We start from the raw sequence: 108581 nt of genomic DNA on the forward strand, positions 1-108581 counted from the left end.
GTGGTTACAAGAATGGGTATTAGAAGTACCATGCAAAAGCCACTTGAGAGATGAATAGTTAAAATAACCAAATATGACAATGCTACTGTGCTGATTCAAGATCAGAAACGGGAGAGGAATAAGATAAACGCAAATTAAGAGAATAGATAACAATTTAGAATCACAGTGCAGAACAAGAGCTTCTGAAGTTCCAGCGGAACAAGCAGCAGAAGTTATTTGAAAGGAAGAAAATATATTATTATTTAGGTAAATACAAACTCCATTACCTATTCTGTCAGAACGATCTGCTCTGTACAAATTATAACCAGGAATGTGACATAATACATTAGGAAAAGAGGAGTTAAACCAGGTGTCGGTGATGCACATACAGGCCGGCTTGGAGGAATCCATTAGAACGCAAAGCTCGTCAATTTGGATAGTAGAGAATAAATGTTTGTAAAGTATTTCAAGATCTATGAGGTTATATGACCATCATAAAAGTAGTTGACCGCAAATAAATACCCCCTCTGTGTGGCAATAAATCGGCTTCTAAACATTTCTTGCTTAGATTTAGATATTTTTTTGCCGGTTGCGCTGCAATAGACACGTTATTTACGACCCTAAAACCTTTTCTATTGTAAACAACTTAACTTCGACGCCATGGGATAATTTTATGATGGCCATATAACCTTATAGCATTTGGACTACTTTATATAAGGTTTTAAAATCGTGATAGTTGTGAGAATTTAGTTTTTTGATTGGGTATTAACAATGGCAGGTGCACCATTCAGATATTTAATTGTAATGTCACCCTTTTCATTCTTAAGTCTGTTGTTAAGTTCCGCGCGCAATTTGATCAAAAAATTAAGTTGAAAGCGTGTTTTATCGTCCGATAATACCTTTATCATAGAGAATTCGAAAATATGGAAATATGTATATATAGTAACCAAGGAATTAAAGTGTAAATTTACGAAAAAGGGTATCGAACATCCATGATAAAGATCGTGAAGCACAGGTTTGATATATCAAAAGACATGAAGTTACATGCATTTTTAAGAACTAGGCATAATGGATATTGCGCAAAAAAGTCAAGAGTGATATCTCAAGAACACTTGGAAACATTCCTCGACAGATGACCAGAGGAGATCGTAAGCTAATAGGACATTATTTATTTATTTAAATTGTTAATATTAATTTATTTTTACTAAAGATAGTTTTTATATTTGGAGTTGTGTTTTATATGTGGAGTTGCCCAGAAGAACTGACTCACGTGACAATAGATTATATAGGAAATTTAAGATCTAGGTCATTAATAGAAATACCTTACGATAAAACTAAGAAACCATGATTATTTGTGGTTACAGGAAATTATAGAGAATATTACAACAAATATGCTCTTCTCTGTTTAATGGATGTAAAAAATAGATTTTTTTGTCTTAATGAAACGGCAGATAAATTAATCGGGTTGTGGGCCTTCATAAAATTATATCTGTATCTGTAAAAGAATTTACAGGACATAGTTTCCGAAGAACTTCGGTCGTCATAAAGGCTGGCGATCATCGATTGTGGCAAATGGTAAGTATGTAGATGACTGTATAAGTAACAAGACAGACATAGCAATAAAATTTTTAATTCTGCACCTACCTCACGAGCTTCAGCAGCAGAAGTTGTAATTGGAAATCCGGATGGAAACAAAAATAAAAATAATATACTACTAAATTATGCATGTGAAACATTTTTTATTAGCTCTTCTTTATAGGAAAGAATTTTTGGTATTAATCCAAAAAATATTTTCAAACTAGTAGTGTCAGTTCAAACTGAAAACCATCGTTTTTTGACACGATCGAATAAAAATTTGTTTTGTACAGTGTCAGTGATTTTAGTGCCTTAAAGCGTTTCAAAGAGGAGCAAAGACAACAACGTTTTATTATGTTGCTTTATCCACCTGGCGTTTATTTCCTTCATTCAATGTTCTTTTTTTTTAAAGAATAGCAATCTATGCTAAAATAATATTAATTCTGTTACATAATTGTCATATCATCATCATTGCAGAAAAGGGCACTAAATATTTAATAAAACACAAAAGCCTGTACGTAATTGATTTCTTCCACTAAAACAAAAAAATATCAGAAAACACCCTCATTTGGCTTACAATAATTGCAGTAATTTCAATTCCACAACTTCAATACTATTAAATTACGTTCAAATCTTATAATTGTGTAAATGTAGCCCTTTTTTCTGCAAACTGAGCAGAAAGCTGCCCTACATATTCTACCTCTATGCAGATGCTTTTCATACGTATGTATTTTGATATTTGTTGCTTATTTCCAAGCGAATAAAAAAGCTCTATTTGGTCAATAGACGAGCTTTTGTTATCCTGTTAGTGGGCGGAGCTTTCCTGCACCACCCCTAGCGCCGGCGTATCCGCAAAGCTCATTTCGAGCTTCTGATATTCCGTGTGTCCTTCGACACTGCCAAAAATCCGGGTATTCAGTCGTCTGAGACACGTGTCTCTCATACAAACGACACGTGGCGGCACGCGTGTCTTGTTACAGACACAAAACGACGCTTTACAACCGATTAATTAATTAACCACAACAGTGACGTGAAGTGATGAATTTTTCAACAAGCAAGACTATTAACGTTGTGATTGTACAAAGTGAAAGAGAATTATAGCAAAACAAATTAACCAAATCTAGTCGGAGTGCAATTTTTTTAAGAAAAACTGGCGACAAAATGTTTAATATGGAAAATATTGATATAGATCTAGTCAACAGGCAGTTTTTTTTCGACTCTAGTCCTTACATAAATAGTGCCGTTAGTAGCACAAGTAGCACAACAGGATCCTCCAATAGTAGTGATTTATTTCTTTATGATGAGAATAGCAGTGATTCCGTTGGTTCCTCGTATTCCTACAATAGCGATCAAGAAAACAGTTCGGGCTCAAAAGAGTGAGTAGATTTTTTGCAAACTTTAGAAAAATATTATCTAATAAACTATAAATATCTCCGATTTCCTCGGTAGAATTTACAATTGCACATAATGTATTGATTAAAGTTACGTTTAATCTTAACCTTCAAACACAAAAACAAACAGATGAAGAAAAGTAAAACAAATTTATATAGCAACAACGTTATATTTTCTTTAACAATTTTTTTGTAAAAAAATAATCACGGATTTATCATACTTGGTAAATTTACTCGCATGTGGCATAAAGTGTACAAGATGTTACGAATTTGTTAAAACATCTTAGTTCTTCGTAAAACTTACTAATGCCAAAAATTCATACTTTAAAAACACAAGCAGTTTTTAGTTTTTTGTTACTTTGATTATTAAGTACATCTTTTAATGTTATTTACGAGTATTACTTTAAATTTTATCAAAAGCCAATTTAAAAGCTTTGCATACTATTTTAAATAAATCGATATTAAAAAAAAACAAATTGTTTATTATATGATGTGAAACATGGTTTAGTGTCTCTGGATTTTTTCAACAAATTTCATTTCTCTTTTTCGTGATTGTTTTGTACTTTTTTTTAGATATTTTATGTATCCGTTTTTATAGTGTTAAAAATATACAAAATACATCGTTGAAAATATGATGTTGACAACGACACCCGCCGCAAGGCCGATTTTCCTTTTTTGTTATATTCAGATTAAACACATATATTTTTTGTAACATTAAAAATCTTTTCACCTGATATTTACTTCTAAAAAAACGGGAAGTACTGTGTGACAAAGTTGTCAGACTGATCAAAAAAACATATAATAATATGTCGGAACAAATTTGTGGCAAGAAATTTTATAATGACGTCATCAATATCTTAGCAATGACACGTATATCAATCAGTTTGGAAGAATCTAACAATAATATATTTTGCACATTTTAAATAGGATTCATTCGACAATATTTTGAGATGCCGTCATAACAAAGAAGATAAACGGATGAATTTTCATTAACGATTTCATTAATGTTTACGATAACCCTAAACGTAAAACATTGTTACACATAATTCTGATTTATTTCTAAAATTCTGGATTTTTAGGAAAATCAGGAGAGATTCATTAGCTACACGTGTAGGAGTACGTCATTTTATAAAATTTAAATTAAACATTTATGTACTATGAGGTGACGTCATCACATTGTTGGTGGGGATGAACAGATAAATTTTGATTAGAGTTTTATCATCTACATGATATACCTAATATACTTATAAAATTTGGCAACAGTCGGTCTAGAGGTCATAAACCGTCGCGCAAACATGAAACTGACCTGTCGCCTATTAAAAAATACAATACTTCCTTAGCTTATGCTGAAAAAGAGTAATAAATATCTTATTTACAGTCTATTTATACTTACTAAAGTTAAACGTAAACAAATCTAAATTGATACACTGAAATATTCACTTTTTCAAAAATAACTGAAAAGGGAAGTTACTTTTCCACATAGGAGTATTATTTTTTTTAGACATGAGTATTACGAGTATCAAAAATATAAGTAGAGTATTGAATCACAAATTTCGAATAAAGTTGACATAATAATTTTTAAAAATAACGTCATCACCTTTGTAGAAGGGAGTATTAATTTTGTTCTGTATGGTATAACACTAAACATAACGTGGTTCTATTTTCAAATTTTAAAGAATTTAATTAGACAATCTGCTCCAGAGATATTTAATATTAAAAAGTAAACAGTTACCTATATAAGTATAGTGTATCTTTTTAGTAAAGATTTGTTAATACTATTTCAGAACAACGCAACTTACTGATATTGTGTATATGAGTTTCTAAAAATTAAAAGCATATTGCAGCACAAATAAAACATTGGTCTAAGGTTAATAGATAGAACTTCCCTCGCCCGTTAAATACAATCGAACAAATCCTATTTTTTCAAAAATAATATAAATTTTGATTTAGCAAAATTTTATTTATTTTATGATAACCCCTATACCTAAGTAAAAATATATAGATAATACAAATCACAGTGAAACATCAGTCCTATTGAATTACGAAGCATTTATACTAGACGCAAACATTTAGTGAGTTTGTGGCTTTGACGTTTAAAGTACTTTATAGCCGACCCTTCATAAAACTTAGCAAATGCAAACTATGCCACGTATTAGGGACGGCCGGGACAGTACTGTCCTGTACTTTTTACAGAAAAGACCTTTTCAGGTAGGTTATCAGTAAGCTGTGACGGCCTACTGAATTATAATGGGAGTTAAATTGTTTACGTCTAATATAACTGTGACACAAATCAAGGCAGATTCATAAACCACGTGTACAGCAGTATATTATTTCATAACATTCAGATAACCTTAACTACCCAAAATGATGAGAAGACAATATCAAATTGTTGGTGGAGATGACTACTTGGTTAGTGTTTTACGATCTACACGATACTCCTAAAATGCATATATAAAATTCGACAATTTTTGAAAAAACGACATAAATATCAGACGACAGACAAAATGAAATGGGGACCAATTTGTTCGTACTCTAGGTGTCATGAAACGTCGAGAACACATGAAAGTCACCTGATGGAAACTATTACAATATGTAGTTTCTTCACTCACGCTCCGGAATTAAAAAAGTTTGAAATACACCGTTAAAATGATGTTATTAATTATAAAATAAATAAATATACTGAGTTTAATATATGCAATGCGTAATTTTAAACATATCGTTGTTTCCTCTTAATTTCAGAAAAATTAAACACGACATTTCTGCGATAATACTAATAATACTTATTAATAATCGATAATATAAGATACGTAAAAGGACGGACTACTACGGAAGTACAAGCAAAATCATAGGTTATACTAAATTTTTACTTCTCGAGCGTAAGCTAAATAAATTGTAAAATGTGTTGTAAATAAATCCATCTGGAAGCTATCCACTTTCATGTTTTCTCGATGTTTCATTACCCCTAGAATACGAAAAAATGCGTCTTCCGTTTCCGTCTGTCCGTCCATCCATCTGTCTGTCGGTCGTCTGTGTCAATTTTTATTAAATAGATAATCTTCGAAACTGCCAGATCGATTGTTCTCAAATTTGATATGTATAACCATATAAATTAACCAAAATTTGTGTAATTATCCTTACCAACAATGTCAAGACGTTATCCTACACTTATGGTTTATGAATCCGTGTGGAAGACATCCAAAGTTTTGTACAAAAAAAAAATCAAAATGGTATAGCAAATTTTCACAGTTTATCTTTGAAGTTGCAAAACTGAACATTTTAAGATTATTTACAGCATGGTAAATTGTTAATCAAAAGTTAATTAATAAATAATAATAAATGTTCTTCAAATTTAAGTGTTTATGCTAGACATTCAGATTCTTCGGGAAAAAACCACTGCGCTTAATTAATTAGTCCTCTCATCTGCATTGAGGAGACAAAATCCATCAAATTTCATTTTCTTTTAATATAAATGCCACCTCTGATACTTGTGATCTGAATGTGCTATAAATATAAACATTCGAGGCTAGGCATGTACTGAAAAATTGAGAATACATTTTTTCGTATTGATTATCTGCTTTAAATATATTTCATTTGTCCATATGCAAAATTAGATTTTATAATTTTTCAAAAAAGCGGAATTTCAGAAGTGAGGGAAGTTTTGTCCAAAAAACTTTGGACCAATTTTTAAATAATCATTTTTCATTTTTATACCAGTTTTTTGAGATAACATCATCAACTCTCTAGAAGATATCAATAAATTTTAATTAACGGATTGCTATTTATAACCCAATTAATAAGTATTTAATTAAAATTTTGGCTCAGTAGTTTCGGAGATTATTTGTCTAATAAAAATCGACACAGACCACAGACGTATAGATAGACAGACGACAGGTAGACGGAAACGGGGACCTATTTTTTTTGTACTCTAGGGACCATAAAAGGTTGAGAAAACGTGAAAGTAACAAAAACAAGAGCGTTATTCTTAAGACTGACGTGAATTTTGACTTAAGTGTTTTTCAGTGACTGCCCAAATTTAACAAACTTAAAATGTATTGCAATGTATTCCTATCAACCAAATTCATACTTTACGCGCTATGTATTAGCACATGAGACCTCCCCCTTGCATAATCTGAAGCCTATGAAGTGTGAACTATACGCAGAATTGTCGAGTTCTAGAGTACGAAATGCTCGTGAAGCTGCTATAATCTGTAGAATAATCTAAACGTGCACTAGCACGTTGGTGATCGCCAATTTATATGACGTAGTCATCATAAACTCCGGTCCAAGTTCATATCTCATTACCCTAGAACTTGGAGTGCCTTAATCCCTCGCCTTAACTCCGGTCGAGGTTCTCCGATATAAATGGGATGTAAATGTGGGAACTTTGGAATATAAAATGGAGGTTTAGCGTAGATCAGTACACAGGAAATTACACTCCTGGGTTCCTAAATGAGAGTTTATAACCTAAACATATAATATTACAGTTCTTACTGGTATATATGGTAGAGCAAAAGTTGTACAGTTTATATTTACAGCATTGTATTGATATCACATTTGAAAAGTGGTAAGGTTATTTAAACAGAATTTCCTCCAACCCTGAAGTACAATCAAACAAATACACTTTCTTAAACAGATAGGATTTATCCAGCAAAGTTTTGAGAGATGTAAATTTTGATTAGCGTTTTACCATGCCTACGATAATCTTCAATGTTTGCCACATTTCAGAGTATTCGGTTTTGCAGTTTCAAAGTTAAATTGAAAAATTAAAAAATATAGGCCTCTAAGGTAAAAAATCAAGGCGAATTCATAAGGAACAACTATAAAATATTATTTCATAAAATTTAAATAGAATTTACTATGCAAAATTTTGAGATGCAAATTTGGGTTAGCATTTTACCATCTACACGATATTCCTAAAATATATATAAAATTTCTATCACCCCAATAGCTTCAAAAATATCCGTCTAATACAACCGCCAATAGTCCACAGACGACAGACAGACAAAAACGAGATCTATTTTTTCATACTATAAGAGTCATATAACGTCTAGAAAACATTAAAGTAATCGTTTGCCGAATGAACGCTATTAATTATATTATTATTTCTTTAGTTTAGGTTCGGGAAATAAAAATCACTTTTTACCTTCATTTTAATCTATGATATTTGCAGAAATAATTTCTAAAGAATTAAGAGTTCAATGCGAAATTTGGTAAAAGAAAAACAGTTAAACACCTAACTAATGTCAAACAAAATAATTCATTTCAAAAACGCACTGCCTGACACTGAGATCAGTGGAAATAGACAGCAGAATCAACTTGACCATTTTTTAACAGTATGAACAGTCAACAAGGCAAATAATTTTCCCCAATCGTATCATTACTGTACATTATACAAACTTTTGGATAGCATGTAGAGATTCTTTCCTTGCTATAATAATTAATGAATATCGATTTGCTGCAGTTAATTTATAATTCACGAAAGTCTAGAAATATTCAAAAATAAAGACTGTGTAATGAGTTCAGATCGTGGGCCCATCCGGAAGTCGTCTCTTTACGTTCTTGTAGAGGCAGGGAAGGGGAAAGTGGGAGGAGTAATGTAGATAGAGTATAAACTAGCGTAGTTATAATTCCGCTTTAGGTTAATATTCCCTAGATAATGTCAATGCCCTAGATAGTTGGCGAAACACGTCAACAGTTTTTTGTAATTTTGCATTATCGGTGTAATAAGGCAAATAAACCTGTAACAATAAAATTTATAATTATCTCTATCTCTATCCAAAAGATAGCACACTTTATATTACTTTTTCTAAATGTGGAAGTTTTATGATTAACATAATAATCTTGACACAAAACCTGCAGAAAATCGGTTTTAAGATAATAAATAATAATGAATAAGTATTTTAACTGATTTTGGAATTTTTCAGATTATTACTTTCTGTTTTAGAGTGTATTTTTGAACACTCACTACAAAAAAACATACTCTTCAACCTCTGAACGGAGTAACTATTGCACGAGTATGTATAAAGATAAAATTTCAAATACAAAACAGAATAAACCTAAAGTCCATTGGGACACACTTTTAATAATTCTAATAACGCTTCAACAAAATCCATAAACTATGAAGCGACATTTTTTTTATTTATCGTAACTTACGCAATTAATGAATATTTCCCACCCCTCTTTTTGAATTTTTGTTAGAACTTGAATAAAAATAAATCTTAATGAAGCTCACTTTTTATAAGTTTTGTTGTCTGTTTACTTTAACTTTTGCATATTTTATAAGTTAACAGTGATCAATTTTAATCCGATAAAAAATTAATTCCTTATCAACACTAATCGATAAAATGAATTCAGCTGGCAATTTATAGACTCTGCGTAAATTTTGCTGTGCATAATGTTCCGATGTGGTCATACTTTCAGACTTTTTCTTTTTTCTTTTTTGACTTCTACAGGTCCTGTATGATAGCTCGCAGAATGCGCAAATTTGGGTTTACAGTTTCCGCTTGTTTACATAGTTTAAAAATAATTCTCCTTTGTTTTTTTATTTGTGTTGGGGCCGCGTTTCTGTTTTTACAATTAGGTACACACAAAAATCTCTTAAAAAATTAAAACATTAACAGAATTGTACAGTATGTCGCTTTTTCATTTCTGACTGTCGCTTCAATTTACAGAGGCCGTCTCCATCGACACAGGCGAAGAAATAAGTGCCCTCAGCAGCAAATACAGCAGCGACAGGCAGCAAATCTACGTGAAAGAAAACGAATGCAGTCGATCAACGACGCCTTCGAGGGTCTCAGGGCTCACATTCCCACCCTCCCCTACGAAAAGCGCCTTTCCAAAGTAGACACTTTAAAACTAGCGATAGGATACATAAACTTTTTAAGTGAACTAGTCAGGACTGACAGGAACTCCAACACGGACTGCTACAACGGTCACAACCGGAACACTCAGAAGGACGAGCCGAAAAAGGTCATCGTTAGAGGTCAGTTCTAAAAAAAACTAAAATAATGAGCAAATGATTGCGGTACTTGAGGAAATAAAAAAAACAAGTGTGTAATTAAGTGTGAATGGATCTTATCGATATACAATGACACTGCGAAACCCGTGGTTAGATTGATCGAGCGTAGGTCAGAGGGTGTTCCGCCCCTTCAATAATACCATCAAGGTATGATAGCACCCTGACAATCGTAATTCGTTACGCAAAGCAGCTGTATCCTGTACGATGCGCACAAATGCTTTAATTTTGGGGTGTAAAACGAATTACAAGTTCTAGTGCTCTTTTCCAGGAGCTGGTGGACTGTACACAGCACATTCCTTATCCTGGTCCAGGACGAAAGAGCCCAACTCCAACGGGATTATGCATGCGAAGGTGTGGATACCTGAAGATCCAAGAACGAATAAAGACGGCAGTAGTTCTTCATTCAATTTGTCCGACTAAACTTCCTTTTATATGAATTTTTGTTACTTTTCGTTTCTTGTTACTGTTATTCCTATTTTTTATATAACTATACCTAGTCCAAACTAGTCATAGATTAATAATACTCAACTAAGCAGAGATTTTGTAAATTATTGTAAATAAAGAGAAATAAAATATTTACCTAAGTCGAGAGCTTTGTTCACAACGTTATCTATCTTTAAAAATGGGTTGCTTTGGCCAATACTCGTGTGTTAACGTCTAATCTCTTTTGTTGCCGAAAATACACATAAAAGAAGAGCATTATTCTTATCGTAAATCCAAAATAGGGACGCCATCTTGATTTATCGTGAGAGACAACAAGTGTGACCAATAGCTGCGGTTGGAGAATATCGACGTCTGGCGCCGCGTGACGTCACTGCTAGGAGCCGATGCGTGGGAATCCTGCAGGTGACTTCAATTTGTTTTGCTCCCTGAAAATTCTGGTACAAATACGTAAATTATTTACCACAGTTTGGGAACATTAGAGGCATTCCAGAAACGGCGATTGTTGGACTATTACCTACTACATCAGATAAGTATGATTGAATTTATGTTGCCCCGTATTCATGAAGTCAAATTGTTGATGTGCGTAGTTGTCGACTAAGTGCTAGTCATTTCAAATGTGCCTATCAAAAATTTAAACAGGAATATGAAGACCTCAACCTAAGTTTCGAACTAAAGTTTTACCAACGGATAATTTATCACCGTTAGAACTGGTGAAGGTAATATACAATGTTTGAAAAATGCACGCATGTGTCTTTAATAAACTATTTATCGTATAAACTTTTGGGTGATTGATATTAAAACTACTTAATAGTATTTTGGAAAATCGGTTGTACTAACTGTAACGTCAAAATCGACTGCTGTGTTCATAGCATCCAATTAAAGATCTCCTCCAAATAGATGTCATGTCATAAGTCTCTCTAGGGATATAATTTTTCGAATTCGTTCATGAAATTTTCCATTCGCTGTATTTTTTTTATGCAGCTGATTCGTCTAGTTAACCTTTTATGTTCGCTGAGGACTACAAAGAATAGTTGCGAATGATCTTTGAAAAGCGTATCCCATATATCTTTCAGGATTTTTGAACTTGGAAAAGGTGGCTGTTGTTCCATGGTTAAATTTTAATTTTTCAGAACCTGTCGGGAAATCATTAAAAATTAGAGTTGTTGTCCTCGAACAGTTAAAGCATATCAAAGAAATACACGAATAATTGTTGAACATTTTGTATATTTTATGCTAATTTAAGCTGTTTTAGACACTACTTTGAGGTAATAATTTCGGAGACTTCCACAGGCGGAATCAATACATGATCGTTTTCCGGGTTGGAACCGTGTAAATTGAGCTTTTGGGCTCAACGTTTCGCACACTTTCGTAAGTGGCATCTTCAGGAGCAGGATTAAGAATAAAGCAAAAGAGCACGGTAACTCAGTATGTCAACCATACCAGAGGCGAAAAGAAGTGTGCGAAACGTTGAGCCCAAAAACTCAATTTACACGGTTCCAAAAAAACGATCATGTACTACTTTGAGGTATTAACCATCCTGTAGCACCATAAACTATTGCTTTGATTATTTTGTTAATTTTCTCCGTTCATCTTAATTGGATTTTTAGTTGTTTCAAATTTATCCAATGAAAATACAAGACTTTTAAATTATGATTATATGAAAAAATAAACAATTAAAATCAACAGTAAAATATCTGTATTCATAAAATAATACCAATTGAGTACCAAAAATACACATTGCATTTCCGTCTGTCTGTCGTCTGTCTATGTGTCGATTGTTATTGGAGAAATAATCTGCGAAACTACTGGATCGATTGTTCTCAACTTTTATATAAATGTTAAAAATAATATCGTGTAGATGGTAAAACGCTAACCAAAATTTGGATAAACATCCCCACCAACAATGGGATGACGACATCTCCAAAATTTACAAATCTAAATCTTTTTTAAACTATATAAAATAAAATGTTCATGCACTTGTTGTTTATGAATCCGTCTTAAGATTTCCTTAATTTTTGAAAAAAATATCAAAATTGTATAACAACATTTTGCAATTATTAATAAATAAAACAGGTAGTATTTCTGTAATCCCGGGATGTACACGATTTCAGGTTAATTAACAGGATGTATTAGCATCGTAGTCAAGATCTCAGTTTTATTCACTGAAATTAAAATAATGTGAATATTTATCACATATCTATATTGGGATTGGTCAAGACAATTCTGTAGTCCTGCTTCTATCAGTTTCTTATAAAACTGAATAATTTGATCAGTTTTGTCTTTCGTTCTTACATGTAGTACAAATACACACTTGAATAAAACAAATACGTATATTACAGAACAGTACAGCTGATAGTAGGATCAAATATATCAATTTGGATGGGTACAATATGGTACTGGTAACGACAGCATTTTATTTAAAATTTCAGGAAAATTAGGTAAACAATTCTAAAAATTGGTCTAAGACACAACATTTTCAGGGAAAATTTTGAGATCAATGTTGGGATCGGGGGGTGGCAGCCATAGATAAACGGATACACTGATAAATTTTTGTTAAAGATTTATCATGCTTATGATAACCTTAACACGTATGGAAGATTTCAGATTATTCGATTTTCAGTTTCAACGTTAAATTGCCAAATTTTACAAAATTTTGATTTTTTTTTTCAAAAATCTGGATCTATAGGTTAAAAAATCAATTCGGACTAACAAACCACAAGTGTAGTAGTATGTCATTTTATAGATTTAAATAACATTATTTATTAACATTTGTACGGATGTGACGGTTACTTGTTTAAACTCCATTAAATCAAATTAATGAAAAAAAAACACTTTATGAGTTTAAAATATTGTTACGTTGTACGGGTGATTGAAATTGGCGCAGGCAAAAACTCAACAATTTATTTCTACTCGAATTTACACGAATAACTATTACAGCGATTATGTACAAAATAACGCCGGCGTAACTTGTCTGGACCCAACTAGCTGAATAATCCGTTCCCCAAAGGTTGACTTTATTTAAACAGTACGCGATCCTTCTCGAAACCCTACGTCACCGCTTCTAGACTCCTCCGGAACCCCCATTCGCGACTTCCGTGTCCAGGTGTTTCTTTAGCGCTCCGTCGCTCAGTCGCATTGAGGATGAATCATCACCGGCGTAAGACCAGAGAGTTCTCGACGGCGTAAGGGTGTATTTCGTAACAATATTTTAATTGTGTGATGAATAATGATACAACACGTGTTTCAGTACACTGTACTGTACCTTCGTCAGGTATGTAAAATATAAATATAAAAAAATATATTTTAAACTCATAAAGTGTTTTTCTTTCATCTTTAAATTGAATATTTATTATGTAACATTTTGTACTGATGTCACTACTTTGTGATGATTAGAAAAATGTTGCTTAGAATTTTACTCTCTATACAATATTGCTAACATAGATATAAAAGTTGTCAATTGTGTATCTGTCTAATTAAAATGAACAGAGCAGACGGACGGAAATGGAGGATCTGTTTTGTCATACTTTAGGGTTTACCTACTACCTATGCTACCTATTACAATACTTCCTTAGCTTACACTCAAAGTAAAAAATGCAAATGCATTGGAAACCGCAACATTTGTAGACAGAATTGCAGCAAAATTTTGAGATGACCCATTAAGGTTTTGGGAGGGATAAAGAAATAAATTTTGATCAGCAATTTAGTTTAGACAAATTTTTGTTAGCGTGTACAATCTACACAATATTCCTAAAATACACTTAAAAATTCGCAAAAATTAGTCCATGATATGTTTTTCTCATCTCTGCATCCCAAATTTTTCGCTTACAGTTTCTTTCTTTTTTCTGTTTTTATTAATGTACTTCTATACTTCTTTCTTTGATTTAATTTCCTTTATCTATTGTGCTTCTTCCTTCATTACTTGCATTTACTTCTACATATAGGTAGGTTTCTCTAACTTTCAGGAACTCTTCTCTTGCTATCTTTTGGGTTTTCCTTAGTCTTAATGTCTTCCTTGTTCCTCTTTTTAAGACCTAACATTCCTCAGTCATTGTTGTTTCCTTCACTTCTTCTTACACTAATTTCTACCTTCCTACGAAGTTCTTCCCAAGTATTTACATCCACAACTGAATAATCTATAACTGATTCTCCTTTCGGTCCTACATAAGTTAATTCGTCTTCATCATTGCGATTTTTATTTCAATTCAAGATCTCTCATCCTTTCTCTTCAACTAAATGCAACAGTTGCTATCCTTCTTTATTTTCACTTTTATCTTTTGTATTGCCTATTCTTCCTCATTTTTCTCCTATTCTGGCATTGAAATCTCCTGCTAAAATTACACAGTCATTGTCATTTATTTCTATTTTCGCTTTTACTTTTTCTTTCACTGTTGTCATGTTCTCACCATGGTACAAGACGACATGGTGTGCTACTCCGGTGGATGAATTTTTGTCTACTTTGCACACCACGTGACGTACATTGCCTTGAAACGTTCTTCTGACAATTTCGAAAGCTGTTAAATGGCAAATTATCAGTGATATGTAATATGTAAGGTTATAACGGAGGTTGAGATTGGGTTCAGTCGTTCAGTTGAGTGTTTAATCATGGGTGAAATTATTTTCGAAGATGCTAAGTTAAAATCAGACACTAAAATGTGTTCAAAATATGGCATTGTTCTTATACTATCCTCAAACATATTTGGCGTTTATGACTTCACACCAATTTGACTCCCATTATAATTCAATAGGCCGTCACAACCGGATGTCGTAAACCCGCTCACCGATACCTACCTGAAAAGACCTTTTCGACGTGCCCGGGACGGTCGAGACGCGAAGGACCGGACTCAGAGTAATTTTGTTTGTTAAAATTTTCAAATTTCAAAATTTCCTTACAGAACATGATTTATACTTTGAAGAAAATTACACAAAGACACAATTATTAGAAGTGTTACATACTCGAAAATTTGAGAAACAATATAAAATAGATGCTATGGCGCGAGATCGTGGATTTAGGGTGATTAGACTTCCGCCGTACCATTGTATATTTAACCCCATCGAACTAATCTGGTCGCAAATGAAAAATAATATAAGAAGGAATAATACGGCACCAAAATTTAGTAGTGCAACAATTGACATAATTAGGGAAGAAGCTTCCAAAATAACTGCCGAAATGTGGGCCAATTGTGTACGACATTCTACAAAAGAAGAAGACCAGTACAGGGCACGGTTGATAACACCGTTAATTATTAATTTAGAAGAGTCGAGTGATGATGACAGTGACTATTTCGATCAATAAATAAGCAGTAGTAGTTAATAAGTAAATAGTTGTGCTGTAATAAAAAATGATTGAGTACAAAGTTACTTTGTTTTTACTTAAAATAAAAAACTCGAAAGGCGCGCAGTTGTCGGTAAATGCAAAACTCAGTCCTGCCCTGTGCTTTTACCAGAAAAGGTCTTTTCAGGTAGGTATCGGTGAGCGGGTTTAAGACATCCGGTTGTGACGGCCTATTGAATTATAATGGGAGTCAAATTGGTGTGAAGTCATAAACGCCAAATATGTTTGAGGATAGTATACTAGATACCGTTCCAAAGTGACGTTTGTTTCCTTTCATCCTGATGGTCCATATTGTTAATCCTTCTTCGCTGCAGTCCATCTTTAATTCTTTCCTTTCTTGTTTTGCCCCCATTATTATTCTCTCTTTAGCTCTTTGTTTCTTTTTCACTTTCTGTTCCCTGACATATCCAATTAAATTCTCTTGACATTTCCTCGTTCATTTTTTCCCACTCTTTTACTTCTATCCATGTTTCTACTAAATCTACAAAATTCGCTACATTCTCCCAAAAGTCATCTTCTTTATTTTTTAATCCGGCAACCTCCCAAAAAAGGATTTTCGTTTTCTACCCGTTTTGCTGTTCATTCTCTTTCTTATTAATATCCCTTCCGGCCTTATTCGAATTTATTTTAACGTTTTCATTGTTTTCTTTTTTTTTTCCTTTATTTTTATTCCTCTTTTATTAGTATTCCTGTTCATATTTTACTTATCCCGTAAGCTAAGAAAGTATAGTAATCGAGTCCATCGGACGAAGTGCCACTTTTGTGTTTTCTGGATGTTTCATGACCCATACAGTACGAAAAAAGTAGTTTCCCGTTTCTGTCTGTCTGTCTGTCTCTCTGTCTGGTGTCTGTGTCCATTTTTATTAGACAAGTAATCTCTGAAACTGCTGAACCGGTTGTTGTCAAATTTTGTATGTATATTAGAAATATCATGTATAGTCTTTGCCATTTCTATTGAAACACCACTTATTGTTCGTAAATTTGGCAACGTTCATATTCAGAGAATTTTCTAACTAAAAGCTGTTGTCAATTAACTGAAAGCTGTTACCAATTGCCAAATTTTAAGCAAAATCAACAGGCGGTGTTTCAATAGAAATGGCAAAGACAATATATAGTTAAATACTACCCAAAATTTGGATAATCATCGCCACCAACAATTTGATGACGTCATTTCATTGAATCGTATCTTAAAATAATTTTAATGTTGTATAAAAATGTGCTCCTATACTTGTAGTGTACGAATCCGTTTTCAGTTTTTTCGATAAACATTCAAATTTTCACAAAAACAGTTACAAGGTTAAATACGCTTATATTACCAACACCGGACAGGAGCCCCATTAACGCAGCGGCGAGTCGAAAACGCGGTGATGTTTAACGAAGCCGTGCGACATGCGGTAGTGGTTCGATGCTGAATTTGGCAGTTTACTTTTTTTTCTTGCATTGTAATACGCTGCGACTACTTTTTTTGTGCTGTGATTAGTGTTATCCATGTTGATGACTTCATTACCAATTTTTTATTGGTCAAATTAAGAACGAGTCCCCCATTTCCTCGAAAATATGAAAAACTCGTCTTTATAATAATAATAATGATAAAATAAGAATTATAATATTCAGATCATTTGGCTCGATTGTGGTTTAATTCAAATCAAACTAATTTCTACGTGACATTCTTTCGATGTTTAAACATAAATAAACACTCGAGAATGCTACATATGTTTCATTGTACTTTAGGAGCGAGGAAAGTTCTGTCGAAACAACTTTCGACCAATTTTTATTACTATATTCTTCTTATCTCTCTTTCCCTTTCGAGCATTTCTATTTTCTCCTCTTGTAGGTTTCCTTTGTCTTGGAGCTTTGCGTTTTCTTTCATTATCTTCCTGTCTTCTCGTATAATTTTCTCTATTTCCCCGTTTACATGATCTCAATTTGCTTTAGCCCTCAAGTACAGATTTATTCTAACAATAATTCGAAAAAGACAGGATAAACAAATTTGCTACAAAAAAAAAAAACTTATTCAGCTCTAACATGTTTATTTGAAAAATATAAGAAAAAGTAAGGTAACTGAAGTGTTGTGATTACAAAACATTCTGTACAAATCAAATAAAATAAAATACTTAACATAAAAATGCATGCATGCAGGTATTTGAAGGAGCTAAAAAAATTTTAATAATAACCCTCAATTGTACAAAGTAATTTTGATCAAACAATTACCAAGTGTACTCTGAAGTATTTCTGTGATAAATAGATAACATATTCAGGTGTGCATACAAGCACCTGTACTCTACAAACAATCCTACTTATAAAAGAATGCGTTAGTCAGTATATTACTACAAACCTACAAGTTTTTAGCTCTTTTTTATTGTCAAAAACAATAAAGGGCAAATAATGTGGCCTCGCACGCTCATTATTTTTCCACACATTTTATATCTAGATATGTATATTTGTTTTAATCGTCACAATAAAATTTTCAGACTTGAACATCAAAATTGAACATCAAAAAAGCGCAATGATTTTCAACAAAACGAATTAAAACCCACTCACAACAGCGATAATAATGCAGTAAAATGCGTTAAGTAAATAGATAATAACTAAATTAAATGATTTGACTATTTAGTTTAGGGTGGTAACTGATAAAGCTGTATATTTCAATATTTCCAGTGCTTTTGCAGTGGTGATCTTTCTATCAAAATTTCCAGCTCTATTCGTTCGACGCTTAATACAACGGCCACCACAGGTGCTGCCCTCTGTTTCTGTTTTAATAATATTTTTCTAAGGGGGCAAATAATAGGTATGATATCCAGCTGCGTATACTTGTTTATTTAATTTTAAATAAATGTAGGGAAGACTTGAGTGGCATTAGGGACGTTCTGTATCGTGTTCACGCCTCGGTAAGGGGATTTTAAACCTCCCATTGTGGGTCAGAAGACCGGAATTAAGTCCATCATGTCGCATTTCCCCAACCTGAATCACCAAAGTATCGAACGTTTTGTCAACGATAGACGCGGCATTGCATTTCGTTGAATCTTTTTTTTAACGAAGATTTTATCTACCTACCTATCGAAAAGTTTGCAAAATAGAGTTTAATATGAGAATTAATTCGTTCGAATTTAAACTGGAATTAGAATACAATAATGGGGAGTTTATTTAGATCCCCCTTCAGATGGTATCGGTTAATCTGTCTATTGTTCAAAGATTATGATTTTTTTAATGCTGAGGTTAGATCATGCCAAATTAAATACTCAGATCTTGATATGCTGGATAATACGCAAAATTTAGATTCGTCCATACATTAAAAATAAATACGGATAGGTACACAAAAGAAATCGCACACAACCTAGAATAATTGTTGTGTGATATCTTAGTTTCTTCTAAAATTAAAATTTCAGTGACTGACTCTTAGTAATATAGTTGAACATTTCTTTAAATTCACTCTAACCGATAATATAATATAAGAACCGTATGAACTTGAAACTTGGATAATGATTTTAACATTCTCGGGACATCAGCTAAATATATATCTGCTAGTGTAATTTATTCTCTAAAAGATCGTTACACAGCGAAGTGTAAGAGTGCTCTTTTGATATTGCAATGTTTAGTGGATTAATTACTATTGATTTCTATCTGAATGTAACATGTATTGTTTCGTGAAACTCATCATTACGTAATTTTTATTACATAGTGTCTTGAATTTGAAATCTAAATGTCGTGCTGAGAAAAAAAATGCTGCGAAACCACATTTGAAGAATTAAAAACCAAAAAAAAAAAAAATCACTCATCAAACATTAACCGAAATAAAGCCACGGGTTCATGTGACAGGACCATATTCTCAGTTTTTTCTCCCTGCCGTTTTCACATAAATGTTTATAAAGAATATCGGATTTTCAACTCTAGGGAATCAGGTCATCTAGATGGCTGCGTCCTTTTCGGGGATGGTACTAAGCCTCGAGAATCTAAGTGTTTAAAACGCGTAGCGCGTGTTGTGGTTGTGACTGTGGCTAGGAGAAGACGCCCTTCGTACCGCTACCACTATGCACCCCCACGCTGTGTAGTATGTTTTCACTCAGCTTAATTTTTTCTTGCTCGACTGTCATAATTTAAATTTGCCGCCACACCATCGTGTGTTTAAATTTGTGATGTTCAAATATTTGTACAGATCTGTAACATTTGATTCCATTTTTGAAAGCTGGAAAGGATTTTTGCAGCTTTTTTTTTCCTGCAAAAATCCTTTCCAGCTTTCAAAAATGATGGAATAAAAAATTTGTGCTCCATATTTTTCATTTTGATTTAAGGACACTTTTTCAACTTTGAGGGTCACCCATATATCTAATAGTACTATTAGATATATGGGGTCACCACTTTGCATTTGAACGCTTTCCATCAAATAGAAAAAAAAAAATGCACACTGTGGTGTCCCAATTTTGTATAAAATTTTGCGCTGAAAAAAAACATTTGAATAATTTGAATTTGAAAAAAAATTTTAAGAAAATCGTTAAAGATAACCAACCATGTGCAAGTTTTGTTCTTTTTTTTTCTGGTAGTTGGTAGCTCTTCTAGGGAATTTGTGGGTAGTAATCTGGTGAGAGGGTTGGTAGTGAAGTTGGCTTGCTTGGTAGAGAGTTGAGATGCATCAGTGTGGCTTTTGTTTGGTACGAGTGAAAGCACGCGGTAAGGTAAGTTTAGTAGGTTTGGTAGTTCGGAAAACGAGAGACTTTGTTTAAAATAAATCGTACCGATGGCGACGCCACAGTTTCCCCAACAAGCGTAACCAATTATTGCTGGTTTTTTATCAGAAATATGCGAATTTCCGATCGATGCTAACACGTGTAAATTTGATTTATTGTCTGTAAATTCACAGTTCATGTTAAGATTTTAGTCATTACTGGTTCATACAATAACACAATTTACTAGTCATGAGATTGTTGTGTACTGTGGCGGCGCAATAACACGTTGGTAAGCGGAAAAAGATAAGTCGCCTCGTGGTCTAGTGGTCTGGATTCTTGCCCGGAAAGTGAGAGGCGTGAGTTCGATTCCTACCGAGGTAACAACATTTTTCTCTGCTTACACACACATTGTTGACAGAGTGTGACATAATTTAGTGTTGTAGTCGCTAGATTTTTAAATTTAAATTTCGCGCCATGAACTGTAACAACATCACGAAGTGTTATCGTCAGAGATATGTAAAAGACTCAGTGATATGTTATATTATATACCTAGATGAAGAAAAGATGGTAGTGGGGGTACGAAATGTGTGCCCGACCTCTGGGTAATCCATAGTACTGGTGCTGATATAGAAAAAAATAGACGACACAAAGTATTCCTTTTCTTAGATTATACATGTTGGCCCCAGACCGGAAGAGCTATAACCATATCTGTCTTTTACTTATCTCTAGTTATATCCCGTAGTTATATTGCTATTGTGTTTATGTTACACAACAAAATTATAACAAAGTTTGCTTAAAGTTACAAAAAATGTTACATTACAGTTACATAACATCAGTACAATAATGTTATGTAACAATGTTATGATGACGTCATGTTACAGGTTCATAAGACGAATATAACAAAATTTGTTACTGTTATATAACAGTGTTATGGAGCATTAACATTACATAAGCGGAACGGTATTATATAACACTGCGATCGTGACGTTATGTTGCAGTTATATAAGAAAAATATAACACAATTTGGACCAAGTAACGACTTTTAATATTTATGATTATTTTTGTTAGGTTGACAACATATTCAAAATTTCATGAAGGCACACCTGATATCTAATTCAAATTTTGGACACCAGTTCGGTAACTGCCATCTTCTCATTGGCTTTTATGTTCGCTCATGTCAAAATTGACCCCGTGAACTGACATGCTAACACTGCTACCAATAATTCAGAATTGCCAACCCAAAAATTTGTTTCAGTTATAAATAGTCACTCGGTATTTATTTTTACAGCTCTGCCACTGGCCGAAAGTTACTTGACGTATTTCGATGACTCAGTGTGTTCTTCTAGACTGTAAGGATTCTACCGATTTAGATATTTGCAGAACGGTAACTGGGAAACCGTGAGACGATGGTAAACCGTATTGCAACAAAACCGTACGGTCGCCAACCACTTGTTTTTGAAACACGCTTCAAAACTAAAAAAAAAGCCACTGCCATTTTCTTCAAATCCAAATAAAATTCATGACTAAATTTTGTGTAGATCAAAGTGGTCGAGTTTTCTCTGATCGCGACTATGCATTAATTGGAGTACGTTTCAATACATTTTGGAGTATTTGAGATTCTTTATAAGACATTAGTTATGATTAAAAATATGCGGAATAATTACCGGTGTCTGCATTATAGCCACTTCCCGAAATAATTCTTCATACATTTGACAACTGACAGTTAACCTAGGTAACCTATTTAGTTCTAACCTTAAAATGTATGGCGACAGAATAATAACTGAAACATTTCTTCTTTAAATTAAGTGAATATTTTTAAGCAACACTACCACTCAGTATTGGTACAACTATGTTTACCAGACACATCCCAAGGTTATGTAGCAATTTTCTTTCAAATCGTTCGGTGCATACAACACCCACGAAATGCGAAAAGTTCGAAAACCCAATTCTCAGGACACTTAGAATTTTAAAAGAGGATTTCACACGCTTGAAAGGACCCAGTGAACACGAAAAGGAAAAAGAACGTGCCTTAATGGGTCTATTTCCGCGGCATGCTGATGTCCTAATTGTCGGTGGAGGTGCCATAGGTTCCTCTATCGCTTATTGGTTAAAAGAAAAAACCAGTAGAGAAGGCATAAGGGTCATAGTTGTAGAAAAAGACATGACGGTACTTTCTTTAACATTTTAAGTATATATTTCTTTAGTAGCATGTTTCCAGTTTGCTAAATGCTCAACTGTGTTATCACCAGGTGGTTTACACCAACAATATTCACTGCCCGAAAATATCCAAATGTCTCTATATGGTGCTGAGTTTCTCAGAACTATCAAACAAAGATTTGGCCCTGCAGCTGATGTGCGGTACACCCCACAAGGTTACTTAGTTCTGGCCAATGAAGAAGGAGCACAAAAATTAATAGATAATTCAGTTATTGAAAAAGAATTAGGAGCTTTAAATCAGTTATTAACGAAGGATCAACTCAAACAAAAGTGTGTATAATAATTTTTAATAAATTTAAACTAATAATTAATTTAGATTTCCATGGATGAATGTATCAGATGTAGAATTAGGGCGATTAGGGCTGGAACGTCAAGGTTGGTTTGACCCTTGGGCTGTCTTAAGCGTTCTGAGATATGGTGCTTCTAATTTGGGAGCTCAGTACATACAAGCTGAAGTTGTTGATTTTATGTTCACTGAAAGACACGATTATATTGGGGAGGGTATGGAAGACAATTCTTATGAAGCACTCCATGAAGCAGTTGTAAGTAAATCTCACTTGTTGAAACGTGATTTTTTGACACATTTCTAGATTAAAATGCCTGATGGAGAACACAGATCAATCGAATTTGCCTATTGTATTATAGCTGCAGGTGTGGAGACTGTGGAATTAGCACAACTGGCAAAAATTGGGGTTGGTTCAGGGATGCTATCAGTACCGCTACCAATTAAAACTAGGTAAATTTTTAAATGCCACAGATGAGTGAAGTCTGATAACTTGCCTTCAGGAATCGATATGTGTATAAATTTGACTGCCTTGAGACGCCTCCTGGTATAAATACACCAATGACAGTTGATTATTCAGGCATTTACTTTAGGAGGAATGGTTTAGGGGGTTCATTTATTGGTGGTGTTGCGCCCTCAGAGAAGCCAGAAATTTCAAACGACGAATTTTTCCACCAACAAATCTACCCTATTTTAGAAAACAGAGTGCCTGCATTTAAATCAATTAAGGTAACTTTCAAATAAAAAAGTTGCTGTTTTGAATTTAGGTTTTTAGATGACTAATTCTTGGTCTGGCTTTTATGAAAACAATTACTTTGATGACAGTGGGATTGTAGGACCTCATCCATACTATCACAATTTGTATTTAGCAACTGGATTTAGTTCATATGGTATTCAACAAGCACCTGCGATTGGCAGAGCCGTTGCAGAACTTATTTTAGATGGCGATTTTAAAACAATTGATCTTACCAGATTTGGTTTTGATAGATTTATTGTGGATAAACCCATGTATGAGACTGGAGTATTGTAATTAAAAGTTAATTGTTCAGAGTAACTATGACTTGAAAACGTCCAAAACAGAAATCTTGAATAAACAAAACAGCGAAGTTGTAGCCGTAGATAAGTTTTGTGAAAAGAATTTTTTTTTTTTCAATGATTTACGGAAATTTTTATAAAAGAAATTCAAAATTTCCATCTTGTTCTCAAACGAATGCGGCCATATCGATTTGGAATGGAGTGTGCCGCTATTCTGAGAGTCACAGTATAGAGATCTTTCAGTAGGGACAACTCGGTATTTTTAGTCACCCGTTTTCATGGGTAGTCGTTTGTCTCGTGACCACATTAGGGTGCGCAACGCAAGGTGCTTCTCTTTCTTACACATTAGAACATTGAAGTGCGGTACTTTGGTTAATCTGAAACACATCTAGAAACAGTTTAAGCAACGACCACCGATCACAACCATCAAAGGCGCCGATACGAGTTGTCCCTACTGAATGATGAATATTGTGGCTCTGTAAAAATAAAACTCATTTTTCTTCTACGAAGTCTATATCTTACATAACAAAAAACAAAATTAAATATTACAAAATATACAGACAACATTCACGTACATAATTCGTCTAAGATTACTTCCTAAAATCTTATTTATAAAAGTACAAAAAATCCCAAAAATATCTGCAAAAAATAGGGATATTCACATTTTCGTTTTGTTTTATGTTGTTACAAAACTATTACTATTTAGACGAGTGTTTTTACAAAATAAAAAGAATTAACCTGTACTAAACTAACAAATATACAGAATAAAATCCTAAATTAACCTATGATTATTATTTACAATCAACTAATATGGCATTATTACTGGCATAAAAATGCGTATTTTGAAACTAATTGTATAAGACTTTCAAATGAATTAACTGAAAGGCGTTGCAATAAAACCAAAAGTTAAGTTTATAGTAATATCCCTGAGTATGAACTAAAACTATACAATTTCACTCTAGCATTGTACATTTCGTAGCTTTCTGTATTGTAACCGGTTCCGCGCATTTTTACTTCTGAAAATTGTGCATGCATCTCAATAACTTAATCGTCTTTATGTCAACAACTTTATTCTCAATCCATATCGAGTTCTCACTGTTGGAAAATGTGACTAGACTTAATAGAAACGTAATTGAGCATATTGCAGTGGCAGTGATATTAATTAAGTCTACAATTATCAATAAAAATTGTAAATATAAAATAGCCTACTTAAAAACTACGGAAATACGTTCCATACTCACTCAAACAGAACACAATGTTAATATGATCAATTTTAAAGCTTTTTATCTGACATTTATAACAGAATAATTAACACTTAAAACTTAATAGTACTTCAACGAGGAAAATAAAATTTTACACGATTTTTTTCCAAATATGGAGACAGTTAACAAGTCGTTGACAAATTTTAATATCTTTTTTGTAAAAAGAGAATAAAATAAGTGTTAGAAGATCACAAATGTATCTTAATTACGGCATCTTTGATTGAATAATCTATACTGTACTGTATCAGTTTTCAGACAAGTTCGATCTTGGGTTCTCCTGACATGTGTTAATGGCCACTCTAATACAACTACCTTTTCTTACAAAAAAAATGTAAGTCTATAACGTATTTGCATCTCATGCATCAGCGTCTTTTCTTCTCTAACACACATACAGAATTTTTTTCCACAATTACACACAACATTAATTAACATCTTATTAAGAATATGTTGACAAATTAAAACAAACGTAGTACCTTACTAAGTTTGGATGATAAAATAAATAGGTGAAAATATCGCTACCAGAACTACTTTTTTTCTAAATGAATCTAAGTAAGCAAATACTAATACTCACCAAATTGTTTTATGTTGACAAATTAAAATAAACGTAGTAATAAAATTATTATTTATTTTGGTTTTAAACACTTGATAATAGCACTGTCAATTATTTATCTGTTGGTGACACTGAGAAAAAAACTACTTGTATTAATCCAAGTATACCAAGAACACATGTCAGTGGTCACCTTAAGTACAAATAAAAATTCACGATCTCGTGATAAATTATATAATTCAATGATATTCTGCAAAACCTACTATTCGTTAGATTTCTTTCCTTTTTCATAAAAATCTATCAAGAAAAACATTTCTTCATAAAGTACAATGATTCGAGGGCAACCAACAATCAATGATTTGTCAATGCAAGTCTAGAAGCCTTGTTATGCTGAAAGATGGATCCACATACTCTCAGCTAGGTTTCGATGACGACTGATGATATACATCCGAATCTCTTCGTATTACCATCTGCGAAATAAAACGTTAAAAATCAGCAAACGCAAATCACAAATCAACAACCGACATGCAACAACCAACTGAAACCGTTACACATTCACAGTACTTCGGTATTAGTAGCTTTTATTCATGAGTTAATGAAGCGTTTACTATCGCACACTGTTCAACAAGATGTAGGAACACTTTACAACGTGAAAAATTAGACAAAATGTTCCATACATTTCGCAAACGAAAAGAGTCCACCAACATGTACCGAATTTGCTAAAACAATGAGGCAAACAACAAGGGTGCTCAACCTAATTGTCAAAAAATGCAATGCTTTGTTTGTGCGGTCCCAAAACTTCTCCTAGTGCTACAAATGTACTCCAGTCTGTCAGTTTTGATAGTTAAGAAAATCTGGCACAAAACTAAATCTGGTATATCAAGAGATCAATAAATATGTGGAGCTAAATATTTTGTACGAATTTGTTTTCGAATTACATACAAATGGATAAAGTTTAACTGCTGATTTTTTATTCCTGTACTGCTACGAAACTCATGGAATGACAACCCTTATTATAATCCCCTATTTGTACCCAAGTATCCTACGACGTTTTTGTGGATTACATCTGCCACATGGGGAAAACTAGCCGTGGCGCGCAAGTGACCAGCACCCCTTTCTACAATATCCGAAAGACAACGCTATTTTATATTAGTATCATGGCCTACTCCATTAATCTCCAAAGAGATACAGATATGTATGTTTTAGTATGACGTTGGTGGTTGCTATTAAATGCTAAAATTTGTTTAAGACTTATTTATTAATTGATGTTTCTTCAAAGGTGAAGGAAATTCTGTCTAAATAACTTTAGACCAAGTGGTTTATTTTTACATTCATAAAAATCAACCATTTCCGTAACCGCTTATCCAATGTCTTTTTCAATACTTTGCATTGAAATAAACCTTATTTTTGTAATGATGGTTTTTAATACTCACAGTTTAATGAACAAAAAGGTTAAAAACTTTCGTAACACTAATAGATAAGATAACATTAATTGAGCTAAGTTTTTCAGACAAGTCCATTGCTTCATTTACGATTATCATGAAAATATGAAAACAGCCTAATTGCATCATTTTAATTCAAAGTAAAGAAAATCGCAAATGCCTCGTATATTGAAACAGTACATAATAAATTCATTTCCACACAAAAGAAAAATTTTTATTTCCTTCTTTCTCATACAATATACAAGTTTTTATCATTTGTTATTGATTTTTTGTTCATTCTAATTACGACGTGGCGAATCATTTTCTATTTGTATCTGACCATTCAAGCTCAGTGGGACCGCATAAACTCAGCTCAAACGAGGCAATGATATGACGAAACGACTCTGACAATTAAAAGCAAGAAAAATATCAAAACAAATAGTGCAACAACTTCTAACAGTCAAAATACCTGTTGTTGCGACGAAGGCCCCGGGCCCTGACCCTGATATAACGGATACGGTTGAGGTCTAGGCGCAGAGCGTCCGCTAGTGTCTGCACTTTGACGCAGCAGACCACTATTGGGATACCCTGAACCAGCCGGCGAATGTCTATAATTTATTCATATTCATTGTAAAATGTTCGCGATCAGTGCAATTGTAAAAATTAAGAGCCAAAACACTAACCTAATTGAAGGACTCTGCTGAGACTGACTCGTTGCCGGGCTGCGGTGGGAATGTGGGTATTGCTGTGCAGGGTCGGAAGGCAAACCGTTTTCGACGACGGGGGTAGCGTTCGGATGTTGAGAGCCCTGCGGATGTGCGGGATAACTCGTTCCGTTGCCGCTATGTCGTGTTGATGATCTTGGCACATCACCGTGGCTCGCTCCCACAGCAGGATGAATATTATTCACTGGAAGTAAAAAATTGAAGGTAAGAACAGTAGCCAATACAATAAACTGCGGAAGCGTTAGTTGTTTTTTTTTTTACTCTACTAAAAATGCTTTACGATGTTTTTCTGCAGCTTTTATTTTATTTTTGTTGAATTCTTAGACATTTTTTATATTCCACAGATATACCGGAATGAAGGCCCTCTGATACTAGTAAATGATATATTGCTCCCTCCATTTTTTTTTACACAATAGGGCTTTTTGTTTACTTGCAATAAGTTGTTTTTACTCTGTTTCGGCTGGGAGTGGTAGTGACTGAAACCCAGAAGTTTAGAGTAAAACTTTATTAAAGTTTGTCTAGATTATAAGAATTTTATGGACTCCCAAAATTAATTCGTTTTACAGCCCTATAGTCAATTTTATTGTACAGATGAAAGCGTGGCGAACTCAGATACAGAAAACATCGGCTTTCTCCTGACAGGCTCTTTACCTGTACAATAGAATTGATGACAGGGTTGTAAAACGCATTAACGTTGGGAGTCCATAAAATTCTTATAATTCTGGACAAACTTTAACCTTTAACGGAAACAGTGACATCAAAAATCCATGGAGAATTTATTATTATTAATACTAAATTCTACGGAACATTTTACTGAGAAAATAACTGCTACAGTCTGTCTGTTTTAAGAATTCCATAGTCTTGTAAAACCGTAACAAATAATACTTCTCAAACCTTACCACTTTTGTCTCACTTTCTCTCATTGCGGTTGAGATGGTACGTATTGCTTAGCATTTTAGGGACGGCCCTAAAGCTATTTTAAACGTAAAAACAAGTTATAGTTTTGTCTCCAAAAGAAAAATTGTAAACATTCTGCTGACGTTTATTATAATTGGGATTTTCACATGTTACAGACAAGTTGACGCTGTCTATACTATTGTCAGCTGGACAAGTGTATTTCACGGCTTGCAGGTAGAACTAAAATATTTATCTACTACGAAAGAAAACACAATATTTCTCAGCTTACGCTAGGGAAGTAAAAACGCTGAAACACGTCGATTAGTATATAAAAATTGCCATTTTGTAACATTAATTTCAAAGTTTTGAGCTATATTTGACAGATGTATGGCGTCATCAATAATTTTTTTCGTCGTCTTCGTTGATTCACTATTAAAGTCTCTCCAATTGGTTACAATCGTCCGACTTGTCAAAAGGGAAAATATCAAAAGATGTCACCCCCTTCGGGAGTTACAGGAACCTGTAATTAATCCCTTTTGTCGTGCGAAAAAACAGTTTGTGCTTGAATTGATATTATCATCATGTCCAAAAAATATTGCTCTGTGCCTGCTTGTGGGGTAATCAAAGATCCTAGAGACCACAAAATAATGCACATATTCCCTTCAAACACTGTAAACAAAAGGTTGTGGTGCAAAAAGGTTTTTAATGCTACAAGTAGATACTCCAACATGAATCTTTTACCTAAGGGAATGTATAGCCATTAAAACCATTTCAGGTGATAATATTGCCAATAATTTATACATTTGTGGTAAACACTTTTGAGAGAAGTTGTTACTATTCAAATAAAAGACTTAAACCCGGCTCTGTTCCTACTTTGTTCCTCCATGGTTCCAAGTCACCGCTACCTGTTCCTACTTCTTCAAGCTACCCAGCAAGCACTAAACGTGATCCAGAATGCAGCTTCATAATTCCTGATACACATTCCGATAATAATGCAAACACCTCAAAGAAAAATTTTCCTACTGCATATCCCTTTGAAGACCATCCACACCCATGGCGTTGTGACTTTGGCACCGGTACCGAAATTTTGCCTCTTTTTCAAGTAAAAACCGAAATACATGATGTCAAATTGTGTCAAAAAGTCAGACCATGCCAGACATTTAACCGACATTACAGATTCCTTTCCCTCCCGACGTATGCGCCCTCACATGTCACATTTAAGGGATTGGAGAGACTTTAATAGTGAATCAACGAAGACGACGATTTTTTTAAATAACACCTCCTATTTTTTTAGCATAAAGTGATCGTCCCTTGAAAGAAAAATTTTTGATATGTGGTTTAACCTAATTTGCTGTCCTAAGAAATGAAAAAAAGCCAAATGTGTGTTTTAAAATAAATTAATAAAATCATCGTCAGAGACTGATGAGATCTTTAGTTCCAATGCACATAACAAAAAAATGCGTGTTCATATACATAATTCCGACCATAATCCTCACTCTTATTTTTTAATTCATGTTTCCACAAAAATTGTACCTACTTATGTGTTGGGCATATTCTGTAAGTAGATAGAATAGAAAGGTAAAATTTGCAAGAATATTTTATCGTATCTTATTGTATTTCATAGTAATCTTGGGTTTTTTCAAGGTAGGTATAGTGGTCCAACTCTGACTTTGTTTTTATGGCACTGCAATCTCAATTACCGCAAGTATTAGGAACTCTATTGAAAATGTAAATAGCCGTGCCATAAATCATCTTAAGGGTTTACGGGCGCATACAGCCCTGTGTAGTGTAAACAGTTGGTCCTTTGATGGTTTATGACCGCTGGATTACTTACGGCAGAGGCCTATTGTGAAACACTTAACTCCTTCACAATAGGATACAATCATAAAAACGAACCAGCAGTTGGAGCACTATACCTACAAAAATTATAAAATTTGATTATGCGAATTTTATTTATTTTATGAGAACCCCTGTAAGTTAATTTTTTTTTTTTTTAATTCTGAATGTCTAGGGTGAAAATTCTACACGGATTTATACACCACAAGTGCAGGAGTACCTTATTTTATACAATTAAAAAAAAGTATTAGAAATTTTGGAGACGACGTCATTCCAATGATGGTGGGGATGATTAGCCAAATTTTAGTTAGCGTTAAACCATCTATTATAAAATTAGAAAACCAAAATTTGGTTTTATATTTTTATTTCCTCTGCGAAAATACACTAGTGACCATTGTGAGAGAATGAATACTTTGAAATTTTGCAGACGTTTTAAAGTTATTGTAAGCATGGTAAATTTTTAATCAAAACATATCTCTTTATTCCCCCAAAAAATTGATGACATCTCAAAATTTTCCCGAATAAATTCTACCCAAAATGTGCAAAATATGAATTTTTACTTGTGATTTATCATTGCATTCATATTTTTTAGATTGGGTTATACAGATGGCCCAAAGAAATTAATGAATGAATCAATTTTCCCAGAATTTTGGAATACCATACCATTATTTTCAGTATTACACTGCACCAGTGTTGGTACACATGTCCTTGCAAAAATGATGATGACGTCATCACAAAATTGTGTAAAGAAAAGACCCAACACGAAAAATTGCTGGATATGTTTCATTGTACTTCAGGAGCAAGGGAAGTTCTGTCGAAACAAGTTTCGATCAAGTTTTTGCTCTGGTTTAGATCTCGATTTGATAAAAAAATTTCTTTTTGAATTTTATTTGCGAAGTCTGGGTAAGTAGTTTCCTTCTTCGTTAAGTGATATTTCAAGAATGGATAGCCCCATTAGTTCTGTTATTTGAAAAGCTTTTTTTTGGAAATTTTGTATGGGTATATAGTTAAACATGGCGACCTGTTTACAGTATTTTTTCTTTTTCTATCGCTTTCGGTTTGACACCAAAGGCCAACAACTTTTTTTTTAATGGAACACCCAGATTTTTTGACATTTTCTAATGCAATCAATTTTTTTGTATCAGTAGAAATAAACATGTTGATAATTTCTGAAAGTAGTTTTTTATTCTGCTTTAGAAAATGTCAAACAAAAATCAGGGTGTTCCATAAAAAAAAATTGACGGCCCTGTCTGTCAAACGGAGAGCGATAAAAAAAAGAAACAATGTAATCAAGTCGCCATGTTTAACTATATTATATCCAAAGCAAATTTCAGAAAAACAGCTTTTCAAATAACAAAGTTATTCGAATTGTCAAATTGTTAACAGTTTAAAGAATATTGGGCATAAAACTTGTTCATGCACTTTTGCTGATGTTGACATAATTAATGAAACACGTTTTGGTTTCAAAAGCAGTTTTATCTACAAATGTAAAATGTGTAGTTTGGTAGAAAAATTTAGCACAGAAAGTTGCGATATAATTATAAAAAAAAGTAGAAAATTTAAAAGCAGAGATTTTAAACGATCCTGCTCACATTTTTGGTGATCACTCCAGTTGCACCACATAATTTTATTGTGTCCAAAATTTAAACAAACTGAAAATCCAATAGAATATTCCAACTTTTTGAATAGTGGTGTATATTCTCCTTTTATGGCAGCGTTAAGAAGAGTATCAAATTTATATATACTGTTAAAGATTTATTAAATTTATTACACTGTCCAATTTACTCCAATGGGATACTGACAACGAAGAAGTGGCAAGAGAAAAATGTATACAATCTATAGGGTTGATTGTAGAATCATGTGGTTTTTTTGTTGACAGAAAAAAAAACGGGGACGTCTCCAGATGGTTTAATTGGAGAAGACTATAATAGAGATGAAATGCCCTTTTAATGCCAGAAAAGAAAATATAAAATTAGCTATAGCAAACAAAATTATTAAATATTTAGAGTTAGACCCAAAAGATAAAAATAAAATTTTGTTAAAAGAAAACTATATTTATATGTTGTATAAGTATAAGTCCAAGGTCAACTACATATAAGGCATCGCCAAAAATGTTATTTTATTGTGGATACAGAATGTGATCTACAATACTGAATAATTGAAAGAGATATGTTTTGGCATAAAAAATGGTATCTCACTTAGAGCAGTTTTATTTATATGCAATGTTACCCGAAATCCTTGATTCCGGATGTGGTCGCAATCTGCCGGTACGAAGTAAATATATTAAAAAAAGAGTTACCTAAAACTGAATAAATTCAAAAGTGCTGTTTAAAGCCAAAGCCTTTCATATCTTCAATTTCTTGAAACAAAAATTTCACTGTCGGGCGACTCTAACCATCGCACTAATCCACTTAACTGCCCGCTGTGGAGGGTGGGTCAAAACTTTCTAGGGTAATAAATCACTTTTTCTGGCCGGTTGGATGTTCATGTTCATTGCCTATTTTATGAAATTCTTTGATTTCGTTTTTTTCAATTATCATAAAACTTTGTTCGTAGACAAGTACAATCCAAGTGAAGTTTTATGTTTATTCTGCTGTTTGTCCATAATTTTGTTTGCTCAAAAAGGAAAGAAACAAAAATAGGCAAATTTTACTAAATGGGGCAACTCTAAAAATGGTCTACCATTGTAGACCGCGCGATCAAACTCGTCACAAAAGTGGAGTAGGTAGACACAATAGGTATTATTGACTAATATTATTAAGACCCACCACTGACCCGGAAATGACCGGCATTCAGGCAAGACTTCTATCATTACGGGTACTAAGACCAAGTAATGATATGCATTGATTAGATTAACAGAACAACTTTCGAGATTCTAGAATTACAGCATACAAATTAGTCTGCTATTATTCTATTATTACGTTTTATTAAGATAAAAATAAAAAGATCTTTTATTTTTTTTTTTCGTGTGAATACGAAATTTGTTTTTTTAAGAATGTGAATAAAATCTAATGCTTTTCCGCGAGTAGATATATATACTTTTTATAACTATATTTTTTATTTTTTTATTAGCAGAAATTCTTTTATTTTTGTTCTTTGTATCTACACAACTAATAAAATATTCGCGCAAAGAAAAATCTATGAAGTAATTAGCGAAAGTTACTGTCGCACAAAAAAGTATTGTTGACACCCAGTAGCGAGAAGTTTTAGGCTAAGGGTTTCCATAATCCGTAAACACTTAAGATAGAATAAAGCGGACAAAGATCAAAATTTACTGGTTTGACTACAGAAAATTTTAAATACGAAACGAAAACTTTTCAAGATAGTTTAAACTAAACACGAATGATGTTTGTAACAATAATTATGAATCTTTATTTAATAAATTATTACAGGTAGGTTTTATATAGGAAGCAGTAACAGATCAACCGGATCCAGAAGGTAATCGAAAAAACTGACGAAAACAGACAATTTGAAAATGACATAGGACGAAATTTTGGAATGAATTGTATAAAAATTAATATAACGTTTGGTTCTGTTCGAATAATGAAACATGTTTCCGGTTATTTTATTCTTTCTTATGCGGTTTTTTAATTTTCATGTTTTTGTTCATTGACTTCATTGACTACATATTATTTATCCCCACTACCAGTGAGCAGTGCAGGCCGGCTGCAACCTTGCTTTGTCCGCTTCTCGCTTTCCAATTGGTATTATTTTTGATAATTTACACAAATAGTTTTACTTTCAACGAGACCAATACTTGAAAATTATTAAAATCATTATTTCATGAATATGGATTTTAAAATCATCAACTGACGTTCAGTTAACACTATTTTTTTCATATTGTTTTTTATAACACGGAACATCGGCTGCGAGCCACTGATCTGCAGTAGAAAGGGTTAATTCGAAGCGCTTAAATTTCAACCGCCTAGCTCGAATCTATCTAATATAATTCGAATCTATATTAATATCACTTTATCACAAAAAAAAAGGAAAAAATTGTTATACCTCCTCTAGCGATACCCCTTAATGAAATACCTGTAGCCTCGCATAAATAAACAGCCGAGGCTAGAAAATCTTGGACGTCAACATCATTCCCCTGTTACAAACACCTAGATATTGTAACTTTTGACACTGCGGACAAAATCTTTTAAACTTCAAACATCAAAGTGACAATAAGACAAAGAGACCACATCGAAATTGTATACGATTTTTTTTTTTGTTTCTATCTACATTTTTTTATTTATTGATCGTAAAGCTAAATGTAATAAATGAAACCTAGGTAAGCAGAAGAAAAATGTTGCTTCTCCGGTAGGAATCGAACCGCTTGCCGGGCGGGTGCCCTTACCACTAGACTACAGAGGAACTTATCTTTCTTCGTTTACTACTACGTATTATTGTGCCGCCACAAAACAAAGACAAAAACTAGTCATGAACTCACCCGTGTGGGAATGGGAAGACTGAGGAGTGGCCGGCTGACCGGTCAACGGTATAGCCAACCTAGCATTGACAGCTAATAAATGATCTCTTCGTTGAAGCAACGAACTCACATGTTCTTCTAACCGTAAATTCTCTGCTCGCAGTTGATGCAAGCACGACAGCAATGATGCAACTGAAAAAATAAAAAAACCCTGCGTTTAGAAAAAAAAAATTGAAAATACACTCACTGTCAAAATGCTGAGCTTGCTCCATCAAAAATTGCGACCCTTGTTCCCATTGCCTTTCGAGCAGCTGGTCAAGAGTTTGAGGTATGTTTCCACTACCACCTCCTAACATGGTAGAGAAACCACTCCCTGCCGATGCTGTACTTGAACCGCCTGTACTACTTGCCCTTGCCTAAAATTTGCTTGTGTAAAAATACGAAGCCATATTACAATTCCCAACATCTATATTAATTACATGCTGCAGCTCAAACACTAAATGGATAAAGCATTAGCAGGTTATTAAGAAAGACGATGGGTAATTTACACAACAATAGAAAAGAGAAAAGAAAAAGAAAACTCGAATCACTAGAGAAAGATTCTACGTTAAAGGAGAAAAACCGAAAACAACGAAAAATACCGAAGCAATAACCCTATGATGTAGTTGAGGTCCAACCATATTGGCGTTGTCATTTGGAGTGAATATGCTGTGTGCCTCCAGTTCTGAATTCAAATGGTCTGACATTTTCTGAGCCATATTGGAGTTAGGATTTAACTGATTGCCCAACATGTGAGGCGCTGTGACACCATTTTGAAATCTGAAAAAAGTATATAAAAAAAATAAGGTTATTAAAAAACTGAACAATATTTAGTCAACAAACATTACATTAGAGAATATCACAAAACTAAAGTAACAACAAATTGGCTGTTTGTGGTTTTGATAAAAATGGGAAAAATTCGGACTCGAACATACTTTACTTACAACTTAACGTCTTTTGTATCCTTCGGTGACTGTGGCCTAGCGAGAGCCGACGGGGCACTTTTCCTCGTTTTCGATCTTCCGCGGCCACTCTGCGACGGGGCGGCACTTTGACTTTCAGAACTGGGACTACTTGGTGGTGAATCTTTTATTTGTGATTGACTTATACTTGAAAAAGCACCTTGTTGTGGTGGTGTTGCCGAGCTTTGAGATCTACTTGAACGTTTCGTCGTCGACGATGACGATGAAGATATGGAAGTATTGTTTAATTGGTTAATAATTCCATTTGCGCCCCCAGAACTCCTCTTCTTTCCGCGTCCACTTTTTTCCGATTTCTCTGTAGAATGAGATCTGAAAAACAAGGAATAATAAGATTTGTTATAACAAACAAGTAAAAATAAAACAACCCAAAAGAGAAACAAGATAGCCTTAACGTAAAATCTGGTACCTTTTATTTCCTACATCCTGATTCGACGGTGAAACCTCCAGCTCCATATCCACCTCCGTAGTGACAGCATCCTGCTTCTCATACGAGATTTTCAACCCGCCTCCACTCATTTCTGAAGAAATTATAGAACTTCCTTGGTTACTATTGCCTCCAGTCATGACAACTGATGCGGTATTGGATGTTCGTTCAGGACTACTTACACCTCTTTCGGGAAGTATGAGTGGTGGCGCTGACGTTACGACGTTCGTTTGGTTATTTAAGATTGGCGGGTGTGGACTCAGATTAGTACTCGTGAGTGGTACCGAAACAACCAACGAATTAACAGTATGTGGTATTCCTTGTTGGATTATAGATTGTGGGGGTAGAGAAGGAGAAGGGGCCGTTTCCAAACCGATACTATCGGTTAACGTGGATGTCGTCGATGCGAGCGATATGGTTTTAATCGTTGATATTGAAGTTAAGGCAACGATCGGCTGATTTGTTAGAATAGACTGTGTAGTCTCCACTTTGATCTGACAATTAAAAAAAAAAAATTAATATACGGCAGAAGCCAAATATACGTATTACAATAAAAGATTAAAATGAAATCTAGACATTATCAATAGTTTACCTCTAGTAGTACATTTTTACAAAACATATTTAGAAATATATACTAATCTAGTCCTAGGAATGATGATGATCAGAAGAAATATACTTTCTTGCTTCACATAACAATTAAGTCTGTGTTTTCTACGGTTGTTAAATTAAGCTGCGTTATTCGCTGACAATGGTAGGGAAGAAATCAAAGTTGTAAAATACTATAACTCTTGTGCCAAAATAATGGGTTAACACTTAATATATTATACCTACTAATAATAATAGAATTGCTCTTCGTCGGAACCTATACCTAAACCTTCTGAGAATGAAAGACAATCTACACACAAGGTTATAAAATAAATCTTATTAGAATCATAATTTTACGCCTGACAAATTGAAAGTCGAAATATAAGAAAGGAGGAGAGTCAAATTCGTCTATTTAATTTTTCACTGCATGATATAAATTAATGTCGTTTCCAGTAAGGACATAAGATCTAATTATACACTAGGACATTGTGAGAGCATTAAAATCTCTATTTTCACCTACTTCTAGAACACTGGACACATCGAATAACTCCTTGAACTATAACTATAGTAAAACTACCTGGAAAACTAACTTGATTTTTAGGGTTTTCCAAGCCTAAGCGGTAGGTGGGCCAATAGGAATGATTGACAGCTTGTACCAGGTACAATAGACTAATAGTTTTACAGGTAGTTTTACTCTCTTATTTTGAAATCAGCTATACCCCAAAATGCAAATGTTTTGAATAGCAATTTGCTTTGTGACACTGGCAGTAATGAGTTTTGGCTGGTAAACTACGACGGGAGAGCAATAAAAATGTCCCAAAGTTAAAAGGGATTATTTTAATTCTGTTGAACTTAACACAGTTCCATAGGTATAGTGTGCCAATGAATATAGTGGCTTTACGACTTAAACACCCTTGTCAACGAATAACACAGCTTATTAGATCCATCCCAAACTTAAATAGCGGCTCTTTGCTGTATTTGGCTGACACGCTTCTCTTAAACAGGACCGGCTTATCTTTAACGGTATTAGTTTAAGATATTTTTTTTAGCAAACTTGGGACTTGCAAAAGCCAGAATCATAAAACCCAAATGTTGCCATATCAGAGAATCGAATATGATCTAAACTGTCACAAATACAATATGTTCACAAAAAATTGTTGCCTTTGTAACCACATTTCAATAAGAAAATTATTATGTGTATTTAATAAAAATTAAAAAAGAATTACAGTTAGTTATTTTTTTATATAATAATCCCCATATTTGTATTAGAAAACAAAAAATGGATGGATTATTATTAAAGGAGCATACCATGGTGCATGTTTGAAATGAGATTTTTATATAAATACATAAATTTTGGCAAGTACAGTTACGACTAATAACAATAATTTGTTTCCAAAATTTCCGAAAAAAGATCTATCGTTTTTGTCCAATAAAAGAATTTTGGAATTTCAAAAAAAATACATTTACTGTATTAAAGACGGTAGTTCAGAAAAAAAAAACATTAAAGAGTATATTGATAAGACGATATTAAAACTGTGGGTATCGTTGGTGATTTTTAGAAAAAGCGACGGTTACGGTTTTCAGATTTTATTTAGTTCCTTACTGTTTGGAAGTGCCAGGGAGAAGAAGGAAGGGTGTTTTAAATGATCCACAGGTAGACTCGGTTTCGAAGAGGTGGAAGTAGGTGAAGAAAGAATTTAGAAAATTCTCGAAACTGGAAGAGAAAGTATGTAGGAGCGTAGGACAGGTAGACGAAAGATAGGACGTATTTACATTTGTACAGAGATTATGAATGCGTCAGGTAGAACACCTGATTTTGTGAGAACGCTCGTTCCTACAAAACATATATCGGTGCCTTGACGTGTGAGCAAAAAATTTCTTTCGTATTTTCCGAGCATAAACTAGAGAAGTATTGAAATTTTATGGTGTTTCGACGTTTCATAACTACTAGAATATGCAAAGTTGGTCTCCCGTTTCCGTCTGTCTATCGTCTGATAGCGACTTTATTAAACAAGTATCTCCAAAATCGATGGTCACACTGTCGAGAAATTTTAGATTTCTTTTAATAACATCGTATAGGTGGTAAACCGCTCGCTAAAATTTGTGTCGAAAAAATGGATGACGTCATCCCAAAATTTTGCTAATATATCATATTTAAAATGTACAAAATAGCATTCTTGATATACCTGAGATCAAGATTTGCCTCATCAATTGATTCAAATCAAGCGATAAAAAAACACTGATTTTAAATAATTCTTTTTTTTAATCTGCGTTTCAAATTACAAAAATGTAATACATATTACAGTCTTTTTAGTATACTTGAATGAAACATTTCCAAAAAAAAAAAAAAGAAAACGATTCTGACATTTCATGACTTCCGGGGTTTGAAACAATTGATCCCGGTTTACGTCCGTCCGTCTGTCTGTGGTCTCTCGAAACATTGGAATATTGTTTTCAATTTTTAATTGTGTTTTATGAAAATCATGTAGATGGTATAACGATAACCAAAATCTGTCTGATCATCCCCACCAACAATTAGATCACGTCACTTAAATATTGTGCATAGTAAACGCTATTTAAATTTTAAAAAATAACAATCTTAAACTTGTTGTTTATGAGTCTACCTAGATTTTTTTAACTATACAACAATTAAACTTGTAAAGTCAAATTTTATAATTTTTCAAAGAAGCTATCACTGATTTTTTATTTTTTTTTAAATCAATCCAGTGGTATTTTTAACCTTTAACGAATGCAGTTTTTGAAAAAAAACACATTTACCTTACGAAAAAAATTAATACATGGAGCAATATATTTTATTGGTTAAATGAAAAACAGCTTCTCTCGCTTTTTTGAAATTCTGAAAAGACAGCACTGTTGTTAATAGAGTATGGCGTGAAAAAATCTTGGGAGTCCTTGATTTCTTTTTATACTAACCCACTAAAATTGTAACAAAAAAAAAAACTAATAAATAAAATTCGCAGAATCAAATTTTATAATTTATCTAAGAAATTGAAATTGTTGTATGGTGTGTGCTGCAGGAGCGAGGAAAATTCTATCTAAATAAAATCAGACATTTTTTATTGCTACAATAATAACAGACAAATTTCTTCAAAACAAAATATAGTAAACCAATAGCTATAAGGTTATATGGCCATCATAAAATTATCCCATTGTGTCGAAGTTAAGTTGCTTCAATAGAAAAGGTTTTAGGGTCGTAAATAATGTGTCCACTCGACCGGCTGTTGAGGTTTCGTTCAGAGGCGGCTTTCACTAAATATGTAAATCCACCACTCCATTATTTCTTTACTACCTGCAGCCGCTGAGGGTTCCGAAATAACCACTTACTTTGAAATCCGGGCCTGTTAAATGTGAGCAAGAAATGTTTAGAAGACGATTTATTGCCAACCGGTAAGCTTAGTGCGAACCACACAAAGGGGGTATTTATTTACGGTCAACTACTATTATGTTGGTCATATAACCTTATAGCTTTTGGAGTAGTATATCTAGTTGTTAATGTACAGGCTGGATATTTTATCTGTTCAAGCCTGAATACTTTCGTGCAGGCAACACATTGCATATCATAAGCAACTTTGATCATCTATTAATCTTTTTAAATTAACAATCATACTAAATGCAATAACACAAAAATCACTTGTCACAATGACAACAAACACGTCAAACAACTAATAATGGCCAAAATTCTATCAATCAGGGCAGCTTCATTTTCTGACTTACTTTAGTTTTCTTAAATTGATCAATTTCACTCAATCTTTTTTTTTCGAGTCTTTTGAATGCTTGATTAGAAGGAATTGTATCGCCTGGCATATAAACGAACGGACCTTTTCATCACACTTTCCCAAAATTAAAAGCATATCGGTTTTTTCGGAATTCGAAAGCTGTTAGCAAAAGTTGAAAATAATTTGACTGTTAGAATTAATTTGTCATAATTTTGGAGCAATCATTGCCGTCTACACGTTATTTATTAGGAGTATTTATTAAAAAAAAATTAAGACGAAGTCGTTTATGGAAAGTAAAATATGTTGCCTATTCGGACTTATCCAAACGTGAACAGATAAAATAATCACCGTGTATTGTATATGGTGATTAATGATTGAAGCAAATTTTTGGGTTGGCAACTCTGAATTATTGGCAGCAATGTTAACATGTTAGTTCGCAGTTGTCAATTTTAACATCAGTGCGGCTAAAAACTAATGAGCAGATGCTTATAAATCAATATATGTCTATTTAATTTTGTTGGTATGTATATATTTCATGTAACTGGTTATTAAAATTTGTCGCATAGGCTTTGTACATTTTTTTTCGATTTCGATTGACGAAAGTACGATTAAATATTTGATTGCGATTAAATTTTTAATGCGTCATTAAAGTACCACGTGACTGACTTTACACCAATCAGAAGTCGCTAAACGACTCGTTAAATGCGTTATTAACTTAATCTCAACTATAGCTTCTAAAAACCTACCCAGAGTGATAAGAATAAATGAATAAATGAAAAACTTTTACTAACTGTTATTACAAGGCGTTAGAGATAGCGCATATTAGGATATGTTTAGACTAGCATCGGAAGTTTCACGAAAACTCCTATCATAGCTGCCACTCCTAAGTAGTCGCAAAAAAAATGTTCCAAGTTATGGAAGTTCCCGCAATTGTACTCAACTCATAATATTTATTTTGATTTAAAGAAAATTTCAAATTATAGAATTTAGAGTTGAACCTCAGGGTTTATATCCATCAAGATTATGTATTTTAATTCAGAATGTTGGGTTTTTTTTGTTTTTGTTTTTACTTCCCGAGCGTAAGCTAAGGAAGTATAGTAATCGTCCATCGACCGAATTGCCACTGTAATATTTTTTAAGGTAAGATTTCACCTCAACTGTACCTGTACCACATGAACTGCATTTTTTTTTTTTTGTTTTCAAAAAATGTTAGAACAAAATCTGAACCACTTGTTAAGTATAGTCCTAAATTTTGTATAATCTAACGATTTAAAATATACAGACTACTGGTTTAAAAAATTACAATCACAACAGGTTACCTAATCTAAGATTAGAAGAAAAATCTTTCAGACATACCTTTTTCTGCTTCTCGATGCTCTCACCCACCCCTCCCTTCTTTTCACTTGCTGAAGCCACTCCTACTAAACTGTCTGCCACGACGGTAGCCGTCGTAGCAGAAATACCAACTGTTTCACTGGACACTAAACCAACCGGCGTAGGCGTCCTCGAATTATTCTTACGTTTTTTCGAACTCTTAGAATCCTTAACGTCCGTTTTATTATGATCTATATCTACTTTACTGTCTCTCGTTTCAGTTTTACTGTCCGCGATAGGCGTATCGACACTAACACCACTGTCTTCCGCACTTTTGGCACTGCTTCTAACACTCGAACTAGAAACCTTCAGTTTATCTGAGCTTTTACTACTGGAGTTATGGACGGTTTTCTGATGCGACGAACTCGACGAGCTTTTCGTGCTCGAGCTCGTCTTGGATGAGGAGCTTTTGCTGCTTGAACCAGTTTTCCGTTTGCTCGAAGACAGTTGTGACGACGACGACGACGACGTCGTCGTCGACGATTTCGTTGTCACCGCCCCTTCACCTTCCTTTTCAGAGTTTGAATCGGACAGGTGGTTTTCGGCTGACACGGGTTTGTAAGGTGGGATAGTCTTAACGTTACCTCCCTTTTTCTTTACGAAATAAAGTGGTCAGGCAATATTAGTGGATCTAGATGTAGGAGACTCACCAATTTACTATAATGATGCTGACAATAGCCGCAATACTTGACGTTGTCCAAGTAATTTCCTGCTTCCTCGCAAAGTAAGCCCAAGCTTTGCGCGCAAGTCACGTGAAACTGCTGCTTGCAACCAGCTTTATTGCATTGCATACACGCACCTACAGTCGAACTTGAAGCTTTTCCTTTTTCTTCGCATATATAACAAGTCTGGAAAATTAGAAGCAATGGTTAAATTATGTTTGACAAAATCTCGAGTTAGTACATAGCGTAACAAAACGAGGTATAATATATATTACCCAAAAATTGTTTGTAAATTAGCAAAAAATATGTTCAATTCAACGGTACTTTATTTTCTGATCAATTCAATATCTTCAATTTAAAGCACCATTCAAAATATAACAACGATAAAATATTTGTGAGTCGACTTACTAAAAAGATTTAACAATTTTATTAATAAACTTAAATTTTGAGAAAATAAACAACAACACTGAAAGATGTCAACCTTCACAAATCTCCACAATAAATAAAAAAGAGTAACGTATGCCATTATAAAAAAAATGAGGTCCATTTCTTCTGAACATAGAAATTAAAAACACTAATAAATGTTATTGTCATTACGTTTTTAGAGCAGTACACTATAAAACTTAGTTGTTAAAATAATTATTTTTAACTACAAGAAACAAGTAGACCAAAGGCATATCACCAGAAACGTAGGTAAGGCTACATCGACTCTAAAGCCCTGTTAATTCCAACTTTTAAGCACAAAAGAACATACTAAACACAACCTTCAGAGGATTTTCTGATTAGTTGTTAATATCATTTCGTAAATTATAACAATTTGAGAATATTAAAATCCGATCTAATTTAGTTGCCCAAAACTGCTGTACCAAAAAAAACATTACGTTAGTTTATCGTGATAATGAACAATTTTATATGCCCCGATTTTGAAACCAAACCTTAATAACGCCGGTACTACATTATCATGACAATATGCGTCCAAGTCGTAAAACTTCCCAAGAATCCAAACGTTTTGGGATGGCATCCATGAGACGAGGCCAATCTGTAAATCCACTAGCGTTGTAATATCTATTTAGTATGTTTCAGATTTGCATAAACATCTGGAAACCTCTTTCTGTAACTTCGCCAGAATTATAGGAAGTTCAATCTTTTAGTCATTTCTCAGCATGATTCAATGAAAATAAGATGAGTTTTTTTTAAATCTAATTTTTTATCTAATTATTATTAGTTTTACAATTTCAGAAATGTAAATATATTTGAACAAGATTAAATTATGCCGCAGAAAATAGGGCTGAACCTAGACACTCCCACTTCACACAGACCATGACAACCTTTCGTAGTCCTATCCTTATTTGTTACATGGGCTAGACAGAAATAACTAGCATCATTTGTGGTCTTTATTCAGTCAACATTTTAGTTGCCCTTTTCCTTGAATCCAACCACGTTATAATAAGGCCATGTGTCCATAATTAGTCGAAATTATGCAGTACAATGCAATAGTCTTATTTTTCGAGCATAGCTTGGTGTGGTAGTCAAATTATTTACATATTTATTATATGTATGGACTATACATCAATATTTGCAATAAAATTTTGTATTCAATTATTATTTTCGTGTAGAAGAAATTTAATTTTTAAATTTAAATCCTTCCGTACTAACTGTGTTAATAATTTCACCGACAGCCATTTGACACAAAAATTAAATTATTTTTTACCACAACTTTTCAGCAAATTATGACATCATGATACATCAATGAAACCAAAAAAAAAAAAAGTGGTAAACAAAAACATATTAAGAATATTAATTAAAAAATGCAGCTACAAGCATCTTTTTTTTTTAGAACAAAAAACGAAATTAATTTAAAAAATATAAAAATCTAAATAGAACCTAAAAACTACTCTAAACTTTTCTGCGAAAAACAGTCCTGTATCCTCAAATTTTCGGGAAAATGGGTTAGATAATAAAACATGTCGCCTTCTTCATTAATTTTTTTTAGTTTCCTGGTACAAGAAATCCAAAAAATGGTGAGGATGATTAGCCAAATTTTTCTATCTGTTAAAAAAATTAATCTAGTAGTACATGTTTTAAAATATATCTCAAAAAGTTCTCGTTTCGAATTCAAAATTGTTGTATCACGCGAAGAAATTTTAGTCCGTGTCCACTTTAATCTGGTTAATAAGTGTATGGAATTATGAAAATCTGCGACGAGGAGGCGGAGAAATCTCAAGCCGCTCGCTGCAAAGTGCTGAGTACCTACAATACTTTTGCGTGTGACAGTATTATTAGTACCTAACAAACGAAGGAAATTCAGTTTTTGCTTTTAAAATTTTTGTTTACTGTCATTAATTATAGCAACCGTGAACAAATGATTCGATCCAAACCCGTAAGATTTGGTTGAAATTATTTGGGTAATGTTTGCTATTAATTCAATCTTCGTTACTTTATTACTACTTATGAAAAAAAAATGTGTTCATATGGATAAGCAAGCACTTAGTAGTCTTGTAACGCAAATAATGATATTTTTTGCTATAAGTTAAAATTAAATAGGCGTAATTAGAATTTTTATTTTAGCCGAAGTACAGTTTTCTGTGTATCACTGCTTTATTTTATTATTAATTTTGTTTTTGCTTGTTTACTGCCTTCTTTTTTTAGGATTTGAATCTTTATAATTTAGTAATTTCACTAAGTATGTAAGAAAGTTAATTTTAATTTAAGACAATTATTTATAATTTATAATTGTCCTGTAAATAGTTTTCCTTGTTGGGACTAAAGCTTATTAATATTATTATTAAAAAAAAAAAAAAAACTCCCTACTGGTCAGCATAAACCCACCACCAAATAATTCGTCTAAAATGCTCATTTTATGTGAAAGACTCAAAACTAACTTCCATTAAAAATTCTTAATTGTGCAGCCACCTACTGAGCATCTACGTAATGACAAATAACATTGCGGGTTGTATTAATTTCATGGTTTAAATAAACAATCCGTGATAAGTGTAATGCATTCTGTGTACTAATACCTTCGTCTTAATTTAAGCATTGCCACTACAGCGCTGGCATGTATTCTTAATGCACGGTGCCACTCAATAATTAATTTCTCCGTTCTTATGTAAGGAAACCTATCAGATTGTAATATGATTTACAACATTCAAGGCGTGTTTGATAAAAATTTTAGGACAAACTAAATTGTGGTTTTTAAATGCAACCCGTGTTTCTCCTTATGGCTAAAATATACGTAGTCGAAGCCACCTTAAAGAAAGAAGTATAGGATATAACTTAACATTGGTGTAAAACGAGACATAGGTACTGAGATAAAGTGTGAATAGAATAGAAAGAAATGAGAATTGAGCTTCTCACGAGTAAAAGGTGAGAAACCTAAGGAATGAGTTTACGATATCGATGACACAAGTAATTTTTTTTATGATCAAAGAACAAAACGACTTTCAATCACTGAAATTCTTTCCAAATTCAATGCAACATTTTGGAATCGTTAGTATTACTCTCAGTATATATTTTTTTAATATCAAGAGAACACAAACACTTCAAAGTTTCTCATAAAATTGGTACGAATTTCAAAAATCAAAAGAACAAAATTAATCTTTCTAGTGCAGCTGCCTTAAGTCTGCTCGTATTCCAAATTACTAAAATCTGTCCATTGTAGGGTAGTCACATTTCCACAGAGGAAACTGCTTTATAAAGTATAGTTTGATATACCAGAATCGGCCAACAGATCCAACGATCATGTGAAATGCGCATCATGATAAAGCCCAATTTAATCGACTACGGCTTCAAGTCACGTTTTTTCATAAATTAAAATTCCTATATAAATTATTATTTCCAATCAGTGAAACCATGTTAATTTCATTTTTATTTCCAGACATCTATTCTATAACGTCTGCATTCAATGAAATATAATATTGTGAATATAATTTTTACATTTTAAATATAATTTAATTAAATTCCGCAGTTGTGATCTATCGATCCAGAAAATGAATTATCTGAAAATTTGTATTGCTTTGAACTGGTAGTTAAATATTAATTATTCGCAACTCAGTATTAGGTACATTGTATTAATTAAATTACAACTTATAACGTAAAAAAAAAAATTGGACCATAATTGAAGTTACATTTTGTTTATACTTGTTTGTATCAAACTAAAGATATTTTGCAAAGTTAAGTGAACATATTTGTCATAGTGAACCTCAACCTTATTTTTATTATCCTCGAATCAATTTTCGAAAACTGGAAAAATAGAAGTGAATTAATTTTACACCTTGTAATTTTATTTTTCATGTCTACTCAAACTACTGAATTAAAAAAAAAGATGTTACTGCATACTTAAAAGTATTAAAACTTACATCGTGTAGTTTTACGTCATTACAAAATGCAAGACAAAATTTAGAAAGTAAACACCCAACAACTAGTTGTGCTGATATAACTTTTAAGAAAAGATGTGACACTGATTCAATTTTTTAATATTTGAATTAAAAATACAGTTGAAAAATTTACACAAAGGCATTCTTATGCACGTAACACCTCACCAAATAAAATGAAATAATAAAATTATGTACGAGTATTCAAGAAAGACTGAGTCTAACGACAATACAGCCATGTATAGCTCAGCTACCAAAATGGTCACAACCTTTATTTGTCCAGGGTTAATTATTTCCCCGTAACAATGAGCCAAAGATTATATTATCGAAATTAAAAACAGAACAGACACACCAATAAGTAATTTGTTCAAACGATCGCTAGTATACGTATTTCATATGGCATAAGAATTATAAAAATAAATGTTACTATTCGTCAAAATTTAAAAGTTTGACGGGTACCTTAGTAAGCGGAAACTCAATAGCAAATAAGCGTTCCGTGCGTACCAGTTTCCTCCTATTATCACCCATATTCCTCTGTGTGACTTTTACTGTACTCCAAATCCAAAAACAAATTTAAAATACTGCATTCTAGACACACATCCAAGCTGTAAAGACCTTAGAAGCAAGAAAAAGAAATACACAATTAACCAAGGCAAGCACAAGCATAAACACCATTTGCCCAACAATCTCAAGTTGATACTTTCGTAGCTTATTGTATAGGATTGTAATGGCATCAGTCTCAATCTTCCTGAATGTACTTATTTTTATAGGTAATTTTCGGTCCATTTATTATTTATTAATACTTCTAAATGCAACTTACCTAAAGAAACAATTTTTTTAATTACTTGGAAATTTTGTTGATTTTCAACAAATGCACAAGAATAAACCGAAAAAATACATACCTTATTGAATCGTTCAGCGGGTATCAACTGGAGCTGAATCGGTTCCATCGTGGTGACATTGCCAAAACGCACTTCTGGAATGTACAGAGCACATACAACGTGGGCCCAGCCCGAATTGTCGGTGCGCTTGAGAGCACCATGTTTGCTGGGACACAATTCGCATTTCTGCAAAATATCCCCCAAAAACATTACCAACCGGTACTTTTTGCGAAGCACGAACAGAAAATACATACTCAAAAGCATAGTAATAAAAATCGTCTCTCACCACTTTAACGGAACGCTCTTGGCTTTCGCATTTACGACAATACCACGGGCCAGTCGGAACAGTAACTATACCATAGCAAGCTGAAAATCATTTAATCAACATTAATTAAAAGATTATGACACGATTTTAACTTAAAACGATAGGAGCACGTGTTGATTTCGACCATCGTTCCCGACAAATTTAAGATTTAACTTGACTAACGGGCTCGGGAGGTCATAAAAATATTTATTTTTATAGCTTTACCCTTGTTAAATCTACCTGCGAAGATATTGTCACCACAAATTTCTCACAGTCACCGTGAATTTTTCATGGTCCGCAATAAATACCGGCAATAATGTAACTCCAATTTTGGAACGCCACTTCCAACTGTTCGAATACGCATGGACGACGACAAAATTTAATAATTTGCTCGGTAACTTTTTCTTTTGATTCAATCTACAATCATTTAAAAGTCAAACTTTATCAGATTTTAGAAACAAGTCTGCGGATTTCACATTTTCACAACAAAATAATTAAGACAAATTGACTTAGGCTGATTTTATGTTGTATTGGTTTTTTCACGTGACTTATTTGTCATGATTGTGTAAATAAAAGGACCAATCATGACCAGAAACATCAAACACTATTCAAGATCCACTCATTTTTCAGATAAAAAATGTTTTATTTACTATATCAAAGGTCGTACATTTGTGTTCTTCATTCTTAAGTACAATGTGTTTATTAATCGTTTTCATTTTTTGTAGAATCTAATTATAATACTTCACTAAATTCATCAACAAATTTAAGGTTTACAATCAGAATTCTATGGACTAATTAACACAATTTTGAACACTTGATATTCGAATTTTTCCAATCCCGTTTAATATTCCCATTGTTAAAATTTTTTCGATTAGTAATAGTGCCCACATTTCACTTCATCGGTCAATAACATGGGTAGAATTTCAAATTTCACGGGTACGTTGAGCAAATAAGCAAATACCTTTGGTAGTTACTAGAACAACGAGCCATTATTTCAAATTGTCGGTGCTTATTCTAATCCACGGTTTCTAATAATCTTGCAATCGACGAGAGGTGGTGTTGCCATGGCTTGTGCTTTGTTTATAGTTTTCTATTTTAGTTTGACATGATTTTTTCTCAATTTTCGCAATTATAACCATTAGTCACTCCGACGATTTGTTTCACTCGCCTGCGGCTCGTTTCGCAAACGTCATCTTCGTCAATAATAGCTATCATAATTGCTCACATATATTATTCAGAGTGTAGATTTTTATTCTGTAAATGTAAAAACTTCAAGAAAAGTCGCTTTTCAAATAACGAAGATTGACCGTTCCGTGACTGTGTACAGCCTGTATAAATAAACACATGATAAATAACATCTCGTAATTACAAGATGTATCTAGTGTTTTTTACAAACCACACTACATGAAGCTGTTGGTTAACATCGCTTTTTCCAATTCCCACTATTTCATCATTCCTGAACCCATGAAAAAAGATACACAAACAGGATCAGCTTCCACTGTTTAATTATAAGTGGGCATTAAGAAACGAAAACCTGTTTTACAATTTTTCTTTTACATTAGCATAAATTAAAATAACAAGTAATCCTGTATTTATCAGGTATCCGATTATTTCGAAAGGCCAACGTCTGCCTATTTTGCAGAAAATTTATTTCTATTATATAAGTAGCGTATGCGTGAAATTGTATATTTTGCATGCGAAACGGCACCTGTGCGAGAATAAATGCCATAATAATGTTTATCATCAATCATTTGGTAGGGATAAATATATTGTTCTGATATGTATAATGTGAAACTAATCACCATTTAAATTAATTTCAAAATTTTAGACTAACACGAAATTAATTTCTTTTAGACATAATTTGTCTGCAAATATAAAAAATGTCTTTATAAATATTTACGAAGTTTTTGAAGTCTGAATTGGTATTTAATGTTCCATAATTAACGTTAATGTCCTACCAATTAAAAAAAAATCCACTGGATAGTTTCTTATACATATAATAAAACTGGTAGTGTAAACGATTTTTAGACATTTTTAACTACATGTAATGACCAAAAATAAAACTAAATTATTAAAACACTTTTTTTATACAACAAATTTAGTGATGACGGAATGAATAAACATATTTAAAACCGGTACACTTTTGGAAATCATCTCTTTAAAAAATAATAAAAACATGGGTCAGAAATGTAGGAAAATTCTATTGAACGGCACAAAATACTCCTAAGAAACAATAAAACCTCCATTCAACTGTTGGCAAGAAAACACCCAATTTGGTGGCAAAAAAGACTCAAGCTTGTATGCAAGACATTCGCTAAAGCTAATTATGCTAAAACACAATCATATCCACATCCCCCATAGCGAAATAGCGAATAAGACTTCAAACAGTACCAACTTTAAAAATAGGGAACACCTGCCTTTATTGTACTGAATGCGGGTCACGGTTTTTTGTGCAAAGTAAAGAAAAACAAGTTCAAAAGAATAACAGCTGCATTGCCTTTGGATATTGCGTCGCCTTATTAAAAATCCGCGTGAGGTATACTTTTTAAAAATAAATTGCAGAAATTATGGCCACTCAAAGTGGCGATCATAAGCATCAACATCAACATTTTCATATTTGATAATCCATAATTCTCCCGGAAAGTTGGTAACATAGATCTAATTCACCTGCAGCATTGGCAAATAACAATAGCAAATACAAAAGCATCATAGTTGCATGCAACTCTAGCGTGTTATTGGTGTTTTTATGGTTGAGTACGACGTTTGCCCAGTACAATAATTATACATTACATAACTTTTGATTCGTTTTTGAGGCATTGCTCAGAGGATCTAACCCTTAGGCATTTAAGAAATTTTGTAGCTACTGTGAGAAAAAGTTTAATCCGTACAGTTAGCTGATGACAAAATAATTAATTTGGACATTCACTTTATTTTTTTTTTTTTTCTATGGCGGTGACAATTTTGCAGTTCAATTTTAAACAAAAAAAATGTGTTTTAAATTTATGTGGTTAATTTTGATCAAAAATTACGAAATCTTATATAGTTGAATTTTATAATCCAAAATAGTTAAATAACAAATCTATGTAATACCTGACCTTCCATATAAAAATATACATGTAAAAATTCGTTTTTTATAAAAAAAAATGACACAATTTTGTTCCATTTGGTATTTGGTCACCATCCAAGGCTCTTAACAATGGACATTTACTTCCAAAAATCGCAATCATGATCTAGTTGCTTTTGGCAAGTCTTGGTGCCCATTAGTCAAATTAGTCACATGACTCTAACCCTAACATTACCTTGGTGAACAGCAACAGTGCAAGATTGTCCATCGCAGTAAACAAGTGGGTTTTCAGACCATCCTCTATCGTCAGAACAAACACAACAACCTCCTACCATCTCCCTCATAATGCAAAGAAGCGTAGTTTGCTAAACTAGCGATTCGACAATCCCACCCCGCATTTCCAATGCAATAAATTCACATTCATTGCTACACAATTAATCTGTTCTTCATCTTGACCAAAATTTTCCTGCAACAAACAAAATGACAAAACCACTCCGACACTAACCACCCGAGGTGGCGGCTTTGTTTACATATTACAAAAAACAAACTGAACAATTAGGATACGTTATGTAATAACACTTAACGTAAATGCAACATGAACAACTCCGTTTGCTTTGCTGGTAATGCTAACCTATATAACCTTCCCATATAAATAGAAACCTCCTGGTTTGAATTTGGAAAATCACTATTTATTTACTCTAGCGTGCTCATAGCGTCATGTCATTGTTGCGTTAAACTTTGATTATTACACTTTATAACTACAACTGTACGTTTATTTACCGTCAGTTTGCTTCAAGGAATTCAGGAATTCAGGAAATTAGGCCACATCGCACGTACTTTTATATAAAAATGCATTATAAACACATTCTTCTATAGGGCAACCATTTTGTTTTTTGTTATATTTTGCTTTGCGTAACGACTCAATGGGCATGCGCGGGCATCATCTACATTACGCGCCAAAATTCAAAATTCGTTTGATTCGGTGTAGCAGGAAACAAAAATTGCGATTTTTTTACAAACGCTTAAGTGGGTATAGATCATATTTAAAAGGTATGAGATTTAACTGCCAAAACTGACATGTCAAATTTTAGTACACATAAAACGTTTGCCTTACTAATAATTCATTATGTTCATGCATGTCTGAATTTTTACTAATAAATTAATCAACATATATAATTTAATGTAAAACCTTCGTATAAACCTAAAAATGGAAGAAACTAGTGTGGAGGGCCCTACTCTGCCCTTTCCCTGGAACCACCTCTACAATTTTGTAATCTTCCTTCTTTACAAAGTGAGTACCACTATTTCAGATACATATTTCTGTTTTATACACCTAAAAATCAATTGTAGGTACTCAAAATCAACATAATACTTAGTCTAATATCCAACATATTCTGGATACTGATGTCGTTTTATTGTGTTAAAAAATATAATGAAAAATATGGCAGCAACGATTTAATGCGGTTTGCTTACGTAACGTTTGGCATTAGCGTCCTTAATAGTTGTATGGCCCTCACAGAATTTTGTATTTTATATAAATATCATCCAGAATAACTAAACCTGATATGTTTTTTCCAGTTTCCGAAAATATAATGACTTCCATGAGAACACTTCTGGAACTGCTGCAAGCATCCTTGGCAGTACCTTGTTTAACAACTGAGGTATGGCTCAAATATGAAGTTGCCCAAAAAGAAGTGGCTTGGCTTCACACAGCCGTCGGTTTAATACCTACGTATATTTTTTTATTTCAACATTACACGAGACAAGATCTGATCGATTTTGCTATTGTTATGAGTATGCTATCGCTGCTGGGAGTTGGCTTTATATACCGCGACATTTATGCAATAGGAAGCGCTATGTTTACTTTTTTAGCTTATTGCATATTCTTCTTCAGAAATGAAATTTCGTACGACCAAATGTCGAAGCAGTTCTACAATTACTGCATGGCCTTTTTTACATTTTGTGCGTACAAAAGTGTCATTTAAAATACACAAACAATGGTATGCTCCAAAAGCAAGACTTATTTTAATTATTTATCCCCACCAAAATACTGATGACGTCAGATAAAAAAAATTCCGCTTCGTTATATGAACAATTAAATCTTACTTTTTTATTATTTATCTCAAATAAGGGCAAACTTTATCACTTTACATGTGATTTCATTTTCTAAAGGTGCTTACGCAGAAAATAAAACTACTGAGTTCAGTTTCTTTTAGAAAACTGATGCTTTGTTTTAACTGATAACTTCAATTGGCAAAACGTTGTATATATTTATTCAACATACAATTTTGTCATATACAGTATAGTAAACAATAATAGCTGAAACATCATATATAAAAATATATAGGTACATGACAACAATGATATGCAATTTTCAAAGCGAACAGTTATAAAAATTGGTCAAATATACAGATGTATCAAAAGTTTAGTACAATATTTTCTCCAATGGCTCGTAGCGCAAAGTATGCGAAGAAGCATAGGCCGTAGTTGTACAGATCTTGAGCAGGTATACCTTCCAAACTGTCTCCTTGCTTCAGTACAATATAGTGGTTAATTGCGTATGACACGGCAGCTGCAACCCCCCAATAGTTTTCTGCCATAAATGCCACCACCCCGACAGCAATTATGTTAATTGGTATTACCAGTTCTTCAATCTTTTCATCGGAAGAAGAATCAGCCAGGTGGCACACAAGTGGAATAAGTGGCATTATCGTAAACGCCCAGCTTATATATTTATCATATCCATAGCCTAACCACAAAGTCGTTGTGATACATGGAAGAGCAAACAACAACTGCATATAGGAAGTAAATTTGTAGATACCATCAGCCTTATCACCATAATCAGGATTTCCTACAAGTTTAAATAGGCATTCAATAAAATGTTCAACATTTCAAGTTAAACTTACCCCACCTCCAGACTCCGATTAACGAATTTACTGTGATTATTCCAAACGTGAAGTGGGGTAGATGTGCCGCCTGGCCTTTGATTTGGACTAAACAATAAATTCCTGTTCCAGCCAAAACAATATGAGAAAAAGCTGTGGAGTAACGGTGAGGCATTTTTGTACTTGATTCTTTCGTCACATTAAATTTTCTTTAAAAAAATTTATTAGAAGAGGTATTGAATATCATTGTTGCTGCCAAAAAAGTAAAACTTTATCACAGCTACCTACTTGTTTGCATTCCAAATTTCAAAAAACTAAAAAAAGAAAATAACAACACTGTTGCCACTTGCACATCTACCTCATTAATTCGATCCTCGAAGATTCTTCTTGAGTTACATCAAATTTAAAAATATCAATTATAAAAAATTTGTGCGTAGAAAACACTTTTTGGAAGGACGTAGGACGCTAAAGTAAATACAAAAAATAGAAAGCCGCATGACACTTGGCAATGATGGTCGCTGACAATTTTTAAGGTTAACACATGACAGCACAACAGGCGATCTAACCTCAAAACTGAGATATCAAATTTTTCGAGAAGTTAACATATCACGTTGTATTTTCTGTGCGGTTTATTTAATTATGACGCGAATAACGAACAAATTAACGTACGATAACAAAATTATTTTGGCCCCCATGGTGCGCGTTGGTACTCTACCCATGAGATTATTGGCTCTGGATTATGGTGCAGATATCGTTTATAGCGAAGAATTAATCGACTGGAAATTTTTAAAATCAGTGAGAAGAGAAAACGGTAAACTTTTTTCACGTTGCTTCACAAAAACTAAACAAAAATGCAGACGTTCTAGGTACAATTGACTACTTAGACAAGTCGGATGGTTCCGTCGTTTTTCGAACTTGTAAAAGAGAAAAAGATAAAGTAGTAATACAATTAGGAACTTGTGATCCAGAAAGAGCTTTAAAAGTAGCAAAAATGATGTAATTATCCAACACCCAACCACAACATGAATAAATAATTTTTGATTGTAGTGAACAAGATGTGGCCGGAATTGATATAAATATGGGTTGTCCAAAGGAATTTTCTTTAAAAGGGGGTATGGGGGCAGCTTTGCTAAAACAGCCTGAAAAAGCTAAATCAATTTTAAACGCACTTACTCAAAATGTAAATGTACCGATAACTTGCAAAATTCGTGTATTTGAGGATGTGGAGGAAACTCTGACTTTAGTCAAAGAATTAGTGTCTACGGGAATTGCAGCCATCGCCATCCACGGTCGAACTAAAGCTGAAAGACCCCAACATCAGAATAGAAATGAAACTATCAAAAAAATTGCCGAGAATATTGCCATCCCTATCATCGCAAAGTAAAATAAAAAAAAAATGTATTGTAGTAAAAAATTATGTTTACTTTTTAGTGGTGGTTCCCGAGAAATCGAGAAGTATCAAGATATTGTAAAATTCAAACACCAGTGTGGCTGTTCCAGCGTTATGATTGCAAGAGCCGCTGAAGGAAACTGCTCAATATTTCGTCCTCAGGGGTTGTTAGATTTAGAAAATGTTATTATAGATTATCTAAAATATGCTGTAGATTATGACAACTCGCCTAGCAACACCAAATACTGTATACAAAATATGCTAAAAGAACTGCAAGAAACACCTAGAGGCAAAAGATTTTTAGAATGTCAAACTCTAGAACAAATATGGTTTGTGTACAAATTTTAGTTTCATCAATTTTTACCAACTATTTTTTTAGTGCAATTTGGGACATGGGTGACTACTGCCGAAAAAAACAACTGAAATTTCACTCACAAGGAATTCTCAGTCGACGAGAAGTCACCCCAGACATGTTTAGCCCCAAAGCAAAAAAAGTAAAGACTGAATTAGACGAAGACGTTATTGAAATGAAGTGTGCCTTTATAAGAGTTAATTATCCAGAGGATCCAGACTTGCCTAAATCTAAAATAATAGCATACTGTGGCAAACAGAAACTTGATTTGCCTGTTTACAAGACTATTAACGAAGATAAATTGTTTCGAGCTGTAGCAACATTCCAGGGCAAGAAGTACAGTTCTTCATATTGGTATTGAATCAGATGTGCGTTAATTCAATGCTCAGTGTTAATTTGGACTGTTCTAGGGAGAAGAATAAGAGATTTGCCGAACAAGGAGCTGCTTTAGTTTTAGCTTGTTGCTTAGGTTTAGTTAGTAAAGAAGATTTAATTAAAGACGGGAGTATATTAGAATAAGTGAAAATGTTGCTATATTTTCGTTACTTTATATGAAATAAACTGTTTTTACTCACCATTATTGCAGTTTTGAAGAAATTTTCGTTTTTCATCAAAACCATCCCATGATTACCACACACATTCAAAGTTTTAGTGTTTTCGTTTTTACCAAGTTTTAATCAAATGACACTAAAGACCGGGAGGGAAAAGTCAAGTCAAGAAGAAAAGTCCCTGCTGCCTGTGGATATAAACATAACCTCTTCCTTGGTCGATGGGTAACCTTTAATTCAAGTTTTAAACGCAAGTTATAAAAGAGAAAATGTTTTATCACGTAAAATAACCACAGTGAGTTGTTGCTACAATGTTTTTTAACTTTCTATATTTTAGATTTCATTAGAACACGAAATTTTACTACACCCGCAATATTTCGGACCCCAGTTGCTCGAAAAAGTCAAGACTAAGTTATATACGGAAGTGGAGGGTACATGTACTGGAAAGTTAGTCCCAAATCAAGCTAGCTTATTTTAAATTTTAAACTGTTAATTTTTAGATATGGATTTGTTATTGCTGTGACCACTATTGATAGTATAGGAGCAGGGCTAATATTGCCTGGTCAAGGCTATGTTGTTTACCCTGTTAAATACAAAGCAATAGTATTTCGACCCTTTAAAGGAGAAGTACTTGACGCTGTTGTTCGACAAGTTAATAAGGTACAGTACAGTCAATTTTACATAAGAATCAACAGTCGTCTTTAATTATTGTAGGTGGGAATGTTTGCTGAAATTGGACCATTGTCGTGTTTTATTTCACATCATGTAAGTTTTGTGCTCCATTAATTTTAATGATTGTTTTTAACGCTTATTGTAGTCCATACCAGCTGAAATGGAATTTTGCCCCAATGTAAATCCTCAGTGTTATAAAACAAAGGATGAAGATGTGGTAATTCATGCCGAAGGTGAAATAAGATTGAAGATTGTAGGTACTCGGGTAGACGCCACTGGAATAGTAAGTGAAATATTTCTTTTGAAAACATTTGTGTTAATATTGATATTTTTAGTTTGCCATTGGGACTTTGATGGATGATTATTTAGGTTTAATTAGTAGCTAAGTGTGAAATGTATATAATTATCGTATTTTAGAAAAATTAATAAATATTTTATTTTGAGCTCATCGCTTAACTTGTTTTCAAATATTGTCGCTAGATGTCACCACCTCGATTTTTTTAATTTCCACACAAATTTCTTTTAATAATTAATGAATAACGAAATGTAAATAACAATTTTGTCACTGTATTTAATTTTTGTGGAATTAATGAAAAATAATGGAATAAACTCGAAAATTATCAAAAAATCATTACAGAAATCTGTAATCTAATTGGGTGTGATTGCGATATAAACAAAATGACAAATGCGATGACAGAGTTGTCAAATTTGTCAATAATATTTTGTGTAAATTTATTTTCCCTTTTTTAAGCTAAAAAACTTACAAATCATTGTCAGCGTCAAGAATTTGTATTTATTGAGTAACGTTTTACATATCTACAACGTACAACTGGTGCAACTCGTTAGTTTTTCATTTTATTGTTTTTAAATATAACTACGCACATTCGTTTCTATAATGGATGAAGAAGTGTTAACAACTCTAAAAATCCTAATAATCGGAGAAAGTGGTGTCGGGAAGTCTAGGTAACTTGTAGGGAATCAAACAACGGGTTTATTGCCATTCTTTTTCCAGCATTCTAGTCCGTTTCACAGAGGACAATTTCGATCCTGATCAAACATTAACAATTGGAGTTGATTTTAAAACTAAGAAACTTTCTGTCGATGGGAACACAGTGAAATTGGCAATATGGGACACTGCAGGGCAAGAGCGGTTTCGAACGTTAACACCGTCATATTACCGTGAAGCACAGGGCGCTATTCTAGTCTATGATGTCACTAATTATTCCACGTTTGCGAAATTAGAAACGTGGTTAAGCGAATTAGAAACTTATTCGACAAAGCCAAACATAGTTAAAATGATTGTTGGAAATAAAATCGATAAGGTAGTTATAATAATGAACTAGCTGGTTTGTAACGAACTTTTATAGGAAAACCGTGAAGTAAATAGAGATGAGGCAATGAAATTTGCCAGAAGACATCAAACTTTGTATATAGAAGCCAGTGCAAAAACTAGGGACGGCGTACAATGTGCTTTTGAAGAATTAGTTCATAAAGTATGTAATTATGTGTAATTAGATGCATGAAGGTGACATTATTGTTTTAGATAATTCAGACACCGGGACTTTGGGAATCATTTGCACTAAATGGTAATGTTCATGTTGACAACAAGGATCATCCATCGGACTCTAGCTCTTGCTACTGCAGCTTGGTTTAAGAATACTCATGGGCTTTTTCTGTAAATGTAGTACAATAATAAATTAATTATTAATTTTTACAAGTTCAATTGTGTATTTTGTACTTGATTTATTGATCTTTTAAAAATAAATGTTAAAACTGCAGCAGCTTCACATGAAATAATTATAGCGTTTTATTGTAATAAAAAAATAATTATATATTTTTAAGAGTTAATAAAATTATTTTCAATTGTTTTACTTTATCAATGGATGTTCTTGAAACACAGTTACATGCTTTCTATATTTAAAACAAGTTTTTCTCCTAGTAGCCTCTTGTTCTTGCCACAATTACTTTCCACATGTCTGATTAAGAGTTTTTTAGTAAGAAAACTTTTATCACATTTTGTACACTTGTGGGGTTTTACTCCTAAATGTCGCCACATGTGATCTTTAAGATGAGCTGATAACATGAAAGCTTTTCCACAGGATGTACAGACATGTGAAGGTCCATTATGTTTCTTAATATGATATCTCAAGTTATCATAATTTTTGAATGACGCTCCACAAAGACTGCACAAGTAATTTCGTTTTTCCTCATGTACTGTTAAATAATGACTGCGTAACGCTTGTTTTCCACAAAAAGTCTTAGAACACTTTTTATCTGGACAAGCAAATCTTGATGATGAACTAGAATGTCTTTGCATATGTCTTTTATACAATTCTGCTCTAGAAAATGACTTTTCACATATGTTGCAGAAAAATTCTTTACAATGATGTTCCAAGTATAAATTGACATCTGTGAAACATTCAGAACACACTTTACAAACTACTGATTTAACACTGGATTTTTGCAAGGTTTTGTTGTTTGAAGTACTTGAGGGCTGCCTTTTATTAATTGAAGAATCAACTCCACTATCTTCTACTTCTCCAACGTTATCATCAGAATCGGTGTCTGTGGTATTGTCACACTTGCGACGTTTATACATTTCTGTGAGTTTCACTGACTTTGCAATCAAGTAATCTTCATCATCTGAGTCATGACTCTCCTTACCACTTTCTCCATACTGTATAATAATACTTTCTTCAATGTCTACATCATTTCTTACTTCTGAAGAATTTTGTTCAATTGAGGTTACTTCTTTTAAGTGTAACTTTGAACTGATATTATTCAGTTTAGCGTCACCATTCACAACCAAAAGGGGCTCTTCTTGATTATCTACAAATCGTTGCTCTAATATCGCTTGGGACTTTTTAAAAGTTTCAAAAAATTCATATGCTGCTTGTAACTTCAATACACAGGAATGACACATAGCTTGTGGTAAATTATCTTCTTCTATCTACAACGTGGTTTAATTAAAAAAAATCTATAAACACTGGTGGTAATTACCTCGATTAAAAAGTAATTTAACAATGTTACAACGCTTACATTGTCTTCGATCATGGATTCGAATATTGGATAAGTATCATTGGACAATAAAAGACACGATCTACAGGTATTAAACACGTTTTCACTCGAATTGGTCATGTTGTTGTAGCCTCACAGGTTATGATTAAAACGATAAAAGTTGTGTATGATCAAAGTTACTGAATTATTTACTCATGAAGTTCAGTTCGGTGCTTATCTCTTTACACAAACATCAACAAACATTACGCGAGCGAAAGCAAGCGAAACTCGACTTTAATAGACCGCTTCTGTTTCGGGTCCGTTCGTCACCTGTTCGTAGCAAGTCGTTAATTAACTGACAGCGCGATTTCCTGCCAGTGGCGTAGCTCGATATTAATTTTTATTCATTTTTGGACGTAAATCTGTGGTATTCTTTTACTTCTACACCACTTCTACATAAATGAATCGTTTCTAATGTTTAAAATTACTGACTTTTTTTGAATTGCAAATACAAATATTTTTCCTATTGTGGTGACCGAATTTAAATCAAAATTTTCGCGCTGAAATTAATTAACAGCGGCGCGAAATCACAATTTGAATAATTTGAATTTGAAAGAGAAAAAAATTCAAACAAAAAAGAAATCGTTAAACATAGGCAACCAAATATGCACGTAGGGGTTAGTTCTGCATGTTTAGTTAGAGCTTGGTAGAGACAGAGGGCGGGATGGCGGAGCGTCAGTGTGAATGTGTTTTTGTGAATGTAAACACGTGGTAAGAGCTAGTTTAAATTAGTTGGTTTGGTAGTTGATAAAAAGGGAGGAAGCCTTTGTTTAACGAAAATTAATCGTAACGATGACAACACAGGTTTTCCCCAACACGAGAAAAAGTGCGGACTTTCGTTCAACGCGGAACACGTGCTAAAAATTTGTTTTATTGTTGGTAAATTCTCCAATCAAGTTAGTTTTTCTTAATCGTCGGCTAATGTTAACACAATTTAACAATCAGGATTATTTAAATAAACCACTTGCTAGAAGATTTCATGAAATTCGCTTAGTCAGGAAACCACCTTTGTTGTTTAATTACGAATAGGTTTCTGGATGCATATACATAAGTGTTACATTAAAACACTTCTTAATTCTTCACACAAGATTACTAATAGTTCATTTACGACAGTTAAATTAACAAAATTCATACTGCGAACTGGCGGGGGGGGGGGGGTTAAAATAATTTCTTCCTTTAGGTGGTTATCATGGTTATTATCATAGTTATATTGATTACATCACTGAGGCATCTCCTCGCAACGCTAAAGATTGATTACATCATCGAGGCTGGTCCTCACAACGCTACAGATTGATTACTTCATCGAGGCATGTCCTCGCAACGCTAGAGATTGATAACATCAAAGAGGCTTATTCCTCGCAACGCTAAAATATACGTCATCGAGGTATTCCCTCTCAACAATAAAATTACATCACCGAGACGCTTTTTTCTCGCAACGATGATTGGATATTTTTGTGTGTTTATTATGTGTTTTGTTGGGGTAACCAGTTCGCGGTATTCTAAACTCTCAAAGTAAATTGTTTTTTTTTTTTTTTGAGTAACCAATCACTTAGATCATGATATAATTTAACATAATGTAAACCCTTTGTTTGAATCGTTGATAAAGTGTGGCAAGCAGTAATCTCATGTAAATTTTGTTAACTTTGCAATTTTTCACCTCAAACAATATTTCTCAATCTCACAGTGTTAACCTCAGTAAATTTTCTTTGTTGTATAATTTTAATTGAACGTAAATTTCATGCCCTGCAGTTTTAACCTCACATAATTTTTATTTGCACAAGTTTATTTCACACCAGACCTTTTGTTTCATAAATCTTTGCTAAGTTTTGTTTTGTAAATATTTTGTTGATGAATGTTTCCATCGTATAAATTATTTGATGTCCAATTTTAATCTCACATAAGAAGTATTTGTTATTTAAAATTTCACAAGATTGTATGGCGAATTTAAATGTTGTTTATTGCTCCTTTGAAACTTTAGCACTTGTTCAGTTGTTGTTAATATCAAAGTTATAAGAGATTGAACATTTAAATTGGAATTGAGGTTAAATAACACAGAGAACATGGCAGAAGCGAAGTTCGGTTCCTAGTCGAGCTGGCGAGATCTCATCGCGTCACCTACACAAGTCCGCAGGTTTGGATAGATTTAGGGGCGGTCGCCGATGTTGTAACGTTCTCGGCTTCGTGCTAGCCTAGATCCAACTACGGGTCTGGCGACCGTAACGGCCTAGTTTCGGACGGCATGTTCGTCCTGGGGATGTGTAATGTGCTGTGCGGGTAGGCTTGCGATAGATAGAATCACCGTCGTGGGGGGAGAACAGCCCCGACCGGTAGCCCCAAACTCTGCTTGTGCTAGAACGCCCCAGGGGTACTTTTGTTGTGTTCCTCTTAACTGCCGTAACTTTAAAATCTGACGCCACACGCCCGTAATAACTTGTGTATTTGCATCCAGTTACTTTTTTAATTCAGATTTTGTTTTTATTAACTTTGTGATATTCAAATATTTGCATTGATTCCAAACAGATGTATAGGATTTTGCGTTTGTTCGTTTTTCATTTGTGTATGTCTGTCAATTCGCGAGTGTCTTTTCTTTCATATTTTTAAGGTGTTTCGTTTGAACTGTAATATGTTAGTGAATATACGATAGGGGGTTTTCGGGCTGGGGAGTGAATGCGAGATGGCAAGTCCGTGGGTACGATTCCTACCGAGGTAACAACATTTTTCTTCGCTTACCTACATTGGTGTCCACCGACAGAGCACGCATGCACGCACGCACGCAACATCCTTCTGCTACCGCCCTGTGCCCGCTGTGTTTGGGGTCCGCAGCATCACCAGGGTTCGAACAACGAACGTAAGAGTAGCAGGGCGACGTCAGCATCTATCTCCTTCGCGCCCCAGGACGACCGCGCGCTGTGTCGCTGGGCAGGGGGAGGGGAGGGGGGGGGGGTACTGTGGCGGCACAATAACACGTCGGTAAGCGAAGAAAGGTAAGTCGCCTCGTGGTCTAGTGGTCTGGATGCTTGCCTGGAAAGCGAGAGGCGTGGGTTCGATTCCCACCGACGTAACAACATTTTTCTTCGCTTACCTACAAATTTATCTTGAATCAGTACAGTATTGAATCCAAGCCTGCAAGACTGATAACGTGCCAAAATGTGAAAGTTAGAGGGAAACCCGGATTTGCCCTCGGCATTATTCAACCACCGCACACCCCCAAGAAGAATCTCATGGTCGTGAGTGCTTTAATTAATACGGATTGTGACATACCTGTACGCATCGAAAGTGTTTTCCCCAAAGGCATGAACATCAAGAGTGGGAAAATTTTTGCCGTCTGTGAACCAATCACGAAGATAGTTCATCACAACGAAGATCTTTCTGGTAACAGTGATGAAGGAATAAAAAGAAACTTAGAAATTCCTTCCCTAGAACTTGGTCATATAATCGAACATCAGTGGAAAGTAGCAAGAGAGTTTCTACAGAAACATAGTGGAATGTCTTCATCTGAACGGTCCTCTGGGCGCACAAATATAATGCAAGATCGGATAAACACTGGAGACGCGTAACCGATCCGTCAAGCCCCGCAAAGACTACCTTTGGCGAAACATGAGGAAGCCGAAGAACTGGTACGAACAATGTTGGACGAAGACGTAATGGAAGAGTCATCTTCGCTTGTAATGCTAATCACCAAAAAAGACGGATCGACGCGATTCTGCGTAGACTACAGGGAACTAAACGGTGTAACCAAGAAGGACAGTTACCCGCTTCCACGAATTGATGACACGCTCACAACGTTATCAAGATCCGTTGGACCTTAAGATAAGGAAAAGACCGCTTTTTCTGCCGGTTGTGGCTTGTATCAATTTACCGTAATGTCTTTTGGACTGTGTAATGCTTCGGCTACTTTTGAGAGACTAAGGGAGATGGTATTGCGGGGGCTAACATGGAAACATGTTTGGTTTATTTAGACAACATCATGGTAATGGGAAAAACATTTGAGGAACACTTGACCAACCTAGAAGAAGTATTCAGTCGAATGAAGGAGGCAAACTTGAAACTGAATCCGAAGAAATGCCTCCTTTTCCAAAAAGAAATAGAATTTCTTTGCCATACTGTTTTGTCAACCGGGATCAAGACTACGGGAACGAAGATCAGTATTCAGTACAATTCGCGATTGGCCAAGACCAAGAGATAAGCACGAAGTTTGGAGTTTCTTGGAATTGTGCACGTACTACAGAAGATTTGTCAACGGGTTTGCTGACATTGCTGCTCCTCTGCACAGGCTGATGGATTTGAAGTGTCAGTTTAATTGGACTACTGAAAGTGAAGCAGCCTTCAAAAGACTGAAGAATGCACTATGCTCTAGTCCTATTCTGTCCTGTCCCCAGTCATCGGGAATGTTCATCTTGGACACAGACCCGAGCAACATCAGAATAGGTGCCGCATTGTCACAGGTGCAGGTCAGAGAAGAAAAAGTCATCGCATACTTCAGCAGCGTACTTTCGAAACCCGAGAAGAACTACTGTGCCACTAAGAAGGAGTTGTTGGTGATTGTCAGGGCTGTTGAACACTTTCATAAATATCTACGGACGCGAATTTCTGATTAGACCGGCTCAATCAGCGCTTACATGGCTTCTTCAGATGAAGAAACGTCGTTCAACTGTGGAAAGACAGCAATCTAGAAGATGACGAATGGACTACAGCACAGCTTAGAAAAGACCAAGAGGAGGACGTTGATATCGGGCCGTTACTCAGATGGAAAGAAGAGTCACCCTCTTTCAAGGGGTTATGGACTCAGTGGGACTCCCTGCGTGTCGAAAATGGATTGCTTAAGAGAGCTTGCGAGAGTTCGGATGGGAAATATATCACCATGTCGTTGGTGATTCCGGCCATTAAAACCAAGGAAGCACTTCGAGAAATGCACATGGTAGTTCTGGTGCTCATTTTGGAATCAACAAGACGATTTCTAAAGTCAGGGAGAGATTCTACTGGGTCCGTTGTCGAGAAGATGTCGAGAACTGGTGCAAGAAGTGTACGACCTGTGCAGCGGTCAAGGGACCAAGGACTAGGGCGAGAAGGCCGACGCAACCATACAGCGTCGGTTCGCTTTTCAAAAGAATTGCAGTGGACATAGCAGATCCTTACCCGGTGACCGAGGACGGGAATAAGTACATAATGGTCGTCAGCGAGTACTTCAGTAAATGGCCCGAAGCTTATGCCTTACCAAACCAAGAAGCCACGACGGTTGCAACAATGCTGATTGACAATTGGATTAGCAGGTTTGGGGTCCCAATGGAATTACCTTCGGACCTATTCAAAAGGGTTACTGAACTACTAGGGATACGGAAGACACGTACTATACCGTTGCACTCACAGTCAGATAGAATGGTAGAACGGTTCAATCGTACCATGGAAGAACATCTTTCGAAAGTGGTAGATGAACATCAGAAAGATTGGGATCGACATCTTCCACTGTTCCACTGGCTTATCGATCAGTTATCCATGACACGACGGGTCACACACCGGCGCGCATAGTTTTCGGAAGAGAACTTCGTCTCCCTTGTGGCATCTTGTTCGGCTCTCCGAGTGAAGAACCAAAGGAGGTCATCGAGAAGGTCGCCACAAGATCCGGGTGGCGAGTGACAAAATGAAAACACGCTAGTGGCACCGTTGACGTTCCTGATCGGGACGATCAGGACTAAGGAGGGGGCAGTGTTACGAAAGAAACCCATACGCCGCCCCGGTGCGACGCCTATGGGTTCTAGTATTTACGGCGATGATGACTCATTGTCGGTGACGGCGGCCGAAGAAAAGCCTGGAAATCGTGATGGGCAATCGAGAAAGACCTCGACTGCGGAACTAATAGAAGGGAAGATTGGCTTTAAATAGAGGCCACCTTCGGGAAGGATTACGATTCAGCCAGTTCAGTCAGCAAGTCGAGTCCAGTGAACGAATTCATTCAAGTTGCATCACGGAGTTATTTTGTACATAATCTGTTATTAAGAAATAAACTGTTGAGTTTTACCCACGTCGATTTTATTCACCGATTAACGTAACGATGTGAAAGAATCTCGGGTGTCCCTTGGCTCTTTTTTAATGTGAAAGAATCTTGGAGTGTCTTTTCTGTTATGAATGAAGAAGAATCTTGGGGGCCCCTTGTGTCTTTTTTCTCTAAGAATGCGAAAGAATCTCGAGGCTCCCTAATGTCTTTTTCTTTACGAATGGCCAAAAAGTCTCGAGAAAGAATGTCGAAGGCCCCTAATTTCTTTTTCCTTAAGAATGTGAAACCCTCTCAGGGACTCCTAGTGTCTTTTTTCTCTAAGAATGTGAAAGAATCTTGGGAACTCCTAGTGCCTTTTTTTTTGCTTGAAATAATCTCGGAGGTCCTTTGTGTCTTTTATTTAAGAATATGAAAGAATTTGGGGAAAAAATATGACGAAGATCAACGTAGGTATAGTCGATGCACAATGAAAAAACCTCTTGGCAGTTGACCTTCATAAATCTCCACAGTGTAACTATGGATTTTGAATTGTAAACGTGGATTTTATTGTTATTATTTTTTCAGTAACTGTTCTGTCACTTCATATTCTGACATATCAAATCACTTTGAGATTAGCTCACTCACTGCTCAATTAATGTATCCAATACTACTAGTACTATAATATAGGCAGGCGTGACATTACTGTATTCTCGCCAACAGTTTGGGTTAATCACGGTAAGTTAGGATTGAGCTATATATCTAATACTATTATGTATTTAATAATAATAAAATTATAATTATAATGACGGCTCCTCACCCAAAATAATGCATTCATTAATCAGTCCTCTCCTCTGTTGTACACAAAATCAATCAAATTTATTTAATTTTATTTTAACTCAAAAGCATGCCGCCGCCGGTGCTTTCTGTCACAAAAGAAGTCTAATGGTATAAATCAGGCAATTAGAATGGCTATTTCATGGTTCCTCATTTCCAGTCCACTTGTTCAGAAAAGTATTACCCAAAGAGTTCCGAATGCCAATCGAATATTATAATACACATAAAAACAAAATTTGAGTATCAAGCACAGATTTGGCCCTTCAGCGTTCGAAAACGTGACCATCTCATTTCTCAAAATTCCAAATGTACAGTACTCCCAGTTTAAAGTGGTTTTTATGACAAGATAATAAACATTATCACGTTATTATTACCCCACGATGAACAATATGAGTTGAATAACAAAGTACGGCCCTGCAAGAAACCGACCACTTTCTTATTTATGGCCAGGGATTTACTCCATTCAACATCATCAACTTCAACACAATGGACCTATCATAAAAACCATTTTAAACTGGGTAGACAATACCTGTTTTCAGTGAGACAGTCATGCGAAAGGAAAGGTTCCCGCTTTTTTACTTCTCCGTCGAAAGTCTAATTTCATGTTTTTTAGATGTTTCACTGTCCTTAGAGTATGAAGAATAGGTTTCCCGTATCCGTCCGTTTGTTTTCCTATATATACTCTGTTGGCGATTTTATTAAACAGATAATTTCTGAAACTATTGGACCGATTGCTGTGAAATTTTATATGCAGGTAAAATATATATATATTTTACCTGCATATATCGTGTAGATGGAAAAACGCTATTTAAAGTTTGTTTGATCCTCCCCACCAACAATTTGATGACGTCATCTCCAAATTTTGCATTTACTATTCATTTAAATTTTACAAAATAACATACTTCTGTACATGTGGTTTAGATGCGCTTTTATTTTTTACTTTAGACTTTTAGATTAAAAAAAAATTAAAATTGTGACCATCTAAAACATTTTTTTTTTGCTTTTGTGTACATCAGGTACCAGGAACTTTTAAATAAATCGGAATCAATGAACTAACTATAAATAAATGTAAATGTAGCGAAAAAGAAATATCTACCTCAATCGTGCAAATGATACCTGGAGTGCCTTAATCCCTCGTCTTAGCTGCGTTCCACACTGATAAGAGCAGCGATTATAAAGAGTCACAAGTTTAAAATCCATCAAATAGATACGTACATACCATGGAGGTAGAATAATATTACCTCCATGGTACATAGTACACTGACCGGTAAAAAAACCGGCCACCCTGAAAATTTTCCAAAAACCACTTTAAAAATTATTAATTTAACTAGTGATCGTTGTTTTATTAAAGAATCATTCACTACTGACACACATGTTGTACAAATGAGCAAAAAAGAAGACATATAAACGCAGAATTAAATTTAATTTAACAATATAACAGAAACAGACCAAGTACCATATTTTCTTAATTAAAACAATAAAGGAGAGTGTTGTTGTAAACAGTGTTTTTCATCATTTGATTATAAGTTTAGCAGTTAATAAATGTTTTCACGCGAAAACAATGCCGTTAATTCTTACAGACATCTCTTAAATTATCGCTCTGTTTCTGTTATTTTATTAAATTAAATTTAGTTATGTGTTTATTTGTCTTCTTTTTTTGCTAATTTATACATCATGTGTCAATAGTGAATAATTCTTTAATAAAATAACGATCACTAGTACTTAAATTAATCATTTTTAAAGTTTGGTTTTGCGAAATTTTTCAGGGTGGCCGATTTTTTTTTTGTGGGTTTTTTAATACAACAGAAATCAGACAACGGCAGGACTTCATATCGCAAAAAATTGTATAATAGGTATAATAAAAATCGCGTTTCTAGATAGGTACGACTTTGTAAAATTTGATTCATATACAGAGTTAGTTAAAGAAGAAAAATCAAAGACCAAAGTTGTATGGTCCTTTGAGCACTATACTTTAACTATACAGAATGTTCGGTTTCTAAGGTGTAACACCCAACTTAGTTTTTTAAACGAAACGTCCTATATTTTTACATATTTTAATTGAGTCTTCCCAGGCTCTATCTCTATAACCATAACCAGTAACCACAGTTTATTTTTGAAATTCCAATGCGACGTTGCCACAAATTTCAATTTTTTTGAAATTCTTTAGCAATGGGAGTTATTTTTAAAATATGTGGTACAATATTTTACGGAGAGATAAATAAAGATACACCACGTGTTGTGGTATAAATGAAATGAAATTTTCATATACAGATCTAGGTATGACATTTGATTTGGTCGCAATAAAAGTACGATTTTCTAAAAATAATACCAATACGACTTATGTGTGGACTTATTCATGCAAAATGTAACAATTTAAAAAATCCACACCGTCACTTTGCTACAGAGAGTTTTTCTGTACACTGTCATCTGATCAAAGTTCTAATTTTTGCGTCATGAGATTCACAAGTGCTTTATTTTATTTTTAACTTTGTTAAAGTGCACATTTATCTCACAATGTAGATAAATAATAAATAAAGAACTCTGATTTACGTCATCTAATTTTTTTCAAAACAAATCGTTAAAGTAAATTTATTAAGACTTAACATATTTTAACTTTATTATTACATAAATTTTTTATAATTGGCGTCACGTTTGCGTTTTTGGAGATAATGCATAAAATTCCAATAAGCGTAATAAAACATCGTGATTTGTGGGAGTAATAAAGCTAAATGTGAAAACACACAGTTTACGAACAATAAGTGATAGTGTAAATAAGATAAAATCTACTTATTAGTTTGAATAATTCATTATCATTTATCTTGGCACTTAATTTCTTTATAATCTCCCAGATTTAAGGCAAGAACTCTAAATCCGTAAAAACCTACACCGAAAGCTCCCCGAAAACAACACAATTGTGAAGGTTCACTTATCGAGTTCTAGCGTGGAAACGTTTTTAATGTTTCTTGTTTACTGTATTGTGATAACAAGAATCTATCGACAAACCTCATTAGTTTGAAAATAATAACACATAACCGACTGGCGAGTTGGCGACATAAGTGAACTGATTAAATCTATTTCCTTTAAATAGAACGACCACGTTGTTATTTCAAGTCTCCTTGAACGTCGAGAAATATTGAAAATGTAAACATTTATGTGATAATTAACGATCAAAACTGTTGTACCAAAACATCAGCAAAATTTTTAAACTGCGAAATACTTAGTGGCAGATCACTGTTGGAGGATGACCCAAAAATCGCTTCCTAGCAGCACCGTTAGCAATGTTTCCTATTACAATGGATACAAATACAGCTCAATCACCAATTTGCACAGTAAGTATAACCATTGTAACATAACAATTAACGCTAATGAAAATTGTGTGTTTGATCTCTAAAACTTAATCACGTTCATTTTAATTCGAAATTGGCGCGTTTACTTAAAGTTTGACAGTTCTAACACTAGTGCAGCTGACAGTTGTCATCTGTCATGAATTCTTTAAAACAGATAATGTAAATACAATTTTGTTTATACTAAATTTAACTACAGGAACTAACAAATTATAAAAAGTCACACTATTTCATAACTAAAATGTAATTGCGTCATATGCATTTATCATGTTGGTTACAACTTGTCTACATTTGGCAAGCTGCTATGACAAAGCGAAAAAAAGTTGCATTCACTTAGCTAAAATCGTCTAATGGGTGCTAACTTTTATGTCCATGAAAGACGAAATCGTCACGTTTTCAAACTACTATAAAATTCACGTGTTACTGTACTCCACGTTTTGTTTTTTTTAGAAATGGGTCGGATACATGGTGCGAAGCGAGTGGTGGCGTTCTTCTTGTTGACTGCAGTGTTCCCAGCAATACTTATCATCGTCCCGTTATACCTAAGACACAGTGTTTTTGCTGATGTAACTTACCCCGTTGCCGAATCTGATGTCGTTGCAATTGTGGATGGCGTATCTTCAGTGTTTTGCAGCTCACACAGTCTTCGAATGAATTCAACGTTTAACGCTTTCCAGTTGCACGGTGAGCCAACACTCAGCCACAAACGTAAACACATAAGGCTAAAGAAATCAATGACTTTGCCTGATGACACACTGGAATATTGGGGCTTTTTCTTACTGAGAGGAGCGATTGTGAAGTTACGGGTGTGTTCACGCTTCGAAGGTTCAAGAATTCTGGTCGTTCGAGGTGAAAAGAACTTGAAAACGTGTGGACTTTTAGAACATAATTATAAGAAGTATGGCGCCAAATTTGATGATGAACACAGTAGGGTTAAAGTTACTTTTGAAAATGCAGCTGAAATTATTGGGGTTGTTGACAATATTGTAGACAAAAATACAGCTGCTGAGGATGTAAATGGAGATGATGTGAATATGTTTGTCCAAAAGAGACTTAACAAAGGTAGGGATAAGGGTAAAGTTTCTTTTAGTAATAGTGTAGCAATAAATAAGACTGCAAATAGTACTGAACCACCTAATGTTTCTCGACACCATAAAAGACATTCTAGGCGAAAAACTGTAGAGAAACTTGAACACTCACAAGGTGAAAAAAATGATAGAATAAAGCGTGACATAGCTGAGTTAGATGCCCACATAGCTCATGGGGGTAACGCTTTAAATGGTACTTTGTACCTGTCTGAAGAAAGTAGTGTGTCAAGTTTTGAAACAGATTTGTTAACTTGTTATGACGGTTCAATCCTTTTAACTGAAGGATTTCCACCAAGTCATCTTTGTACAAATGTTCATTATTTAGAAAAAAGTCACCATATGGTTACAGAACATGAGGTAGCTACCGACGGATATTACTATTATATTTTTTATTCAGATAACGATTTCGTAAAAAATGATATACATGCTATTTTTGATATTTATAAACCTACATATTGGTACGCTAATTCCTCAAATGGAAATGATTGCATCAATCAGACTGAATGTAACTTCCCCATTTCATTTTGGTCCGATCAAACTGTGATTGTTGAGGTGCCTACAAGGGACGGCATTGAACATGAAGAGGATGATATTACATTATTGATCAGTACGTGTCATCCAAGGATGGCTGTTTACATGATTTTTCCAATTGCTGTTCTATTTTTAATTCTTGGATGTGCATTTTTATAAAGCATTTTTGTATTATGAGACAATTGTGATATTTTTATCTTAAGCTATATATTTTCATATGACTGTTGAATACTGGTTGTGAAACCAAGAATGAAAAGTGGGTAGTCACAATTTTGCTAAACACGATGTTGTTGTGTGTTTTGACGAAGTGGTTATGAGACTTGGATACTTTTACATTTTTGATGTTTAAAGCCGTCTTAAATTACAAAAATTATGATGTTACCTAACTGAACAATAATTTAATCCCACGTAATTATGTCGGCCTGAACGTGATAATTACAATAAAAATATTGAATTCCGTTCTATTTAATAAGTGCAATAAGTTCATGTTGTTGTTTGTTGATTATAGTGTTATTATTGTTATTCCATTCAAAAGGTTTATTACCAAAGAAATATTGCACATATATTTTCAGTGATGTTATGTGCAGACACGGGGTGTTTTATCTCAAACAAAAACTCAGTGGTAGGTATTGGAAAAAGTCAATTATTAGAAAAAAAGAATTGACAAAAAATTCTATAGGTACTTAAGTACAGGGTCATAAATTTGATCAAAAGATATTTTTATTTTATATATAATAATAATTGTAATTATGTAATAAGTAACTGAAATTTATATTGGTGTTATAAACAATTGAACAGTTTAATATTTAAATTATTAAATAAATGAATACTAAACTTCCTTTTTGCACTTGCTCTTGGCTTGAACTCATCATTATATACAATTTCTGATTAAAAACAAGAGAATGCTATGAATTTTATTGCTTTATTAATAATTGAAAATAATTCGAATTTACGCTAAAGTCTGATGGTTGAAGTTGTAATAAGTTTCGTATTGTGTTCACGAAGCAATAATCTTTAAAAAAGAAAAAATTAGCAAGCAAGCAAACAGGTAATATTTCTGACTTGTTTTTCTCATAACGTAATTCACTGTTTACAACAGTAGCAACTTTTAATATTTTTTGACGACAAAACCACAGACAAAACACCTTGTATAAGTAAAGAAAATGGTAACCTTCGATTCCATCACATATCAAACGCTTATTAGACGTATTAGTAATAAGTCATACCAACATTTTTCCATTTACATGTTGACTAATTTCTACGACTTAATGTTAAAACTTTGTTTTCTAAATTTATGGGAATGTTGAAAGTGCAAGTGAAATATTTGAACATATATATATACATATCAGTTGTGTTAAAAATAGTATATTATTAGCCAAGGTTGCAGAACCAAGCATTCTAGACCGAGCGCAAATTAGAACCCGAGACGCGCAGTGTCGAGGGCTCTAAGTGCGAGGTCTAGAAGTGGCTTTGCAACCGTGGTTAATATACTATTTTTTTCACTAGTAGAAACCATAAGACAATAAACTGAAAAACAAACGTTCAATTTTTTGACGTAACATGATTTTGTTTTGATTTCTAATCAAACTTGATCTAAATCTTCAACACAAAGAAAACCGTTTATACTTGTCGCTGAGTTAATCATTTTATCTTCTACCGTCTACCAACTACCATGCGTATACTCAAGTAATGTTTGTAGCACACATTTGTTCATTTTTTAAGAAATAATCACATCAAACATTTCGTACATAACCTCAATTTTTCTTTTTGAACCCGTGGTAGCAAAAGTTGAATTTGCTACCACTAAATGAGTCGACATTTGCATGCGTCCAAGCTGCTAGTGAAAAAAATATTTATTCTAGAAGTTGATGCATCTGTTTCATTGGTGTGTTCTTATAAACATATTAGATAAGTTAACTTAGCAAAAACTTATGTCATTTTCGACAAACTTTGTGGACTTTTATAGAAAAAATAACGTCAAAAGTATGTACTATCTAAATTGGAGTCTCGTAAACCTACTAGCTTTTTTAGATTATTTTCTAATTAAAATTTGAAATTTGTTTTAATCTTAAAAATGGTCTTAGTTTCCTTTTGGTCTTTACAAACTAGGTCGGCCAGAGGAAGAAACAGATGTATCATCTTGTGTATTAAATACGTTGATATTAATTTGATATTATTCTGTACTTACTTGATTTGTTACTCATTAGTTCACGATTAAAACTTTTCCAATAATACTTGTATAACAAACATTGTGATGTTATTTAAGTATCGATTTTTGCCAATTTAGTAAAATATACAAGAACGTACTTACAGTTGTTGGTGGATTTAAACTCGGGAATCTGACTGGTAGTTTAAGTCAGGGGTTCTTAATTTATTAAATAGTACCTTTTAGCTCTTTATAATATAACACAGAAGGGGTCCGTGTTAGGTGAGACCCCGTCGGAGAAATGCCACTTTGGTCCCTTGTTAAGTCCACTACTCTGTATAATATATTGTTAAGTTAAATGAAACCATATCATGTAATAAATGTAATAGAAATTATAAAACAGAGTGTAATCAATAATCATTGTGTTTTCTGTGTATTAAGCTGTATGTATGTCTTATTTTATTAATTGTACTACCTATTTTAAGTGTAATGAATGTGTTTGTTGTTAATTAAATCTCAGGAAAGATGAATAAATTTATGTTTTCCATAAATGAGGTGTTATTACACGTGTGAATTTTTAATTTTTAAGAATGCATTATATTTTTGACTAATTAAATTTGAAAATGCACTATATTTATTGCTTTTGATGAAACTTTTTCTCCAGCGTAAAACAAATATTTGACATACTGCACGCCAATATCAAGTGAGAAAATTTAACATTGATTTTTAACGTATCGAGTAATGCATAAAAAACACGGATGTTCATGAATTTTGGTTTATTCGCAGCTGAACGATTCTAATGAAATTCAATGTTGGTGACGTTCTGGCATTTTGTTATAAAGCGTAAGCAAATGTTGGCAGTTTTATTTGACGTACGTACGTCTATGCCATTAGTAGTAATTTTTGCTTATAAAAATATGTCGTTCGTTTGTCTTTCACATTTGTTGTCACATCGGAATTCGAACATTAAAATGACAAAATTCGCAGTGAATTTGTCAAGAGATCTTTAAATTTTCGCGCTGCGATTTGACAGTGAGGGCAACTTCCGACGTGGGAGAACGGTACAACGACCATATTTGTCCGCGACAAAAAATTACACGAGCTCATTCAGCAGACTTTCGTCGGTATTTTGACTGCCACCGAACTACTGAAGACAGTACTTAAACAATAATCACCACCTCAACGGTCTCATTTGGGAAAAGGGCCTTAGCAAGAAACATTGGCACATTCAGGGTAAGGAATTACCTTGGCGTAGGAATATAACACCTTGCATCTAGCAGTGGAAGTCTTTCCGTTTAACTCAACGCGAGTGAATCATGTCAGTGAACGAAAGAAGGTAAGTTTTGTTTTTTTGACAATAATTAAGTCGTGTTTTATGTCAAAATGTAACTCACGACGTCGCCGTGACTCTGTTTGGCAAATTGGTGGCGTCGGGACGGCCACAAGGCGTGTACTTTGTCCACTTTTCGTGGAATTTTTCGGCGTGAACTCGACTGCCTCATGCCAACATGGCGCATGGACATGTTCAGCAATTTTTAAATATTGCGGCTGTCCGGCCCTGCCGCAGAAAATGGCGTGACGCGGCCAAACCCGGCCCAAAAATAGATTCAGCCGCGCGCGGACGACGGCCGCCGCAGCGCCGCCGCCGCCGTCCCCGGCTCCACGTGAAGGCACCATGTGGATTATGTAATTGGGGCCGCGCTGCCGCCCCCGAGAGCGCTGCGCCCGCCCGCCGTTGCCCGACATATGTTACGCGGCATGCGTTTAGTCACCTGCGACCAAGGTTGCTCACTAAATCTCTGCTGCTTTTAGAACAGAAGAATGGGACAAAAACGGTCCCGCTTCCGAGAAGGAATCTCAGGCGTACGACGGTCCCCCGGGCATGGACCCCGACGGTGTGATCGAGTCCAACTGGGAGGAGGTCGTAGACAACTTCGACGACATGAACCTGAAGGAGGAGCTGCTTCGGGGCATTTACGCCTACGGTTTTGAGAAGCCTTCGGCTATCCAGCAGAGGGCCATTATACCCTGTGTGAAGGGCCACGATGTAATTGCGCAGGCGCAATCCGGAACGGGCAAAACGGCCACCTTTTCGATATCAATCCTCCAACAGATAGACACTACTCTTAGGGAATGCCAGGCTTTGATTTTAGCTCCTACACGTGAATTAGCGCAACAAATTCAGAAAGTTGTCATTGCTCTTGGTGACTTTATGAATGCGCAATGTCACGCTTGCATTGGAGGCACTAACGTGAGGGAAGACATGAGGAAGCTCGAGGCTGGTGTTCATGTCGTCGTGGGCACTCCGGGGAGGGTTTACGATATGATCAATAGGAGGTCGCTGCGGGCCAACTATATTAAGATGTTTGTTTTGGATGAAGCCGACGAGATGTTGTCTCGTGGTTTCAAGGATCAGATTCACGATGTCTTCAGAATGCTCAACTCTGATGTGCAGGTAATGTAACGTTTTATGTCTGGGGAATTACGCAAGTCGCAAATTAGGGTTTTTGCATGCTATTAACATTTGTATGGCATCAGTGAACACAAAACGTTCACAGTGAGAGAATAAGATAATAAATGGGAAAATGAAATTTCCCGTTCCACGTGTGGATAAATTAGTAGGAAGCATAATCTTATCTCAAAAGTTACCATTTATTGAGTACTTATGCATATTTGTAGGCTACCAATTTCTAAAATTCATTATCAGTATTTGCTGGGGAATAACCCAGTTATAATTTTGCAAAGATTAAATTCTGAGTAAATACTTCAGTATAATTGTAAATTATATATCAAGAGAATTATTGATAACTGAATAATCTAATTTTGTATGTTATTTCATACTGCTTTTGATACAAAAATTGTAATTAAAATTGAAATAGCGATTGAAAGGAAAGTTAAAATTCAAATAAGTGATTAAATTGTGCAAGTCTTCACTGTGTTCTTTAAATTTTTACTAGCCGTCGTGGTTTCTTGTTTTCATTTTTGCGCCTTCAGTTTATACTATGACTCGCTATTCTTTCTTTTTTATGTAATGCCCAGTTATTATAAATACATTATCCCATTTGGTCACTTTTGTGGGTCATATTTAATATTTACCGCCCATAAAAATTGTTAAAAGGCCAGCAAATGTATAGGACTTCATTGATATGAGGATTGTTCTATTGTTAGAAATCATTCACGAGTAAAATGAATGTACTTTATATAAATATAAAAATAAATAGCTGGACAGGTTGAATTTTACAAGTACGTCTAGTGAAAAAATCTTAATTAAAAATTGTGTAATGAAACACCAATTTTTTAAGTGCAGTAAAAATTTTTTGCCGTGAACTTGGCCTGGCACAGTTATTAATGTTACAAACTCGTCGCGTCCTTGATATTTAAATCCGACGTTTAACAAATTCTTTAACAATGGGCTATAACAAGCTAAATATTTTTAAATGTTTGCTTCAAATTTCCGGTTTGGGGCAAGTTTTAGTTTTTTATTTTTCTGTGCAGGTTATCCTTCTATCGGCTACGATGCCTGCCGACGTGTTGGACGTAACGAAGTCGTTTATGCGTAGTCCCGTACGTATCCTCGTAAAAAAAGAGGAATTAACACTAGAAGGTATCAAACAATTCTTCGTGTATGTGGAGAGAGAGGATTGGAAGTTGGAAACGCTGTGCGATTTGTATGATACATTGTCCATTACTCAAGCTGTAATCTTTTGCAATACCCGCCGCAAGGTAGATTGGCTTACTGAAAACATGCACAAAAGAGACTTCACGGTGTCAGCTATGCATGGTGATATGGAACAAAGAGAACGTGACGTTATTATGCGTCAGTTTAGGACAGGATCATCTAGGGTTTTAATCACGACGGATCTGCTTGCTAGAGGGATAGACGTTCAACAAGTTTCATTAGTTATTAATTACGATTTGCCTTCAAACAGGGAAAACTACATTCATAGGTATGGTATTTTTACATTTGTTCATTTTTAAGCTTGTCCTAATTTTTATAGTTTTGCGTTAGCGACAATAGATTTGTCAGATTTGTTAATATGGATTATTTACGTAATGATTTATGAATGCTATCTCTACTTTTATCTTGAACGGTCTTTAATGGGTGCAGATTTGAAAAACCCCAACAGTAATTATTCTAACTAAATAGAAAGTGAATTTATCTCAAGACATACTTCGAATTTTAACTCGTTTTGAGATCAGTTCAATAGTTTTATAATTAGCATAAATATCTCATTTGTTTATTCATGATTGCTCAGTCAGTGACCGTCATCGGAAGATGCTTAATATAAATGATAAATGACGTCATTGCTGGAACTTGACTATTCTTTGTTTCGTTGGGATTGTTTTTGATGCAATGGAATTTTTCTTCTGCATGTGAACGGAAATTTGAACCCTTGGTGACGTAATTCTAATTTAATTTATTAATAAAAAATTACGTATGTTGATTTTCAAGAAGTAATTCATGACAATTTATAAAATTCGGTTAAATTGATTACATTTTCAATTAAATTAAAAAAAAACACTTGCGTTAGTTCATATATCCGGATTAAATTGAAATAATGTGGGATACATACAGGAAATAAAAAGTACACATTCTGGCGTTAGCAGTTTGAAATCACGCGAAAATCAATTCAGCGACAGATTCGAAGTATGAGTCAGATCAGAGTGCTTATCTTTTACGAAATGTTTGATTTGGGACTGTCGTATCTGATACGGCTGTTTGCTCTGTTTGAGTACACATATAAGGAAAAAGCGGTTGAGGAACGAAAACAAAACTTCAGTAGCATTTACACTTTGTAAATTTTGTGATAAACGTTTTGTTTGCAACTCGTTTAAATTAAAGTGACCTTTACGTACATTTTTCAAGTATCATCAGATATTTATTTACAGAATTTTGATTTTATAAGGACGTGCCTGTTAGGTCGAAACTACTTTTAAATAAGTAATGTGTACACGTGGGTTTGACATTTGTTTTTGTAATCCTCTTTAAAAATTTAAGAGATATTTAACTATGTATTTTAAATGTACAGATTAATTATTACCGCCGTCCGTCGGTTCAATTATAATGTCAGACGTGATTCAGAGTGATTGCGTTTTGAAAAAAGAATTTCAACTCCAGTTGATGCAGTTGCTGTCCTAAAATAAAAGTCGAGAACAGTTGTAAAAGAGAATTTATTCCACGATTATACTTTTAATAATTAATAATAATTAAATTTTTTAATACTTTGAAAAATGCTGTTGCGAGCATGCCAAAGGTAAAAGTGTCTTAAAACTATGCCACAGTTTTTCGTAGATTTATTTTTCTTCGGAGCACTTACAAATCTAACCACGCAAGGACCCAACCACCCTTAATTTTAAAAGTATATAGCACCATTCTCTTGGTGTAGGTGTGCCGTTACCTTCGTCAGCCGCGGCAACTTTCCACAGAATGGATTTAAATAATTAAGTTACAGATAAATGACTTCGTTTAACAGTTACTTCTTAGCAGTACTTATTTATGAATGACTGATCTCTATGGTGCATCATGCAAAAACTATAATATTCACTGCCTTTGCTGTAATAGGCAATTTTTACGCCTCTAATGTTTAGATTAATTTTTTCACTAAATTCCCCAATTTTCCGGTGAATAGTTGAACTTGAGGATAATCTCCACCGTTCACGTTTTGTCGGTGTTTTACAATTCTCAGAGTACGAAAATCTGGGTTCCCCATTGCTATCTTAGAAAATTTATCAGAAATTTGAGTGGATTAAGTACTTTGAAAATTTAAGTGTACTTTGTCCATTCCTATTAACCTACAAACACAGGTTTCACAATTTTTACTAAATTTTGTTTTATCTATTGATGTCATTCCAAAAAATAAAAAACCATGCGTTGAAATTCGGTATTGCTTTCAGGCTTGTAGTATATATTTATTTTTCAAATAAGGTTGATTACGTCTTTTAATATTTTTTGCGAAAAAATATTTTCAAACCGAATATTTTTAAATCTTGTATGGGAAACATAACCACACCGTGTTTTTGGAATCAGTTATATCCCAGATTTTTGTGGGCATTTCTTTGGTAACTTTTCCAAAAGCAAAATTTTTGAATTTTGAAAAATTCGGCTGATATTTGATTAGCTAAAAACTTTGTTTGGTAGATTTCGACCTCCAGAGGCTTAGTTTCGGACTTATTTCTTCGACAGCTCCCACCATTTTCCAGAATTCCTAACCGAAAATATTACAATTTTTGGGATTAAAAAAAAATCAAATCGAATATTTTAAAATTTTAAACCGGAAGCATAAACACGCATGTTTCTGGAAATGCACGACGAAATTTATGTATCAGAATTTTTTTGGAATTTTTTTTCACTTTTTCCAAAAGTAAAATTTTTGAATTTTGAAAATTTCTGCCAATTTTCGAAGTTTAGCGAAAGACGTTTTCCTATAGTTTTCGTCCTCCAGAAGTTGGTTTTAGACTCATTTTGAACTCATTTTTCGATGGCCCCCACCATTTTTCCAGAACCGCCTACTGAAAACATTGCATTTTTTGGATAAAAAAAATCAAACCAAATATTTTTAAATCTTGAACTGGGACTATAAACGCGCCATGTTTTGGGAATTAGCACACGAAATCTAGATCTCAGAATTTTTTAGCAATTTTGTTGGCAACTTCCAAAAGCAACATTTTTAAATTTTGCAAAAATTCGCCCAATTTTGGAAGTTTAGCTGGACATTTTCTAAGATTTCGATCTTTAGAAGTTGGTTTCGGACTTATTTCTGAAAACATTGCAATTTTTTGTATAAAAAAAATCAAACCGATTATTTTTAAATCTCGAACCGGGAGCATAAACACACCATGTTTTTGAAATCAGTGCCGCGAAATCTATGACCTAGAATTTTTTGGGATTTTTTTTGGCAACATTTTGAAAAGCAAGATTTTTCAATCAGCCTCCCCCAATTAAATTTTCGGCCAATTTTCGAAAGTTTACTAAAAAGACATTTTCTTATCAATTTTGACCTCCAGAAGTTAGTTTTGGACCCATTTCTTCGATAGCACTCACCATTTTTCCAGGACCGCCCACTGAAAACAAAACCGAATATTTTTAAATTTTGAACCGCAAGCATAGACACGCCATGTTTCTGGAATTAGCACCACGAAATTTTTATATCAGCATTTTTTGGGAATTTTTTTGACAATTTTTCCAAAAGCAAATTTTTTTAATTTTGAAAATTTCTGCCAATTTTCGAAGTTGACGAGAGACGTTTTTCTATAGTTTTCGACTTCCAGAAGTCGGTTTAGGACTCATTTTTCGATAGCCCCCACCATTTTTCCAGAACCGCCCGCAATTTTTTGGATTAAAAAAAAATCAAATCAAATAATTTTAAATCTTGAAGTGGGAGCATAAACGCGTCATGTTTTGGGAATTAGCAGGACGAAATCTAGATTTCAAAATTAAAAAAAAAAAAAATTTTTGGCAACTTCCAAAAGCAAAATTTTTTAATTTTGCAAAAATTCGACCAATTTTCGAAATTTAAGCTAGACTAATCTAATAGATTTCCATCTCCAGAACTTAGTTTCGAACTTACTTCTGAAAACATTCCAATTTTTTTGGATAAAAAAAATCAAACTGATTATTTTTAAATCTTGAACCGGAAGCATAAACACGCTATGTTTTTGGGAATCAGCACGACGAAATCTATAACCCAGAATTTTTTGAGATTTTTTTGGTAACATTTTCAAAAGCAAAATTTAATTAAATTGTCGGCCAATGTTCGACAGTTTTCGAAAGTTAGCTAAAATTACATTTTCTTATCAAATTTGACCCCCAGAAGTTGGTTTTGGACTTATTTCTTTGACAGCTCCCACCATTTTTCCATTCCAACATTACTATATTTTTAGATCTTGAATCGGGAACATAAATACGTCATGTTTTGAGAATCTATACCCCTGAATTTTTTGGACATTTTTTCAAAAACGAAATTTTTCAATTCCCCTCCCCCACTAAACTTTCGGCCAGTTTTCGACAGTTTTCGAAAGTTAACGAAAGACATTTTCTTATAGAGTCAGTCTCCAGAAGTTGGTTTCAGACTCATTTCTTCAATATCTCCTACCATTTTTTTATGATCAGTACTGAAATTTTGCAATTTTTTGATAAAAAAAATGTAATTTCAAACCGAATACTTTTAAATCTTACACCGGCAGCATAAATACGCAATATTTTTGGAATGATACGATGAAATCTATATTACCATCGAAAAGTGCAATTTGAAATTGTGTGGTTTAATTATTATTGCTTTAGAGGCTTTTTATTTTATTTTATTGGATTAGTGAACATGTTTCGTTTTAATTGATGAGTAATATTTCAAAACTACTTACTTAGAAAAGAGGTACATGATGGAGAATTCCCAAAAATAGTATTCATGACTAACAAAAGTTGGTCATCTGACTCCTGGTTTTTGGAAATATAGTCACATATGACCAGTTACAAAATAGAAATTTTGAGTGAATGTAAATTGAATATTGTTTTTCAACAATTGCAACCACTCGAAAATTTTGTCTTAATTTCATTAATCAAAATTTGTTTTGGATGTTTGAAGAAATATTTTTCAATAAGTAGTTTTAACTTTATTCTGGTTGGTTGGACCAAACGATCACTAACAGTAACAATATAAAAAAAAAGTAATTTAGTAAACTGGTGATTGTTTAGTTATTGTACAGTTTTTAGTTTCCGTGTTTTGATTATTTTGTGGTTTGCAGGATTGGTCGTGGCGGACGTTTCGGTCGTAAGGGCGTGGCCATCAACTTCGTTACAGAAGAAGACAAACGTACGCTCAAGGACATTGAGCAGTTTTATAATACAAAAATTGACGAAATGCCAATGAATGTGGCCGACCTGATATAAATGCGGTGTTGCTGTGATCCGACGTTGCCTAGAGTTTCTTTTGGTGTGAGTATTAGCTGCCCGTGCTCAGACTGCGACTTAATGCGAATATTGTGCGCCAATTCGTCTCTTTAGGCTAGCGCCGTGTTCAAGCGCAGTGCTGCCTATCTAAATAAATAAACTTTTTGAGTGTGTCAATTTTATATACATATATACATATTTGTCGTTTCTCCCTCCTTCTTTAATTGGTTAACCCTATAATTGTATTTGTCTAGTTTTTAGTTTAAATTATATTAGATAATTAGTATTTATAATTAAGGAGACGCGCTCCTGCATGGGGGCTGCGGAGCACCCTATTTTCCCTCTTAGGGAGTTCAAGTTTGGTCGGTTTCTTCTCGCCTCCGAGCAGTACTGTCGTCTCCACAGGGGTTTAGTTGGCTTCTGGAAAGGTTATTATACATATAAAAGAATTAGAAGGAAACATCATTACCGTTCTGTGTTTAATGTTTGGAGATTTTTTTTGTATTAAAACCCTAATAAAACTGGTAATAAAAGTTTCGACGTTTTATTGAACACCTCTCCAAAAACCAAAACCCTTAAATTTGTTGATATTTCTAATTCGTTGACACTCATACTGGTTCTTCTATTTCTAGGCAGCAACAATACCTGTGGGATTTTGGAAAATAAAGATCTTTATTCCATTTTAATAAGTTGATCAGTGGTTTTGCTTTACCTAACTTTCCATATTTCCATACTCCTTGACAACAAGATTTCATAAGTTTTTAACTGAGAATATATATTTTTTATTTATTTTACCTGTAACTTTAAGACTGGAGATGAGTTTAGTAATAAATTATATTTTCCAAATCAAGTGTTATTTAGTAGAAAGTTAGGATCTATCGTGCTACATTTATTTCAATTCCTCATATTTTGTAATTCCTAGTTGTAGAAATAAAGTTTTCAATTATTTGTTCATCATTTCATTTGTATAATGTTGTTTCAATAAAACTATAATTCCAACTTCTATTTCTACTTGACCACCTAAAATTCGACTTTGTGAAAGTACGAGAATGGTGAAGTGCGTGGGCGGACTAATTAATCTGGGAATTTGAATTCCCCGCTCTAGTTTTCTTCATTATGTTGGCAGCGCGCGCTCGTCCTGCGTCTGCTCAGTTGTCAACCGATACTTCCGTTACTGCAATCCTGTCCAGACAACTATTCGGCTTCAGTTTGCTGTAATTGCTGTGCGGCAACTGCTGTATTTGTTGCAAATTAGTGCTTGCTCCGTGTGTGAGTTGATAAATTAAATTTCCTTAATCAAAATGAGCTGGCAGGATTACGTAGACAAGCAACTTTTGGCTTCAAGATGTGTAACAAAAGCCGCCATCGCAGGACATGATGGAAATGTTTGGGCGAGATCGGAAGGATTTGACGTAAGTCTTGCACATTTCTCGCATTCAGATAGACCGTTTCTCCGCCGCAAGCCGGAAACGTCCCAATCGATGCAACGATAAGCCGAAAATCGACGTTTTCGCGAACAAAAGACCGTAGGGCTTGGTCGGCCGAGTCGGCGATTCCGCCCCGGAATCCGCGAAAGGGTCGAAGGGAAAGGTCGCCTCGGGCGAGCAAGCCTCGTCGGGGCCCGAAATTGCGTGGGTTTATGTAAAAATCGCGAATTTGCGGCCTTTTCTCCGAGAGCCGGCCTGAATTCAAGATGGCCGCCGTTTTATGCGACGTGTAGAAATTGTAAGTGGCGACCGCGGTATTTGTCGCTACCGGCATTTATCTCCTGATACGGACCCTGCCTATGCACTCTAGATGCGTGCACCAGGTGCTGGAAGCGCACTCCTGCAAGGCGGCGCAATGGCGTCCGTCGTTGCCGAGAATTCGGCCAGTAAAAATAAATCGAGTTCGCCTTTTTTAGAAACGCACACTGCACTTGCGACAGTATTAATTTTAATCGAATTCACCACGAAACCTGTTTACCGGGGACCATCGTTCGGCTCGCCTTACTTGGAATTCGGTTGTGCAGCCGAAAATCCGGCAATTTATGTATTTATACGTCGAAGGTTTGTTTATGTTGGAGATGGTCTTAATTGGGGCTTTCTTAATGACTGCGTTTAATCGCTTTACGCTCGATGGAAATGGATATTATTTTTCCGTTCTGTTTGGTTCCGCTCTTGTAGTATTAGTCGCCCCCTCATTCATCCAAGTCGATGAATAAACGACCCACGCGTGGGGGTGGTGAGCTTTTGCATGCACCCGTTTATTGATCGTTATTCAGACGACGGTGACGGTCATTGAGCTCCATCGTAGCCTTAACCTTCGTCGGCTGTTTATCAAGGCTTCGCCAATTTGAACACGTACATCATTAGATACAATTCAACAATCTTTTATTTATAAACTTTCGGAATAAGCGAGTTTTGGCTACTTCCGGAGATCCCGACCCGACACTACCCAGACAAAAGGTGATTTCCTGTTACTCTAGCTAATCAAACTACTTCAATTTACAATTAATCAAGTAATTATGACGTTATTATTGTTGTTTTGCATTGTATGAAAAATCCGTGAAATTATTTTGACCAACCGAAGATTTGCTTTTATCCTTCTAATTCAAATACAATTACAAGCCTGAATGCTTTTAAAATCATTTGGATCAACTGAGAATACACAGGCCATAACTTCTAAAATGTTGGCAGCTTGTGAAACTTTATTTTAATGCTTATATTCATTTATTTAAATGAAAGTTCATTTAGATAATGAGAGAATGGAGCCTCTTTTACGGTGAAAAGGTGCGGTCCAAAAATTGAACTAAATTTTTACTAGAATTTATTTCAATTCTGATAGAATGGTATATAAAGTGTAAGATATAGGGATTTCAAAAATGATTCGTACGATGTGGGCACTGATTTGTTCTACCTGACAACGAAAGTTCAAATGTCATAATTAACGTTATTTTCAAATTGACAGGACCAAAAATCCATGAAAGACAAATCTTCAAAAGTCTAGCTGCCTTTGATCGTGTTTTTTATTGATCTCTGGGTGTCATATATGTAATGTAACAGCAGTTTATCTTGGACCTGGCTTAATCAGACCTGTCAAATTTCACATGCCATAATTTTTTTTACGACAGACTGGGGTGTTAATAGTAATATTTGTGTATGAGTACGCTTGTAGTCCTGGGATCATAAACATTAACCAAATTACTTCTGATGGCTTATTGATGATACCCATCGAAGCTGCATTCATCGCTGAAACTCAGTTCATAAAAAGCTTGATCCTTTCAGGTAAGCTACCCACGAGCGAGTCAGGACTGTAAATTATTAGTACTAAAATCGGAAGCGGTTTATTGAGCTCTCCAAATAAACCCACCACAAGTGATTTGATCCATGTTCTTTACAAATTATTGAGCCTTCAGGCTGCGGAAATGCAAAAATTCACCTTGGCGAATTTACTACCGACAACTTACAACATTATTGTTAATTATGAACACCTAAAAGTATATATTTTACGACGATTAAAGTAATAAAATAAAAGTATTTGGCTAAAATTATACTACATATTTTATAGAGAAAGTATTGTCATCTTATATTTCTTTTGTTTAATAATAAGCATCAATTTTAAAATTATAACCTTATATAAGTGTGGTGGGTTAGTAATCTATAGTTTAAAAATAAATGGTGGCAGCTTGGGGGAATTCACTTAGACAGAATTTTTATTGAATTATTCAATAACGATTTCCGCTGATGATCCCTTCGGCGTTTCATATGAGTCATTCTTTGGAAACTTCGCATTGTGTCGATTTTCATTTCAGGAACGTTAACTGACGGTTCATTTTCAGTTATCGTTTCCATTTGTTTCCCCTCGGTGTCTATCGCTTTTACGTTTGTTCGTGACAGTTTATTGTTGTGTAATAATAACGCAGATAGTTTTGCCTATAGATTTCATTTCTAAACATAGCGCTTCTCTTTGAATTTATGAAGACCAACCGTGATTAATCCTCTTAACGATGTGCATTCGAGCGTAGAACTAAATCCATATTACCTAAATGGTGGAACTCTTACTGACAGCTTTCATTCATCGTGTAATTGAGATTACCGAGAAAAGCCAGAATATCGCGTTGATTGTTGTCAAGCCGAGGGTTTTTTGTTTATAATATCGTATTTTGAAATGTTGAGACAATGCTTTGTGTTTCGGCAAACAAGACGTATTGTATTCTCTGTAGCTCCCTATAAATTTAATATAATTTTCCTTTATATATTTATCTTTGTCTGTAGTGGTTGGTTTTCTCTTTTTGATATATGTACCTATCTGTTCAATTCACAAGAGATGAACCTTGAGAGATTTGGCTAACCCACAAAATTCAAATAAAGTTTTTTGTGCAAATTGTGTATACCCGTGTATTGTAGGGTTCCAACTTCCAGATGTTGCTTTTATATACCTTGTAAACACTGTCCATAAATTGTAATGAATGTACTTTTGGATCTATTTTTAATTTACACCTATGATTCTGTTACGTTTTATTAGCTAAACAGCGGTATTTTACTTGTATTATAAAAATGTATATAAAAAATTTATGATTTTTTGCACCCGGAGCAAACTCAGTTATATTTTTAAAGCGTTTATTTGTATACGATAAGTGTACAGTAATAAGAGAAAACCAAATTTCCAGTATTTCAGACTACTTAAAATGTATTTAATTTTTCATAAGGTGACTACTTTGACAGAAGTTACGAACACCACCCAAAACTCCATATTTCTATTATATTTATTTCTTTCACAGTATTATTATTCGAGATTTAGAAGCCCTTACCTTTTAGAGCGCCTAGAATTAAAATATATTGTTGAAACTTTTCCAAACTTTAACGTGAAGGTGTTTCGAGTTCCTTTCAAAGTTCCCCTGGGACGTAACGTCAATCCCGATGTCCTTTGTCTTAAGATAACTGACAATATTTCATAATAAAGCAAAGTCGCAACCATAAGCGAAAACTTTTTCCCTTGTCTCTAAAATACATCAGCATCGATCTAAAACTTTGTCTTGTTTGTTCTGAGAGGAGGTATTTGTGTTAAGAATAATGGTTGTTTTGGTTTTGTTGGCAAGTCGGCGACTACCAGTCTCATTTCGTTTGATGCTGACCTGCAGTAAGTGGCAATTGTAAAACGACCATCAATGTGTGGAATAAACATTCAGAGTGCATGTCATTAAACTGGTTAGCGTTGATAATTTAAATTTAAAAGTTGTCCCTCATGTTTGTTACTTTATCAGCGTGATATTATAAGTAGACTCACGGCTGAAATGAATCATCATAATTAAAATAAACGAGCGACTTGGATGATTTCATGGTTGTCGTTCGACGGATGTGCAGTGTTCGCTATCATTGTAGACATGTCCCGGTTTTTTTTTAGAACTTTCGTTTGTTGTATCGTAAAAATGATTCTCTACAGCGTCAAACACACTTGCAAATGTACCTCATACTTGCGAGTGTTTTTCTTTTTGTTGTTGCTGTTATAGTATTATGGACAGTATCACAATACATTTGTAGAGATTGCGAAATGTGTTGTATTATGTGCCATTACATGTTGTTTATAATTTTCTTTATGTTGTCACATTCAGAGATTACATTGTCGAAGATTTGTTTTAAAAATGGTATAATGTATTCAATCACTGACAGTGTTGATAACGGAAAAACAGGATGTTAACTGACAAGGGAATTCGTGGTGTATCCATAATTAAACGGAAGCTTAACTAAAATATGATAAACATCCCGTCATATAAAAATTTATGGTATGTAATATGATTAAGTAGGATTAATTTTTGTTTGGTGTTGCGGGATCGTCGAAATTTGAAATGTGTGCACTTGACAGATTTTCGTCGTTACTTATAAATACATATCATTAATTTGTTTCTAAATTCCTACTTGACAAGGAAAGTGAAACATGAATAGATCTGGAAAAAATCCAGCTAGCCAAGTTGATCGTTTGCATTTATCTCAGTCGTTGATAACTGCACCTCAACAATTATTTCTATAATCGTTTCTATGTATACGCGGTTGATACAGCTACTGTGAAAAATCACAGATTAATTTTAATGCCCACATTTTGTAAAACTTTCTTTGACGTAACTTATAAGGGGGGCTAACAACGTTCGGTTTTTTTTTTTTTTGCTTATTCCATAGGACCGATATTCCAGATGCCAAGCCAATTAAGAATGTGCAAATACAAAGTATTCCCGATAGCTGGTAACGAATAAAAATAGCTTAAGTAGAAGGTTGTCATAGAAACAGAGTGATTACCATTTATAAATGTTCTTAATTTGCACGATATGTTTATGTATTTCTATGAAAGGTGTGGTCCACTTGGTAACATAAAAAATTGTTGCCATTTTTATACATACTTACTTACAACGATGTGTAAACAAACCTCATTTGACATACACCTGTTAAAACTTTTATGACTTAAGCGGCTTAAGCCAAACCACCCTTATAAGTCAAACTGGCTATTGTTGGCATAATGTAGCTGTTAACTGAGTTAAGTAATACAACAGCCAGTTTGACTTATAAGGGTGGTTTGGCTTAAGCCGCTTAAGTCATAAAAGTTTTAACAGGTGTATGTCAAATGAGGTTACTTTACAGTGTGTTCGCATCAAATTTAATAAAAATATTCATGCATGAAATGTAGCAAAGGCAGTTGAAGTAACTCGATTTTTCGTTTTGTTAACGGAAATCTAAAATTGTAGGGTCGATTTTGTCGATTGTATTTTTTATAGGTTAGAAAACCATTTTTTTAGACGAATACATATTTTGATACAATAACTCACTAAAAGGAACAAATAACAGAAAAAAACACGTTCGAATGTGGAAACGATTTTTTACATAGGATACACGGCTGACAAAATTTGAAAATTTTTAATTCGATCTGCAGTTATGACGTCATTGTTACATAGTAAACACACTTGACTTGTACCTAGTAAAACTAAAACTAGGTACAAGTCAAGTGAATTTACTATACAGGTGTTCCTAAATTAGCGCAGAAAAAATGAATACCTCAAAATCGATAACTTTAAAGACACTACATAAAACTAATAAATGTCATCGTATTTCTATTGCATTTTGTCGATAATTGTTGATGTTACTCCGCCATTTAGAAAATTGGTGACGACGGCGTCCATGAGTTTAAAAGTGACAAAATAGTTTGAAAATGTATAGAATGTATTTTTTGCACTCATGATCTTTTTTGATGGCTTTCGTGCATTCACCAGGGTGCGGGAGTTCGAACTTCCCGCACACGTGCATTTTAACTTCCCGTTGCCATGGTAACCTTAAAATACTCGCGTAGTGTCAACATTGTGATGTGTTGACGGCGCCATTGTTTATAAATAACTCACAGTTAATTTCTTCAGTTTAAAGGTTTATTCGTTGCAAAAAATATTGTACACAACACGTTCGTGAGCCTGCTTCCCGCATTCACGCAAATGCGGCACTCCCTTCGGTCGTGCCGCAAACAAGCGTTCATGCGGGAAGCAGGCTATCCCGAACTAGTTGTGTAAATTACTATTACGTGGTTGTAAGTTTATGTTCATTGTTATCGAAGGCACACTTTTTCTGAGAAAAATAAAAAGTTGATACGGTTATATTTTAAATTAAAAATTGTCAATAATCCGTGGAAACTAGTCGGCGAGTTTCCAATGTTATTTGTTATTTTCCGTTGTACTCTCAAGTGCAGTTCAGATAAAAAAGCGTAACACTTATTTCCAGCCCATGTAGAAATAAAAGATTCTTATCGGGTTTTATCAACGTCGGTGAAATAAATTTTAATTTTAAAATTAGATTACCGCATTTAACTACCTTATTCATCTCAAATGATGGGGAAAGTTAGTTTTCATTCCTTCGGTGAAGTAAATAAAAATTTTGCGTTACACATTCATGTGCTAAAGTATTATTATGCTTGTTTTATCAACATCACCTTGGTGTGGTAATGATTATTTTATGCCGCTGGTAAGGTAAATAACTCCTTTTGATATACATACATACATTTCTGTTTATTTGATACACCCCCGGTTTCTGTTTTTGAAGATAGGTCCTTTGTTCTTTGGACAAATTCGTAGCGTAACTCAATGGTAAACACATTTTTTAATTCCCACTTCGAATAACACCGGAAATGACATCAACTTTGTATTTTTTAATGGAACATCCTGTATATTCTTTAATAAGTGAATGGTTTGCATTTTTTACTGCAAAAAATCGACAGCAACCAAGATTCTAAAATTGATAAATAAAAAAGTTATTTAGTAAAATAGATGAAAAATTAACAACCATATTTCCGTTTGCATGATTTCATTAAATTTAAATAAAAACGCTTTTTGATCGACCAAAAACCACCATTAAATAAAATACAGAACAGGCTAAGAATTAAATTTAAATACAAGTGTATAGTTTCCCTAGTTCTAATTCGGTTTTATGATGTGTAAAAGTTAACTCTCTTAACAATAGATTACTACTGCCTTTGATGGGACAGTCATAAATAAGGATTTAACCATTATAGAGTATAATTGTAACGGTATGGTTAAGAAAGTTAACTTTTACACAATAGGGTACTATCATAAAACCGAATTAGAAACTATACAGATATTTTTTATAACATATTTTTTAAAATGCCACCGTTTTGTTCTCGTTCCGCACGTGGCTTTAATGTTGTGCAAGAGATATTTGTCTCTCCATTCATCAAAATAAAGATTATCTTTTATGAAACACTAAACCTCAATGGGCAATACCAAAATTTGATTCATGCTATTGGATAGAAATGTATCAATTTTCAACAACCGCTAACAAAACATTGAGCACCGTATCATATCATCTTTGTTGATATTGCGAATCTTCTATTTTTCACTTTAAACCGACCTTTTTGTTAAGTTGTCAATAATTTGTTTCAAATAATATCACCGATACAATTTTTTCTTGGTTGGGTATAAATTCGTTGAACCTTTGGCAAGTGCACTTCAAGCTTTTGTTGCATATCTCATACACGAAAATAGTCTTCGTTATTGAAATTTTGGAAAACTTCTGCATTATTATTATTATTTTGAGTCATTACAACAGTGATAAAGCTCGAAAAATACGAACGATCTTCTTGTTAAAAATGTGACAGATCAAACACCTATATTGGAATTAAATAGTATTGTATGTTATTGTATTTATACTAAATAACTTTTTAAATATTTTAGAATATTGTAATTGATTTTTGTAGTAAAAAAACAAGTTTTCCATTTATAAAAAATATATATTAAATAGTGTTAAAAAAATCTAAGTTGATGTCATTTCCATTTCTACCGGAAGTGATATAAAAGGGTGTACTTATCGGATATTTTTGAAATTATACAAATCTACTTAAAAAATTATCGGTTTATTTTTAAATATAAAAAAGTTACAGGGGTTGTATCAAAATCAAGAGTTTGGCATTTATCTCTAAATAATTCAAAAGTAGTGAAATGTTAAACGACACTTCTTGTAGATTCTCGCTTTAAATATTAATCATAAATATCGTTGGAAAAGTAATAGACACATTTCTCGATGACCAATCAAGGTAAAATCATTTTACGCATCAGAGTTTTAAAGTGTGATTCATTTCGCACAACTGGTGACGGTATAATTTGTGTAGTTTTATTTTTAGAACACAAAAAAGTTATTTGTTTTTTCGTAGGCGCTACCTGTTAATTTGTGGATAATTTCATTAAAAATACAAATTTAATTAAAATTGAATTTTTAGCTTGAAATTAAACTCCCACCGCCTGCTAAAGTTTTTTTTTGAACAACCCCCGCTGCCTACCGAGGAATTACGAACGACTCCTGACACCACATGATGGCACGAGCTATTATTAAACGCCTGAAAAAGAGTCAGATGGCTTTTTTCACCCAGGGTGTTGATCGTTGCTTCGTTGTGTGAACTCAGTTCAGTAAAAATTTCAACAATAATGCTCTGAAGTTAAGTAACTTCAATTTTTGTGACTTTTTGGTTTTTGTGCAGTAACACATTTTTTCCACAAGTAAAAACACTTCCATTATCGTTTATTTATATCGATCAATGGCTTACCAAATAATCTTATAATTGTGTGAGTGATATTTAAAAATAAGGCAGTGACAGTATTATTTTAATTAAAATTTGATAACATTGAACAAATACTGATAATTCACACTGTTAGAATTAACAATAGTCTGTGATAACTTGGTATGAGAGCGTTGTCTTAATCAATAAACCGAGATTAAAGGATAATCATACTTGATAACAAAACCCACTCAATCGATGAACGTATAGCAGAAAGATAAATATTACATGTTAAAGTTGCCATTGTTAATTTGTTCAGCGTTACTTGTTACAAACTTACTTGGTTAAAATTCTCCTGAAACGTCTTTTCAGAAAAATCGAATGAAATTGTAATGCCTTTCTTTTTTCTTCGGGTTCCAACCTAACAAGATAAATGAAACTTGCTACGAGAGAAACGACTAAATCTAGTTTAGTTTAAATAAAGTTTATTCACTCTTAACTAGATCTCGAACCGAAAACACATTTCATTTTAGGTGTTTTTCCTGGATTCTTAAATTCACTTAATACAATCCGCCTTTTTGTGAGATGTATTTTCGCGTGGAGTGTTCGATTTAATCTAACTACTTAAACCTAGGACTAATGAATTCGTAGATGATTTAGGAAGATACTACGGACGTGACCACAGGAGTTCATTTAAAACAAAAAACTTGGAAATTAGAAAAGCGAAACCAATTCAGTAGTTTCACACTCATCTACTTTCTTTTACGAAATGGAAACGCAATGCAAGCTTTCAGGTGCATCAGCCATAAAATGGCCAAAAATTAATGTTCTAATACGTTTCGCTTCGGTCACTTTGAAAGTAAATCGGTATTTTTTTGTTATTGATTTGATTGTTCATCGTGCTATCTATTATAATAATATAAGATCTTGACTTTACTCATTGTTGTTATGTCGTCTGATTTCTTCCATTGTTCAATGTATCTTGAATTCGGTTTCATTAGGTTTTTTCTTTGGTTTAATTGAAATGCAAAGTCACAGGGAATCTTGACTAAAGTAAGATTATTTCTTCTATTTTGGTGTTCGACCTGTAACATGGACCCCAAAAATTTGTTTCTAGATTGTGTTTGGTTCTCAAAATAGATTTCAAGGAAATGAGTGAATTACGTCAATGGATTAATTTTTTGGACAGTCGTCTGGCTTTTTCGAGATGAAGTGATAGGTCAAAGAAAATATACAAGCTAAATTAAGAATTGCGGCAAAGTTTTTGGTTGGAGTTGATGTTACTCGACATGCTAATTATACAAGAGATTCGCTATGATGGAGATCCACTGAAACCGTCTGGTTTAAGCAGACCAATTTTTCTTCTACCCCTATAATTAGCTCGGAAGAAGTCCTCGGAGGAACGATAAGTGCAAGGCGAGGTTGTCGTGTTTATCATCGTGATTGGATTACGGGACGGAAAGGTCGGTTGAATTACATGACCTTTCAGACGACTCTTACCCAAGTTTTTTTTATCCCCCGGAGAGACCGGTCGACTGCGCTTTTTGTCCCCGTTTGAATCCTTATTTTTGTTTATCGAATCAGGATTGTCTATCTGTTCGCCAGATGTTATTGCACACGATGAAAAAGAACAGCCTATTTGTCTCATATATGGAAAGCGTTGGAAAGGCAAGCCTGGCGTGCGTAACTGAGCCAAGGGAACGATGATGACGCAGTCGACAGTGTGTCGCGTGACTCATTTCAATGGACATATGTTGCGAGGCGCCGTTTGAATTCAAATTTAACGATTTAATCCACCACCCACTTTCGATATTGCGAAATTCGATCGACATGCATTTCTCAAAATCAAAGTCGGTCGTAACCTTTTCTGTCTTGTTGCAGGTTTCAAAAGAAGAATTAGCCAAATTGGTTCAAGGTTTCGATAAGCAAGACATTCTTACGTCGTCCGGTGTCACCTTAGCCGGCAACAGATACATCTATCTTTCTGGCACGGACCGCGTCATTAGGGCCAAATTGGGCAAGGTTGGAGTCCACTGCATGAAGACGACGCAAGGTGAGTGCGAGGGGAACACGTCAGAGAATTATTTTGGTGCGTACGCGGGTCAACATACGATTTGGAAAATATATGCGAGGAAGGTGTGCCAGTTTTCGCCCACACATACTACCATTGAGTGCTGACTGAGCTGTTTTCCCTTAAAAACGTATGAGTTCCGAGAAGGTTGAATATGCGCTTGATGGAAGCTATTTGTTGCTGATGCGCGAACGACAAGATAATGGACTGTTTACGAATTTTTTATAGGCACATAATCTTATTTTTTCCGGAATATTCACTCTGTGCAGCCAGTCTGGGAGATGATGCTGTTATGTAAGGTTGTTTCGCAGCTGCGTTTACTTTTTATTTTTGCGGTGGTTATGGTTTGGAGGTACGATTCGGTACCAGTTTCTTTAAATGGTGTTTTGTCAGTGCCGTTACTTCTGCTACCTGTAAGCGCGTAATTGCGTGTAATGACCCTTTTAGTATATCTGGAACTGATGGTACGGGTGTAGTTCTTTTGAAACTTTGTTAGAAAAGGTTAGGAACCTTTGGGGCAAAGAGGAATCATAAAAAATTAGGCTTCATTCGAATGATTTTTTTTATTGTTGCGATGATAAATATTTCGTTTATGTCGATTGTTTTAAAATCGTTATTTCAGGTAATAAAATGATTTATCGCAACCATTCGATAAAGTGATGTGGGTCCAAGGATAAATTGCACAAGTGTTATAAAATGCATCTGGCCGTAATAATATTAATTTTTATTTTGAAGAAAACACTTTTCGTCATATATAGGTTGTCTGGACTTTACACAATAATGATAGTATTATTTCAAATAGTGCAAAAACAGATTATTTGCTGTTCCGAATTTTATTTGATCTATTGTTGGTTTTCGACATATTTTTTTTTCTGACACTGCGTCATTGGCAGATGAACATTTGTCGTGATTGTTCATAAAGAATGACTTCTAGCATGTACAGTTACGTAAGATAAGTATGTCAGTTAGAACAAGTAGTTAACTATGGTGTGGAATTAGTTACTTTTCACGTTTACAGAAGAAAAATGTTAGTATATTTCAAGTTATAGATAAACCGCTATTGTTTGACGTTAATTACGGCATTTATCGACTTGTTTTTTTATATGTGACATGATTATTTAAATGGAAAACACCGTAATAGTGAACTGTTGTGAAGAATTAACTATACTGAATTTGTACGATTAGTGTTGTGTTTGTTTTGTGTTATGGAAAGAGGAACATTCGCTTCGAAAGAAAATAATTTAAGTTTGAGGTACTTTTTCATTTCAACTTTGACCAAATGTATTGCAAAACTTCAAAGTGGTGAATAAAACTTGGCAGTTCTTGAATAGCGGCAGCGCCGTCTACCGGGTGATTTTATTGATTTGTTGACAGATTCGACCGAAAAGTTGGTCGTACAGTTTTCAATTAAAAAAAAAAAAAAATGAAATTTATAAGCGTAACATATTCAATTGAAGTTACAACAATTGCTGCAAGTGTTGGACCCCAGCTTCAATACATAAATTGACTCGGCGTTTCATATTCTCAAATATTCGAGTAAGAACTTCCGACGAGATACTTTCAAACTCTTGTATGATTGTCACTTTTAGGTTTTCAGTGGTATTATCCACTAATTGTTTAAAAATAGTGTTTTTCAAAGTCGGTCTGTGTGGGAGCTAATAAAACGAACGTCATAAAATTCCCCTAGAAAGTTCAAACTTGTTTGAACTGCATGAGCTGTTGCGCCGTCATGCGGAAAATTTCCATTTTGCAATTCTTTAGGATCAAGCTGGTCAATACATCCCTGCAGCTTTTTCTGATATGTCGCAGCTGTTACTGACTCCTCAAAGAAAATGACACCAAATAGTATAGATTTTATGCACTCCACATCCTCATATTTTGCAAGTTTACATATCCTGATAAATAAAACCACTAAAAAACTTTATATCGAGAAGATCCATTGTTCATTGTTTGATTAAATCAGTTACAACAAATCATTCTCTTTTCATAATCAGGTGGTTTAAGTTCTAGAAACATCTGGATTTTGTTTGGGAAACAACGTAACAATTTTTTGAACAGTTGGATATGATAAGTCAACTTGTGAAAGCCTTCTTAAAGATACCGAGTGTCTTTTTTATTTGATACAACCCCTGTAAATTTTTATTTTTGAAGATATGTCATTTCTTCTTTGTACAAATTTGTATGGTATTAGATCTTTTAACGGTAAACACATTCTTTAATTTTGACTTCCGATAACACCGGAAATGACATCAACTTTATATTCTCAAAAATGGTATGCTGAGTGTATTTTTTAATAAGTCAATCGTTTTATTTTTACCACAAAGATCAAAGCAACCAATATTCTAAAATTCATAAAAAAAGTTATTCAGTAAAATTAAAAACCATCTTTTCATTTAATACATGTTTTTCGTTTTCCGAGTTGGAACCGTGTTTTGAGTTTTTGGGCTAAACGTTTCGCACACTTTCGTAAGTGCAGTCTTCAAGAGCAGGGTTAAGAATAAGGCAAAAGAGCACGGTAACTCAATATTCTTAACCCTGCTCTTGAAGATGCCACTTACGAAAGTGTGCGAAACGTTGAGCCCAAAAACTCGATTAACACGGTTCCAACCCGGAAAACGATCATGTATTGATTCCGACCGCGAAAGCCTCCGAAATTATTTCATCTTTTCATCTGTATAGGTCCATTAAATTTAAATAAAATGTTTTGATGGACAAAAACCACCATTAAGTAAAATATAGACCACTTCGAAACGAGAATTTAACTTGTGAATATTTTTTTGTGTAAACATCATAAGTAGTAGAACAGGCTAAGAATTAAATTTGAATACAAAGCACAAGTATTTCTCACAACAAATTTTCAAAAATGTCACAGTTTTGTTCGATACATATTTCCGCACGTTTACGAATGCCTGGTGTGGCATTCCCTATAAACTGTTTGGTTCAAATCAGGCGATCTTGAAGGTCATGTTGTTGAACCCTTTATTCCCCATCGAACGGTTTTGAATAATTTCTGTTAAAAAATATCCACTTTTCTCACGTTGTGAGGTGGTGCACTATCCTGTTGAAAATACAAATTTTTGGACGTGACTCAGTGGTCAGTTATCTATAACCTTCTTCCATTTGCCGCAGAATACGAAAATATTACTCGCCATTCAGGTTGATATAAAAAAAGTGTGGTCCAATTATGGTATTATTTACTATGCCAACCCATACATTAAATTTCCAAGCTGTTTGATTTCCCCCTGGCTTGAATAAATGCAAATTTTCAATGGATCAGTAGTGAGTGTTGTATCTTTTGAAAATGTCCTTATTGGTGAACTTCTTGGCCTCTTATTAATAGCCACTCTGCCAGTTCCTGTCATTTGGTAAAACCACCTCCTTCAAGATGTTAATGCCTTCTATTTTTAAAGAGACGGCCACAATTTTTCTTCAAAATACAATTAATACGGGGAAATACCAAAATTTGATTCAAGCTGTCAGAAGTGTCTCTATTTTTAACAGCTAATAAATCACTGTGTCATAATTATTTATTTTAGAAAATTGTTTCTATTCGATTTTTTGTAGTAAAAAAGCAGTGGTCCGTGATAATAAGAGGATTTGCTTACAATCGGATAGATACGAGTATTTAAAAATAATACAAATTTTCCTAGAGGACTATAGGTTAATCGTTAAAAATAAAACAGTTATAGGGGTTGTATCAGATAAAGAAGACACATGTATGAGGGGTTATCATCCATAACCTGTCGGACCATTTCCGGTGGCCTGTGGAGTTTATTTTGTTAATGTATGATTTCCTGATTTCCTCTTAATTCTCCCAGCCCCACGAAATAATTTTAACACATCATTGAGGGTCTTTGAAAATTTGGCTTCAAGGACAGCAACACCAGGGAATTTTTCACAAAATTCCCTGACGACAGGGTTGGGCATCATACACCCATTCACTTCCTGAAAACTAGATCACAAATTAAAAAAATCCCGGTATTTCTGTACCAAAAACGATCCTTTCGGTTAAGTAATTCTGAAAGCTTTGTTTAAAGTAGCAACAACCCTAAACAACCAAGATAGTAAGGTGTAGATGGGATATTTGCTTTGGTTTTTTTCTTTCGTCACATCTCATGCCGACTTAACTGTCTAACGATGTATCTAGAAGGGTGCGGATTAAATTGCAAAAATTCCAGTATTTTTATTCAAGGAATGGGTGGTTTGGCGGCGATTATAATTTAAGATATTCGTGTCCAGGTCAAAGAACTTAATTATTCTTCGAACCACACGAAATTTTCAAGTAACGGCCGGTTGTAACTCGTCCTGGATAAACGTTATAGGTGACTGACATCCAAAACATCCAGTGGGCCATTTTACTCTATTATAACTACTTTTTGATTCTAAACTGTACCATCATCTTGATACAGAAGGTCACTTGACGCTTTTCTTGTCGACGTCCTATTTGTTGGCGAAACTAACAAACTGAAATTTTGAAAAATTAATATTGATCTCGTAACAATAAATGGGTTTGATACTTCTAGCACTGGTCTCTTCTGGTTTTCTAAGCATTGCGATAACTGTAAACAGCATGTTACATGTCGACGTACAACTGTGGAGACTTGTATTCAATAACAGACAACAAACACTTACGCTGCGGCCTAAAGTTTTATTTTTTGACACTTGTCCACTGTAGCTACATAATTGACCATTCTTATTATTATCCCAGAATGTTTTAATGTTCTTACTTAAATACTTGGACTATATTTTTTTTGTCAAGGAAGTACCGCGTTCACGTTTTTGTTTAACTAAGAAGCAGTTCTACTACTTTAAATTCGTCGTATACCATTCACTTGTGTTTTTCCCCAAAAGAAATTTAATATTTCCGTTTTTTTACATGTGCTGAACGCGGAGTAGGACTGGAGGGTGTGTTTATTTCTATTATGAAGCAATACTACCTTTAAGTTTTGGAAAATCTATAAAAGGTCTCCAGTCATTTGCTCCGTAGAATATATCAAAAGAAGTCCGCAATTGTAGAAATATCCTGGGAGAATACTAGAAAACCATCAGAAGAAAAGTAATGGAAGTGTAGTTGCGTGTACATTAGGTTTGAATTTTACACCTAAGAGTTCCTCACCTTTTTTGTTAGATTTAAATATCTTTTAGTTCAGTTTGTGAAAACAATTCTGGTTGTCAATTGTCTTCATAGTCACTAGCACAATTTAGTACCTCGTACGACTACACAGATGTTTGCGAAAGCAGTTGACAAGAAACACAACAAAAACAGGATATTCAATAGTGTAGGCCCTTATATAACCAGAAATAACAGGGTATCTACTAGCTTGTTTTGAACATTGGACCCTTTTACGTTAACGTAGCAAAATGTCGCTAATGTGGCTATAAAGTCTAATCGGTTTACAAAGGGCATAGCTGCTTTCCTCCCATGTTTGCACAATCTTAGACCTTCTACACACGTACAGTACACTATATGTCGAATCTAGCTTGTGTCCTGAATACCTATTTTGAACCCAAAGTAGGCGGTATACACCTCTTCTCGTACAAACTGGTTTACATTTTGTCTTTGATTTTGTGTAACAAAGTTACCATAGACGTGTGGATTGTCTACACAATCACGAGACGCCATTTTTATACACAGCGTCGTGATGTTATAACATTTATTGTTGGATAAACACTGATTTACCTGCATTGCATGTTTCTATTAGTGTCACTATGCAGGTTCTGGCGTGTTCTACAAGTCGCAACGTGCTAATTGTGTACGGTTATGCAAACTAAGCGAGGCACACTCTCGTAGCTTGAACGGATTTCATTTAACTTTGCTGTTGTCAGTTTCGAAGTTTTGAATGAGGTTTTGACTTAAATCGTATTTACCGATTTCGAAATCTTGCATAACGTGGCATTGTACGCCGAACTTTGATAATTTAAAAAAAATTGGTCGGGTATTGTGTGTCAAATCTAATCCTATATGCAACACATGTGCCAGAATAATTGTAAATTTGACAAAAATTAGAAATCGTGATTGCTGTGTAATTTTTTTGTGAGCTTATATTATTATAACGAAACGATTTTTTTTATTATTATTTAAATTGCGAATTTAGATTATGCCTAGAAGAAGTTCTTTGTGTTTTTATGCTAAAAGCTGTTAAAATAACAAAATTGATGTTTGCCCCATCTAGCCTGCGGTCGAGTTGTGATTTATTTTGCTCTTTGTTCCAGCTGTCGTAGTATCCCTTTACGAAGATCCTATCCAACCTCAACAAGCAGCGTCAGTTGTAGAAAAGCTAGGTGATTATTTAATTACCTGCGGATACTAGAGGTGGGTATTTATTTTGTGGAATCGGTGTTCTGCTCGAATGACGTGAACTAGCAGAGTGTGTTCGCGAGATAGTTAGTTTGGCTGATTAGGATCCTTTGTTTCAGATAGTGCGGGCCGCTGCAACACAGCCATTGCCGTGCGGCGACTATTATTATATTACAAAAGTTGTATTTTTTTCAATAATAACAGCGAACAGCAATGTGTATATTCGAGTGCATCATCATCAGTATAATTCAATGTAGGAACGGTTGATTTCCTTTAAACAATCATTATGCGTGTAACTGCGATCATTGATTTTAATTTTCATTGTTCCCATGTAGGTTATTTTATAAGCATTCGATTGAAACAACATCAAAAACCAACACGTTCCTCCTGTTATTTTCGGTAGATATTCGACTTTTGGCTTCGATGCAAGTGCTTATAAGGTAGTCTACTTTGGTTTATTTATGATTTTTTAGACTGTGGTCTCAATAAATACCGATCATTGTTTTAGGGATATTTAGGATACTTTTCTTAAGTTGGACTTGTGTTTTTTAAACGTGTTCCGCTCAATCGCGAGGTACGTTTCAAGAACGCGGTCTTTATTTTTTAATTATTTAAAATAAGCATTTCGTGTTAGCTTTTCTTATACCATTGCTATCTCTAAATATTTGATACTGAGAAATTACAGTTAGGGTTTTTTAATAAAAAAATCTCTAGTCCCGCTGTTCTCTTCTTTAATTATTTCCTTACCTCTTACCCTTGAACCCGAAAGCTTTGTACCGTATAGTGTATGAAATTATTGGATGTGAAAACTTTACCCGTTTGTGGTGTTTTGCCCTTTAAAAAAGCGAGCAAAAGTTGATTTTGTTTCCCAAAAGCACAAAAGTAGCTGTAAGTTGCCGAGTCTTCTCATAAGGTCATGGTAAGGTTTTTGTATTCCTTGATTTTGTAGCAGTTTTGCAATCATTTCAGCAATATTTTGTTTGTGTTCTTGCTTGTTCATGTCAGTAATCTTGTGCTATATGATTGGTGTGAATTAGTCTTTTAACCGGTCTCTCTAAAATCTTAATCTAAATTCAAGCACTAGTTTTATTGGAACACTTAGTTAAAGAACGGAGCATACGCTGAAATTTGTGATAATTTTAGAATTAGACGGTTTTGACAGTATTCAACTTCCTTGTGACTGTTACACCAATCAGAAAATAACCTGCAACGAGTCATTCTACATCTCGAACGGATGTCCAATCGCTCGTTGCACGCTGCTGTAATGTTGTAACGCGTTAAATGCTCATATTGTCCTTTTTATTGTAAGAGACATTATTTTTACCTCTTAATTTTTAAAATCGAAAGTAGCTTTGTAAAGTTTTTCTGATATAATTCGCGAGGGATATTGTGTATCTAAGAAAAAACATAATAAATTTGTATTATAAAACGTCTGCGGTTTCATTTCTGCTTCCTAGCCACGTACTCCTTGTCTAACTTGGGCGGATGTGGACATAGTGACTAACCGGCGTTTCCGGATACACCCTTCCACAATCACCTAATTTGTTATTCAGGGGACGATTGTCGTTGTCGATTGTCAAAACACATTTAAGCGCTCGAAAAGGTGCGGAGACATCAAGATCTAACCAAATTAAGGTGTCGCTCCTTGCATAGAGTGACGCTGCTCAACAAATAAATAAGTAACGTTGTCCAACTGCTTTGTCACGCAATGAAATATGGACTAGCATACACGCAGTGTGTCATCTTGTTGCGAGCTTCGGTCGCTTAGAAAAAATCGCTACGCTACTTTTCTAGTGCACGGCACTTCGTAAAAACCAAATACATACACAGTTGCTGTTTTTAATGTTCCTAGCAACACAGGTACAAGCAGTAATAAATAATTGCAATTTTAATCATCGCCTGAAACAGTTATTAAACATTTAGGTTAAGTGTTGCATGATTGGTTATGTAAAAATATAGTACCTACCGTTATTGAAGAAATGTCATTTTCTCATAAAAACAATTAATTATACTTTCCTCATTTGGCGCGTGTTTTGAGGAAGCCGGACTACCAGGTTTTAATCCAGGGAAGAAATATTTTTAGAACGGAGTGTAGTTTAAATTAAATATTAATTGTGTTGCGAACTTTTTGGGTGCCATTTGAGCTCTGATAAATTTTAAATCGCAATCAAAGCACGGTTGTTATATTTTATATATAGTACAATTAAATAATTCCTTGAATCTTAACCATAACCTTCCTCACTTTTAATAATTACTTACAGTATTTATTTTCAAAGTTTAAACACACCTATAAATTGCTCCCATTTTATACAATTAATAAACAACATTCATTTATTATTTAATCAAGATAGACATTATTTATTGTTACATATTAATTAACGATCAATGTAATTTAAACTTGGTAGATGTCTGGATTTCGTATAGACAATACTGTGGTGCATACACCAGAACTGTTTTATTTTCCTCCTAGGATTTCTCCGTATAACGCGACTGTTGGCCTCGTTTCGGAAAGTTCTCTAGTTTCAGAGTAAAACGGCATTCTTAGCACTTGTCTGACATAAATAACCATTTTGCTAAACTTCCAACTAAAAGTTTCCCTTGTTTGTGTACGACAGTACTCAATATTTTGATTTCCGGTACGAAAAGTTATTTTATTCTATTTGAGAATCATAATCTTGTTTATAAGCACCCAAATGCGGACATAAATTGGCCTTTATGGCACAGATCAATCAAAAATTGGCAAGCAACGATTGATTAATCATTTTTATCAAAGTTGAGGAAAATCATATTTCATCAAATCAATGCCTAGGCGACTTCGAATTCTGAAATTTCTTTTGAATAAACGTTTTCCTCTTCTTCAATTTGCATTTTGAAAAACGAATTATTTAACAAACAACCTGCTATCTAGGTATTAAATAATACTCAATATTACGTTACAAATATTTTATAAACTAAAATAGAATAAAACGTTAATTGTACCAGAGGCATAATTGTCAATTATGGCCCTCGGGAAATTAAACGCCCTCCTTCGTCGGGTTTTAAACATTCCCTCTTGCCATAGTTTCATAATTATGCCCTTAATACAAAATAACTATTAAACACTAACCTAATCTACCTATATACATAAAACAAATAAGGTACTACAACAAAAAACGTGTTTTCTTAACTGTGTTCGATCGGTGCGATGAGGCATTTAAAACATTACAGGAAAAAATAGTTCGTTCCAAAAAATTACACATTATGTCAGAAAAGCCAGCGATGTCCTGTTTTAGGATCGTTTGATGCATTTTCATCTTACTGTTGCTAAATTTCAGCAAAGTAGAATTCTTGAATTTTACGCGCCATTAAAATGTTAAAAACTGAATTGCCAGAAAGTTTGTAAAAGGGAAAATAATCCAACCTAACCTAAATTTCGACTGATCTGTCGCTGGCTAGCATATAGAATTATTATTAATGCTTTTCACCATGGACTGAAAGATTGGTTATTTATTTATTTTTTTTAATGTATTTGCTTACCTAATACCATTTTTGCTGTTTCCTGCATGATTTAGCCACGAGCTTCGTCCACACTTCTCCCTTGTTCAATACGACCCACAATTTTGTCTACAAATTTACTGCCACAATTCTGGCTATAATTATTGATGGTGTAAAACGGCCTTTGCACTGACATCAATGTTTGTTGTTAAAATTTATACGCACTTTAATATACAGGTGTTGTGTGCTGAAGGTAAAATACTGAATAAATTTTATCTGATCATCCCCACCAATAATTTGATGACACTATCTCAAAATTTTGCGAAGTATATCCTATTTAAATTTTGTAATACGACATCCGTAAGCGGTTTATGAATGCGCCTTAATTTTTATTTCTTGAGCGTAAACTAAGGAAGTATTGCAATCGAGTCCACCGGGCGACTGGCCACTTTTATGTTTTCTCGACGTATCATGACCCCTAGAGTACGAAGAAATAGGTTTTCGTCAGTCGTGTGTCTGCGTCTGCAGTATCGGATTGAGGATGTAGGAGTCCACCGGGAAATTTACAAAGTGGGGCTCTGTGGTTTTGTACGCAGATGTGGTTTGAGTATTATTACTATTATTCTTTTCAGTTTTACCTGCGACATGGGCGTTTTGAAAAAACTATGTCTTTAGAATTTTGATGACGTTACCAAGAAAAACAAAGCTAGTGAAAAAATGTCGAAGTTAAAAGTTAAATTTCGCGATTTTCGTTTGCAACTCCTCCTTTAAATATGAAAAATATTTAAAGCAAATAACTAACTTTCTCAGTATATGCTTAACTTCGACTGTTTATATTTATACAACCTGGGAATTCGATTTTTAGTACGATCAGATAACAAGCGATAATCTGCGATTAAAATAAAATGTAATTTTGTTGATTTTGTGTCCTCAACGCAGAGGAACGTATAAAAAACAATCTTAAAATATATTAATAATTTTACAGGATTCGGTTTTTGCAATTTCAAAGTTAAATTGTAAAATATTTTTATACAATGTTGATTTGTTTTTCCAAAAATCTGGATGCTAAGGGTGAAAAGTCACCATGGATTCATAAATCTGAACACATACAGGACTATGTTATTTTATAAAATTTAAATGACATTTGTCGATAAGATGACATCATAATTTTTTGTCGAAAAATTTTGATTAACAATTTATCATCTTTCCTATAACTTTCAAACGTTAGGAATATTTCAATTCATTCGCTTTTGCCATTTTAACGATAAATTGTAAAATACAATTTTGAATTTTTTCCCAAAAAATTCGATGTCTAGAGAGAAAATTCAACACGGATTCTAAATTACACATTCATGGACTATGTAATTTTATAAAATTTAAGGAACATTGTTCATTTTTAGAGGCCGTAAACGAAAAATAAATATTATCAATTTACCATATAATCTTAAAAGCTTGCAAGTTTTCAAAGCATTCTGTTTTACAATTTCAAAGTTAAATTGTAAAATGTTATTATACAATTTTGATTTTTTTCTCAAAAATCTGGATGTCAGGAAGAAAACTCGAAACGGATTCATAAATCACACATGCAGGAGTAGGCAATCCTATAAAATTAAATATATATAATAACCAAAAAAATTGGTCTAAAGAGTTTAGACAGTACTTCCCTCGCTGTCGGAAACTTGACGACTGCATGCCTATTGTGTTTTTTTTCTCATTACATTTTTGTAGTGGGAATTTAAAAAAAAATTGCGATGACGTCATCAACATTTTTGCAAGGACACGTATATCAGTTGGGATAGATGTAGTGTAATACTAAGAATAAAATTATTATATTCTCAAATTTTCGGGAAAATGAATTGGGTCGTTTGAATATTGATTTGTAATAATCAATAAAATAACGAAACAATTTACTCGCGTATACCTACGTATCAGAGGCAACTGAAAATCGTGTATGTATAAACATTGTTAATTTAAGATGACAGGCGTAACAGCATACGTGAGAGCCAAACACAGAAACTGTAAACAAAACGACGTCTGTTTTATTGCTTCGACTTCCGCTTATTATATAAAACATTGGGTTTTATTTTAATTCTTGACGGTGAAATTCACAATTGGTTGATTATAAACATGTCTATTTCACATTCGCGGAATCAAGTGAACGCATAAAACAAATGCAGGTCTGTAATGTTAAAGTCGATGTAAATAAGCGTGCTACCCAATGTTTCAACCGAGTTTTTCCTTTAACAAATTTTGTGTCTACCAAATTGGGTTGGTTGGGGTGTAATACTAATAATAAGTGTTGCCTTTAATTTAATCAATAAAATAAATTGACTTCATTAATTTTTTTGAACCACCTCTTAAGAAAATCTAAAAAATATGAATGGAATGATAAATCACAAGTACAAACTCATCATATTTTTTGCATTTTAGATAGGATTTATTCAGCAAAATTTAAGGGTGACGTCATAAATTTTTTTTGGAGGGATGAACAAATACATTTTGAACAAAAGTTTACCATGCTTATAATAACTTTAAAATATTCCCAAGATTTCAAAGCATTCGGTTTTGTAATTCCTGATTAAATCGATAAAATAAATTCACGCCTTCATTAATTTTTTTTAGTCACCCTGCATATGCAAATCCAAAAATATGAATGGAATGATAAATCACAAGTACAGACTCATCATATTTTGTACATTTTAGATACGATTTATTCGGCAAACTTTTGAGCTGACGTCATCAGTTTTTTGTAGAAGATAACCAAATATATTTTGACTAAAAATTTATTATGCTCTTTATAACCTTAAAACATCTGCAAGATTTCAAAGCATTCGGTTTTGTAGTTCCTGATTAAATCAATAAAATAAATTTACGCATTCATTAATTTTTTTGAGTCACTCTGTATATGCAAATCCAAAAAATATGAATGGAGTGATAAATGACAAGTACAGGCTCATCATATTTTGTACATTTTAGATATAATTTATTCGGCAAACTTTCGAGCTGACGTCATCAAGTTTTTGGAGGGGATAAGCAAATATATTTTGACTAAACATTTATTATGCTCTTTATGACCTTAAAACATCTGCAAGATTTCAGAGCATTCGGTTTTGTAGTTCCTGATTAAATCAATAAAATATATTTACGCATTCATTAATTTTTTTGAGTCACCCTGTATATGCAAATCCAAAAAATATTAATGGAGTGATAGTTCACAAGTACAGACTCATCATATTTTGTACATTTTAGATATGATTTATTCCACAAACTTTTGAGCTGACGTCATCAAGTTTTTGGAGGGGATAAGCAAATATTTTTTGACTAAAGATTTATGATGCTCTTTATAGCCTTAAAACATCTGCAACATTTCAAAGCATTCTGGTTAGCAGATTAAAAATTAAATTTCAAAATGTTGTTTTATAATTTTGATTTTTTTTCCAAAAATCTGGACGTTTCGAGTGAAAAGTCGATTCAGAGTTGTAAACTACATGTGTAGGACTATGTTATTTTATACAATTGAAAAACCATTTACTATGTACAATTTTGAAGTGACGTC

The 108581-nt window shown here is 34.0% G+C and overlaps 11 protein-coding genes, 1 long non-coding RNA gene and 1 other non-coding gene across 21 annotated transcripts; 10 read left to right on the forward strand and 3 right to left on the reverse strand.

Moving 5' to 3' along the window:
• The first annotated feature begins 2491 nt into the window (after window positions 1-2491).
• Window positions 2492-10516, forward strand: LOC135130511 (pancreas transcription factor 1 subunit alpha-like). 2 transcript variants are annotated; one of them, XM_064057909.1, is made up of 3 exons: window positions 2492-2930; window positions 9617-9927; window positions 10232-10516. In XM_064057909.1, exons 1-3 carry the CDS (start codon window positions 2716-2718, stop codon window positions 10381-10383), a joined length of 678 nt encoding a protein of 225 aa, XP_063913979.1. In that variant the 5' UTR covers window positions 2492-2715; the 3' UTR covers window positions 10384-10516. The 2 variants fall into 2 exon arrangements, with proteins under 2 accessions (XP_063913979.1, XP_063913980.1); XM_064057910.1 differs by having other exon boundaries at window positions 10219-10398.
• An 11626-nt stretch (window positions 10517-22142) lies between these two features.
• Window positions 22143-26703, forward strand: LOC135130640 (FAD-dependent oxidoreductase domain-containing protein 1). Its single transcript, XM_064058064.1, has 6 exons — window positions 22143-22567; window positions 22619-22887; window positions 22934-23159; window positions 23208-23353; window positions 23404-23629; window positions 23676-26703. Exons 1-6 carry the CDS (start codon window positions 22250-22252, stop codon window positions 23928-23930), a joined length of 1440 nt encoding a protein of 479 aa, XP_063914134.1. The 5' UTR covers window positions 22143-22249; the 3' UTR covers window positions 23931-26703.
• On the reverse strand, window positions 24430-52363 carry LOC135130639 (protein AF-10-like). Of its 6 annotated transcripts, none has more exons than XM_064058058.1 (14): window positions 52301-52363; window positions 51699-51929; window positions 48382-48461; window positions 48117-48281; window positions 42833-43030; window positions 42165-42776; window positions 36469-36980; window positions 36024-36371; window positions 35682-35859; window positions 35288-35456; window positions 35062-35232; window positions 27849-28074; window positions 27635-27773; window positions 24430-26214 (listed from the first exon to the last, which is right to left on the reverse strand). In XM_064058058.1, the coding sequence occupies exons 2-14, from the start codon at window positions 51805-51807 to the stop codon at window positions 26158-26160; spliced, it is 2964 nt and encodes a 987-aa protein (XP_063914128.1). In that variant the 5' UTR covers window positions 51808-51929; window positions 52301-52363; the 3' UTR covers window positions 24430-26157. The 6 variants fall into 6 exon arrangements, with proteins under 6 accessions (XP_063914128.1, XP_063914130.1, XP_063914127.1 ...); XM_064058060.1 differs by having other exon boundaries at window positions 35694-35859; window positions 52244-52357; XM_064058057.1 differs by having other exon boundaries at window positions 52244-52357.
• A 99-nt stretch (window positions 52364-52462) lies between these two features.
• On the forward strand, window positions 52463-53466 carry LOC135130641 (uncharacterized). The gene is made up of 3 exons (XR_010280823.1): window positions 52463-52754; window positions 52814-52988; window positions 53042-53466. It is a non-coding gene; the product is annotated as an uncharacterized LOC135130641 (long non-coding RNA).
• Window positions 53467-53713: 247 nt separating this feature from the next.
• Window positions 53714-54849, reverse strand: LOC135130209 (uncharacterized). Its single transcript, XM_064057565.1, has 3 exons — window positions 54637-54849; window positions 54370-54557; window positions 53714-54314 (listed from the first exon to the last, which is right to left on the reverse strand). The coding sequence occupies exons 2-3, from the start codon at window positions 54521-54523 to the stop codon at window positions 53881-53883; spliced, it is 588 nt and encodes a 195-aa protein (XP_063913635.1). The 5' UTR covers window positions 54524-54557; window positions 54637-54849; the 3' UTR covers window positions 53714-53880.
• A 138-nt stretch (window positions 54850-54987) lies between these two features.
• On the forward strand, window positions 54988-56667 carry LOC135130208 (tRNA-dihydrouridine(20) synthase [NAD(P)+]-like). Its single transcript, XM_064057564.1, has 6 exons — window positions 54988-55159; window positions 55206-55344; window positions 55396-55728; window positions 55780-56067; window positions 56118-56444; window positions 56501-56667. Exons 1-6 carry the CDS (start codon window positions 54988-54990, stop codon window positions 56607-56609), a joined length of 1368 nt encoding a protein of 455 aa, XP_063913634.1. The 3' UTR covers window positions 56610-56667.
• A 131-nt stretch (window positions 56668-56798) lies between these two features.
• On the forward strand, window positions 56799-57753 carry LOC135130303 (DNA-directed RNA polymerase II subunit RPB7). Its single transcript, XM_064057669.1, has 6 exons — window positions 56799-56919; window positions 56976-57085; window positions 57139-57298; window positions 57353-57403; window positions 57456-57593; window positions 57646-57753. Exons 1-6 carry the CDS (start codon window positions 56908-56910, stop codon window positions 57694-57696), a joined length of 522 nt encoding a protein of 173 aa, XP_063913739.1. The 5' UTR covers window positions 56799-56907; the 3' UTR covers window positions 57697-57753.
• A 242-nt stretch (window positions 57754-57995) lies between these two features.
• On the forward strand, window positions 57996-59107 carry LOC135130228 (ras-related protein Rab-18-like). Its single transcript, XM_064057581.1, has 4 exons — window positions 57996-58273; window positions 58323-58632; window positions 58678-58803; window positions 58854-59107. The coding sequence occupies exons 1-4, from the start codon at window positions 58206-58208 to the stop codon at window positions 58962-58964; spliced, it is 615 nt and encodes a 204-aa protein (XP_063913651.1). The 5' UTR covers window positions 57996-58205; the 3' UTR covers window positions 58965-59107.
• An 8-nt stretch (window positions 59108-59115) lies between these two features.
• LOC135130227 (myoneurin-like) lies at window positions 59116-60621 on the reverse strand. Its single transcript, XM_064057579.1, has 2 exons — window positions 60311-60621; window positions 59116-60260 (listed from the first exon to the last, which is right to left on the reverse strand). The coding sequence occupies exons 1-2, from the start codon at window positions 60446-60448 to the stop codon at window positions 59211-59213; spliced, it is 1188 nt and encodes a 395-aa protein (XP_063913649.1). The 5' UTR covers window positions 60449-60621; the 3' UTR covers window positions 59116-59210.
• A 2734-nt stretch (window positions 60622-63355) lies between these two features.
• Trnas-gga (transfer RNA serine (anticodon GGA)) lies at window positions 63356-63431 on the forward strand. The gene has a single exon. It is a non-coding gene; the product is annotated as a tRNA-Ser (tRNA).
• Window positions 63432-69911: 6480 nt separating this feature from the next.
• Window positions 69912-72991, forward strand: LOC135130091 (uncharacterized). 2 transcript variants are annotated; one of them, XM_064057412.1, is made up of 2 exons: window positions 69912-70501; window positions 70967-72991. In XM_064057412.1, exons 1-2 carry the CDS (start codon window positions 70414-70416, stop codon window positions 72292-72294), a joined length of 1416 nt encoding a protein of 471 aa, XP_063913482.1. In that variant the 5' UTR covers window positions 69912-70413; the 3' UTR covers window positions 72295-72991. The 2 variants fall into 2 exon arrangements, with proteins under 2 accessions (XP_063913482.1, XP_063913484.1); XM_064057414.1 differs by lacking the exon at window positions 69912-70501 and adding an exon at window positions 70620-70678.
• Window positions 72992-75386: 2395 nt separating this feature from the next.
• On the forward strand, window positions 75387-83859 carry LOC135130710 (eukaryotic initiation factor 4A-I-like). Its single transcript, XM_064058153.1, has 5 exons — window positions 75387-75617; window positions 76094-76736; window positions 77777-78228; window positions 83021-83210; window positions 83798-83859. Exons 1-4 carry the CDS (start codon window positions 75598-75600, stop codon window positions 83163-83165), a joined length of 1260 nt encoding a protein of 419 aa, XP_063914223.1. The 5' UTR covers window positions 75387-75597; the 3' UTR covers window positions 83166-83210; window positions 83798-83859.
• A 467-nt stretch (window positions 83860-84326) lies between these two features.
• LOC135130648 (profilin) lies at window positions 84327-102980 on the forward strand. Of its 2 annotated transcripts, none has more exons than XM_064058075.1 (4): window positions 84327-84577; window positions 95064-95235; window positions 101467-101566; window positions 101675-102980. In XM_064058075.1, the coding sequence occupies exons 1-3, from the start codon at window positions 84467-84469 to the stop codon at window positions 101562-101564; spliced, it is 381 nt and encodes a 126-aa protein (XP_063914145.1). In that variant the 5' UTR covers window positions 84327-84466; the 3' UTR covers window positions 101565-101566; window positions 101675-102980. The 2 variants fall into 2 exon arrangements, with proteins under 2 accessions (XP_063914145.1, XP_063914144.1); XM_064058074.1 differs by having other exon boundaries at window positions 84328-84577; window positions 101671-102980.
• Window positions 102981-108581: the final 5601 nt, after the last annotated feature.

Source organism: Zophobas morio, unplaced genomic scaffold, assembly GCF_036711695.1.
Source record: "Zophobas morio isolate AGI-343-1 ecotype UQ-CSIRO unplaced genomic scaffold, CSIRO_AGI_Zmor_V1 ptg000017l, whole genome shotgun sequence".
NCBI classification, from domain to species: Eukaryota; Metazoa; Arthropoda; class Insecta; order Coleoptera; family Tenebrionidae; genus Zophobas; species Zophobas morio.

Coding starts and splice junctions, on each gene's coding strand:
- LOC135130208 (XM_064057564.1), top strand. CDS start 54,988: ATGACGCGAATAACGAACAAATTAACGTACGATAACAAAATTATTTTG. Junction 55,729..55,779: donor GCCATCCCTATCATCGCAAA/GTAAAATAAAAA, acceptor TTTACTTTTTAG/TGGTGGTTCCCGAGAAATCG. Junction 56,068..56,117: donor CAAACTCTAGAACAAATATG/GTTTGTGTACAA, acceptor CTATTTTTTTAG/TGCAATTTGGGACATGGGTG.
- LOC135130227 (XM_064057579.1), bottom strand. CDS start 60,448: ATGACCAATTCGAGTGAAAACGTGTTTAATACCTGTAGATCGTGTCTT. Junction 60,261..60,310: donor TAAATTACTTTTTAATCGAG/GTAATTACCACC, acceptor ACCACGTTGTAG/ATAGAAGAAGATAATTTACC.
- LOC135130511 (XM_064057909.1), top strand. CDS start 2,716: ATGTTTAATATGGAAAATATTGATATAGATCTAGTCAACAGGCAGTTT. Junction 2,931..9,616: donor AACAGTTCGGGCTCAAAAGA/GTGAGTAGATTT, acceptor TTCAATTTACAG/AGGCCGTCTCCATCGACACA. Junction 9,928..10,231: donor GAAAAAGGTCATCGTTAGAG/GTCAGTTCTAAA, acceptor GCTCTTTTCCAG/GAGCTGGTGGACTGTACACA.
- LOC135130303 (XM_064057669.1), top strand. Junction 57,404..57,455: donor CGTGTTTTATTTCACATCAT/GTAAGTTTTGTG, acceptor CGCTTATTGTAG/TCCATACCAGCTGAAATGGA. Junction 57,594..57,645: donor GGGTAGACGCCACTGGAATA/GTAAGTGAAATA, acceptor TGATATTTTTAG/TTTGCCATTGGGACTTTGAT.
- LOC135130228 (XM_064057581.1), top strand. CDS start 58,206: ATGGATGAAGAAGTGTTAACAACTCTAAAAATCCTAATAATCGGAGAA. Junction 58,274..58,322: donor AGTGGTGTCGGGAAGTCTAG/GTAACTTGTAGG, acceptor TTCTTTTTCCAG/CATTCTAGTCCGTTTCACAG. Junction 58,633..58,677: donor TTGGAAATAAAATCGATAAG/GTAGTTATAATA, acceptor GAACTTTTATAG/GAAAACCGTGAAGTAAATAG.
- LOC135130640 (XM_064058064.1), top strand. CDS start 22,250: ATGTTTACCAGACACATCCCAAGGTTATGTAGCAATTTTCTTTCAAAT. Junction 22,888..22,933: donor AAGGATCAACTCAAACAAAA/GTGTGTATAATA, acceptor TAATTAATTTAG/ATTTCCATGGATGAATGTAT. Junction 23,354..23,403: donor CCGCTACCAATTAAAACTAG/GTAAATTTTTAA, acceptor ACTTGCCTTCAG/GAATCGATATGTGTATAAAT.
- LOC135130639 (XM_064058058.1), bottom strand. CDS start 51,807: ATGAGGGAGATGGTAGGAGGTTGTTGTGTTTGTTCTGACGATAGAGGA. Junction 43,031..48,116: donor CCGCTGAACGATTCAATAAG/GTATGTATTTTT, acceptor CTAATTTTCCAG/ACTTGTTATATATGCGAAGA. Junction 27,774..27,848: donor CAGCAGAGTCCTTCAATTAG/GTTAGTGTTTTG, acceptor AATAAATTATAG/ACATTCGCCGGCTGGTTCAG.
- LOC135130209 (XM_064057565.1), bottom strand. CDS start 54,523: ATGCCTCACCGTTACTCCACAGCTTTTTCTCATATTGTTTTGGCTGGA. Junction 54,315..54,369: donor AATCGGAGTCTGGAGGTGGG/GTAAGTTTAACT, acceptor TTAAACTTGTAG/GAAATCCTGATTATGGTGAT.
- LOC135130648 (XM_064058075.1), top strand. CDS start 84,467: ATGAGCTGGCAGGATTACGTAGACAAGCAACTTTTGGCTTCAAGATGT. Junction 84,578..95,063: donor CGAGATCGGAAGGATTTGAC/GTAAGTCTTGCA, acceptor GTCTTGTTGCAG/GTTTCAAAAGAAGAATTAGC. Junction 95,236..101,466: donor CTGCATGAAGACGACGCAAG/GTGAGTGCGAGG, acceptor TCTTTGTTCCAG/CTGTCGTAGTATCCCTTTAC.
- LOC135130710 (XM_064058153.1), top strand. CDS start 75,598: ATGTCAGTGAACGAAAGAAG. Junction 75,618..76,093: donor ATGTCAGTGAACGAAAGAAG/GTAAGTTTTGTT, acceptor TGCTGCTTTTAG/AACAGAAGAATGGGACAAAA. Junction 76,737..77,776: donor TGCTCAACTCTGATGTGCAG/GTAATGTAACGT, acceptor TTTTCTGTGCAG/GTTATCCTTCTATCGGCTAC.
- LOC135130091 (XM_064057412.1), top strand. CDS start 70,414: ATGACCCAAAAATCGCTTCCTAGCAGCACCGTTAGCAATGTTTCCTAT. Junction 70,502..70,966: donor CTCAATCACCAATTTGCACA/GTAAGTATAACC, acceptor TGTTTTTTTTAG/AAATGGGTCGGATACATGGT.